At 42.0% G+C, this 141426-nt stretch overlaps 12 protein-coding genes across 13 annotated transcripts in view; 3 read left to right on the plus strand and 9 right to left on the minus strand.

The window, feature by feature from the left end:
* Positions 1-22544: 22544 nt before the first annotated feature.
* Positions 22545-23999, minus strand: kcnf1b (potassium voltage-gated channel, subfamily F, member 1b). Its single transcript, XM_030772888.1, has one exon. It carries the CDS (start codon positions 23997-23999, stop codon positions 22545-22547), a length of 1455 nt encoding a protein of 484 aa, XP_030628748.1.
* A 2909-nt stretch (positions 24000-26908) lies between these two features.
* Positions 26909-37953, minus strand: rbm25a (RNA binding motif protein 25a). Its single transcript, XM_030770963.1, has 18 exons — positions 37778-37953; positions 37001-37125; positions 36779-36828; positions 36380-36562; positions 36068-36125; positions 35546-35706; positions 35074-35268; positions 34316-34399; positions 30674-30933; positions 30403-30514; positions 30213-30302; positions 30020-30093; positions 29499-29649; positions 28848-29229; positions 28255-28562; positions 27759-27857; positions 27525-27572; positions 26909-27182 (listed from the first exon to the last, which is right to left on the minus strand). Exons 2-18 carry the CDS (start codon positions 37104-37106, stop codon positions 27090-27092), a joined length of 2454 nt encoding a protein of 817 aa, XP_030626823.1. The 5' UTR covers positions 37107-37125; positions 37778-37953; the 3' UTR covers positions 26909-27089.
* Positions 37954-39203: 1250 nt separating this feature from the next.
* Positions 39204-44219, plus strand: arg2 (arginase 2). Its single transcript, XM_030770964.1, has 8 exons — positions 39204-39314; positions 39426-39498; positions 42153-42327; positions 42576-42735; positions 43063-43157; positions 43347-43451; positions 43611-43747; positions 44029-44219. Exons 1-8 carry the CDS (start codon positions 39204-39206, stop codon positions 44217-44219), a joined length of 1047 nt encoding a protein of 348 aa, XP_030626824.1.
* Positions 44220-47569: 3350 nt separating this feature from the next.
* On the minus strand, positions 47570-52177 carry vti1b (vesicle transport through interaction with t-SNAREs 1B). The gene is made up of 6 exons (XM_030770965.1): positions 51970-52177; positions 50852-50910; positions 50370-50564; positions 49023-49196; positions 48701-48762; positions 47570-48338 (listed from the first exon to the last, which is right to left on the minus strand). The coding sequence occupies exons 1-6, from the start codon at positions 52064-52066 to the stop codon at positions 48245-48247; spliced, it is 681 nt and encodes a 226-aa protein (XP_030626825.1). The 5' UTR covers positions 52067-52177; the 3' UTR covers positions 47570-48244.
* A 692-nt stretch (positions 52178-52869) lies between these two features.
* rdh12 (retinol dehydrogenase 12) lies at positions 52870-57973 on the plus strand. Its single transcript, XM_030770966.1, has 7 exons — positions 52870-53038; positions 54020-54138; positions 54396-54551; positions 54834-54938; positions 55115-55324; positions 55592-55781; positions 56259-57973. The coding sequence occupies exons 1-7, from the start codon at positions 52962-52964 to the stop codon at positions 56359-56361; spliced, it is 960 nt and encodes a 319-aa protein (XP_030626826.1). The 5' UTR covers positions 52870-52961; the 3' UTR covers positions 56362-57973.
* A 976-nt stretch (positions 57974-58949) lies between these two features.
* zfyve26 (zinc finger, FYVE domain containing 26) lies at positions 58950-79930 on the minus strand. Its single transcript, XM_030770967.1, has 41 exons — positions 79862-79930; positions 78717-78955; positions 78431-78506; positions 78228-78311; positions 77578-78079; positions 76903-77027; positions 76545-76709; positions 75343-75431; positions 74461-74612; positions 73915-74115; positions 73037-73624; positions 72758-72931; positions 72390-72541; positions 71915-72158; positions 71445-71708; positions 71090-71209; positions 70769-70944; positions 70233-70464; positions 69788-69893; positions 68630-69486; positions 68162-68361; positions 67863-67967; positions 67459-67581; positions 67092-67265; positions 66427-66676; positions 66089-66181; positions 65592-65776; positions 65153-65289; positions 64845-64873; positions 64527-64663; positions 64212-64432; positions 63826-63973; positions 63164-63373; positions 61857-62072; positions 61508-61705; positions 61034-61242; positions 60446-60608; positions 60268-60327; positions 59804-59986; positions 59445-59495; positions 58950-59162 (listed from the first exon to the last, which is right to left on the minus strand). The coding sequence occupies exons 2-41, from the start codon at positions 78902-78904 to the stop codon at positions 58950-58952; spliced, it is 7800 nt and encodes a 2599-aa protein (XP_030626827.1). The 5' UTR covers positions 78905-78955; positions 79862-79930.
* Positions 79931-81561: 1631 nt separating this feature from the next.
* On the plus strand, positions 81562-83624 carry LOC115810420 (galectin-related protein B). Its single transcript, XM_030772351.1, has 3 exons — positions 81562-81695; positions 82872-83049; positions 83481-83624. Exons 1-3 carry the CDS (start codon positions 81562-81564, stop codon positions 83622-83624), a joined length of 456 nt encoding a protein of 151 aa, XP_030628211.1.
* Positions 83625-85547: 1923 nt separating this feature from the next.
* Positions 85548-89193, minus strand: plek2 (pleckstrin 2). Its single transcript, XM_030773021.1, has 9 exons — positions 89140-89193; positions 88870-89034; positions 87941-88131; positions 87681-87772; positions 87163-87354; positions 86867-86964; positions 86487-86570; positions 86168-86246; positions 85548-85675 (listed from the first exon to the last, which is right to left on the minus strand). The coding sequence occupies exons 1-9, from the start codon at positions 89191-89193 to the stop codon at positions 85548-85550; spliced, it is 1083 nt and encodes a 360-aa protein (XP_030628881.1).
* A 6055-nt stretch (positions 89194-95248) lies between these two features.
* tc2n (tandem C2 domains, nuclear) lies at positions 95249-105212 on the minus strand. The gene is made up of 11 exons (XM_030772849.1): positions 105143-105212; positions 104749-104913; positions 104245-104412; positions 102603-102676; positions 101904-101979; positions 101169-101281; positions 100499-100603; positions 98906-99097; positions 96756-96870; positions 95958-96157; positions 95249-95359 (listed from the first exon to the last, which is right to left on the minus strand). Exons 1-11 carry the CDS (start codon positions 105210-105212, stop codon positions 95249-95251), a joined length of 1389 nt encoding a protein of 462 aa, XP_030628709.1.
* Positions 105213-106116: 904 nt separating this feature from the next.
* Positions 106117-116685, minus strand: fbln5 (fibulin 5). The gene is made up of 11 exons (XM_030771935.1): positions 116198-116685; positions 115864-115918; positions 115516-115564; positions 115133-115423; positions 110973-111095; positions 110475-110591; positions 109550-109666; positions 108856-108978; positions 108267-108393; positions 107846-108041; positions 106117-107137 (listed from the first exon to the last, which is right to left on the minus strand). The coding sequence occupies exons 1-11, from the start codon at positions 116209-116211 to the stop codon at positions 106976-106978; spliced, it is 1374 nt and encodes a 457-aa protein (XP_030627795.1). The 5' UTR covers positions 116212-116685; the 3' UTR covers positions 106117-106975.
* Positions 116686-119347: 2662 nt separating this feature from the next.
* Positions 119348-135787, minus strand: trip11 (thyroid hormone receptor interactor 11). The gene is made up of 22 exons (XM_030771770.1): positions 135177-135787; positions 133338-133414; positions 132915-133025; positions 132497-132796; positions 132171-132239; positions 131754-131919; positions 131196-131483; positions 130879-130919; positions 130679-130777; positions 130178-130387; positions 127115-129880; positions 126582-126863; positions 126187-126327; positions 125849-126042; positions 125357-125520; positions 124567-124670; positions 124189-124288; positions 123085-123166; positions 122717-122831; positions 120588-120710; positions 120335-120473; positions 119348-120189 (listed from the first exon to the last, which is right to left on the minus strand). The coding sequence occupies exons 1-22, from the start codon at positions 135313-135315 to the stop codon at positions 119963-119965; spliced, it is 5937 nt and encodes a 1978-aa protein (XP_030627630.1). The 5' UTR covers positions 135316-135787; the 3' UTR covers positions 119348-119962.
* Positions 135788-137987: 2200 nt separating this feature from the next.
* Positions 137988-141426, minus strand: part of golga5 (golgin A5) — a 6727-nt gene continuing 3288 nt past the window's right edge. For both annotated transcript variants that reach the window (XM_030771793.1, XM_030771792.1), the window contains 8 exons: positions 141232-141426; positions 140754-140927; positions 140432-140560; positions 140033-140131; positions 139536-139758; positions 138961-139066; positions 138606-138669; positions 137988-138477 (listed from right to left, as the gene is read on the minus strand). The exon at positions 141232-141426 is cut by the window's right edge and continues 9 nt beyond it. In XM_030771793.1, coding sequence (XP_030627653.1) covers positions 138397-138477; positions 138606-138669; positions 138961-139066; positions 139536-139758; positions 140033-140131; positions 140432-140560; positions 140754-140927; positions 141232-141426 — 1071 coding nt within the window. In that variant the 3' untranslated portion in view covers positions 137988-138396. The remainder of the gene's footprint in view (positions 138478-138605; positions 138670-138960; positions 139067-139535; positions 139759-140032; positions 140132-140431; positions 140561-140753; positions 140928-141231) is intronic.

Below are 141426 nucleotides of genomic sequence, written 5' to 3' on the forward strand. Positions count from 1 at the left end.
TGACAAAGATCAAAACATCTGCAAGGTTATAAGGCTATATCCTGTCAGGATACGCTTGTCCATGACAAAATCTCATGCGCTCTCTCGCCCTCTCTCTCTCTCTCTCTCTGTCTCTCTCATATGTCATTCTCTCTCTCTGAGAATCTCTTTTTTGTGGATTGTCAGTGGTATACAAAGCAATGTGATTCATGAGGCTCACAGTTCCATCGAGAGCAAGAGAATTCAGCTTTCTGAGTCTCAAAAAGCAGTGGCAGGTCATGGAAGGTGACTGTACAGACTTTGCCAAATCATGCAGTTAGCCTCACACAGGCTGAATTTAGAATGGTTCATTGTCTGACGTAAACTGAATCTTTCTGATTAGACTGACTCAGTGCAGTGAAGTGATGCTTTTAGTATGAACATATTCTTGTGTGCTTCCCCTCATTGAATGTATTGTATGGAAATTATGTCGCATTTTCACAATCTTGAAAAAGTGCCTTTAGGTGTCTACAGTGTGTATTTATATCCACAGATGTAGTGCTGTATTGTAAATATATATATATATATATATATGTGTGTGTGTGTGTGTGTGTGTGTGTGTATATATATATATATATATATATACACACTTCTTTTTCAGTTTACGTCATATATACAGCCTCTCCCCGACTTACAACCTCTGCGACTTACGACCATCCATACTTACGACTGAAAAAATATACGTAAATTTTAAAAATTACGCTTGGTCGTACTTTTGCAATTGTAGTATACAGGCCCGCGCACTGATACAGATGTGATGAAGTTACTGATGTGGATGCGGAGTAACACAATGCGTGCTTAATCCGGTTTATCCCAAAATGCGTATAATGAGGTATACGAGTGTCTTCAATAAATGTTGAGCTCACGCAGTTGAAGTCAGGTCTCAGGATATTCATTGTGTGATCGCGCAGCAATCATACATTGTTCTTCCTTCCCTATGTGCTGGGACGTATTATTATTATTTTTATTCCGGTCATTTTTCTAACCCTTTTCTACTCTTGCACTTTTCATTAGATCGATTCCACTGCAGCGGTAATAGGTCCGTCCTCATTCGTAGTAGTGTGCTTGTATACAGCTAACTGATCGGTCCACTTTTTAAATTGCTGTTTTTAATTGCTTATTATCCCACTGGAAATGAATGAGAAAGCTTTAGGTTCCAATGCTACGACGAGGGGTTGCAGACAGCGGCATTCGATAGTTGGATTTAGTGGGCTTTTTGCACCGCGACTACACTTCCGCTGGAGACTGATCGAGTATTTCTGCAGTTGAGATTCAATGATGCTGCGGCGCACTCACATTCGCATTTTCTCGTGAAAATATGAGGCGCCGTTGTGGACAAAAGTCGTGCGAAATACGCCAGAAGCAACGAAAGCTGCTTGGGAGAGAGAATGAAAGTAGCTGGCGAGAGAGATCTAACGAACAGTGCAATTCGAAAGCGTGCGCGAATGAAAAGTAGCCGCTATCTAGGTTTAACTATTGAAAATATCTCCCTATGCCATTGCCACAACTCATATGGAAATAAAGTAGAGAAATAGATGACTTCCATACTTACACGTGTAGCCGGTTAAGGACAAGTAGCAGAGTTGCTCATAGAGAGGCGAAGTGGGTCACGTGAATGGACCCAGGAAATGGAATATCCCATTTGTGTTACCATAGGCATTTACAAACCTAACCCAAGGGGTTAGTAACATGCACCTATACACCCTTATAAAGGAAAAAGATTCAAAATAGCGTGCAGTGTATACTGTGGTAGTACGCAGTACCCAGTATTCAGTTTCAAATACAGCCAAAAGGTATTATCATGAGCAACCTGCTTGTGCCCCAAGCGGGACACTACCGATTTGCTGAGCAGGTCCTTTCTATCAATCCACGCTAGTCGTTTGATAAATTATTTTGATTTTACATGATTTCATTGCCCTTTTAACAAGTGTACTATAATGAGCTACAATAAGCGGATAAAACACTGAAATAAAAATATTTGTTGTAATTTATTAATTAGGTCATTATCAGCCTATAACTGTCGTCAGCATGGTCATGATCATCATTATTATATTACCAGCTATTCATATTAATTCACTTGGTAAATCAACAGAGATTAACTGGCTAGTTAGCTAGCTAGCTAACTGGTTTGAAGCTGCCTAGATTGCTGCTGCTTTTCATTCGCACGCATAGTCCACTGGACTGCACACGCTGTTCATTGGATCTCTCTCGCCAGCTACTTTCATTATCTCTCACAAGCAACTTTCATTCACGCGTGCTGACTATTGGCCCTGCTATTAGAGGGCTTCAATCCCCCTCGCAGGGTTTTAGCTGCTCTCGGGGCTAACCGGTCCTCTCTCGCCTGGTAACTGGATCTCTCTTGCGCAAAAAGGGTTCGTTCTCTCTTGCGTTTTTTGAACGACTTTTGTCCACAATGGCGCCTCATATGAAAATGCATATATGCGAAGTCTTCCGGTCATATGACACTATAACAGCCAGTGCTAACGGCTGTCAGATGATATCCATTGTGTACATCACAACATCTCTCTCAGTTGCCAACCGACTTCTACATGCCATGCTAACATACGTCTGACTTACATCCATTTCAAGATACGATCGTTCGGTCAGAACCAAATGCAGACGTATGTCAGGGAATGGCTGTATATATATATATATAACTTTATGAGCATTCGTTATGTGGAGTATCCTGGCTACGGTTACGCTCATTTTCTGCATCCAGTCACTCCGTTTTGTCCTGGTACTCCTCTTCTGCATGAGCAGCTGGGGCACAAGAGCGCAGTGAGCGGCAGGGGGTTCAAAGCAGAACTTTAATCTAAGCAAGCACTCAGTGACTGGAACTTCACCTCAGGGAAAATCTGGTTTTTTAAAACACCTTGGGAAATGCCTGAGGCATTGACCAGTTTACTGTATGAGGAATAGTCAGTTAGGTATGGTGAATGGTAGGTTACGTATGAGGAATAGTCAGTTAGGTATGATGAATGGTAGGTGAATACCATAATTGCAGCAAAGCACCATAGACAAATGTCTTATTTGGTATTGCTTTCTAGTTTTCTGTTGCTTTCAATATTTCATCATGAATGTGTGAAATCAGGAGTTAGTTTGTGTGTGCGTGTGTGTGCCTTTAGATTACTGTGAATTCAGGTTTTGGACACAGATGGTGAGCTTCTGGTTCTCAGTGAAGTGTATTTCACAGTATTATTTATTTATTTATTTATTTATTTATTTATTTATTCAATATTTTGATCTTTTTGTGGTGTAATGGAGTTTTGTATTATATTTCCACATTTCAGCCTAATATATGTTTGGGGAGGGGATTGTGTTTCTTTCCTTTAATCTTATTGGCTGGTATGCGCTCCCAGTTGGCAAGTGTGCAGTAAGTTAAACAAGAACTTCCAAGAACTCGTACATCAAGGGTGTTACAATGTCTCTGAGCTTGATTATAAATAGTTTTAGTAGTGTATTTGAGGGATATTGTGCCTTTTCAATGTGTATATTTGTTAAATTTTATCAGGTGTGAGAGGTTAGCTACCTAGTGTTCTCTTTGTTAGCGTTCTTTATGTTAGTGCATTCAACATGACAGGCTGTAACTGGCTGCCCTCCATTCTCTCATTCACTTACCTACGCTGTTTGTTTATATTTGAAAAAATATATATACAGTTATAAACTCTTGACTTTGGCAGGTGTTTATATTAGAGCTGTCCCTGAGGGCAAGCACTGTCCCAGAATGCACGCAACATGAAAGACTGACGCATGGCTGCATCCTTTTTTTAATGAATTACCAGAAACTACGGCTGAGATGGTGGATTACAGAGCTTCTCATTTCCTCAGACAATGCGGAGAAGTCCAGTTACAGGGGCATTAAAGCTGAAAGCATACACAGTTTCCCAAAAAACACACCGTGAAAGGGCTGATCCTTGTTAGACAATGTTTTCACTCTTGCATCATTAGACAGATGTATCTCCCTCTCTCTCTCTCTCTCTCTCTCTCTCTCTCACACACACACACAAATAAGCCAAACAATCCAGAAATAATGAATATCCACGGTATTGTCATCATCAAAAATGTTTGCAATCCTGTTCCACTGATGCACAAAAAAGCATAATTAAAAATGGCATTCCTGTTCTATGTATTCATTGCTGAGAGCCCTTGTCTTCTTTCATCTACTGCCCATCAGAGAGACACTGAAATCAAACACACAAAATAGCAAAAGCCTCATTGAAACCAAAGAACTTTGTCGTCTAATGTAAGTTCGTCTAATGTGATGAGGAAGCAGAGGGAAAGGATGATACTGTGTTTCCATAGAGCAGTATACGGTAGAAACAACATTCCACAGAAATGATGTCTAATATGAGAGAGACTACTGAGTAGAATGTCCACTGAACACGTACACGCTGTTTTCCGCTGTTGTTGACTCAGGCGTTTATTGGCATTTCCTTGGTTCATCCTGTTTCTGATTCTGAGGCAGAGGGGGGAATAAGGAGAATTCATGAATAATGAATCTATTCTGGATGAGCTCTGGACAGCAGCGGTGACTGATGGGTAGAGATGAGGATGATTACCTTATGATATTAAGTGGGTATCTGAGCTTTAAAAAGTCAAACTGCCAAAAGTGTTGCCTGTTCCTTTCTTATGGCAAAAATCTGGAGGCCTAAGGAAAAAAAAAAAAGAAAGAAAGAAAAAGAAAAGACTAGACAATGACTGGGCAGTGTATCTGTTATGGACAAACCCTTTTATGTGTCACTGAAAAACAGTGTAAACCTGAAAAACTTTACTGTGTGAAATCTGAGAGGTGTCTTATTTGAGTTACGTAACCAAGGCTTTTTGTATTATCAGTCAGAATTTTGACACACGGTATCTTTGACTCAAAATCTGGTTGTATTCGAGTTACATTCGTATTTTACATTCCAGGTCGAGCAAGTGAGCAGATGTATGTGTGCGAATGTGTGTGACAATGTTTACATTCTTACTTCAGTCTCCTTGCTTTTCATATTTCATTCAGTTCATGGGTGAAGAGAAAGACCAGCAATGCTTTACACCCTTAAGCTACTGGGACCTTGAAAATGTTTTTTTTTTTTTCTTCGTTTATTTCTCTGTGAGGAGTTTGTGTTTCTGCCGCATCCCTGAGGGATTTGTTCTGCCGCCTTTTCCAAAACTGGCCTCTGAATTGTTTCCCTCTTTTTGAGGCAGCTTGTGCTCACATTATGGAATGACATTCAGAAGCGCAGCCACTCTCCGAAAATGTTAAATGCAAAGGAAAGATAATGACAGAGGAACCCAGAGGAAGCTGTGGGTTGGGAAGAGAGAGAGAGAGAGAGAGAGAGAGAGAGAGAGAGAGAGAGAGATAGCTGCAGGGCTGTATTTCATTAATGTTTCTCCAGCTCTCTTTTGACATTTAGTTTTGTCAAACTTTACTGAAATGTGACTGCGGCAATATGCATGTATGTTTGTGTGTGTGTGTGTGTGTGTGTGTGTGTGTGTGTGTGTGTGTGTGTGTGTGTGTGTGTGTGTGTGTGTGTGGGAGGGGTCTCCTCTGAGAGGACAGAGTGGTCTAATGATAAAATTTTGAAAGGAAACAAACCATATTTTCCTCCTTTGTTTTTTTATTCTTGTTGTTGTTGTTGTTGTTGTTATTGTTGTCATTGTTGTTCTCATCATAACAAATAGGGTTATATGTGAATTTCTGTAAATTAATCAACCAGTGGCATAAGGATATAGTGTGCAGAAACTCCTTGGTCCATTTTCACCTGATGTTATCCATCCTCTATGGAGTAATTGTAGATTATCAAAGTTAAAAACTATTGCTTTATTAAATAAATGATGAATTATAAAACAAGATATGAGATTGTACGTGTTCATCCAGAGACCTATTCTCTGACACCGCGTTGAACACTCCACTGTGTAATGCAATATCTGAGAAGCTCACATGTATAATTGTATGGATATGCATGAGAAATCCTAAAGCACAGATGTGTAATTGTATAGATATGCATGAGCAATACTAAAGCTCAGACGTATAATTGTATAGATATGTATGAGAAATGCCAAGACTCTGATGTATAATCGTATAGATATGTATGAGAAATGCTAAAACTCTGATGTATAATTTCATAGATATGCATGAGAAAGAACAGCGTGGAGCCTCAGCTGTTAAAAGACATCAGAACATTTCAAGAAGAAAAAAAAAAACATCACCAACAATAATGAAATTATATTCCCCCTGGCACCTGGGACAAAGTGGTTTCCCATTGTAAGCCTGAAAAGAATGCCTTTTAAGTCCACACTTTCAATACTGACAGGAGTGTTCACACCAGAGGAGGAAATAGCTGAAAGACTTAATTCAAAACAAAGAAACCTAAAACCGAATCAGAAATTAAAAAAAAAAAAAAGAAAGAAAGAAAAAGCAAAAACAAGAACAATTACTCATTAAGAGCTCATTAAACCTACTTTCTCCCAGGATGAATGACAGTCAGAAAAAGCCCAACCAAATTTCTCAGGTCAATTTTGGGCCAAGTACAATGAAGCATGTTATCCGACATCAGTATTTTGACTGATCAGCTGACCCTCAGCAAAACTGGGTTAATCATAAAAAAACCTAAGGGTGCTGAATTCATCTCAGATTAGGCTTAATTAATCCCAGTGCTACAAGGCTTCCCCCTTATAAGGAGAAAGCCAGTCTGCTTACCCCAGAGGGAGAGGGAGAGAGCACATAGATTCTGCTGAGCATCTGCTGGATAATCAAATAACCACAGAGGAACTGCAGTAAGTGGTAAGGCCAGTACAGTTTGGACCACAAGTCTTCCATCACTAGGGGCTATAAGAGAGTGCTTTGTTAGAAAACAAAACCGGTACATAAACAGGTTAAGGGGAACATCCAGGTCATGAATATGTAATTGTGTGTAAAGGAGCGAAACTGCAGAGGAATAACTGTGCACACTGAAACCACAGAGAGGCCTCGCTGCGAGGAAAAAAAAGCAACGTCTGCATGTTCCTCGGCTTCTGTTTTTGCTTGTCGAGCGATGCGTGTAAACACTGAATGTTCATGAGTGTCTCATATGTCAGTTATTTATGCGTTTCTGTGCCCGTGCTTACTGCAGTCTTCAACGATGTTTCTAAGCTTTTGTGATATTGTTGCACAAATTATATGGCTTCAAGTACAGGTAAAAAAAAAATTTGCAACAACAATTTTTTATTCGGCTTCAGTTTTGTTTAATTGAATTTGAGAAGACAGTGCGTGTTTTCCACAGGAAAGGGCGAGAAATTAAGGTTCACGTTCCCTGTTCAAACGACGTCTATAAGCACAATTGTTTTTTCATTTATTTTCCTGTTGGAGATGAAATTGGATTCAGCCTGGGGGGTGGGAAAGCACAAAGAACAGAGGCGCGTGATACGGGGCCTCCTCAAATGTCACAGTGAAATCAGAGTTTGCCCAAGATCTCACATGCCGTTTTGTTCTGGGTTTTTGTTTGTTTGCTTGTTTTGTTTGTTTGTTTGCTTTCGCTTCCTGTTGTCTCCTCATCCACTCTCCATTGAAGCGCCGTTTTTTTTTTATTGAACTGAGGACAAAGGGAATTCAAAAATAAGCAAAAGTTACTGAGTTATGGTTCTATCCTCACTCTCTGAGCTCTGAGGAAGCGGAGGGACCTTGAACTGAGAGCATAGATGATGTCTGCAGAAAAAAAAGAGCAGTGGCTTAAAAGTTGGCAAAAGGCTGTTTTTCCCTCAGAGGTGAAGGTGAGACTGTTCTCTCATAAGTAATATCAAAACAAGACAGAACATGTTTTGGGTTTTAGGCTGGTCCCCGACGAGAGCAAAACTTATTGTGAAGTCCATTGTTTGTAAGAACAAACTTATTCCATTACAAACAAAAGTCTGACCCTCTGGCCTCATATATAGATATATGCTTTTTTTTTTTTTTTCCTTTTCAAGACACCGGGTCTCAAAGGAACGTCTGATGCAGAATTCTTAAGACCGGATGTTGGAAAAAATGCATTTGAAACGCTGCTGAAGTTCTATGGAGGAGTTCCAACTAACCGGTGTCAATATTTCATAGCTGGGTTTTCTTTTCTTTCAGGGGATGAAAAAGCAAAAAGATCGAAAGAGGTTATGAAAAATTCAGCAAAAAAGCATGAAGTTCCCTCAGTAGCGGGCTCTTTAAAATTGTCGCAGTGCTCTACGGCGATGACCGTGGGCTTCTGGCACTCCAGCACACTCCTGCAGTTGTTTGTTGTACTCTAATTAAAAACATATTTAATGTCACTGCTGAGAGACACACTCTCTCTCTCTCCCACTCCCTCTCTCTCTCTTTTGCTCTCTTGCTCTCTTTCTTTTTCACATCTTTATAGCCAATAAAAAACTACACAAAGGTTGGATAACGATTTCTGAGTATGGTCCAGCCCTGCATAAACTCAGCCAATTTATCTGGGCAGTGTCCAGTAGAGATTCTGAATTAGAATATTGGAATCCAGGATGTTACGATAGGATTATGACAACATCCTCTAAGACGTTAGTGCTCTCGTAGAAGGCTTAAAAAATTCTACTGTAGTAACTTAAGCATATCTTGTCCACTAGGTCAAGGCAGAATTGATATAATTGTTCTGAAGTTCATTCACCTGCTTCATTGCCCTGTAAATGGAAATTCACTCACTGACATATTTTAAGACGCAAAGTGGTAGTAACGAGTTCTGGGAGCTCTATTTCATTTCCCAAGGGTGTTTTTTGAAATGTTGCCTGAGCTGAAGCCACCCTGTCTTTACAGTCTACACTCCATCTCGGCTCTGTGGAGCTTCATTCAAACTCCATATCACGCTGTTGTAGATCCGGGATAATAGAACCTGAGAGAAACGAAGAGACTAACCATCACCAAGTCTGAACAGAGATGCCATACAACTGCACAACTTCTTTCACCAACTTCCTTTCTTTGGAGAGACGACCTAACCTAAAACTGAGATCTCACACTTCCCCTGACGCTGTGTGACTCACAGCATCAGTATTTGGAAGCGAAGAACCCGCCAGGGGTCTGTCAGGTGGAGTGACAACCTGGCAGGAGAACACCGATCATTAGCCTGACGCCACCATGGGAAACTATATAACAAGCTCTCATTACAGTGCCAAATGACATACACACACACGCATAGACAGATACACAGAAATAGGAATACACACACCAAAACAAAGAGATATTGTTTAGAGATGACTGAGCGAGGGATGAAGAAGAGGATCCAGAGGAAGTGTGTGTGTGTGTGTGTGTGTGTGTGTGTGTGTGTGTGTGTGTGTGTGTGTGACAGAGAGAGAGAAAGAAAGAGAGTTGGGATTAGTATTGTACGAGTTCTCAAAGCAGGTGCAGTTGTAGACATATGTATAGGTAGATAAAAGTGTGATTTAGAGACAAAGTAAGACAGACACATCAAGTGTAACATGTTCTGAGATCATAAAGTTTGAGATTAGAGTGTCTACATGACCGTCTCTATACCAAGCACTGATTGCGTGCTGCACTGATGAACGGTGTGGTCACGTCGTAAATTTAGCCAGAGTCAATGTGTAGGAGCAGGGTGATTGTATCTCACTCAGATGAACAGCTCTTAGCCAGTAGACTGTTTGTCTCTATAGACCCTTTGGAAGCAGAGACGAGGTTTTTGCAGCATGGGGAACAAGCTGTGTTAAAACTGTAGAAGGTCTTCAGAAGGTCAAAAACAGGAAATAGCCCTCCTTATGGGTGGATTAGTATAATAAGTTCACTATTTACTGAGCAATATGAGTTTCTCTTACAGATATGAACGTCACATGTGTTGCTTTGACAGGAGATGTGAGTTCTTTAAGTGTGTTCTGCTACAGAAGATAATGATGTTGGGGTGTGTTCTGTACTAATACATTCTCATAACTGTGACTCATTTCCAAACTAAGAGCCAGACCTGATTCCTTCCTAGCCTCCATCACTCTAGTCACCACTAAGAATGTGGGTTCTTAATTGTGGCTGTACGCTTTTGTACATTTGTACCGTTGCTATATTTGTTGTCTCTCATCTTTATAAAGTGTTTGTCATAGTAATGGCTCGTTTTTCATACACGGTCAACTTGAGGAAGGAGCATTTTTATTGAGCACAAATGAACATATTTCCTTTTAATAAAAAAAAGGTAATAGGCCAGCATTAATGAGCTCAGAACTGATAATTGATTAGCCACAGGGAAGAGTCAGCTCGCTGTTAAGTTACTTATCTGGAGTCTCAGTGGATTGCTGAGTTGAAGTGAAAATACGAAATAGAAAATGAACTGCAGTTCGCGTCTTTCTGTTTTTGTGACTTGCAGCCAGAAACACAGACATCTGGATAAAGTCTGTGACTCTCTCAGATCCAGATCATGCCTATCACTAAACTTTTTGAGAGAAGAAAAAATAAAAAATAGCAGCGGGTGTGACAATCACAAAAATAGCACCCGACCAAAAATCTGTTTTTCCTGTAGACACAGCACATTTTACTGTATTTGCTTACGAAACTGTTGCATAACATTTTCAGTGTCTTTCGACCACCAACATTATTATTACCTCTTATCTTATGCCTATGATTCTATGGAAATATTCTTGGTAGGTCTATTCTAAGACTTTGTTTATGACAAACATTTCTCATTACACTTCATTTCCAGTTTTCACTTCATCTCAGTTGCGGTTGCCACAAGCTAGGTTCCTGGTGAGGTGTCTTAGCATGCTAACAAGAGCCATTGTGTGTTCAGCGATATTCTTATATGTGGAGTGTGAGAATCGTGATAGTGCAAAGTGCGAGTGAATTGCTACGTAAAAATTTCTGGCATGTAAAATCAAAGATTAGAGAAGAGGAGGTGAGGGAGAGGTGATATAATCTATATCCCTCTCACAAAGATATACACATGCATGCTTACTTACATTTGTATAATGACTAGACTATAATTACCTTGTTTATGTAATTGCTCGTAATGAACGTTGTAAGAAATGTGTTTATGATAGTGGTAACTGATTAGAAGATATTTCGATGGATTAAATCAGTCACTCTTTCACGTCGGCTGTTTTAGTGAACTTTACCTGTAAGTCCTCTCTCAGACATAAGTTTTGCGTAAATTAAACCACAGTTGACTGCTGTGCTCTGTCATGGTATGTTTTTGTCTGTTAGCACAGTGTGCCATGCTGTGTCGCACCAAATCATTATGAGACATAACATTTCCGGTTGTGAGTTTATGTCACGATTCAAAGACAAAGCTGGATGCATGTGCTGAATGAGCTTTTATTTAGCAGAGGGTCTTTTAAGAAACGAGTACTAATACAGTAAAATGAACAGAAATGACAAGAACTAGAATACACAAAGGTTCTGAACACTAAAGACAGAAGCACAGTCACGCTTTGCAAACGAAAGACTTGACAACAGAACAAAGAACAAGCGGAGGTATTTATACACTGATGAACAGGGAACACAAACAGAAAGCAGATGCAAGACGTAATGCAAACAGCCGACGGTTAATAGGCCGGCAAAGACGAGCTCCGATTGGTTGAATTGCTTGGGGGGACAATGAGGGTGTGACTGTTTAGGGTTGGTAATTTCAGTGCTCGTGCCGACAAAAAATGATCACAGCGGTAACTGAGCACTAATATGTTTAGCAAAAAAGTTTTTAAGTGTGAAAGAGTGTAACTCTTCCTGTTGCTGAGTGTAACACATCCTGTTGCTCTGTGGGTACTGTCATATTCTCATGTGAAGCTGTGTTCCTGCAGCTGGCTGCCTTTGATTGGCAGCCATGGCGACCACTCAAGGGAGGAGATGAAAGAGGAGTGCCTGATGGGAGACAGGAGATGTAAGGGGATGACAATCACTGTAAAGCTCCATGGAGCCAGAAGGCAACAGAGAATGTGATTGTGTGTGTGTGTGTGTCTGTGTGTGTGTGTTCGCACGCACGCATTTGTGTGTGTGTGTGTATGTGTGTGTGTCTGTGTGTGTGTGTGTGTGTGTGCATGCGCGCATTTGTGTGTGTGTGTGTGTGTATGCACGCGCACGTGTGTGTGTATGTTTGTGGGTGTGGGTGTGAGTGTGTGCGCACACGTGTATGTGTTTGGATGTGGATGTTTGTGAAAAGTTTATTGGAGGTCACAGGATGATTAGAACAACCAGACCTGTTCATGTTATCAGTGAATGATTTTACCTCCACATGCTCCCTGTTTCTCGGTTTCTTCACCGTCCCCACATGCAACTTCCAAGCAAGCAGAGATGAAACATAAAGGAGAAAATAAGGTTTAAGATTAAAATGCAGGGAGTCCGGTTCTCCAAGCCCTTAAGTTATTGTTTAGCAGAGCACAAAGCAAGACACAGAGATAGAATGAAAACAATATCACATAAATCCCTACATTCTTTAAAGGGACATCCAAAGTGTTTCATCTGAATGAGTGCTCCAGGAGTTTGAAGGAGTTTTATTATATTGTGCAGGTACAGTACTTGATTTTCTATTCATTTTAATAGAGAACATCTTATTGTACATTCTGTGATTTCAAATAACACAGGGTTACTCGTATATTCTGTCAGATGATTCAGTCAAGACTCACATCAACAGGGGAAATGAAAGGGTAATACAATATTCAAATTCAGTTCACTTCAGTGACACGCACACACACAAACAGCTTTTATAATGCAAGGAAATGAGCACATTTGTGTAAGAATAGCACTGAATAATAGGCAGACAATCACAAATTAGGCCACTTGTTAGTGAGGGAAAATGGACACACCTCTGTATGAGTGGAAAGTCTGAAGGGAATGGGGTTTCAAACGTGGCAAGAGGGCGTGTATATATATATATGTGTGTGTGTGTGTTCACTGCTGTTTGAATGTTCGCCCACACACCTCATTCTCCCACACCTGTTTACGGGTGATAAGACCACTCTTGTCACTCACATGCTAACGATGGCCTTTGTCTCACAGGCACACACACACACATACACACACACACACGCGCGCGCACACACACACACAAAACACTCATCTACAGGTTCCTGTTTGAAACACTGTCCAACCATCACAGACAGTGTCTGGTAATCACAATTGAAGGAGGAAAAAACACTGATCTTTCTCCTGTTTGTGGATTGATGCATCGGCTGGCCATTGGTCATCTGTCTGTGGATCCATGTTGATGAACGTAAGATCAATACACATTATAGCCACCTCCAGCCTACCTCTGTGTGTGTGTGTGTGTGTGTGTCCTCCTGTTAATCTCTTTGATGCATGAGCGCAATACACACATCTTTCATGTTCCTGTCATTATTCGCCCCCTGCCTGATATGTGTGTTTTACTTGGACCATAGTTCAGCATGGGCTAAATTGACTTAAACACAAACACACACACCACTCACACACGCACACACGAACATGAACATGCACATGTTATAGATGGACAGAGGCGTCAATAAACAACGGCGTGGACAGATTGTGGAGGTCATGGCCGGTCCCTGTTCTTTAGAGCTGTCACAGAGTGGAAAACTGACCTCTCAGATGCATATTTTAGTGTCACAAGTAACCATGGGTGACCAAGGGAGAAATACTCATCTGATATTTTCAGTTTTATGAAATGAATAAATTAACTGAGACATGCTTGTTTTTCCATGTGATCACTGGGCTGGTTGCATTAGATTGGTTTTGATGCTGTTGATTTCACTGGCTTTAAACCATGACAACATGAAGGACTTTGATTCCTTTTTTGGGGGGGGTGGGGGGGGGCATAATGCATGAATAGCAACAGTGGAGTGTACTACACTCCTACACGCCTATTCTTTCAAAGCCATAGTGAAGGTGTTTGTATTGGATAGACAAGACCATTGTTTCTGTACACACAGGTTGTCTTTGAGTGGAATGGTAGTCCTTGAAAAACGTTCATTATTTGCGCATATCAAATTGTGCACACTGTACTTGCCGGTGAGAAGTCATGCAAACGAAATACATTTGACCGGCTCTGTTCCACTGGAAGTAGCCTTTTCCACATTGATTCATCGGTTCATAATAATTGTTATGTAATTTTAGGATGCATAGTGGGATGGGGGATTTCAAGGAGGTTTCTGACCACCATGTGAAATTTGTATTGAGAAATTGCCGATAGTAATTCTCAGCGATTGGAGGGTAGGAGTGAGTGAATCAGTCAATACTGGGATGAATGCCAATGGCTCAGCATTCAAAATGTGCATCTTAGTTCAGTTCGGAATATATAGCAGCATCTCCAAAAGCTTTAACCTTTGAATATCCCTCTACGTTAGAAGACAGGAGTCAGTCAGTTGTTTCATACACACACACACACACACACACACACTCACACAGAGGAATCAGGGGAAGCCATTCTCTCATCAGGGCAGAGGTGAAGATTAAAGGGGGTTGAAGGATTGTGGGATGTTGCCCTATGGATTGTTTGTTGAACCTCTCACTGTGTCTCTGCTGGATTTATCATTATTTTCAGTCCAACAGGTTCCCACTGGTGTGTGTGTGTGTGTGTGTGACAAAGAGAGAAAGAGAAATACAGTCAAACTGACATAGATGTAATTCATGTACTCACGATGCAATTAACATGTTTATTTTCAAGATATCGATCAAATTACCTTAACTCAAGAGCTCTAAGCAACAAATCAGTTTCAGTTGGAGAAGTTGCAGAATATTTGATATTCTGACATTTATAGTAAGAACTTCTGCAGTTCTGTTCCACAGTCATTTGTGAGTGCTTTTAGTTTTTCAATGAGATTTTCTTCCAAGCTCTTCAAATGTAAACATATGAGTCACCTCATATCAAAAGCGCAGAGGGCTAACACAGTTGGTTTCTCTATTCAGGCCATTGTAAGGCTGTATTGATTCTCCAGGCTTAAAAGTCTCCATTACTGATGTCTCTATGGCTGGCCATTTGCCTCACTCAGCTCAATGTATTGACAAGAAAGAACATACAAATCAACAAGATTTCCAGGTCACTCCCAAAGATTTATATCCACAATTCCTCGTCCTTCACCTCCTCCCGAAACGTTTTCTCCTCATTTCTTCTCCTCTGATCTTTAAAATTGACTACATTTAGTGGATTCTCGTATGGAGAGTCCATGTGCGTTTGTTATGTAGGACATTCATCTGCAAATGTTAAAACGAACATGCAATGTTCTTTCTCGCTCTGTAATTTCAATCCTAAAGTTTAACTTGTTGGAGTCTTTCTAACACAAACAGCTATTTTAAGTACAGCAATGGTCTCAGGGAGATATCTGCCAGAGTTATCAACTGGTGAATGAACCAGGTAATCATGGACCAACCTAAAACAATCAAAACTAAACACACAGTCTCCTTAGCTAATAAGAACGAATACCACAATTTCCTCCACCAATTAAAAGTGACTCATTTCCTCTGAGACATGCTTTCTTTCCTCAGATCATTAAACAAGTTAATTAACCCAGTTAGAGGATTTAGCGTATTACCATAAAATAGTTTGCTCCTAGGTTGCATGACCAAGCCCTATAAAGAAAGTATCACAAGAAAATCTTTGTTCTTGGTTGAATTATTATCAAGATGTTACACAGTCTTTTTTCTTCACATACACTATCTATATTTCTTCCTTCTTGTGTATTATCTCTATTTTTCACAAATCATCTATGTTTCATCTGTCTTTCCCCGGATGTGTTTCTTATCTTATGTCAATTTTATTTATCTCTTCTTCCAGCCGTGTATCTTTAACCGTCTCTATCTATCCATCTCTCTCTCTCTCTCTCTCTCTCTCTCTCTCTCTCTCTCTCTTTCTCTCTTTTTCTCATACATTCTGTCTGTTATCTCAATTCAGAGCTGAAATGATTGATGCTGGATGCTCAGGCAGGCTATTAGAACCTGACTGAGCTACTGAGACGCATCTTTAGTAAAACACAGATGAGTTCTGGGGGAGGTTGCGCATTTATGCATCTGTCAGCAAAGGTCACACACACGCAACCAATCTATAAAGTGTATGTGTGAGTGTGTGTGTGTGTGTGTGTGTGTGTGTGGTACACCCTGGTTGTCACTCGTTAACTGCACATTGTAGACACAGAAAAACTGATCCTCCAAAGACATAGAATGCTTGTGCTAAAACGTGCACTTTGCGCACGTGTGAAGGATGTGTGAGAATGCAGGCAGATTGCGAGTGTGAAGATGGAGAATTATGGCTGTGAAGAAGTGGCTCTGTGTGTGTGTGTGTGTGTGTGTGTGTGTGTGTGTGTGTGTGTGTGTGTGTGAAGGAGAGAGAGAGAGAGATAGACTGAGAGATAATGTCTAAGTGTGTTCATGTACCAGCCTAAAGACTTAATGGAGTGAGATGTGTTTTTCATGTGAGTCTGATGGTCTCTGATGGATGGCTCCCACTGTGCAGTTTGCACTTCCCCATTCTCCCTGTTTCATTTTCTCCCAAGCGGTGTCAAAGGCGTTTATCCTTCACCCACAGTAACCCCAGCACGCTCTCACTAGTTTCCCATAAATGAATGCGTTGTTTAATACCTGTTGTCAATAAAATGCCTCAATGAGCCCAAAGCAATTAAAGGTCTCTCTCTTCATCTCATCACTTGCTCCCTGGGTGAAAAGGTTAAGGTCATTTAATTTCACCTTGACTGAATCCCACTGAGACATAGACTGCATGGTAAAATAATACAACTGACACATATACCACATGGTAAAATAATAGAACTGACCCAGGAGTGAAAGGTCTTAGATGACAGAGAAAAGATCAAGGAAGAATCATTCAAGTTAGTAGAGCACTACAAGCCTGGATGGATGGATGGATGAGTGGATGGATGGATGAACAGATGGATGGATGGATGGATGGATCTCAAATCAATTTGAAAGTGGATGAATGGATAGATGAATAGATTACACATATAATCAGTCTAAAAACTACCGCTTTAGAAATACAATACAGTGCCTCACTGAAATGAAAATTATTGGTTTTCACTAACAGCAGAAACCCCCTCTGAGAAAGGAGTGCGTCAGAAAGACCATTACCAGTCATTATGCTTCCACTGGCTTTTGTTGATGCTGATGTGTACGTAATTATTTTAGACACCATGGATTTTCGTTCAGAGGACAGACTGATAAACTTCCGCTTCTGTCAGGAATAAAGCGAATGAACATCTCGTGGGATATACCAGGAAGCATACAGTTCACCTCTAAACATCTCATATGATCACTGATGTCTCATGAACACACTCTGCTTTCCTTCTGTTTATTTCTTTTCCCCTTCTTTCATTCTTTCAAACCCTCAGTCTCTTCCTTACTCTCTCACTCTTAGTATCTCTTTCACTCTCTCCTTTTAAAAGGAAAGGTCAAGTTTGTCTGACTTTTTCAAAGAATTTGCTCTGGCAGAGTAATTATCAGGGCCCATAATTGGAAGACTGCGAAGCTAATTATTTTTGTTGCGGAAAGCTCTAACGAGCAGCGAGCGTGTAGGCGTGTGTCCTTCTGCTAAAACTGTTCAGGCTATTGCTGTCTGCATTTCCACCCTCAGTCTCAGACCCCGCGGTTCACGAAGAGTCTACTGCATCTGTTAGCACCGAAAAATCCAACTCAGAGTCACTGGGAGACAAAACGATCCCCCCCCCCCCCCCCCCCCATGAGATCCCCTGCACCAGTCATACACAACAAAAGACTGCCGATGACTAGTACGGCTCTGAAGTCAATTCTGCTCCATTAACTTAATGAAATGCATGTTTTATCTTTTTTTTTTTTTTTTTTTTATCATTTTTTTTTTTTTTTTTAGCTTGGTGCAGCATTGAAAAAATACAATTTCTCTCTTCACTGGTTTGTTTCAAATTACAACTGGCATAATAGATGTTTGTGACATTAGGAGACAACTCGTGCTATATAGTTTTATGAAGGAGATGAGAACACTACAGTGTCATGCCTTAATTTCTGTCTGTGCAGAGAACGTCTGTGTTTGTATGTCTTGTAATAGTGCATCGTCACGCTGTTCCACTAGTCTTCACCATGATTTTATGTGATTAGGCATGGAACAATAGGTAGTTCAAATTAACTATCAGTAGTTACACTATATTTACACGTGTAATTTCCTAGGAGTGGATTATCTCAATGTGAAGTGTGGACAAGTACTCTTAAAGTGAAATGATTCTGAGTCCGTGAAAACAGATGGACTAAAGTGTTTGTGAATGGCGCTTTCAATTTGAACCAAAGCGGCGATCACCATTCAATGTTTGCTTGCCCGTACTCATCATAAGCAAATAGTGAATCTAATTTGATTGCTATAAATAATTTCACAATAAGCGTCAGAGCGACTCACGCTAAATAAACCTGGAAATACATAAAAGTCAGCAAACAGCTTAGGTCTGTGTCGGCCGCATCAAACTTGACACACAGAGAATCCCGGAATCGACAAAACAGTCCAAACTCTCAGATGAAAGTCACATGTTTCTTAAACTCTTGGTCAGTGATGTGAAGATTGGAGGAGCGGCTATGATTAGCACAAACAAAAAGCCATTATATGTGTCCTCCCATTTAGAGTAAAGACATCCACCCACTCACGTCATTAAAAGATTATCCGTGATTAAATTAGGCTGCCCATTTTCCAAAGCTTAATGATGCTCTGCAGTAAATAAACAAATCAAACAAACAACTCACCTTTTTTTTAATCCAGTTTTATGACGATCTTTGACTCATTACTGTCCATTCCACTGTCGACCGTAATTTGTCATTTTTGCTTTGGGTCATCATCTTAAGGCTAATTTCACTGAGTAATCAGGAACATTCATCTTTTTCATAAATAAACCAGGAAAAGATTCATACATAGAGACATCTGACTTTCACAGATGCAGTGGGGACATTTCTTTCAGAGAAAAACAGAAGCCATTTGCTTTTTGTGCTTTTTGGCTGAGTTGCTGTGTGCGAATGAGTCCAAATGATTTTTTTTTTCTTTTTTTCTTTTTTTCTTTTGCATTACACTGTTGACCGATTAGTGCCTTTCACTGTCAGACAATGCATCATCAAACATCTCTTCTTTACCTCTGATTTTGCCTTATGAGATCAGGGAAGAAAGAAACTGGTTCTTTTAAACGTTTAGAGTTCTTTCCAAATGCAACGTATGTGCGAATCATAAGTGTCTGTTCTTTTCGGTGATTAAACTGTTTTATTCCGCTTGTTTGAAAGAAACATCAAATGTTTTTCATGCTGCGTTTAGCTATTCACACAACGCTTATGTATGAGTGGTTCAGCTTCATATGGCACTGTGTGGATTACATGCTTCTGTGTGCATACACATACGTATATATGACAAGCTTGAGTTAGAAAAGAGAGTAAAATAGAAGCCAGTGCAAGATGTCCACTACAACATAAGGACAAACATGAGGTGAGGTGAGGAAGGGAGAGGGTGACTGATAATACTTGAACATAATTTGTTTTGCACTTTTGTTCAGTGATTTTAAAGAAAAGATCATGTCGCAAGGAATTTTCTGCATATGTTGACGATAAGCAGTAATGGCTCCATATTGTGAAGATACACAGTCCATTGGCTGGTCGGTGATCAGTTAAATGCTTCACACCATTCAAAAACAGCAGTATCATATGCTGAAAGCCTGAGTAAATATTAATAAACAGGAGAGAAAGATATGGCACTCCCTTAAGATTGCTATCTTGCAAATAAATAAATAAATAAATAAACATTAAAAAAGTTTGTTATTGAAAAATATGGTCTGGTTTGGCAAATCTCCACTGACCTAGACTGAGCCAGCTAAGTGAAACATATTTAAAGCTTAATATAAAAAAAAAAACATTCAGATGATGGCCCTCACATTGTTTTGGCAGGAACATAAAAGTGATCACATACCACGGCCATACACTGCACATTCCAGCTCAACAACACACACACACACACACACACACACAAACTTGTGGCTCATGGAGGAAAGATGCAGAGTTTATCTGTGTATGTTGTGTGAAGGCAGCTGGGACCTGTGAAAGTATAACAGTGTCATTCAATCTCACAGCTCAATGCACACCAAAGACACGCAAGAGGATACACGCTTTCATACACACAGACACACTCTTTAAATAACAGTGTCTTTCTCTCTCTCTCTCTCCCGCTCTCTTTCGCACACACACATATATAAACTAACTCTCTCTATTACACACGCTTATTAAAAAATCTCTCTCTCACCCACACATTCACACTCATCCACAAACACCCCACTACAGAGTGACTCTTTAACACCACATGAAAAAAAAAAAAACTTTCTTGTTTTCATACACATTCTCCTTCTTCTTTTTCTTCTTCTTCTTCTTTCTCTTCATAAAGACTGAAAAGACAAAAAGAAAAAGCCTGGAAAATTCTCCATTGTATTACATTCAGCACTGCACATTCTAATTGAGAGGTTCCCTCACAACAGTCCACCAGAACCTCCTCCAAACCCCCTGTCTGTTCCCATGGTGACAGAGAGCTGAGATTGGTTGATTGGCAGAGAGTAGCACTGTGGAGATGCAGATTAGGAATGAGTGAGCAGTACGGGCAGAGGAAAGAAGCGAACAGGAGAAGGAGAACCGATCAAAAGCTGCACGACAGCGGTAACACAAAGTATAAGGGTCAAAAACAACAGCACATTTGGAGTGTCAGCGATAAGACTAACCAGAGACTAATGCATGTGTAGAGTCTGTCTGTGAGAGAAACAAGTATAAACACAAGCATATAACACTGTCAAACATAGACTTGTATTTAAAATAAACAAATAATAAGTACAAACACTCATCCACATATTTCAGCAAAAAAGGAAACCATGCACCTATAAACACCTTTGGACAGAGACGCAAACACACAAAGCCTCCTTCCTTAACAGGGAGCCAAGTCATCCACCAAGGCGACAGAACCCAGGCAAAGTGCGGTAAAGACGGACATCTTTTTTGGCGGCGAAAAGGAGGGCGTAGGTGTCAACTCCCCGCTGTGCAGCCTTGTGGAAACTCTCCATGACTGTCTTTGAATGCCAGACACTCAAATCCCATACAACCGAACCTTTACTAATAAACCCTGGCTGTTCAGATGCCCCAGCAATAACAACCTAAGCACGAGAACTATAGTGGCAACGCTGTATAGTCACGCTCTATTGTTAGACACAAATGAACCTTATGGGAAATCTTCATATATTGGCTGGAATTTTCACAGGAGCATGCCAGCTCTGATGTGAGTGATGGTGCATTGTGACAGTGTGTCCATTCTGTAAGGCTTGTCTCTCATAACAGTTCCAGGTAACATAAATGAATCATTTGTTTGGTTTATCTTTAAAAAGCTATGACTAGTCTCCTAAATTCTGGGTGATTCTTCAAAAGCACCTCTATAACAATAAGTGTCTTGCTAATGGAGTCATCTGTTTTCTCTCTTTTTTTTTGCATTATGAATGGCATTTCTCATCAAAATAATACAAATTTGTTCAATAGTGCACTGTTTAATAGTAAAAAGTCTAACTCATAATATTATTTGTCTACTGAGAAAACAATACTGTGTTGTAACACTAAGTGAAAAAGAGGATGATGACCGTCTAAAAAAAACTGCATTGTCTTTTCTATCCAGGAGAAGGTCAGAAGTACATTTGTGTATCCACAAGATCTACAGCAGCCTGTGAGAAATAGTTTAGGGGAAAGAATAACTTGGAGATAGTGTTTGAAAAAGACTAAAGTAAGTAAATAATTTAGTCTCCAGCCAGAGTGCCTGGAAGGCAAACATCACCTGTGGCCTCGCAATGATCTCTCTCTCTCTCTCTCTCTCACAGACAGACACACATCAAGCATGGTCTTATACAAACAGTGCGTTCTGTATAGATTGCTGAAAGACAAAAGGAATGTGGAATGTGTGGGAATGTGTGTGTGTGTGTGTGTGTGTGTGTGTGTGTGTGTGTGTGTGTGTGTGTGTGTGAACAAGAGAGAAAGAGGGATAAAGAAAGAGAGAGAGAGTTTTTTCAGAATTTAGGATTTGAATGCATCAAACATATCTTTACTTCAGTGGTGTTAGAACTATATTATGAGCTCACGTCTTAAGAACTTTTTTCATTAATCTGCATCTTTGTTTATGGTATGAGTCACTGACTGATTGCTGAGACCCAGGGCTGATTGACTGCAGTGCATTAATTTTTTTTTTTTTATTTGGCTGTATGCCCCTGACTTGGAGTAGTAGTGAAATGATTGTGTTCTTTTTGCACAAACGTTGAAAACTGTGAAAAATCATGTTCATTTTCTTTTTTTCCGCAATGACTTTTTTTACTAACTGAACTCATGTCAGTTTCTGTATTTGTGATCTTATATACATTCGTGACTGTTTCCATAGCCCAGCTCCGACACAGACGAAATTTGAAATTTGCCATGCATTTTATTGATTTATCAAAGGAACACGCAAACATGAAACATTTACCATCCAATGATAAAATGGCGTTAATTCAAAAAGAAACAAGCAGCTTATAATATTTTCATTCTTTGGACGAGCACAAAAGACACAATGCGAATTAAGGCAGCATAGCCATAAAAACTGCCAGTCCAATGTCAGTGTTCGTCACAGTTCTTGAAAACAGTCTTACGAGAAACTTTTCTTCTTCACTGACAGCTTTGGAGTCCTATTTGGTCCCGCGAGGAGTGGAATGTGAGTGTCACTGCGAGAGATACGCTTAGCACTTTCCAGTGCGCCCCTTGGCGCGTCTGATCTCCGTGAGGCGCTGCGCATTGCAAGCTCCAGAGACTGCAACTCCATGAGCTCGAGTTCGTGTTTGGCCGCAGTCTCCAGAACTTTCTGCTTATTGTAGTAAATTACAAAGTTGTTGATAATAGGGTGAATGGGTAATGCAATGGCAATAACACCACAGAGAAAGCTGATTGCGGCATTACATCGACCAAGTGTGGTTTTGGGATAGATGTCTCCGTACCCTACCGTAGTCATGGTGATGATGGCCCACCAGAAAGACTGCGGAATGCTCCTGAAGAGCGTTTCCGGGTGGCTTTGCTCCATGGTGTAGCCCAGCGCAGAGAAAACAAATATACCCACCCCCATGTACATGAGAAGCAGACCTAACTCCTTAAAGCTTCGCTTCAGCGCATAGGTGAGCGTCTGCAGTCCGGATGAGTGGCGCGCCAGCTTGAAGATGCGCGCTATGCGCATGATACGCAGCGCTTGCACCGCTTGCTGCACGTTGGCCAGCTCCATAATAACCGTTCCGAGATATGTCAGAGTGAGCACAACGTAAAATGGCATAATGGCAAGAAAGTCTATAATGTTCATGAAGGAGAGTGCAAAGCGAATTTTGTTAGGGGAGGACACGAGACGCAAAATGTACTCCACCGTGAACCATCCAATGCAGGCGGTCTCGATAGCGTCCAAAGTCGGGTGCTCCACGAGGTTGCCATCGGCGTCTTCTACCTGCAGGTCTGGTATGGTCCCCAAACACATTACTACCGAGGACACGAGGATGAAGAGAAAGGATACGATGGCGATCACGCGCGCTGGGAAGGAGGACTCTGGCTTTTCCAGCAGTTTCCACAAAAACTTCTGGTAGCGTTCGGATCGACTTACCCCTGTATCGACGTCCAAATCGTCCAGGATCAGCTTAACTTTATCGGCAATTTCTGCCAGCTCTTCCTCCTTCTCATTCAAGTTGCTTTTACAGCACTCGTCTAAGCAGCTCAAGTCAATTTTCCAAAATTCCATCTCCTTTATGAAACAAATAGGACATATGCCCCTTTTCATGTGAATCTCGCCAAAGTAGTACACCTCCACAATGCATTTGAAAGAGTCAGGGTCCCTGTCAAAGTAAAATTCTCTTTTTCCAGGGTCGTAATCATCGCAGAGCGACGAAATCACATCAAAACTCCGTGTGGGGCAGTTTACAAGTTCCGCAAGCCTACTTTCCGGATACCGATTCAAGACATCCTCGCACAAAACCAACCTTACGCCGCCTATGTTAACAGCTATCTCGCTCTCTGCACTGCTCTGCGAGCCGTTGCAGTGCGCATACCGAGTCCTAGGTAATGTCCACATCTTCACAGTACTCTTCTGAGTTTTAAGAGAATTCTAAAGTAAGGTAGCAGGAAGAGATGAAAGCGCTGCTGTCACTGGAGATCTAACGGGTTATAAAATATTTTCAATTTCAGGTTTCCACAAATACCAAAAACAAGAAGTTGGATGCGTCTTAAGGGGGGAATTATCACCCCCATATATATGAAAATATCTCTGCGTATGGCGCTATGGAAGCGCGCACTTGGCACGGCGCTCCTCGCTTTTCAGCGAAGAGCGCATTATTGCCCAGTAACAGGTTTTGTACTCCCCCCACCTCTCTCTCTCTCTCTCTCTCACTCTCTCTCTCTCTCTCTTTTTTTTCTTGGTTTTATGAAGCCTACAGCGGAATTACCCAACGGGTCAACAGCCCACCTCAAATAACTGCACCACAAGGAGGAAAAAAATCTCTTGGAAATATGGGCATCATGAAAATAAGTGAGTTGCTGATATAAAATCAACTCCAGAACATACAAAAAAGATAAAAGTAGTATAGGAAATTGTGATTCGAAGTTAATAGTACCTGCGTTACACGGCAGAAAATTACTGGCACACTGATTCTTGACGTAAAAAAAAATATGACGACTAAGAAGAGTTGTATTTAATTTTGAATACTGGCACAGTTTCGCCAAAATCCCGTTGATACCGACCAAGACAAGTGCCTGCAAAATAAGGAACACACATTTAAGATGTCATTGCTGTAATTAGAATGAAATAGCTCCCTCTATGGGACAGAAGACTGTAAAAACAGAAAGTCCTGTTTGCTGGAAATCTATTGACCAAACCCAAGGACAGAGAACTTGCCTTCGAGCAAGCCACTGCGAGAATGCGCGAGCGATCCTGTGTTAATAAAAACGGTATCAAGTAAATTCTGTCAAAGTCGGGGCAAGTCTAACTGTCATGTTCTTGCAGGAGGATTTAGTTTTCTTTTGTTTTCTTTTTTCTGGCTTTGTTTTAGTAATGTAGCTAATTTACGCTGTGTAAAATATAGGTTTGCTGTGTGTTTATCATGCCCTCTTCAAAGACTAGTTCAGTAGAACAGAAAAATTATAGAGTAGACATCTCCTGGAAGGAGATACATACCTAAATAGGTTGTAACATAGTCGGGTTCAAACATCTGTAGAAAACACTGACATGCAATAACCATGTGCAGTATAATTATGAAGCACAACGTCCCCAGAGAACCAACAGAACGATTTTTTAAAATAAGATTCCAGCACTGATATAATATTTTTACAGACTTTAGTCTAACAGACTTATTTGTCCCCTCAAGGGGGCCACACCTAGGTGTCAAATTCTATTTTAAAAAAAGATCTATTAAAAAAAGCGAAGGGTAACATCCCAACGCGTGTTCGAATTTCTGAGGAGGTCCTAGACTGGTTTCATGCATTGGGGAATTTTCAGGCATTTTCAAGAACCAAAGATGGATTTCCTAGTTTCTCCAGCATCTTCAGAATGACCAAACTTCACCTGATCAGCTCACAACTATCTCTCCCTCTTCTTTTGCCTTTCCATTTTTCCACTTCTTCCCGTCATCGCTGTGAGTATTCCCCAATACTATACACCAGTTCAGTTTGGCTTTTTGAGCTAAGTGCCGTTGTTGGCTTGCCTCTTTCTTTCTGTCTATTAAAAATCTGTTTGCTCTATTGGTTCCTTGGTCCAGTAAACACTCATACATTTCTTCCCATCTATCATAATTCCTGGTATGTCCCTTTGAGTTTACTAAATTTGGTGATCCAAGAGCTAAACTAGAAGACCTGAACTCATACAGTAGTGTACCAGCTATTCTAATATTATTTGATGTTTGGTGGCTGATGTCATTGTGGATCGGATCTGGGGCGATTTTCAGTGCTCTTAATAGCTATGCAGAATGCCTAACTGGATACAGACATGGGGTAATATATGTTTAGTCAAATAAAATCAAATAACTATTACCTTCAGCAGGACATATCTTTAATTATACATCAAAATAATTTCTACAGTAATTTGAAATACAATATTCTCTGATCTATCCATTTCTAGTAATAGTTACCGATAACATAACTATTATGAAAAGTTCTCTGTCCATTTTGTTGTGTCGAGAACATGCACCTTCTGTCAACCGTAGACACATACTGACATTGTTTATATAGCAGCTTGAAAATACCTGAGACGTGGCAGCCCGCCCACATCTGCATCAAACCAGACACCTCTTTTATGGGTGTCAGTTATTTTGGACTACCTCTATGACTGCCTTTTCATTACATATCATACAGACAGACAAACACTCTACACACAGGGGTGATTAGAAAAAAAAAAAATTTTAATTCCACAAATTCAAATAGACAGTCACTATGGAAACAAGGTCTTGAACGGATTTGGTGAGTGTAAAGCACAAAGGACTCCGAAATGCCAGCAGTCCCGACCATTCTCCTCCATTCTGGGACTCCCATTCAGCTATCGGACCTCCAGAGAGACTTCCCCGTCTGATATCAGAGATGCACAACAGGGTAAACTTAAGAATGCTCTTTAAGAGGCTGTTCAGAGACTGGTTTTTTTTTTGTTTGTTTTTTTTTGTAGTTGTAGTTAAAATGGATGGGATATCTTTTGATTTAACTTAAAATACAGAACGTTTTCTTCTTGAATGCAGTGCTCCTACGTCTCGGAAAAACTAAATTATACACAGAGGGTGGTGAGCGGGGAAAAAGGTGTGGCGCATCCAACATGCCTCCACCCTCACCCCACCCCCAGTCCCACCCTCACTGTCTGGCCAACACCTCACCCTCTCTCTCATGTTGGACAAGATTTTGGCCATGCAGTTAGCAGTACAGGCACAGTCCTAATAGACACACTTACACAGTCTCTCACGCACTCTATCACTGTCTCTCTCTCTCTCTCTCAAACACACACACACACACACACACACGCACGCACGTACACACATACACAGCAGCGGTAGCTCTGGGGCTGTAGAGCTTCACTGTAGCTGGACAGGAGTACAGGTCCGCAGTCAAAGATCTGCTGTAGTGTGTTTTAGATCAGTGCTGATGGATTATAAGAGTACAAAAAAAAAAAAAAAAAAAAATCTGAGTCTCATTATTTAACGAGGCCTATTTTCTTGGCCTCTGTTTCGTAGATTAGCAGCCGCCACATCTTCACGATGAAGACCTCTGCCTCTTCATCCAGTACCTGCAAACGGAGAGCATGCTTTGAGCAAAAACCAATCACGAAACTGCAATTCCCATGAACATGAAGTTGAATGAGTTCAACTTTGCTTCAGCTACTATGCTTGCAATGTCCATTAACTTCCATTATAGATCAATTCATGCCCAAAGCTCATTTAGCTGATCCTTTAAACACGCTACCTCCAATTATTACCGTCCAAGTTAAAAAGCGCACAGCTCTGAAGCAACCTTTGGGTTAAGTGTCTTGTGCAGGGAAAGACTAGCAGTGAGCTTGTGGTTTGAACCCAAAATTCTCAAAATACTAGGCAAATTACTATCAGACGTCTTTCATAAAGTCGTCACTTACCATAGCAACGTCGTCCAGTATGCCTTCCGGTGTGCTATGAGCCATTACCTGTCGATTAATTAGAACGAAGTCAGAAATCCTGTAACAGCCCTGAACAGCAGGATCGCTAAACTATACTGTAAACTATACTGTGCAGAAAGCCATGAGACAGGTTGTGGCCCAGTCAGTCCATTCTTTTCTTTTTCCCCCGAACTCCTCTGTTCGAACCAAGACTTCACTCTCAGACACACTCACCTTTGAACAGACAAAGTCAACTAGTGTGGCTTCCTCTTCGCCAATGTACTCTATGATCTTCTTGTTGATCCACGGTCGAATCCGCCGGTCCATCAGAGTCTGACAGAGAATCACCAAATCAAAAAACATCAAAACAACTACAACCTGAAACCATCTGCAGCTGGGCTACACCTGGTTTTAACTTGACTTCACCATTTCTGTGACAATCAGCGTGAAGATTCAGCAATCTAGCAATGACAATGAAGACCACCAACACTGTCAGTGCTAGATTATTGAGGGAGATAACTGTGCAATGCGTCCAAGTCATCAGACTTCACGGTTTCACTTCTTGAGGCTGGTTCCAGTTCCATGCTGTCTCCTTCTGCTAGTAGGGTAACTGCCAAAATTGCCTATTTCTGTATCAGCTGCCTCTAAAATTCTCAAACCCAGACGAAATCAACTCAAAACCTGCTACTCTAACACTAAAGCCATTCCCCCACCTTTCTCCATCACTTACCGTGTCCACCATACTCCAGTCCAGCGGATAGTTGAAAAGTTCGGGTTTGGCTGTTGGGATTTTCTCGATCAGACTCTTGATATGCTTGCGTTTTTCCTCCGTGTTCACTCCACCCTTAGTCCCCGTGACCTCTGCCCCATCCAACCCCAGGCCGCTCTTTTCGTCCTCGTTGTAGTCCAGGGGCACCAGCTTCCTCTTCCGGGGCGCCTCGTCAGCCTCGTCGTCATCAAACTTATTAAAGACGCTGTCGACCGGGGCCAGCTTCTTACGCTTTACGGCGTGAGGTTGGTTCGGACTGCTTGTGGCTCCTGGGAGGGCGAACGGAAAGAAAGGAAGGGCAAAATGAAAACAGGAGGGAGGAGAACAGGTAAAGAACAAACTGTTATTAAAATGTCTTTATAACGTATTTTATATGCTCTCATTTCACAAATAACCTTCCTAGCAGAGAATTAAAAATTGCAGTAAGGCAGTCCTGACATCCCAACACTGCATCTGCTCCCCAGAGTCCAGATCATCACATAAGATTTCTCTTTCTTTATCATTATCACTCACCTCCATTCATTCATGAACACGGGAGAGGTGCAGGCACTCACCTAATTTCAGGCTTAAGCCAATCTTTGGTCGGTGCTCCTCGAGCGGCTGGGCCTCTGGTGGGGAGTTTTCGTGCGGGATGATGATGCCGCAGGGCGATTCGTTGCCCGGCGTGTTGGGCGTTACGTTTCCGCTGGCGGATGAAATGGACGTCGCCGCGGCGACCGGTCGGAGCGTGGGCTTTAGGCACGGCTTGGGTTCTTCGTCGTCGTCCTCATCCTCGCCGTCTTCGACGTCGTTTTCGTCCGAGCGCATCTCCTGCTCTGGAGCCCCGCCTCCTCCTCCTCTTCTGTGTCGTTCTTCTCGAGAGCTCCTCTGCTCCTCCTCAACCAGCTGCTCCTGCTTCAGCGGAGGCTGTCGCTCCCGCTCCGCCTCCTCCTCCATCTGAGAAATGAGGACACCCACATATCTAAATCTCAGCCCCGAGGACTTTCTAGAACATATTCTGGTACTTTCAGTTCTACTTCTGAACTTGCGTATCTGAGTGATTTATTCAAAAGCCCTTGTTATCAGACAAGATGAAGCAGGTGTGTTAGTGCTGCATTTTGACAGGTATTGGCTATTAAGTTAGGATTAAGATTAAGCAATGTTGCTTCGATGAGAACGAGGAACACAGAGATGCCTTTCGCACTGAGATTTCGACAGACACGCACCCTCTGCAGTTCGGCGTCGGGGTCGGGGTGTCCCTCGGCCAGCAGTCTCTGTCTGATCTCCTCCAGCTCCTCCTTTTCTCTCTTCCTGTCTCTTTCATCCAGCTCTCTCTCCTTCTCTCTGTCCCTGAACCGTTTCTGCAGAGCACTGCCTCTGAGGGAGAGAAACAGGCAGAGTGAATACACAAGTGACGGGACTGTGTTCAAATGTGTGTGACTACATGTGAGAGAAAGAAAGAAAGAAAGAAAGAAAGAAAGAATGAAAGAGAGCACATATTTGATTATCTAAATTTGGAACCAGTAAACCAGTGTAGACTTGTTTCGCTGCTTAACACAATTAAAAGTTGACTCAGCTTAAAAGTTTCTGGTTTTTAAGAAATCATTCAAATTTCACTATGTGACAGTCAGCCCCGTACAACACAGACACTGATATTCATCTTTTCTGCTAAAATGTTTGTTGACACCACACAAGACAAACTGTTAAAAGTAAATATAAGTTTAAGATCCTGAAAAGCCCACAGTACCTGTAGTACTTTGGGTCGTCTCTGTCGTCATCGTAATCTTCCAGAAACTCTTTCAGCCGTTTGGCTTCTTTGGCCTAATAATCCAATAAACACATATAAGAAAGCACGTTATGCCAACTTTACTATCAAATGAAAATGCTTTTGAGTACAAGTTTAAATGTGAAGGAACTGCCTGGCGGTCACTTTTACTCACCATCTCTCGACGTCTCTCTTCCTCTCTCTCCGTCTCTTTGCTGTAGTCCCTGGCCTTCTTTCTCTCCCTGATCTCCCAGTTCTTCAGTCGCTTTAAGGAGAAGAACATACACAAAAAAAAAAACGTCACCTCGCGAAACATTCACTGGCCCTTCACGATCCCAGCATTCAGATCAGAGCTCATTTCCCACCTCCTGATAGGCTGCCTCCTTCTCCCTCAGCTTCCTCTCTAGTTTCCTCCGTTCGTACGCCTCTTCTTCGTCCTCCTCGCGATCGCGCTTTTTCTCGTCTCGGCTTCTCTCCCTTGAAAAGCAGACGAGATCAGTCTGTTACAGAGACGTCTCCCTCAACACCGTGTCAGTGACTGCATCCAGGATGCTTGAGATGGTGGAGATGATTATGAAGCTGAAGGCCACTGTTTGTTTTGTTTTGTTTTTGAAGCGGTTTCATTGGTATACAAACCTGGACCTGCTGCGGTCTTTGCTGCGGTCGCGGCTCCTCTCCTTTTCCCGTTCTCTCTCTCTCTCCCTCTCTTTCGTCCTCTCGCGGTCACGGTCCCGTTCCCTCTCTCGTTCTTTCTCTCTCTCCTTCAGTCGCTCTCGTTCTCGTTCCTTCTCGCGTTCCCTGTCCCGCCTCTCCCTTTCTCGTTCTCTCTCTTTGTCCCTTTCCCTCCTCTCTCGTTCGATTTCCTGTCTTTCTTTCTCTTTCTCCTCCTCGAGTTTCTGCGGGAGTTTCCGAAGAGGGAAGAGATGTGGAGAGACAAAGCACGGGTCAGATGTTCTGTCATGCAATGTTTTTGTTTTGTTTTTTTTATCTGCCACAGCAGCAGACTTCAATCAATGAACATTAAGTTTACAGTTCTACCAACGTGTGCACACACAGAGAAAGAGGGCTGAAAATAATGTAGCCAGCCTTGGTCACAGGTGGTTTACAGGACCCTTGGGCGGACAAATCACTCTTACACACACACACAGACACACACACGCACACACACACTCAAAGAACTCCTCTCGCGTCTCCATGGATACACGTCCTCCTGGAGTCATCCTCTATCCCTTGTTGGCATCTGTCTCTCAAGCAGGCATAGGTTTAAGTGGTACACACCCCAAAATTTAGATTTAAAGCTTAGTTCAAAGCTAGGCTGGTTTGGTGTGAAATAACCCTGAAAAACGCTCCAGTCTAAGTTAGCTAAAGAAGCCAACCCAGCACAGAGCCAAAAATGAATCGAGGGACCACCTACAGTGCAAAACGGCTGAGAAAACAAATCATGCAATTCTAACCTATTTTATTATGGTATGTAATTACTTCCAGTGTGAGCTAATGAGAAGAGAATGGCTGGGCAATGAGTCCAGTGGGACTGTCATTAGTCCTGTTTCAATACGCAGAGATAAACAGGACCAAAATATGTGCAGGAAATATACAACCAAGAGTCTGGCTTGAGAACTCTAACGTGAAACTGGTACTTTATAATGGGCTAGCAGAACGATGCTGGACACCACATTATTTCAACACCAAATGCCCTCTGTGTAGAAGACTCTGAACATGTTTAACGGTCAGAAAACGTCACATTTGTTGAAAAAAAAAAAAAAAAAAAAGACAACAGTTTGTCCTGGACTTTCTGCTGCACTTTTTTGATCAATTCTCTACAAATGTGTTTACAAATTTCAAAGAAAAGCGTTTAATAAGACATAAACAAGTAGAAGTGAATAAATAATTAAGATAAATAAAAAAGCACATGAAATGTCTCTCTGATTAGAACAGGAGGCAAGCGGCTCCTGGTGAAAACTAGTTTAGTTTGTGACTTACAGGTGATGAGCTATGGACTCAGCGTTGAGCTGCCTGAACATGCCTATTAGCTAGGCCTACAGGAGGAAAAGCAGGTCAAACCATTCACACACAGCAGTGAAATCAAAGACCAGATTCCCTATACCTAACCATCCTCTTTCCTTTTAATACATATTAGCGAGCAAAAAAAAAAAAAAACATCGAAATGTTACATTACATTGTTTCGAGGATAACAGTTTTCTTGAGATGGAGATATTGAAATGTATTCCACTTTTCTTTTTTTTTCTGGAAATAGGATTGAAATCAGAGAAGCAATCTCACCCAGACACGGTCCTCCGTCATCTCAGCATGGCCTCAACCGACCAACAAAACATACAACAACACAACACTGACCGCCCAGAGAGAGAGAGCAGCAGCAGTCCCAGCATGCAATGGGAAAGTCGACGCCCCAAAAAAAAGGATTCTTTTTTTTTTTGTAAGGCTGTGGAGAACTGAGGGTCTCCTCTCTGGGAGGTGGGTGACAAGGGAAAAGAGAAGGACATAAAAGAAGAAATGGAAAAGGAAAGTGAGAGAGCTAAATAAAAATGTTCAAATAAAACCAAAAGTGAGTGTGCGCTGCTTTAACGGAGGAAATTCAAATGAATTAAGGCCAATTGTTCTGGTTTCTCTGTCAACTTACCTCAAACTAGGTACGCCAAAAGGAAATTAAAAAATAACTTTCTGAATGTCTGAAGACGGAATTTAACCTTTTATTGAGATTTGGACAGGTTTTTAGAGAGAAGTAACTCAGATGGCTTAAACCATCTGAAAACCGACTTTATGGATGTGGCAAGCAGGAGTGATATATTTGTGTGTTTCTGCTCAAAAAAAAAAAAAAAAAAAAAGGGTGGCCACATCTTCTTAACTAATCTTGGGAACAAAGGCTGATAACTTGAAAATGACACAAACAGGTGTATAAGACACTGGGGTCGTCAAGGACACTCCAGATTCACGAGACAGAGACCCAGACAATGAGGGAGAGAGGTCAGGGAAGAGAAAAACAGAGAAAGAGGAGAAAAGGAGAGAATGATGGGGAGACAACAGTCTTACCTGGCATATCTTCAGAACACTGTGTGCTGTGAAGGGGCGCCCCCTCTCCTAACACAGACTGCAGCCAGAAAAAGCACTGTAGTGGTTATTCAGTATGTGTTTCATCTCTTTAAAAACAAAAAAACAAAAAAAAAAATACACGCCATATAGACAAGGAGGCCTCGCAAGAGTTCACTCAGCTCTCTGACCAAGCAACTGTCTCCTTCTGCTGTCAGCTAGGCAATCATTTCCTGAGGAGAAAGTGTTAGCCGAATTCACGCCGCATGTTAGATGACTCGGTCTTCGGCAAATGCTATCGTGCTTACTGTAACTACAACTTCTTGTTTTAAGGAGCCTTGCCGAACCGAGTTTGGTCAGGGGGCCTTGAGATCAAGTCAGAATTTTCACTGTGGATTTGTTAGGATTTCCCTCACAGTCTGAGAGCATGTCACAATGTTCATATGAGGGAACTCTTTCTTAAAGACTACCAGATTATAATTTTCCTAGATTGCAATGACAGTGCGCCAGTTATTGTGTCCCTGAGCCAGTTGCACCATTGCCAGTCCTCCAGAGGGGGGCGCCCTAGATATGTAAAGTAGAAAAGAGAGCTCATACTTACATCCTATCCTCGAAACTTTTTCCAAAGCTCTGAGATTCATCTTGCTTTAGTCACCATATGATCTCTATCATAATGGTGGGGTTTAATGAATAGATTAGCTTTAAGGGAAGTTTGCAGTTCGTCCATGCACTTTGTGTGGTGAGTCTAGGCTAACCTGTTCAATTTGGTTTCTCATGTTCCTCATTTGAGTAAAGCCAGATCTCACTAATTCTTTAATTCTTCACTCACAAGAGACTTTGGTAAATTTGTAAAATGTGAGATTCAAAGAAATATGACAAACACATTTTTTTTGCATTTTACAAGAAAAAAATGTTTGGGAATAGTGTCAATTCAAATGAGTCACTGCAATCAAGCTTTCACTGTTATCGTTACTCGTATAAATAACTCAGATCAAAAGGTGGGGTTTTTTTTTGTATGAATGTAAATATATTAAACTGAGAAAGAGTGAGGAAGTCATACATTAACAATATGTCTCTTTGCGTGTTCATTGTGAAGGCCCTTGTTTGGGTGACTTGAAATTGATGCTACTTTTTTTTTTTTTTTTCTCTCCCACAGGCTGTCATTTAACTGTGGGCGTGTCTTGTCCGAAACCTAGGGTGAGTGGGAGAGGGAGAGGAGAAGAGGAGCATTACCTTGTGAGTATCTCTGAATTTACTGATTTCTCTAGATATGAGGTCACGTTTGTCCTCCTCCATCTCGATGGCATTGATGTCCTCCTGGACCAAAAGGCAAAGCACAAAACACTAAACATATCAGCTAGGAGAAAAAAAAAAAAAAAAGGACCACTAAACGCACATAAACACTGCAACAAAATTCAAATTAATGTCACTGAGACATATACCTTATTTTAAGACAGCGGATTCTGAGATCCAAGTTTAAGTCTGTTCTCTGATCTATTCTCACTAGAGAGGCAACTTATCAAAGGTCATAAAAAGGTTACTCTTCTGACTTATACCAGGTGTTAACCAGAGCTGATAAATATATTTCCATCACACAAGATGTTAAATGGCTAACTCTGTGTGATACGTGTAAAACTATTTACTTCTAGCTTGCGAAAGAGAAACACAGTCTGCAACACAGTGTGATAGAGCACTCTAGCATTTTTCACTCACTTAAACCTTGAATTACATTGTTAATGCGTTGAAAAAAATGGCTAACTGATCTTAACCATTTCTTTTTATGTTTTTACATATACGCAGTGAACCATGGCTCTTGACTAAATGCAATATATTCTGAGCCTGAAGCTGAAATTACACAAACAACACAGCTTTTCAGAACTTAGACACAGAGCGTCTCAGTGGTTAAGTTACACGGCCCTTCCATTTTTCCTACATGCTTTTCACATTACAAGGATAAACAGAATCAAAACAGCAATGTGAAAACACTCTACCTCCTCTTTCTTCTCTTTGCGTTTCTTTCTGTGGTGGGCTTCGGAATCCTGTGAGGTAGCGTTAAGTTCGCTAGCGTACTCACGAATTAAGCCGTCGATGGCACCTTTTACGATCTGATCCCGCCTCTTGGTCTCTTCATCCAACACCTCTTCTTCATCCTCTTCCTCTTTGGCCCCATCTTCCACCTTGGCTTCCTGATCAGGAGAATATGGTATCCATGAAATATGGAAAAATATCCATATTTGACCCCCCCTTTTTTTTTTTAACAGAATTTGCTTGTAAAAGTAAGCGTGTCCCGCCTAATAAAATATCTTTACTGAAACTAAAATGAATGTGTAACATTTGTAGACAGCATTCAGTCATGAATCAATCATGGGAGTTCTACAGCTCACAAGCTCCATTAAGGTTCAGTTCAATAAATCAAAGAGAGCCACCAGACTGCAGCCTTTGTGTTAAAAGCTTAATTCTTACTCCATTGGCACTCTTCTTTTTGGCCTTCCACTCATCCAGCTGGGCCTTGGTCTTAGCATCAACCTTAACCAGCAACTTCTTATCCCCGATCTGTAGTTCATGGAGAAGCCTCAAGGCTCTCAATGTGGACTCAGGCTCCTTATATTCACAGAAGCCAAAGGCTAAAGACACACACACACACACAGAGGAAAGGGTCAATAAGAGGGCAGGACAGATGGTGCTCAGAAATCATCAGTGAGAAACTTCAGATAGGCCAGTGAAGTAGGAGTAAAGTGAGAGTTGAAACAGAAAGGGTTAAGGGTGATTCAGTTCATGTCATGGACAACTTGATTTATGACATTTGTTTCCTCTTGGATGTAAGAGGCACAGCATAGTGTCTTAGTACGTAGCATGCTGATGTTGAACCTCACCCCCTTCACAGTAAAAAGACAATTCCACTATTGACCACAGGCAGAGAGGTTGATGGAGACAAGGCCTTTGAGTAATGGAGACATACTAATGATTTATCCATTTCATCTTTACCTTGAAGTTTTCCAGAGGCACCTTGCACTCTCTTCCAGCTTAAGACCAAGCCACATTTCTGTGGTAAACAGAAAGGCCAGACATATTCAAAACATTTCAGGCTTCAGCAGGTTCTGCCTAACTCTTTCACAGACAGCTGATAAGCAATCGCCAATGAGTAAGGTCATTAAACAGTGCGGCTCAAAATAGAATTTGGGTTACTGAAGAAAAATTTCATCATCCAAAACAAGAAATGCGCTGCACTGTGTTATGACAAAATGAACAAATTACATAACATTCGCTTAAGGTCAGTCACATAGGTTTTCCACTCACCGCCAGTAACTGTCTCACTAACATGTCGGAGGCCTTTTCAGAGATATTCCCTACAAACACAGTGGTAGTGGGCCCCCCGCTGGCTGCCCCACTCTCCTCTGGCTCTTTAGCCCGGGTAGTGATCACCTCCTTTCTCTGGTTTGCTGGTTTCTGTGCCATAGACATTGTGGTCGGAACCAGCACCTGATTAAAACACACAAATTTCACATCACTGAAGGGTTACAAGTGTTTTCCGTACTATTAAGGGAAAAAAAAATTATTAAGACTAGTTGAATAACAGCCAAGTCAACTGCATGACACACCAGCAGAGTAGAAGTGGGATATCAGCAAGGCACAGGCCCTCTACCAGCAAAATAAAAGACTCAGCGTGTAAATATGGATGACTGTAACATTACTTACAGTTGGAGTGGGCGTCATTATACCCATGTGTACTGGAATCATCGGCGTGCCTGAAGGATTCATTAAAACCATAAATAATAAAACCTTAAATTGCATTGTGTGAACTTCAGAGTTCACACAATGGAATAAGAGCACACAAACACCAAACACCCTGTATCATACAAAACCATGGAAACAGAACCGGTATATAAAAAGACAGGCTTTGACGTAAGGCCTACTCACCTGGAGGCACAGCAGGAGGAAACCCTGTAAACTGCGGTGGGGGGATCCCCGGAGGCAGCTGAGGTATCCCAATTTGTTGTCGATTGAGGTGAGGAGGATAAGACATCACTGTGTATGTCACCAATCTGCGAGGAAGGTTTACACTGATGAATGTAAAGGGAAATGTGCATATTCATTGCGCAGAGAAGCATCTGACGACTAATTACAACAATTACTCACGAGTAACAGGCAGTGCCATGATTACTTGAAACGCCACAATGAAGATGCTGAACTGGCCCAAATCATGGTAAGGGCCTGTTTTAACTAGTTAGAAACAATCTCAAAAAAGCATTGTGGCAACATTTAGTTTGTATAATTTAACGTATTAGCGTACTAGTAAAGCACTAGGATACCAGGTGCCGTGTTCACTTATGCTTTGTCTTTAGACTTGCTAACTTACTTGTCACAGTAATATGCAGAACTGGCTGAACAAACAAGCTAAGCTGCTAGCACGGCTATGATGTGCTCTGCCAAGACTGACAGTTTGGTGATATAATCCAGGTAGTACTAAGAAATTGTTGAATAAACCAAAAAACAACTTATAATCCCTCACATTTTGAGGGACGAAGGGTTCTAACGACGAAACCCATCTTTCAGGACTCAGTTTGCTAATAAAGAGGCAACCGGGTACGTGCTAACGATAAATATTTATCGTCATCTAGCTAGCTACCGGATGTGTTAGCTAACTACAAAGATACTGCTTTAGCCTCTTGTTTCTGTACATGGTCGATTACTTACCCAGAAGGACTGCTTAAACACAGCTGTCTCTTAAGTTCAAATGTCAAATTTATACTGAAATGAATCACGCGAGCTATGCTCCAGCTCTTACTTTTCTAAGATCTGATGCCGCTGTATAATTTATGCCCTCTACAGACAACAGAATTATGCGAATAGCGCAGCTACAGTGACATGCGCCCATACCACAACTGCCGTATTGCATGACGGGATATGACATAGTTCCTCCTTTAGCTCTAGCGAAATTACTCATTTGGAACGCACGATGGCAGTGTGACTACGACACATCTAAACTGCACATTCAGATATTTGACTTTATCAAAGAAATAAATCTCCTCTGGACAACAGTTGCCTGCCGTTGCTTCTTCTGTCATAAAATGGTTCTCCGATACAAGAGGTTCAGTCAAACTGATAGGAAATCCCCTTTCAAAAATTAAATTGTTTGAGATGCACATTGTTTTTGTCGGTGACCTGCTTGACGACAGTTGTATTTTTATCCCATCAAGATTTTGTGCACATAGGCCTACATAATTTGAATTGTTCTCCTTTTTAAGCATTAGGGGCACTAACTTAGATAGAGATCCCGCGTTTAATATGAATAGAATCGGAATCGAAATATTTTATTACTGTAGGCCTATAGGCGACAATTTTAATTCATTTAGATTGTTTATTCGTCGTTTATTTAAATATCCAGTCCGTCTGCATAACTTCATAACTTTATTTAGGTATTTTAATGAATCATCATTTTACTGCTTTTAAAACAGCAAACTCTGTAATGTCTTCCGAGCATTGTAGTTCCTTTCGTAGCCTATTCTAAAATGATAAAAATCTATCCCGGAAAACCTGTTCAAGAGTCTCTTCTGGTATAATTTGCAGAAAACGCAAACATCATGGTCAAGGATACTGGAAATGTTTTGCTCTAGCAGACATTTTCGCCAAAACATTGACGCGTCCTTTATGGAAATTTCCAACACTGCAATTGCAACATTAGTAGCGGACACACCCCTGGAAACAAACCCACTGTCTGGCTTCTTTTATTGGCTAAAACGAAGGTGTGTCACTGAGTCTGATTCACGCTGGCCATGAATAGAAGGTGTTGTCCATGAATAGCGTAAATGGTTACTATTGTAGTTTGCCATTGGGGGACTGGGATATTGAATTTTAGAGGGTGGTCTAAACGATCCCAAGTGTAAATTCACAGCTAAGACTTTTGGTTGGATCAGCGTCATGTGCTCTACCATTCAGCACCTCATGAATATGAATTAGACGGGTGAGCTAAAGACAAACGCCCACGCCGAGACTTCAGACGCCGCATCCGTTTGTAAGACAGCATATTAGTCTTCTGTGGGTCTACCTCGGGAAGTCTGTTAGCTCTTATCCTCACTGTTACATTTTCTGTAATTTTAATTTTCTTTCAAAGTCTACGGCTATGGCGTTAAGAGGGCCATTCACTCGTTTACTACGATCAACACTGACTTCTGGTCAGCAGAATCGTGCGCATTCTGTCGCAATTCTCGGCGCTCCGTTCTCCAAAGGTCAGGTAAGACGAAAATCAAGTTCAAAAGAAAAAATGAATATATCAGACTTTTGGACTAAAGTTACGGACCTCACTGAAAACTTGAGATGAATGACATCCACGTTTCCTTTACAGAAAAGGAGAGGAGTTGAACATGGACCAAAGGCCATCCGAGATGCCGGTCTGGTTGAAAGGCTAACAAATTTGGGTAAGTGATTTTTCTATTCCATAATATGTGAATTTTGAAATCGACTCAAAACCCCACAAAGCTTCACGTGGCGACCAGATATCATGATTAAGGAAGTATTTTGTGTTGCATCATCTCGACAGACTACATTAACCGGGTCGGATGTTTTAGTAATTATCAAAATACGTTTTAATGTTAATTTATCCCATTTGACGTCTTATGAAGATTACTGAATGTTAAAGCATTTGCCTGTATAGAGCATACGGCTATCTTAAAGTGTTGGTTTCGGTATAATCGTCGGAATCACAGGAAGATGATGCGATTTTGCGTCATAGTCTTCATTTATGGCACAGTCATATCCACCTACGCAAGTCTGTAACCCTTCAATCAAAATCATAGACTGCGTCTGCTGTGTGTGTGTGTGTGTGTGTGTGTGTGTGTGTGTGTTCACAAGAAATCCTTAATCACGTGTATTCAGCTTATGTAACCGACAGTACATTTAAAACAATGTATTTATAGAAAGTTGAGATAAAACGCTGCCGACTTTATATGATGTCTACACGCACGCATTTATTCTCAGCACGGACAACAAAGGTAACATGTTTTCATTTGACCGGCAGAAAACATGATTTAGTTACTGTACACCCAGACCTAGACAATAGACATGTGCCTTGGATGAAAAAGTTCTTCAGCAGACATGCGCGGAGTGAAACGCGCGGTCAAAAGAGATGGTGTAGCTGTAGCCGAATTGTACTACAGGCTGAAAAAATGGCCTTGACATCACCAGAAAATCGGTAACAGTTCGTAACCTAGCCTATAAAAACGCGCGAGCAGACTAAGTGAAAATTTAGGTGATCTGTATCAGAGACTTATTCTAAAGGCGTGATAACGTTCTCAAAGCTTTAAGGTTTGTCAAAAAAACTGGCTTCTGTTAATCGCCACGATTGTGCTCGGCCACCTAGCTTGGATAAACTCAAGTTCATCGGTGGCTCTAGCTCGGATAAACTCAAGTTCATCGGTGGAATGTGCAAGTCACTTCTAGAGCGTAACCTCAGCTTGTATGACAAAGAGCGACAAACCCCGTCTGCTATGTAAGATATAAACATAGCGCCGCTGGGCCTATAGGCTCCTTGAGCGGTTACGCAACGGTCCCATATCCAGTAACACGAGAGTCCTAGCTATCTTTAGACCACGTTTTGTCCATCGCCGGATGTGAGCGACTGACATACTTTTGGCACTATCTTATCTATGACCATTTACAATTACATGTAACTTCTGTAACAATCTGTAATTATATTCCATAACAATATAAAACCTCTACGACAGTTTGTAACAATGGATGCGGTAAACTGTCAAATCAGCGGCTCAGTTGACGTTAACCGGACACACTTATTTAGATTGGCATGAGATCATACAGCTCTCGTTTTAATGTTACATAGTGAGATAAGTACAGAAAAATGTGATTACGATCTGCTTCATAACGGCTGTACTTAATCTGACCAGCGCATGCTTGATGCAATGAAAGTTACTATTGCATCAGTGAAACTGACGGGAATGACATGGTCTCCATTGCCCAGGTTTAGAAATAACGCGGTATATGGACCTTACATGGTGACGTTATTTGAGCCTAGAGGCCATAGATTTAAAATCATATGTAATTTCATACAGTGTATGCAATGTCTCTAAATCTCGGTGAGTGGAATAGTGGCCATAAGTGATACAGATATTATCTTTTACGTGGCAACAATCTTTTACATTTTTTCTCTTAAAGGAAATATATCAAAAAATAATAAATAAATAAGATTGCAGGCGATGCTGAGAGTGAAATGCTAAATTTGAGGGATTTCAGCTCTTGAATAGTACGAACTTGAAAGCAGATTATTTGGTTAAACCACACAAAAAAGACCTTAGAATAGTCTCTAAAGACAAATTAGCTGCCATCAAGCACCTCACACTTGCAGAATGCATTGGTCCATGCATGGTCCATGTGAATCCACACTCTGGCCCATAGTGCCAAACATGAATTTGGCAATAGGTGCTACTAATTTTGATGATTTAAACAGGTATGTTCCAATCTATTCTTGTCAGGATGCCTGTAGGATACATCATTAATGCCTTTAATGGACCAGACGAGTAATACAACACCCCTCACCAGCAACTTAGTGCAGTTCATTCACTCCTCTGTCTGTCGGGCGCCCAGTTGTCAACTTGTTTATTTCATTTCCCTTCAGTCATCCTGTGCATTAGCTATGAGCAGCTATGCTGTGTACCCCAGTTCCACACAAATTCCTCTGTGTTTACCTCTTTACATAGGGTGGTCTGGGCTCTTTGAAACTCGAGCAGAGAACGATGGGAAATGGGGGCATATGGAAAGTGCACAGTCAGACAAGCACCCCAATGGGATCAAGTGACATTTCACTTGGCAGAGTTTGCCTGCCACTCCAAAGGGTTGGTTCAGGGAAGTAGATGGTTCAGGGAAGTAGGGGGTGGAGTCTAGGTCAGTGAAAGTGTATGTGAAGGGGAGTGGGGGACCTCTAATAGTGGAAGAGGAATAGTGGAACTGTCACTGAAAAGTAAAACGGAATAGCACCAACTCACTAAGTGGACCTAATCTTTTCATCTCAAAATAAAACATTAGCATCCGTTCCTGTCTCATTTTTTTTAAAATTCAACAGAATATCCAGTGCACGATTTTGGAGATCTAAGCTTCCAGCATTTGGAGAAGGATGAGCACTTCATGCATGTCCCTTTCCCTCGTACCGTTGGCCGGGCCAATCAGCTTCTGTCTGGTGCTGTAAGCAGAGCCGTTGGAGCTGGACACACCAGTGTCATGCTAGGAGGAGACCACAGGTAGAAAAAATCTCAATCATTTATTTCATTTTAATTTCATATCCATATAAATCTCAGGGATTTGCACATTTTTAGTATTTTAGCCAACATTTTTAGCCTTTAGGTATGCAAACAACCCATCAGACCTTTTAGGTCTTTCTTCTTCTGTATTCACTGCACTCTAAACATTGGAGGCCTACCATTTTGACTGTAGAGTGTATTTGTAACATGGATGAAATACAAACCCATTCATTTACCCACCTCTACAGTTTGGCCATTGGTTCAGTGGCGGGCCATGCCCAGCAGTGTCCAGACTTGTGTTTAATTTGGGTGGATGCTCATGCTGACATCAACACACCATTGACATCTCCTTCAGGAAACCTCCACGGTCAATCTGTTTCCTTCATGCTCAAAGAACTGCAAGATAAGGTACATTCTTACTCTACTGTAAGCACGTCACGTGTACCTAGTATACATGTTACATAATATGTCTGTTTTATTTCGCAGCTGTGGAATCTAAAACGTTCTCTCTTTCAAGTTTCAACAAGTCTGTATTCCAAACTAGATTAGTCAAACTATGTCAGTGCATGCTCCACCGCTCTTGAATGTTATGAAGTTTGCCAGAATTTTCTTTGCTGACATTAGCATACAAGAATGCAACTTTGGAGTGTAAGGGTCACCCAAACCTGCTGTTTCATTCGTGCGCTCATTTCCTCTTTTGTTGCTGATCATCTCTCCTCTGCACATTTTCCAAAGATGCCAGACGTTCCGGGGTTCTCTTGGATGAAGCCATTTCTGGCGGCAAGAGACGTGGTCTACATTGGCCTTAGAGATGTGGACCCCGGTGAGCAGTAAGTATGATATGATATCCTAATTTGTGCTCAATACAGTTAAAGGGCATTTTGCAATCCAGTTCCGCTACTACAGTCTTTTCCTTTCAGTTCATGCGAAGAAAATGAAAATCAAACACAAAAGTGCAACTTCAGTGTCAACATTTTCCATCTCTCTCTCTCTCTCTTTCTCTCTCTCTATTTTCATAGTATTATTCTGAAGAATTTAGGAATCCAGTACTTTTCAATGCGTGACATTGATAGGATGGGCATTCAGAGGGTTATGGAGGTTACATTAGACCATCTTCTGTCAAGGTATGCACACGTTACGCAATGATTATATATATAAACAGCATAATTAGGATCCCTATTGGTCTGTTTGGATGTTTAGCTATAAACACCTGGCAAAGTGTAGACTGCTTTACACTCAGACCCACTTGAATAAATTTTGAAAATGATACACCCTTCTAACAGAAAACAACGTCCAATTCACCTGAGCTTTGACATCGACGCCTTTGACCCTTCCCTGGCTCCTGCCACTGGAACACCAGTCAACGGAGGGCTAACATACAGAGAGGGCATCTATATCACAGAGGAGATCCACAACACAGGTAGGAAGGACTTTATGAGAAATAAAGAAGAAATCCTTAAAAACATTTTAAGGGGTATTCCAACATCTGTCACCATTGCCGTCACTGCATATTTGGTAACAAGAACTAGTGTACATGATCCAAGTACAGCTCAACAAAATTATTAAATGAAATTATTAATTAACAAGTCATCCTAGAGAGAGCATCCCAGGAAGATTATGCACTACAGCAAGAACAAAACAATAAAAACAGTTGGAAAAAAAATGCTACGCTGATTCTGATGACAACTGTGTTTGTTACAGGGCTACTTTCAGCCATGGACCTGGTGGAGGTGAATCCAACCCTAGCAGCAGGCCCTGAGGCCGTGGAGGCCACTGCCAGCTTGGCTGTGGACGTCATAGCCTCATCCCTCGGACAGACGCGAGAGGGCGCGCACGCGGCCTTCCGGGAAATCCCTGCACCCAAAGAGGATACGGAACAGCTACGCCTGTAGGGCTGCAACGGAACACTGAGGACTTTTTTGCAGGGCAATTGACCACTCAGCATTCCAGACTTTTAAATGAACAAGCGAATATTGTCTGCACGGACACAACACTGGAATCATGAATTAAGAAGCTCGTAACTTTTCTCCCCCTCTGCTGGTGTCGTATCACTCAGTGCTGAGTTAGGTCAGAGAAAGACTATACTTACAGTGATATGGAAACAAAGGGCTTACATAAGGGGGGGGGGCTACACTAATATTGTGGAGGGCTGCGTTTGAGAGCTTGGCGAACAATCTTCAATCTTTAATTGTCCTTCTACTTCTAATTTGTCATATGAAATATTTATTTGCATTTGAAATAGGCTGGCACAGCTATCAGGCAAAGATATTGCACCTCCTAAAATCTAATTTTTAGCTCATGCAATGCAGATGAAGCTGCTTCAAAAAAGAGAAGAAAGAAAATGTATTATGATTGTCAATCTCATGACCTTGACTATGTCTGGTAAGACCCAGACTTATAACCAGTAGACGTCTGCGACAAATAATAAGCAGACTGACAGTGAGTTTTTTGTTGTTGTTGTTGTTGTTTTTTTCTTTGACAAAATGTTTGCACTTTCGGACCAGGTATGGTTTTATGTATGTAAATTACAATTGTGATGCTTTTTATAGTTTCTAGTTTTTACTATAATAATAATAATTAATACTTTATTCTATGAGTAGCCTTTGTGAACATGGTGAGTTTTTTGTCCTTGGCATTTCTTTTTTGTAGTACATTATATACAGGCATTGAGAAAAGGATGGAACAGCATTTCACTTCTGTATTTCAGCATGCCAAATATACTCAAAACCTTGGTTCAAAACCAACAGTCCTGTTTTAAAATGACAAACAGCTAGCCAGAAAAACATTACCTGTGTAACTCATTTGAACAATGTGTTTTGTTTTAGTTGTTGATTGGCAGGTTGAACTGTTTGCTTTGGAAAAAAAAGTGTTACCTAATAAACTCTTGAATGACGATGTCGGGCATCAGTTGGAGGAGAGAGAAATGTTTCTCTAATTGTGATATCCCCATCCACCCACACATATAGTCTACATACAAGATAATTTGCAACAGCAAAAAAATCCCTCATCGTCATCCATAGCAAAGATCACTGTAGCACCGTCTGTACGATTTGGCCATAGGTTGTCGAGTAAATTACCATGAAGGCCAGATCACTTCAGAGGGTAGCACCCTGTGGCGAAACCATCTTAGATGGCGCCAACATTTGAATCCACATTCTTCCACTCACGTGTAGGCCGCATACAATACATACAATAAAATAACAATTAGTCCACGCCTCATTCTAAAATAATTTCGGGCATTAACTTGGAAAAAGCCCCGTTACCACCTTGCAATGTGGTGGAAACCAGTTAAGCAAAGTTTTCGGAAGCTCCAATTAATGCAAAGTGCACGAGTAACTATATCCAGTATCTCTAAAAACTGTAGAATTTCGCGGAAACAATTAGGCTTGTGTTATTAGATGGTTAGAGACGGGTGTTTAAAAATGCTAAAGTGAGTTCCAGTTAAAACAATCCAAGCTGCGAGGAGCATTTCTTTCTTCTAGAGGAAGCCCGAAAAGGGATAGCATGCCCCCCCTCGTGAGATCAGATAAAAACCCAACACCTTGCGCTTCTAGTAAGTCGGTCAACTGGCCATACAGCGCATTCAAGAAATCCGATGATCGTCCTCGACTCGACCCCCTCCCCGTGGTCCCTACATCCTCTGTCGATGCGCAAGGCGCCCGCCCCCCACCAAGGCACATTACTAAGGTAGTGTGCCGTACTTACACCTAAAACCCATTTTGTTCAGTAGACTTATTCGTTTGAATTTAACCGTAGTAATAAATATTGACATTCGCCTTTCTGTTCTCTGAGTACATGATAAATCATTCCCGAGTTTACGGAATATGGTGATCAAAGAACTTAGTTATCAAGCAGAAGTGAATTTGAAGAGTATTATTTTACATGCTACTTTAATGCTATAATTTAATATAAGTTCGTGTTAATGAACAGTTGCTTTGAATAATTTGTAGGTTCGGTGTTCAGAGTACTCAACTAAAAACTCTCTCTCTCTCTCTGAAGGTCAAACACAGGAATAACCATTAGCTATGTTTTTAATATTATATAACAACACCTCTTTTAAGCAGTGAAATACAGAGCAAAATTCAGAAGTCTACAAAAAAATCACATTACTTTACAAGGTCAGTTACACTGTAACTCTCTAAAAAGATTAACACTTGAGTCAAGTTCATACTCAGATATACATTTCACTAGGACTCTGTCCAGCTCCTTGTAAGAGGCCAGTTTCACAAGTGGTGCTCTTCAGGAGCCACTGAAGCATACAGACAAGTCTCCACTGAACTAATGCTTCAAACAGGACTCAGTAATGAGTTTACTAAGTAATTGTGCAGGCCAGGGTTTGGACTGCTAAAAATATCAAATGCACATTTAGACCAGTTTTGGCAACAAAAGCCTACTGAGCTACCACACGCTCAGTCATCCAGTTTGGAGGGACAACCTGAACTAGAGAGAGAGAGAGAGAGAGTATAACTCACATACATTAAACCTGTCAACTACAAATTTCCACAGCATGTGCAACATTTTTGAAATGTTATACACATCCTCTGGTCTAGCCTTTTCTAACTGAAGTTAATTCAATTAAATGAGTATTTAAATTGAAACCCGAACTCCATGTCTGGTCAGGACATCAAAAGCAAAACATTTGAAAAGGGATGCTGAAAATGTCCTATAGTAGGCACACAGATTCCTGTACAAACATGTTTTGGAACATTAGACCTGCATACAGATACGGTGTGTCAGCCATATCAGGGTAAAAAGCTTGTTGTTAAAGCTACAGAAGAAAGAGAATGTTCCAGTCATCTTAGGACAGCGATTCAGCTGAAACAGGAGGTCAGCGTTACAGGCTGTTTAGATAGTACTTATCACATACACATGAAGTCATTTCACACTAGCAGTTGTCCTCTGAGTGCACTTTCATGAAACATTGACTTTTTTTTTTTTCTTCTTTTCCTGGTTATCCTGACCGATCCCCTTTCTCTGTATGTGTTACTCACCAATCACATCTTTGTTTCATTCTAGTTTATTCTGGTTCCACTGGGCATCGTTCCTTGCTTTTGTCATTTACTGTGACCATGTCACACATGCAGCACAAGGGTGAAAACACACACATAAATAGACAAATACACACACACACTCTCTCTCTCTCTCTCTTTTTCAAGGTCAAACACAGGAATAACCATTAGCTATGTTTTTTAATATTATATAACAACACCTCTTTTAAGCGGTGAAATACAGAGCAAAATTCAGAAGTTTAAAAAAAAAATCACATTACTTTACAAGGTCAGTTACACTGTAACTCTAGCTAAGTAGTTGATTAGTGCTAAAAAGATTAACACTTGAGTCAAGTTCATACTCAGATATACATTTCACTAGGACTCTGTCCAGCTCCTTGTAAGAGGCCAGCTTCACAAGTGGTGCTCTTCAGGAACCACTGAAGCAAGTTCTGAATTGCCTTCCATCCTGTGGTCTAAGGCATCAGAGGAAGGGTTTAAAATAAACTGCACATGTCTCTCCATGGCAAGCATGGCTCAGTCACATGAGTTTCCACAGCTAAATCAAAGAGCATAGTGAAAATCCATTGAGATCAGTATCTAAATGTTTTCCTTCCATGTGAGGTGGGTACATGGAACCGTCTCCACTTTCCTCAGAGTAGGAAAAGACCCTCTCTGCTCCTTGACCTCTAACGTGACTCCCGCACAGAGGAAGAGTTGCGGAAGAGTGACAGAGGTGGAAAGAAGATAAAAGTCTATTGTGGCAACATGCTGTTGTTTCAAGTCAAGCTTGGTGAACGATGGAGGATATCACCTCATGATGTTGCCAAAAAGAAAAAAAAAAAAAAAGGTGAGAAGTGGAGGAGACGGGAGAGGAGGAGAGACCAAACACACGTAGGCCGTGTTGCTCTTTTGACGACGCGTGTTCCTTATTTACGAAAGAACTTGAGGTACACCACAGCTCCTAGGATGGCCAGTTCCATGAGAATGATAACAGAGAGCAGTAGTTTGTTTGTCATCAGCCTGTGAGAGAAAAAAACAGGGCAGGTGGTCTCATTTAGACAGGAAACCATTTGAGAGCAGTGGTTACTGTAAAAACAACTTAACCACCGCTCCAGTGAGAGCAAAATATTTCAGACAATTTGCCACTGTGCCATCAAATACCAAGACGTATCTTGTGCACTACCTGAAACTTACAGATACTCAGGCAGAATCGCAGATCTGAGGAGTGACCATCAAAGAATGTGTTGCAGAACAGACTGGACATTGCCAAAGTTTTTTTGTGAAAAGTACAGAATGTTCTAGACGCAATGTAGAAAGACAAAAAAGTTTCTACAGATCACATGTTTCAAAACTTCAAAGCAGAACTTGCTGACGCAACTCACCTTCGTGACATAGCGCGTAGAATCTTCCTGCTTCGGCTGAGGTTCTCACCAGTGTTAATTAGCTGGGCGGGTAAAGCACAACAGGAAGTAGACAGGATTAAACCAGATTGTGGGACTATTTAGGTTACAAAAGCAGTGAGGCACATATTCTCTGCGACTCACTGTAGCGTCATGTACAAAACATCTTGTGAAACCATCCCTCCTTCCATCAGTCAGTTTATACAACTGTTTCCTTTCTCTTTCAACTCTCTTTTCTAAAACTCGCAAACTTTTCTTGTCAATCTTTCCCTGACTTTTTTCTTTCTCTCTTTCTCTGTCTCACCCGGTCTCGTGTGCGGTCAAGCTGTTCCCTCTGTTCTCCGAGCTCCTCAATAATGTCGGCACCGATCTGGTCGGTTTCTGCGGCGATTCGTTGGCTGCGCTCAATACTCTGCGAAGCACTGTTCAAGGATTCTGTTCCTTGGATCAGCAAGGCACGCTGGGACTGCATATATGTCTGTTTGATGAGAGCAAACATATCGATCATGTGAACGTAATTGAAAAATAAAAAACAGAAAAAGTACAAGGGGCAGTGCAGAGGACAAGTACAAAATAAAACTGGAACAATGCACACAGTTACGGTTTCGTAATGTACATGCTGACTGAGAGGTGTGTATGCCAAAAAATCTGTAACTCTTTTCTCCTGAGCTGAAGCCTTACATCATGAAACAAAATATGAAAGGAATTTCGTAACTTTCAAGTGCTTCAGAGGTGTACACGACAAAGTGTGATTCACTGATAAGTGAATTGACATCTAGTTCTACTGAGGGTCGATGGTGGCTGTGAGGTGGATTACTGTTTTGTCTCTACGTTGCTATGGAAACTTATGCTCCCCACCTAACCTGCGCCTGAGGGTATTTAGTTGACAAATCAGAATTCTAAGAATCCTGACGTCATGCTCTTTTTTAAAATCCAGAGTAACCCAGTTCTCACATAACGAGGTATACAACAAGTATATTTAACACTTATATAAAATATCACAAACGGAAAAGAAGTCAAAAGAACAACTAAATATGCCCTTTAAATTAAATAGTAACAACACTAATTACATTAGGTGACTACTTTATTAAGTGTTTATTATTGTACATGTTGGAATTTATACATTTACGTGGTCAGCTACTTTTGATCTTGGCACTTAGTATCGCATTATCGCATTAGGAATTTATTTCCTCTTTACAGCCGAAGGAGACTGCCCTGATTTTCTCAGTTTTTGCACTGTCAGCGATCCACCCATCTTCATTTAACTTTGCACTCAGCTAGATTGCGAAAATTTATTGTCAACTTCCACTGTGTAATCAATCCCAGATGGGAACATGTAGTTTGGTGAGGCCAACTAACTTTAAAAAAATTCTGAATATTTGTAACCTGCTTTGTGACATAACACTCAGCCGGCAGGCAAGTCACGTAAATTTAAATGCCATTCTACCCTTAACTGGACATAATAAAGTACTAGGCCTAAAATGCAGCGACATCTGACAAAATTTTTATATTTATATGAACTGGCAACGTCCACTGAAGTAGAGCTTCTAAAATTAAACTTGAAATGTCTTCAACCTATCATTTGTGTACAGCCTCCCTGTACTTAGCTGAACCCTGTCTCTGGTGACATCTTTAAATGATTAACACTCACACTGTGGTCATTATCTGCGGCATACAGTCCCTGCCTGCTGTCTCCTGGGTGGCCAGAGAAACCCTGGCCTGGTTCTGAGCTCCTTATGTCTCTCTGGAGCTTCCCAAGGTCTCTGCGGTACAGTCGCACCTTCGTGGACATGGGGTTCCTGAAGGAGGAGGGTGCGTACATCAGCTCCTTCTCCATGCCCTGCAGCTGGGGATTCAACACACATGAACTTAAAACACAGTCATGTGGAAACCATGACTGCTTTGGTTTACATATTACGTAATGCTTTCAGCTGTTTGTGACTCGAGACTTGTCGGTTAGAGACATTATGGTGCTCTGTCGCCCCCTGGTGTAACACACCGACATTGGAGAAAATAAATACCCATTTTCAAACAGAAGGACCAGTCTACATGCAATCTTTCAAATATCTGAAGTTCTTTGTGGTGAAAACTTCCACCTCAAAACTGGCCAGTGAGAAATTTAAATATGCATACCACTTCCTCTGCCTCCCCCAATCTCTCATCAAAGACTCTCACCAGCCTCTTCTTCTCCTCTGGAAAAGACATAAATAAAATACACTGACCAAAGCAACGGCCAGAATACTTGAAGAGAACAACAAACTAAAACTGTTTAACAATCCATTCTTACTCTGAATGCCAAAGAGTACACAGTAACCTGATGGACGGAGTATTCCATTATTTCCTGAATTCATTTGAGAGGAAAGAGTACAGCTCTGAATTTCAAGATGTTTTTTGAGGAGTTAAGACTTGCGTGGAGATTGCACATAAATGGACATAAAATGATGGCAATCAGCTATGTTAACTTCCTGCAAAGGCTGGGGACAAATTTGGACCTGATATTTGAACCCTTTCAGTAATTTTGTATCAACAACAAACTTTGTTTTCGTAGATAAGGGGGTCATTGCGCGTGGTGGGTCTTGACTCCTCCCATAGTCTTACACCATCCTCCATTTGTATCATTTGCTTTCAAATAGCGTTTCAAACACACCTAGACTACATAATGTAACCTGTGCAACCGAAAAGCATCGTCTGTATGAAGAAAGCGCACATTTCAATGGATGTGAAATATATTCACCGTGACATTCTGAGCTTTATTTTTGTGTATTTAACAAATCGCACTGTCACCGACTGGAAAGAGCACATTTATAGATCGATCGGAAATCTGTAAGTGCGAATATCGGCCGGCTGCCTGGACTGGAGAAACTCAAAAGTCCAATTCTGATGACTGACCTGAGAAGCTATTTTATCCATAAGCGACCACAAACATATCTTCATTCAACAAATGTATTTATCAAAAGGCATTTGATCGGCCGAACTAAATCCACTGGTTCTACAGCGAAAATGTGTGGTTGTCCCCAGTGCATCACCTACAGAACCCAAGAATGAGAAAATCACCACCAAAAATGATCAACCTTGGCACTGTAACTGCTGTCCAGTGTCAACGAAAATCGATCATACGGCGCTTTGTTACAGTTCCCACGTTATTCAACAATTTTCCTGCAAGTCATCTGGTTGACGTTACTGAAGTCTACTTTAAGCTGTCAATAACTGATCTGCATGAAAGTTATTTGATGTAATTAACTTAAAATTACCTCCGTGACACCGCAACACTCGTTCAGGCATCAGTTTTAGTTCCTCATACAAGGATTTATAGATCTCATGAAGCTTCTCAAATTCCTCCGACGACATTTTGTCGTTATTTTAGTTGATATTATTAAGCCTTCTCGCTAAATCCAAAATGGATAAGAAGTGACAAATAATGTTCGAAAGTACAGGATTAGATTTGTAAAACAGCTTAGTTTTTTCAGCAATAACAAGATCCTCGAGACAAGAAACTGACGCTTCCTGACCGGACCTTGTGATCATGTGTGACCGATCAATTGCCGTTCATCACACAATATAGATCAGAACTCAAAGTATTTTATGGAATAACAGCAAATAATATCTACAATAAACGTAGAGTCTTCTCATAGTTGTAATCAAAGGCAACTGAAATGAAAAATCACAATTTCATTTTTCTGACTTAACTACGGAGCATTCTATTTAGGCATGCGAAAGGCGGCCATCATGGACTGATGCACTATGGTCTCTGAAGTTTTTGTTGCAAGACTGTCTTAAACAAACATATTATATTGTAATGATAGTTTGCAGCAGTTTATGAGTATCACTTTTTAATCACATTTGCCGTTCAAATAAATGGCGCTAAAGCTATGGACTAATACAGAGCGCTTAATAGTCGAGTATATAATCTTATAATGATTAAATTACAGACCAATATTTCAGTTAAAAAAAGACTAACAGCATTGTTACAGAATTAGATAGCGTGTGGTTATGGTAAAACAAATGTGGAAGTCTGTTATTACTTGCGTCTTCCAAGACCGAATAACCATAAACGGGTCAATCAATTATGAGGACTGCTTCAGCAAGGGAGAAAACTACAATCCCATGATGCAATTTAAAGAACATCACAGCTGTATTGCGAGCATCGGGAGCAAAAGGCAGTTTTCATACAAGCACTAAGCCACAGTGTAGGCAAGAATTTGTCACACTCTAATACTCAGGAACATCAGAACAGACGTTTAGCATGATGACGATCGTATGGATACTAGCAGGATTCGGGGTCGTCGTGCTGCTAATGATTCTGTTCGCCCCGCACATCAGGTGGGTTATTCCTAGTTTAGTGGTATGTCAGTGGACAGTACGATGTAGCGGGAGTTTACATCCTTAATTCTTAATTTCATATAGCAGGTAATAGGGGCTGTATGGAGACATTATGTGAGAAACGGACTGAGAAACGAAGTGCAAACAGTAAATATTTGATAACACTTGGAAACAATAATGTGAAATATCCATATATTTGCGACAAAGCGAAATTAGTGCACTGGTGTGTAAAGTGTATACGGTTATACAGTTTAATACGGTCTCAGCTGAATACATTGCAGAACCACATATTTCTCAAAAAAAAAAAACCCAAAAAACCTGAAGCTGATGACAATTATTCGTATTTTAATAAAGCAAATGTGCACTGAGCACAGGAGATGTTTGACTAGGATAGTAACCGCCTCCGCTCTGCATATGATCTGCTTCGAATCTCATCCAATGGGCTCTGCACATAGGCGGAGTTATATCGTATGTATTTTCCGTTCACAGTGTCATTGGTTGCAGTTGATTGGTGGCGTGTCAGTACTTAGGGCGTATGACTTGACATTGAAGTACTAATGGTTATCTGCATGTGTTTAATTATTTTGCGGGAGAACATTGTGTATTTATCAGCCAGTAACGACGAAGAAATGCGACACTGGTACTCCATTGAAAGTGCGAATTCACTTTGAATCCCATAACTGTTTTTACTAGAGATGTATACGACTGTCACATCATATATTCCAATTCCCTTCCAATGGGAGCTTTTACAGCAGAGTTCAGAATTCACGTGTTCACCCTACAGTTGTACTGGTACCTTTTGGTGCCATGTCAATATTACATAATATTATGGTGAAGTGAATGAAAAATTGCATCGGTATTACAATGTTGTAATAAAGCCATAGAATCAACGGTATGCTTTGGCTGAAAAGCACTGACATTGGCAGTATTTAGCCGCGATTAGTGAGGGCTCTGATCCCAAGTTTGATTGTGGCTTTGCAGGAAATATGCTGGAGGAGGAGTGTGTCTATCCCAGGCGAGGCTGGATGGGAAGACTGTGCTGATCACAGGAGCAAACAGGGGTATCGGAAAGGAAACTGCGCTGGACCTTGCTGGACGTGGTAAGACAGTAAAAATCCTTTCAGTGGCCTATGTAACACTGCAGTACCATAGTTAAAAACAAAAAGTGCTGGGCTCTTTATTGTACCCATCAGGAAATGGATTTTGGTTCCCAAATGTGGCATGCTTTTACTTCTCTAGAGCAAAGCAAGGAATCAAAGGGTTTTATTATCTAAATATACCGTTTACAGAGTTGTTTGTTTAGCCATACTGAAGCGACTGTTTCGAGTAGAGAAAGACTGCGAGTCTCTGACCACAGGTGCCCGTGTGATCATGGCATGCCGTGATGTTGAGAAGGGTGAGGAGGTGGCGGCGGAGATCCGCACAAGGATTGGAGGAGCTCAGGTGGAGGTGCGGGAGTTGGACCTGGCCGATACACGCTCCATAAGAGCCTTTGCCCAGAAGTTCCTCAGAGGTACCACTCTTCAGGACCTAAACTAATCATTAGACCACTTCCATAACTAAACTGTAACTTTGAAACTGATAACTCCTTACTCATGAAAAACAGCCAAATGGCTTTTTATTTGTGCAAATATATCTACCAATAAGCACTTATCGCTTCACAGTAACTGAACATGAAAGGTTGGAGTCAAACTTAAATCCAGGCTCAATCAGTTGAACTTTCTCTATTTCTTTATTACTCACAAAGCCATAAAACAAACTTTTCTTTCTTCACTTCTTTCTCTTCTGTCAACAGAGGTGAATCAACTGCATGTCCTAATCAACAATGCAGGAGTGATGATGTGCCCTTACATGAAAACTGCAGATGGTTTTGAAATGCAGCTGGGTGTCAATCACCTTGGTGAGTGTAGAGTTGGTTGACATGGCGATAATTCCACTCACTTCTGGCAACAGATGTATGAATGGTTCAAATGCACAAAGAACCCCCACCGAGAACATACTCACAAATTGTTGATACTACTTCTACATATCAGCTAGTTAATCAGATTGAAACTTTGTTCTTATTTCCCTCTGTAGGTCACTTTCTGCTGACATACCTCCTGATTGGTCTGCTGAAGCGCAGTGCCCCGTCACGTATCTTGGTAGTTTCCTCTTTAGCCCACAACTTTGGCTGGATCCGCTTCCACGACCTGCACAGCCAGGGGAGCTACAATAGTGGCCTTGCCTACTGCCAGAGCAAGCTAGCCAATGTGCTTTTCACACGCGAACTAGCTCGCAGGCTCAGAGGTATGCTGCTAGTTGGACCAAAGAAAAAAAAAAAACTAACTTTACTGTTAAATGCTGTGTCAGCCGTTTAAGCAAATTGTTTATGTTGTCCTGAATATGAGCATGTGCAATAAGAATCCATCAGGGCAGAGCATCCAGCGAAGAATGCCAAGCAGTAGAAAGTGCTTAACATTGTGATGGTTTCATTGGTCTCCTTGACAACCTATTCTGTCCTCAGAGGAGCCCACGAATAAATGTTTTACCCCAACTTTTGACATCACCGTGTAGGTTCCAATGTGACGGTGAATTCGGTGCACCCAGGGTCCGTTCACACAGATCTGCTTCGGCACTCCACCATCATGACTCTACTGTTCACGGCCTTTTCCTTGTTTGTGAAGACCCCTCGGGAGGGAGCACAGACCTCCATCTACTGCTCTGTGGCTGAAGAGCTCCAGTCTATCTCTGGGAAACATTTCAGGTGAGAGAGCCGTCGAAAAAGAAGATTAAAGATTAAGATTAAATCTCCGTGATCGCGCGCACACACACACACACACTGTGAGCAGTGAATTTGACCTCTGCATGTAACCCATCCTTACACACCACACATCCTTATTGAGCACACACACGACCACTCAGCACGTGGGGGGCAGCATACCTGCACCCAGGGAGCAGTTGGGGGTTAAGTGCCTTGTGTTATCAAGTATTTACTGCCCCAAACCCTTCTCTAGTGAAAATATGGATTATATAAAACCTCTTTCGTTAAGGTTTCACTATTTTGTGTTAATTTTGACTTTCTGTTGAAAGATTAGTTTCTGTAGAAAGACAGAGGGACCACTCTCGGTTTAGATCATTTACACAGGGTTACGGAAATTGTGACATATTACGTGTGGTTTATTACCCTTCAGTACAAATGCAAGAACAACACTCTCATGAACATTTCCTCTCTCTCTTCCAGTGACTGTGCTCCTGCCTTCGTGGCCCCTCAGGGTCGAAGCGAAGAGACGGCACGCAAACTCTGGGACGTCAGCTGTGAACTGCTGGGCATTGAGTGGGACTGAGACCCCATTTGACTTGTCCTCATATCTCTTCTCATCTTTCAGTTCATCCGTTCTCGAAGTTCATTCGAGTTGATCACTTGCCAATTTTTGTCCTGCTTTCATATGCTCTCTCGAGACCATACACTCAGACCTCCACCACCCCTGTCCTTAAACATAAACACATTTAGTTTTCATTTCAGTTTTTTCCCCCTCTTCCGAGTTCTACCATTTGCCAGTGTTCCTTGGTCATACTGTGGTGTGTCGCATCAGCAACAGGGTGACCATACTTTATGGAGTGAACCTGTGGAGGCTATGTGGTAACATTACTCTTAAGAGCTTAGCCCACAGAGAACTGCATTATGGGTGGCATCACTTTGTCATTTTGATTTTCGTTAATGTATGGATTATTAGGGTTTGGGTTTTTTTTGAGGGGTTTTCATCTTCAACCTGTCTGTTTAAATGCTGCTTCTTTATCATACCCACTACAGCAGTCCTTGTGAAGCTGCTTAAAACTCAAGTCTTTTATACAAATGTGAACATGCCTTTTATTATCTTTACACTCATGATCATGTTTGAATATTTCAGTATATATATTGTGAGGAAAAACACACTGGATTTCTTAATTTTTGATGTTATTTTTCTGGTTGTCTGCACATAAGCAGAGACATTACAATGATTCTTTACTACTTTATTAGTACTGTAACCGTCACCAGAATTACAGACCATAATTTGCATATCAATCTGGTAACACATTTATCTTTAATGATTTCATTAAGTTCATTAACTGACAACAGTTGGTAATATTCAGTTGGAGACACCTTCCAAAATGATTTCATTCGGAGATGAGGAATCACACATTAAGGTATCGTTTTGAAATCTGAGATGTTTTTTGTCATGAATTAGGTTTTATTATGTGTTTAGCGTGTGAGTAATTTTTTCGAGATATGTGTAACTCAGGTGTGCTGGCAGTGCCACTAAAGTGCAATACTAATAGGACTATCAGTCCAAGTAGTGGGAGACTGCGAGGAACATTCATCCACAAATCTCTCACACACGCCTGCATTCGCACACATACACACACACACACACGCGCGCGCGCGCATGCTGACTGCATAGTGCTCTGATTGGTAACTGCTGTTCCAGCACACTGGGGGAAAGTGGAGACTAGCTCTATAGTTGTAAGCAATGATACTGAAATATTTAAAAAGGCCATTTTGATAAACATAGTTTTAAAGAATGCATTGCTGTATTACAGTTTTTTAAAAAGGAAAGTGAAGCCATTTGATGGTATAAACCCTGTAACAGTCTGATATATATTAATATGTATATGCATATTGTAAACGGGGTTAAAGCACAAATTTTTTTCCAAATGTGGCAGAGGATGTGCTTTAGAATACAGAAAAAAAAAATCAGTTCCCTTTAGATGTTGTTTCCCCTTTAACTGATTGATCGACATATTGAAGGCAAACACGTGAATATTAAACATTTATAAACATATAACTCATTTAGACACAAATTAGCTTTAGTATTCACACAGGTCAGGGAGGAGACCATTAAACACTGAAGTAAGCTCATCCACACATTGTCACATTCACAGGAGGGGGAAAAACAGTCACACGCGCACACACACACACACACACACACACACATCTAAACACACAGATTCCAAAAGACTATTGGGCAACATTGCAAGACAGTGCACATTTGTTCAAAAAGAATTCCAAGCTCTGGGAGAGTATTATGTCAAAACACGTCTCTAAAACAACTGTTGCATTTTTATGTTATAGATTACTTGTCAGAGTATTCATCTAATACAACTGAATAATTACATCGAAAGCCACTTCAGTTTTTTAGTTCTGCACAGGATCCCTTTCTATATCCTCTGTGTCAATACAATATATTCCATGATTTTATTAATGCCCTGACAACTGGATTGCTGTGTAGTGTCCAGTTTCCCTTTGACAATGAGGCATGAGTAGAAAAACTGAATAAAACGCAGCTAACACAGTTCAGTCTTTAACATAACCGAATGCACAGCTTGCAGCGTTTCCTTTCAGACAGTGCCAAAACTATGACATTTCATTTTCCTTTTATGCCGTCACTAGTTATAGATGAACTCCAAACAATGGGATTCAAAAACAGAATCCTGGATTTACGCAAATCATCCGCTCTTCCTCTTCAGGGGACTTAAGAGACTGAACAAGATGTGCGTGGTGATGTACACCAAAATGTCCTCTCAGAGCTTGGACATATCAGTTAAGTATAAGTGGAAAGTTCTGGAAGAATCCCTTTTAGCTGAGGTAGGAGATTAAACTGGAAAATAATACTGGACAGAATGAGAAGTACCTTTAACATGTGTTCTTTGACAGGAGGGATAAACTGAAAAAGGTTCAGAAAAGTTAGAGCAGTGGTTCCACACAGTCTTCTGTCAGAGTGTTTGACACAGTCGTACAGTCACGGGATACCGTCCGGTGACAGTTGTGGCACAGTGGTGATTCATTTAGTGTCACGGGCAGAGAGCAGCTTCCCAAACCATATTCCGGGGGACACCAAGTCTCTCGGGGGGGGGGGGGGTCCTCATACAAGCCTGCATTGCTCAGTTCCCGTGGTTATCTGGGGTTGCTGCGAGCCTGCCGTTGCCGCGGCGCCGGGTCCTGGTGCTCGGACAGCCACTGACGGCAGATGTCCTGCATGACGGAGTCGCCGGAGCTCTCTGCGGCCTGAAGGACTTCCTGTACCAGCGGACCCGCCCGAGCCACCTCCAGTTTCACAGCCAAGAGGTACGCTGACCTGAGTTTACTGCACTGCAAATACGCCTTTATCTGTCAAGCACAGAGAGTAGTGAGTGACTGTGTACGTGAGATAGAAAGAGAGAGAACTACAGAAGCGGAGGATAGTCATAAGGAAAAGAGAAAGAGAGACACTATGAGAGAAAGATGAGATATGGAACAACAGGAAGATATGGTAGGGGAAAGAAAAGTAAGGTAGAAAGAGGAAAATGATGAGCAGAGCGATGGTGAACGGGTAAAAGAGAAAGAGGGACAGACAAGGTCCCAAAGAGTCCCATGTCGCCGAAGAGCTAGAGTAGAGCATGTAAAGTTCACCTTGTTCTCTGGGCTTTTGATCTCCAGAATCAGACTCTCCAGGTCTCTGGCCTAGACAGGGGCAGAAAAACAACACACGTCGCTGACAGATTAGCGCCAGCACATGCACGCGTCAGCTTAAGTTCTTAATAAAGAGAATTCTAGAAGCATCCAGATGGCACACGAGTATTTTACCTCCGTTTATTTCAAACACTTGACCAGAGTTGTTCGGACACACATCAGACTGTTCAAAAACCTTCACAGAATCTCCTCGACTTTTCAACTCTTTAAACGATGGCAATGTTTAGACAGATACTTCCCATTCATTCCAAATGACTGCCCAGCACCATGACTGTGGGCGGTAAGAGAGAACAACTTACATCACCAGGGCCCTTGTCAGCAGTGGAGACACAGCTGAGGACGATGGCATCGCAGTCGTTCTTGGTGGCACTGCCTGACTCGCCCACGCACTTTAACAGTTGGCGCACAGCTTGGTACTGTCGCTGCCGTACCAACCTCTGCCCCACACGCTTATACACAGCCAACGCTTCCAACTGGAAATCCTGCAGGAGAAAGAGAGAGAGAGAGGGAGAGGGTATAGATGATGAAAGGAGGAAACAGTGATCTATTCAAATTAGCAGGAGGCTTTCGCTAGAGCCAGGAAAACTACTTCAGTCAGCCTGGTGTCAAACCTTCCAGAAAGAAGGGTTTCAAAAAGTCCACAAGTCTTTATTCCTCTTCACAGAGGAGACCACATCTTTACAAAAAAAGAAAAAAGAGAATCTGCTGAAAAGAGGTTTGTTGCAGAGTACTGGGTATGGACACATTAGTCATATGTCCTTACCTGTATGACCCTATAGGCAATGCCAAATCCCTCTTCAATGTTCTTACCCCCTAGCATCACCTGAAGACAGAGAATACAGTATCATAAACAGTCATTTGTACCACTAATCAGCACTGCATGTCAAATATCTATAAACCTTGATTATACATTACTGAATAGTCTAAAGGAGGCGACTCACCTTACAAGCCACATCCACCTTCATAGCACTATTCAAAAACAGAGTAGGGGGAGAAGTGGTGCTTGTGGCAGTAGGGGTAACAGCTGTCTTGGAGGGAGAGGAACTCTCACAACGGTGCAAAAAACGTGTGACTTCCAGCTGCAGCTCGATGGTGTTGATGTGCCTGAGAGAACAGGGTTGGCAAGGAGGATCAGTTACCAGGGCAACAATACCACAGTGCAGCAGCACACTGATTCTTAGTCGGCAACAAAGCAGGAAAGAGTCATCACAGCTTCTCCAAATGCTCAGGAAGTTGACTGTGCTTTAAAATCAGGATGAGATCGTTTGAAAAACTGATTATCTAATTCCAGGATTTTTAGGGTTTTTTGCAGGGTTCTATTAAATTTAAATCAATTTCAGTTAATAATCTGAATATCACAACTACAGTATACTTACTATGACCAATCACAGGTGTAAAGATCAAACAATAATCACCATATTTGAATATAACCAGTGATTGTGAACGGACAGTCAGGAAATCTCCTCTCTCAAATCTGGTCTGTCCACCATCACGCTGAGAGACAGTCATATGTTTGGTCACTGACTGACCTTGACACTTCGCTGGAGGTCATTTTCTTCCTAAAAGCAGAAGTGGAGGATTTTTTGCGTGCGGCTCCTCTGCTCTGCTGCTCCTGTAGATAGGTTCTCAGATGCTCCTTGGCCCTGACCAGCCAGCGCTGCTGGTCCCCCAACTGCAGGTATGACTGAGCCCCATGTGTGAAGAATCTGATACATGTCATAGCAGCACGGACATGGTCCTGTAGAGAGAGAGAGAGAGAGAGAGAGAGAGAGGGAGGGGGACAGAAGATATAAACAGGGGATGGTGAGAGTGAGACAGAAGAGAAATGAGAACGGTAAACGAGAGAGACAGATGCTGCACTCATGTGACGAAAGCTAATCCTCAGCGTAAGGAAAGCCAGCAAAGAAATTCAGCGCACAACTCACTGTAGCTTCACTGCTTGCCGTACTGACACTGAAACAGTAAAAGACGTTCGCGAATGTCTGAATGTGTCTGGTTCATACCATCATGAACTGCTGCAACTGGTAGAGGGTGTGAAAATGCCCACGGCGTTGTAGGAGTTGGCAGGCAGCCATGAGGTAACGGCCCCAGCTCTCCAGAGACGGGTCCAGGCTCTCCATCTGACTCTGGAGATTCCCGAGCCGACCCCGCTCCAAACACGGCTGCAGCACCCCCTCCAGGAACACCTCCTCTGGACACTCCTGCTCTCACACACCCAGTGAAGGAGAGAGGGAGAAGAAAAATGATAATAATAATTTAACAGATACATTGGGTTTGCTGTATTTTTCCTCATACATAGTCCTATGTTGTTGTGGGTGCGTGAGAGGTGATGCTGGGCTTTCAGTCATGTACCTTGCTGAGCAGGTGTGTGAGGGCCTCCTTGATGCATTCATGGCGCATGTGGAAGCTGATGAGGGCAAGGTGTGTGCCATAGGCGTGAAGGTAGTACAGACACTCCTGGTAATGGGCGTGGCGCTGCGTGCGACTCTCGGGCCGCTCCACGGGAACCTGCTCGGCCAGAGCCTCCTCCAGCTCCCTGAGAGACGCCAGCACGTCCTCGTCGACCTGCTGTATCTCACAAACACGCACACACACGCGCACACACACGCGCACACACACGCATACACACGCGCATACACACGCGCATACACACACAGAGGGACAGATACAGAGAGCAGGATAAACCAGATGGTCAGTGTCCATTGTCATATGACTGATTAAAAAAATGCTTGTTCTTCAGGGAAAAGGCCAGTGCTTCTTTTGAGCTCACTAGTAAAGTAACACTGAAGTGTGACGGGGCGCCTGCAAGTTTATGTCTTGTGGGACAAACAAACAATCAGACAAATAACCCTGACCCCCATCCCCACCCTCAAACACACATAAATCGCATTTAACGTCATCAGACACACAAGTCAAGTCAATTATCAACTGTTAAATTTAGAAAAAAGGGCAGATGACAAGCTGCAGATGCCACAGTGAAACTCAGCTGACACTGTTCTGCAATTTAACTGATAGGTTGGGCAATCTAAAGCATAAATATACGTATTTTTTTGTCATGTAGGATTTTAAACACACCAAATGCTGAAGACAAAAACAGTGAACATGGCTGCAGGGGCCAATGAAATGTCATAAAACAATGAGAAATCACAAAAAAAAAAAAAAAAAAAATGCAGAAAAAAAATTAAAAAAAAAAAAATGCAGAAAGGGAGCTACAGTATAATGATCTAAATAGTGCTATTACAGATTTAACAGAAAAACAAACACTCTTCTGCTTCATAGGCACAGCATGGCTCTCTAGACAAAACATAAATGATTTACATTTACAGAAAAACCCAACAACTGAGCGTTACAGACGGAGTGTGGCACCAGGTTTACAGCAATAAGATGAACAACGTACCATATGCAAATATTTAATCGAGTCCATTTAAAATCCATAATATCTTAAAACAGTGGTCCACTATGAAAATAAGAATTAGTGTTATTCTTAGTAGTTAACAAAGAAAGTGTTTTCTTTTCTTTGTCTGTCTGCCTTTCTGTTACTTCCCTAATTTTACTATGGTGTCCCTGGCCAATGAAAAATGAATGATAATGAAACAGGACCGTCACTGAATATCTGTTGTATTAAATGCTAAGAGGGGACGGTCGGATGGTCTCAGTACCGTGGTGTGTGTGGGTCGAACAGTGGACTCCAGATGCTGGACGATCTCCTGTAATAGCCGAGGTCCCTGTTTGAGATGGTTGCGGTCCACTGGAGCTTTTAAGCAGCGTGCAAACTTCTCACGGGCCCCACTGAGACAGCCTGCCTTCAGAGAGGCCATGCCCCAGGCATGCCACACCACACTGGCATCCAGACTGCTCTTAGTGGACACCTAAGCCAATACACACACACACACACACACACACACACATACACATACACAGAAACAGAGAGAGAGAGAGAGAGAGGGGCAGGGTAAGACAGAGAGAGAGACTAGTCAGGGTGGGGGAAAAAAAATACATCCCTACTATAAAACCCCGAATCACTGATCATAAGGGGAGCGCAAGAATCATGTGATGCTAATCTTATGGCAAAGTTTGAACCAAATTTAAATTTAATCAGCATTCTTAATCACGGTAGCTTCTTTCTCACAGTCAGTGTGGAAAACGCAGACACTCAGTATCTCTAATTCTCTTTTTCACCTATTTTTCCTCGGAAATCTTTTTTGGTAGGACAAGGCGCAGGTACTGTGAGTTACTCCATGACAACAACACTGGGTAAAGGGTTATGTGGTACAGCATAAACTCCAGACAGGCTCCAAGCCTCAGTCCCTCTCTCTCTCACCTCCACGGCCAGGCGGTAGTACTCAGCCTCCAGCAGCTGGTTACGGAGCCGCGTGACGGCCGTAGTCTCAAGGATGTCATCCAGTGAGGGGATGTACTTATAGTTAGCAGTGACTAAAATCTTCAGCACATCCACTTTACTGATGAAGCTGGAGATGGAGAGAAAGAGAGCGAGAGAAAGAGAGAGAGAGAGAAAGAGCCAGAGAGAGAGAAAGCAAGAGAGAGTTTACAAAGGACATACAAGACGTTCTGTCTGTTCACTTCACTGCACCAAAGCTTGTCTCTGTTGGGACATCATTTTTTTACCAGTAGCTAAAATCATCTCATATCTGAGAGCAATATTAGACCTGTCTGTTTTATCTGAGTACCAGGGTGGGGAGAGCTCACCTGTCACACAGCACCAGGTCCTGGCTGCGTCCCACCTTCACAAACATGAGCTTGGCACTGATGAGCAGCTGATGCATGACGTCTGTCAGTAGGCGGGCATCCACCTCAGGATTGGTCAGTTTGCGGGAAAGGGAGCGGCAGTGGCCAATCAGCTGGTGCCCACAGGCTGTCTGATCGCTGTGAAGGTTAAGGATAGCCACGCAGAGGGAGGCACTTGGAGCCTGAGAGAGAGAGAGAGAAACACGGAGGGTGCGTGTGGATCATATACTGAGGTTGGCTTCCTCCAATGTTTGTGAAGCTGAAGAAGAAGCTGACCTGTTCGTAGTAAAACTCGCTCTGCAACAGTTGGTTTTCCTCTGGGTTTGTGCTGAGTCGGTACTGGCGCTGTGTTATCTCAGGTAGGCTGAGAAGTCCGTCCATCGCTCCGTCAAGAGAAACAGGGCTGCCAGCTACTAGAAAAAGAGCAATCAAAGAGAGCGTTGGAAACAGAAAAAAGAGAATTAACTATAGGAAACATGCCTATTTCTTTACCTGTATATAAAAAAAAAACAGGTAGATCAATACGCTGGAAGCGTAAATCAATGTGAATGAATTTTCATTCATCTAACATTTATCACATGTAAGAGCTCAAACCTTCAGCTTGTTCCAGCTCCTCATCTGAGCTGCAATAACAAAAAACAAACATTGAGCATATTCAATAACGGCGTCCATTAGAAAGCTGATACCAGGCAAACATGCAGAAATCCACTAGCACGTCCCCAGCTTTTTTAAAGACAAAGAACAGGTCTTGTCAGTTAAAACATTACATAATGCATGTATGTTTGAAAAGAAGCACGACAATATCTTAGGTTTCAAGGTAAAATATAAGATACTTCAACCAAGAGCGAAGAGTTCAGTTATTTCAGGCCATATCAACAGATGGTTTGTGATCTGGATCTTACTTTGGGTTTAAGAAGTTGAAGCACTGGTCACACACTCTCACAGATTCTGGATTACCGGCATCTAACACCATCCTCCTGCTGGAGCAGGTGTGACATACCAGCCTGCCACACCTCCGGCAGTGATGCCTCCTGTTAAACTGACGGGTAGAAGAGAAGATGTCTTTACACAAAATCTGTGACAGTTTCCCGGTTTTCAGACTGATGAGTGGCATAGTCATTATAGCTTTATGGTTGATGGAATGAGTCAAAACAGCCAGTGACAAATTCTAAGAACAACACCCTTCACCAGCTAAAAGGCTCCATATTTCCCTCTGTATGTATGTATGTATGTATGTATGTATGTATGTTCATTCAATCAGTCATTCATATTGGGCACTAGGTCTTACCCCCACATGCAAACATCACTCACGCTGTGCGTGTGTATGTGTGTGTTTCTCACCATGGTGAACCTCTCTTTTTGGCAGACCATACAGATATGTTGTTTGTGGTCTGGGATCCAGTCTTTGCGTTCGGGCGTCTTCTCTGGAGGAGTGAAGGGCGTGGCCGGGTAGCTTAGCCTTTTGGCGCTGGACCCTCGTTCCTTGTCCCACCCAGAACTGGACGAGGAGTGCATGGGTGTACTGCCTGCAATTTAACCAAAACCAGCTACTACCAGTGACTGTAAAAGTCCAGGGAAAAGGACAGATTACTCTAACGATGACTGACAATTAACAATAAACAAACATTACAGACGCATACCACTGGAAACATGATAAAAATAACTGTATTAGATTCAAACGGGTGATTTATTATAAGCCGGATGTGTATCTCTACATGGCTGATTAATAACTCAGAATAATGATAAATTTGCAGTGATAGCATGGTATCTGAGCTTTTATTAGGCATAAATGAGAGAGAGTACACAACGGCAAACCATTTTTGGGCATGTTGTCTGACCTTCTGAGGGGGGTGGGGTATGGCTGGGGGTGGAGATGGAACTGTCCTGGGCAGGACACTGCAGAAGTGCATCCTGCAAACTGATCACAGAGTCTGAGAGAGAAAGAAAGAAAGAAAGAAAGAAAGAAAGAAATCATATAATTACATGTACCCAGTAACTATCTCTTTCCAAACTGTCTTCGGCTTGTGTCACGAAACTAGTTCATGAGCTGGACCAGAATATAGGAACTCAAAAGAACAAAATGCAAACGTATTAAAAATGCTGCAGAACTGGTTATTAAAACAGTGTTTTATCAATCTCTTAACTGCGACAGTACTCATCTTCATGGTTAACCTACCAGATCGAGATCTCTCTCTGGGTGCGTAAGGGAAGTCCAGAGCCTTGCAGGCGTATTTGGACAGAAGAGCGTCGATGTCATCGTTAGTGAAACCCGCTTCCTGGCCAACTAGAAGGTTCCGGAGTGTGTGGACAGCTGTATCAACCCAGTCAACCTTCAGGTTCATTAATAACTGCTCTAACATGAGCAGGGGCTCAGAGAGCAGATGGAAGTAGTCCTGTCGAGCAGCCTCTGGCAGAGTCAGCAACACCTGAGCACACACACACACACACACACACACACACACACACACACACACACACACACACACAAGCCTTTAATGAATCCCATCAGACGCAGCATGGCAAAACACAGGTACAGCTACAGAACGATTGCCATAATAAAGTTAGCTAACTTGTTTTAAAGCAAAGAACATTTCAGTTATATGTCTTACTCTCTTAAGTTGACAATCTGATGTTTGAGGAGTGATAATGAGGTGAAAATCAGTGTGATTTGTCATTGATTTTTTTCACAATTCACTACTTTGAAATTGCAGTTTGGGTGGTTTATTTTGATTTTGAATCCATTATCTGCAAGACACATTGCCTCGATAATGGCTACCGTGATTAAGGAGCTACAGGTGAGGCAATACACACACGTACACACACACACACACACGCACACACCTTTGAACCCAGATGAAGAGAATGAATGTGGTGTCTCCGTGCCGTGGTCATCTGACTCTGAAAGTGTAATGTGAGGTAGTCAGACAGGAAATGGCACGCAGCCAGTCCTGGTCGGCGATCCAGAGCACATTCGCTAACATCCAGGCCCAGTGAGTCTGGTAGACCCTCCAGCAGCTAGGAGAGATGAATCAAAAAAAGATATCCACATGTCAAGGATAAAAACAAAGTATCATATTTACAAACCACCCTTCTTTACTCCCCCCTTACTAAATTGCTATTTTAATTAGTCAGATTTAATGTTTTGAGCCACACAAACATATTTGTGCACACACAGCACACACACACACACACACACATCTGTATCTACCTGAAAGGCCTCCTCAGTCTGTCCCTTCCCTAACAGGTATAGCAGGTGCTCGGTCTGGAGCTTCACTCTGGACTCTTCAGAGACTGGGTACAACTGCACCCACTGAGAACAGAGCTCAAACTCCTGGTGCGCACACACACACACACACACACACACACACACACACACACACATCAGAATAATAGCACCAGCATTTACTTCAACTTTATTAATGTGGTAGATGAAGGAGCCGTCCCCTCAGACAGTGCCCTCTCCATTTTGCCGTTCTGCTCCACAGCAACATCAAATTTAAACATGTTCACTCATGTTTATTCAATGGTCAAAAATGAAAGAGGACTAAGGAGAGGGGTGAAGTGATAGTATGTGAATGAAATGTAGTAAACAGTAGTAAGGACAGTACTCACTCTGGCCTCCAGCATCAGAGAGAGCATGGATTCAGGGTTCCTGTTTGACTCCTCTCTAAGCTCCTGCCATGTTGCCACGGGCAACAGAGGCTGCAAGTTCAGCATCTGAAGTAACCATGACAGCACGAGACTGGTGTAAATGGTTTGATTATAACAATACAATTCAATCTACCACAAAGCAAAAAATTGTTGCTCTTGCAGAGTCAAAACAGAGCATTCACGTGTAATAGGCACAAAACACACTTTTTTTCTTAAAACCATATGAAACCAAAATTCTTTTCAGATGGGAGGAGACAGACCCTGTGATACATGCTAAGCTCCTCCTTTTTCTGTTGTAGCTCCTCCTTCAGTGTCCCGTCCACGCCAAGGTCACTCAGGCAGTAATGCAACAGCTCCAGGCAGGATTCCAGAGGCCATCTCTCCAACCCCTGCAGTGCCACGCGAGCTCTCAGGTCTGGGTCCTGCACCCGGAACAAATGCTCAAATCCTCTCTCTCCAGCTTGAGCACGAAAGACAAAGGCAGACAACCAGAGAGAATAAGGACCATTTAAAATGTGTATCATATAGATGTAGTTCATCCCCATCATCCCACTACAAAGTGACTTTCATTCTTTGTCACTTGTCCACACAGTGTGTGCTTTTCTTCCTTCAAAAAAAAAATCCTTTCGCTTTCGGTATGCTCAGAAACAAATAAAAACAGTATATTTGATTGAAAACAGAATTACAGTGAATCTTCTTTACTGCAGAATGGTCATGTTCATTCTTACCCTCAAGAGCAGCACAGGCCAGTAACCTGTCCCTCAGGATCCCCTCCTGGCCACACTGCTGCCCATACAGCTCCAGGAGAACCAGGGTTCGGTTCAGATCCCCACTGTCAAGCGCCTGCTGAAATGCTTCCACTGCCAGCGCCTGTGCCGACCCAGCCTGCAGCCCAGAGAACACCATTCCCACCAAGGGCTTTCCACAGAGCGAAGCCACCAGGCCTCCGCTTTCCTCCTCAGGGCCAACAGAGGACCCAAGCACGGGCTCGGCCATGGCCTGCAGGTAAGCCCTCAGGACAGGGAAGTCTTTTAGCAGAGCCTCCCCTTCTCTGGAGATCTGCTCCGCATCCAGCACCGCCTCTTTGCGCCCCCCACGGAAGTAAGACGGCAGGCCGGGCCAGCCTGACGTGGGCGCCCGCGTTGTTCCCCCACGGCTGGCGCTCAGACAAGCCAAGGCAGCCAAGAGGGGGGACAGGGACTTCAGGAACGCCAGGGCAGACGACGTGAGAAGGAAGGTGTTAGCGGAGGACGAGGAGGAAGAGAACGAGGAAGGAGAAGGCGGAGAGGTAGACAGGCTAGTGGAGGCGGCCGAGAGCTCGTCCGCAGAGACTTCAGATTCGGAGCTGAGGTCGGCGGAGGCGGATGCGACGGGCAGGGAGAGCTCCAGGGCGGGGGCGTGTTCCTGGGCGTGCTGCTGGAGAAGGAAAGCTATGCTGGCCGGGCAGAAGGCACCCCCGCTGAGCCTGGGCTGGCTCTGAGCCGCGTGACGGGAGCCCCACACGGGAAGAGCCTCACAGCAACGCTGCACAATCACCTGCTGAACACTCACATGCAGGCCTTCCTGCTGAAGCAGAGTCCTAACCCTGACAGAAAGAGAGAGAGCGAGTTATCGGCCTGGCATCGTCAACGGAGCGCAATGCGTTTGTACAGCAGTGAGAACAACCCTGTCCAAGCGAGAGACACCAGAATGTTAAATGTGACAACAACAGAAAAAAAAAAAAAAAATCACAAATGTGTTACTAAAGTACTACATGCTTTCATTGCTGCTGCAAAATTACACACATTTGTTGTAAGGTCATGTGACTTGGCACAAGCTACTGTGGTAGGAGCTACTGTGGGAACTACTGCAGGAGCACTGCTGAATGTATCAATGTCCATCCTTACCTGTCTGGAGACACCTGTCTGTCAAAGAGCAGATGAGAGAGAAGTTGAGAGGGAGACTGCAGCAGTACCAGCAGTGGGTTCCCAAGCTTCACTTCAGTATTCTGGTCTACAAAGGTAGGAAATTAGATTAAATTAATAAAATTACAGAGAGCACATCAGACAACGGCATTCTCATCTGACCGAAGCACTACCCGATATTTAGAGTTGGCTGAATAAATTAGCCATTGTCGGTCTTGTAAGTGGAATGTGGAGAGGAATGCAGAATTATATGAGCAAAAATAGATAAAATGGTTCTTGTAAGAGTGGAATAAAAATGGGAAGATAGGAACATAAGAGTGTAGACAAAACAGTGCTCTGATCTAAACTGAATTAGTACAGAGATGAAGGGTTATATAAAGCGGATTAAATAGGCTCTGTAGGGTTTTACAGGACCAAGCTAGCTCACCCTCTGATCCCAGACTACGCACTAGCACAGAGGCCAGCATGTTGACATAGTCTAAGAAACTGCGAATGTAGTCGGGCCTGCAGTTTGCAGGGTCAAGCTCAAAGGGGCAAAGTTGATCCAAGGAGCGCAGGAGCTGTTTCATATGAGAACGAACAGGGTGGGAATCCAGTTCAGACTGCTTCAGTCCAGCCTGCTCCAGCAAGGCGGCCAGGAGAGCTCCCCCAGACCGATTCTCTTCAACAGAACACCCGGACAGAGGAAAACAGGAGGATGAATGAACTATTAAATTAAAAGTAGATCTGCAGATTTATACATGTACACGCATTAACATAAACATAAAGGGATAACAGAGCATGAGATTCGGAGAAACACAAGGCGCTGTCATGGTGCGGTTTATACATAAGAAAAGCAAAACAAAACAAAACAACCTGGACAGAGCCCAGCTGGAAGTATGCCAGTTCATATTTTTGTAAGTTAACGGCACAAAAAAAAAAAAAAAGGGTCATTTCTAACCGCAGAAGCAAGGCTTTCGTGGCCTTACCCACGCTCTCCGTGGCAGAGGTCAGAGTCTGCAGGGTGACCTCCAGGCGCTGAGTCAGGCTGAGGCGAACGGCAATGCCCTCCTCAGTCAGTGTGGGATGACAGCAGAGCAGCACCTCCTGAACACTACAGCCAAACGGCCTGGACACGACATGATCCTCCCCTGCTGTTTCTACACAGATAAAGAAATGTCTCTTTTTTTCCCATCTGCTGATGAGGTCATGATTCAGATCAGGGAGAGTTTCCGCAGGGAGAGGAATGCTACACTGCTCTGACGCTGTGTGCGACTGGGTGTACTGAATGTGTTTGGTACTTGCCTGTCTTGGCCGGGCCTTTTCCGGTAGCCGTGCGGTTGAGGATTTTACTGATCTGCTGCAGCACAAAGGGAAAGCCGTGGATTCCCTCAGAGCGAGGAGTCTTAGGGTCCACCTTCAGACCTGTGCAGCCGTAAAATTAAGAATTACAGATCACACGTACACCAGACACACACAATCCCATTTCCTCAGGGTTAAGCATACTGTGAATGAGTCAGGAGAAAAGTACTTTCTTTTTGTCAGTCTGACTCACGTCAAATGAAACGTTTATTGTTTCTTGTACTATGTGAATGCACAGAAGCCCAGCTCTCACAACAGACTTTTCCATAATATCCACCATCCCACTAGCTCCTCCTACCTCTGTTCTCCAGTGAGCCGCTGAGCCTGCGTTCGGCCGTCTCCAATAACTGGCGTGAGGTCTTCCACAGCTGACACTGGCAGCAAGCCAGGTCAAATGCCGCCATACCAGCTGGGCTCAGCTCCTCCAAAAGCGGGCACAGGATGCCTGAAGGATCAGGTAAGCCACGGGAGAGCCAATAGTCCTCCTCTAGGCAAGGTAAGGGGCGAGCAGGGGTGCTGAGGAGTCGGTCAGCCACGTCAGATATGGAGTAGAACGCCATGCCTGTGGTGAGGAGAAGAATACAGGGGCTAAGGGGGGTGAGAAAGCTAATGGTGTTACATCTCATGGCCCGTAGCAGCTGCTTTGGGCATCAGCGGTGAATTAAGTGTGTTATACATGTTATATGCAGTATTAATATTTTTCATGCATGTAGTCTGGTGTCAGCGTGTGTGCGCGTGCGATAAAGATAGAGAAAGAGCGCTACGTACCTGCAGCGGCTGCAGAACCAATATTCTGCAAGGTCGAGCGGCTGCTGCTTCCTAGGCGAGTCCTCCCAGGCCCAGTAACACCCACGGCCCCCAGACCTTCTGAGGATGAGGATGATGAAGACAGTGACTGACTCTCAATCTTATGCTCCACCTGAGCCAGCTCCTGCAGAACCTCCCGGTAAAGTTCCATAAAAACCAACTCTCCAGAACAGGCTGTGTTCTCCAAACCAAACATCAGCATCACCTACAGCAGGCACAAGCAGAACGAATGAACAGTTCAGTTCAACATATCACTACCCTACCTGTCATATGTCAAACCATAACACTTTCTCTCCATGTCCACCTCCATTATGTATAATTCTCTCCAATCATTCTAAAGTTAATGCTCTAGAGTACATAAGCAAACTACATTCTAAACACATTTGGAGTGGCACAGCTTCCCAGCTGTAGGAATGACAACACGATCATGTCTCACTTGGTGCGCCTCTATGACGTTGCCACGACGTATGCAAGAGACCAGCAGGGACTCCGGAGGGGAGAGCATGGCCGGAACCAGCCAGGTATGTGGACCACCACAAGGACAGACCTCACGTTCCAAACCCCCCGCGACCGTCCCTCCACCTCCATCTAGACCATAAACACAAACACCACGTCTTTACAGAGACGAACCTGTCAGAGCGAAACATCTCTTTCATTACATGGAGGCCTTTGTTTTACCTCAAGACTTTACCACCTCAGGTGATCGTTATGAAGAAACTTTAACAGGGTGACGTGAATCAAGTCAGCGTGCATCAACACATAACACAGATTTAGCTGAGATTTCAGTGAAGCGTTTAGACCTACCGGAGGCACTGGTGCTGACCTCTCCGTTCTGGCGTTCAGAGGTGATGAGACGTTCAGAGTGATGGCGAAAAGACCTCTTCTTCCTCCTAACTCCAGAACCGCCACTGCTACTGCTGCTTTTTAGAGACAGAGCTGGACTGGCCACAGGGGAAGGTAGATACAGGCCATCCACGTCTGTGGGACAATCAGGTAGACACATGCATACCCACAAACAGTTATCGGCTCAGTGAAGAAAAAAAAAAAACAATTTTAGAGGAGTAAGTTGAACTGCACACTCACTGCTCTTGTTACCACGGTTACTGGAAATGATCTGCAGCCTCCACTGTGCCTCAGCTGTGCGATTGGACAGCCTCTGCAAACGTGTACTGAACGTCTCCACGGTGATGGAACAGCCTAGGCTCTCAGCAACTTCCGCTTCGGCGGCCAATGCACGGCCATCCCCCTGTCCGAGCGCGCTCACCCCCTCCAACCCCTGTCTCAGCAGACGCAGGAACCCCTCCATCACTTGTACGTCCACCAGAAAGCCCTTATAACCCTGGGTCAGATGGCTCAGGTCCAGTTTACCCAGGTCAGGCTTGAGCGCGGTCTGACTTTTCCCCTCTATCCTCTCCCTCACACTCTCATTATTCTCCTCATGTTTTTGCTCATCTTCTGTCTTAAATTTGGCATCTGTAGTGTTGGGGTCAGCTGTTTGGGGTGTGGAAGGGTCTGCATTGGTACCAGTTCGGTCTGGCTGGATGAAGTCAGAGTTGGAGAGGAAGAGGAGCGAGAAGATGTTCTCCATGAGCTCCAGGCGGAAGATGGCAGGGACTGCTTCCAAGTAGAGCTGGCACTCAGACAGAAAGTGGTGGAACCTCTCAACTGGCCCTGAGAGTGAAAATGATGATGATCATCATTTCAATAGAGATAATTATCACTGAATTTGAAAGTTTCACGTTCATGATATAGAAAGAGATAAAAAAAAATGTTAGATACAGGCTCCATATCAGTATCGGAAAAATGTACATTAGTTCGTGGTAAAGCAGTCAACATTACTTCTTAAAAAGACAACTTCAAGAAGGATTGCCTTCTCACTTAGCATAGAACCATATGGTGCATTTACAAGGGCTCACTGCAAAGTTAATGGACATTCTCAGATTCAGCTCTTACTGCTGTACCTTCAGACTGCTCTGCTTCCTGACTCTGGTCCACCTCAGACTGTGGTTTCCATGGCAATGTATTGCACACTGAGCATTGTGTGTGTGCATGTGCTTTCACACACAAGGCATAGAGGGCATACTTCATAGCACAGAAACCCTGGAACAGGGTCACGTTGCGTTGCACAGTCCCCGTATGTATTTCAACAACCTCAGGATCACCTAGACCACAACACACAGCAGGAAAGATCACGAGATTCCTTCATAAGCTTTCAATTTTGCAAAAGTTCAAAGTCTCCGACCGCCCCACCCCCTAATATTACATTCCGTTTTCAAGCTTTTATGCCGTACAAATAGTCATCTGGTTACACTTGAGATGATTAGATGTGAGAAAAGACAAATTCATCGAGAACTGTGAAGTACAAGGCTAATATTTTGCATGGTGTCTCAAAACAGTATTAAAAAAGTATAAAAGAGGAAATACACTTGTGAGAGGGGTTAAGTGAGGTAAAAAAAAAGACAGGTTAAATGAGGTTACATGAGGAAGTGTGCTTGAGTGTATGGAACCTGGTTCTGAGGACTTTGGCAGTCCCTGGAGTAGCTCCACCACCCTACGTTCTTCATACTGGGCGAGAGGAGTGAGAGAGTGCAGTATGTACAGAGCAGAGTGGTGATCTACAGTATGCAGCTGAGAAAGCAGAGCCTCCTGGGATATCCCTCTACACAACACACAGAGACAACAGTTTGACCCAGTTTGCTCACGCAAGCAAGAATGAAGGAATGTTTCTGGTTTCTTGACAAATACTGCAATCTGGTTTTCGGCCAGAGAGTGAGCAGTTATCTCAGAAACTCGACTTATCAAGTTGGACTTTGACTGGGAAAAAAAAAAGTTTCAAAACCGGACCAGTTCAATTGGAATATGATGTAAACAGAAAGTGGGGAGGTGAAGACTCTACCGTGAAACAAAACCAATTTAGGGTACACAATAAAAGAATTGACTTTTTTTTATTTCAGAGCTGAAAAGGTGTATCTGAACATTAGATTATTTCTAAAAATTCACACTGAAAATAAACTAGCCAGAAGGTTATGTCTTCAGGGAAGTAAAAAGAAACTTATGACAGTATATGCTACTAAAACACTCCAGTTTACAAAGTAAACCCTCTCATGAAACAGCCCGAAGGTTTATCCAGTAACTGAAGGCGAACAGTGTGTGTGCTTTTCTCACTATGCTTACCCATGTATCCACCAATAGGAAAAGCACAGGCCACTATCTGCTTGTCACACAGTCCATAATTGTAACCGAAACAAATATTTCCTTAAGGCTATGTGGGCAACAACTATGTGAAAACTGTCATATATGCAGCCATTCGGAAACAGTGAATCCTTATATAAACTTAACGATGTGAGAACTATCAATTCATGTGAGAGGATGTGGAGATTTCTACTCACGGGTTGTTTTTGGCACACCATTCCAACACTCCCAGTTGAGAGGAGATACCACTGGCAAACTCACTCAGAACAGTGTCACTGGCCTCAGCCTAAACAGATTGGAAATGAGCTTCATCTTTCAGGCCAAAACAGACATATTATATCTCCCACACTCATATTCACAGCAGTGGTCAACAGTGTATGAAATCAGAGTTTAGTAATAGTATTGTGTTTAATAACAGCATCTGGTGTTTAGAGATAAGCCAGCTAACACTGAAACACCAAATGGACTACGGGTACAATTACTGGATTCTTGTGGACATTGCATTGTATCGTGTGAGCAAAATGATCACAGATCATGTGAACAGTGCAAAGAAATGTTAACACATTGAAACCCCTGCATGCAGAAGAGCTAAAATGCATTCGGTAGCATAATCACTGCTGATGATGTGATTACAGTTCAACTGCAGACATGCAGTAATTTCAGTAACTCTTGTTTTAAGCGCATGAAATGTTCTAGTGCAAGGTGTGTGTTTGAAGTAAACCAGATTTGGATTCTGTGATTGTGTACGCATAATTCAGACTAAATGATGAAATGCCACAAAAAAGTAATAATTCAGTGATCAGTGAGTCATTGTGGACCTGCATTAAATTTGCGTTAGCTGTCTAATTTGTATTCACATGTAGTGTACCTAACCCCAAACACCAAAACAACGGCTAAATTCACTCCATTCCTTGTACAGGCATTACATTACGCCACCCTGCTCACCACCAAAGTGTTATGGATACGTCTAAAAGACCACATCCTATAGCTCAGTTTGTTTTCAATCCAATAAAAATGAGGGCTGAACCCAAAACAAGGACAGAATGTGAGTCAATGAAAACAAAGTTCTGGTACAAAAGTAGAACTTTGCGTCTGTTCAGATTAAATTGAACTAAAAGCCGAGTTCAGGCAAGAGTGAATGGGTTACTGCGATCATTTCGATCACAACAATGATAGTAGTTATCATTGCATTTAAGGCCACTGTGGCAAAAATGACCACATATCACAGTAAGGATTTTTGGTGATCTTGCCCTACCGTGGCATGTTATCTGTCACACAAGATCATGGAGGAAGTGACTCATCAAATCTAGTTCCAGAACGCTGATCTTTTCTGTTGGTTTGAAAAGCACAATCTCGGCCTTGGGAGGGAAAACTATGATCCCCCCGCCCCCTCACTGACCTGTTGCTGGTGCAGTATTCTAAGCAACGTCTGAGCCGAGTCAATGCTCTGACACTGTTTCCAACCAAGCAACAGCAAGAGGCGGGACAGTGGCTGAAACTCTGACTTCAGTAATGCCTCAAGGCTGGAAAATTCCTCATTCTTAATGAGGTCCAGTCCTGTCACCTGTAAAACAGAGAGAGGTATGAAAAAAAGAGCCTCTTTAAAGAAAGAGCACTTTATATTTCTTTAGGTTAGTTGTAGTGGAGATTTGATGTGTGTTTGATTTATTGATACAAACATAACTTTACAGGTCCCTATGTTCAAGATTCATGTCAAAACACTTCACATCTCATGGAACAAATGAATGTGTACCTACCAAGACCTGCTCCAGAAAGTGTTTGCTATTGCTCAGACAATCAAAGTAGATTGCTTTCCAAGCCGAGGGTCTGTCACTATGACAACACAACCCTAGCATTACCCTTTCCGCTTCTGGCAAGTCCACTAGAGAAATGAAGATATGTTTTCACACGCACACACACACACAAATGTACACACAGGCACGCACACAAACACATACACACACACACACATAGTTGTTAGGAAAAAAAAGTGTGGTCACATGCCAATTCTGTGATCATGAGCAACACAAAATGAGGCAATCTTAGCCACATGTGCAGGGGTGTGAAACTTAGCTGTGTGCTGGCAGTGCACTGCTAGAACAAGTTATGCTTTATTAACAAGCTTTCACTTCCTAAAATTAAAATACAGTAGCAAGACAAATGTCAAAAAACAATGCACTCATGGAAAGTATGATCCTAAAAACCACAAAGACAATTCCAGAGAGGATATTCAAAGTGTGAGAATAAAAAGCCCCACAGACAGACTGACTCACATATAATACACAAGCATGAGAGTAAGGTTTAACTCAGGTAGGGTCTTGTTTATATGACTAAATATGTATATATAAGTCCTAGATGGGGTACCATTCCCCTCTGCAGGTAAGTGTTCAATGCATGTGTGTAACTATATATAAGACAGAGGCCCATCTCACCCTGTGTGTGTAGAGCCTCTCTGAGCAGCTGGTCTCGGAGTAACTTAAGTGCAGTGGAGCAGTAGAGAGAGAGCAGCGTCTGACCCTGAGGTCTCAACAGACAGCCAAGAATCCTCTCCTCTGAAAGGGGCCCATCCCTGGTCCTCCACAGGCCATCCCAGAGGGCCTCCAGCTGGGCCCCAGACCTCTCTGGCCCCCAGGGCATCAGAGCCAGTGCCATACACACTTCTTCTGCCCATCCATCTCTCTTTTCCTCTGTAAACTGATTCACTTTGTCCATGAGGTGTTGGATGAAAGTATCCTGTAAGGCGTAGTCCCTCGCGCTGTTGATGGATCCGGGGCTGTGTTGTAAGAAGGTAATGAGAGTGTGAGCCAGTCGAGGTTTACGCTGAGCTAGCAGAGACAGCAAGCAAGACTTCACACCAGCACTGAGGGGAGACTCAGAGACCCCTGAAGTCCTCTTATCCTCCAGCTGAGAGTTTAGAAATGCCTGGTGGAGCTCCTGAGAGGTACGGAAAAAAAAAGAGGAGAAACACCGTGGGAGGAAAGAGAGAGAGCGATTAAAAAGAATTCATAGTGTAAAAAAAAACAATCGTGTTCCTGAGTAAACACTCTAAAGTGTAATGAGGGACCTCTGTTGATTGACACACCTTTAGCACAGTCTCTGACGTCTCATCCCCGAGTTCCTCTAGAAGCAGCAAGAACTCCAGTTCTCTTTTCACAGACACGTGAACCTATACGACAAAAATCAATATATGACTTCTTCTTGCCCTGCTGAGACTGAAAGCTTTTTTTTCCTGGCACAAGTATTTTCAACATCAAATGGTAGATACACCAACCAGAACAAATGTACCTTCTCATCTGTACATCTCTCCAAGACTTGCAGCCAGTACCAAGCCAGTCTGTGAGGGCTTCCTACTGTGTCCCATCTGAAAGATGCACACAATAAGGCTGTCATACACAATAATGCAATTGATGCGTATAAACCAACTTCATCATGGAACTGCAAAACATGGAAACACATGGGAGGCAGAACAGAGAGAGCAAACATAATAGCTAAAAATACTCTCGTCCACCCTTGAAGCTAACCAACCCCACTTCAACCAACCGTCAGTTCCTCTTGGACATAGAAGACTTACACGAGTGGGTAAGGATGCGTGACGATGGCTTTGACAATGTCTCGCGGACTATGGGGCAAGTCGCAAGCAGCTTCGAGCTGCTGTACACAAGCGCCCGCTAATTCCCACTCCCCGCGCTGCAGACAGAGCCTGAAGAAGCCGTAGAGCTCCTGTCTCGAGCTCTCCTCTTCACGACCAAAAGGGTGCATGGTGCCCAGAGAATATGATCCAGTTCACTGATATCTACATGAATTCCTCATCTGGTGCACAGAGAAAAAGCTATCAGTAATTTCGCTCATACAGATAGATCAATGCGTTTCTTAAGGAGCAGAAGATACAGAGAATAAGACAAACTTACTAGAGTTAAAAAGAACGAGTCACTATGAATATTAAACATAACCAATATTAGCATCAGCCAGTTATTTCTGAAGAGTTAATATTATTGAATACATGAACCTATTGTTACTCTTAAACAAACAAAACAAAAGAAACAAACAAACAAACAAAAACATTAATGCGAGAGAAGTTGTGTATGTATACATATTCTCTGGACGGCTGGCTGCATCTTATGACCCACAACTTGATTAAAGAAGACTTTGTCTCGGTGCTTTTTGCCCTGGCTAGGGGAAGCTATATGAAAGTGGCGAATGCCTTAAATATGATTGTAAACTGTCACTGAAATGGGGTTATTCTGCAATTTATGGAATATTGTGTAAAATACAAAGCACTTTAAACTCAGTAAGGAAAGAAATAACGCGCAATGTTAATCGGAAAGACTATTATTAAAAACCGCACAAAAACAGAATATTCCCAATATAAAGCGTTATCAAGTGATGGGCGATTTCAATAACTAGTTTTATTACGAAATACCCAGAGTGATGGATTACTGCAAACTTTCCGAAGCACAGAGGCAACCAAAAAAAATCAATAGATAAAACAACAATGTCAGGTATACACAACCTGAATAGCTCTTCGGAAACTGAATAGCTACTCTACAAGAAGCAACCGAATCTGAAAGAAACATATACGAGAGTAGCCTACACTGGAGGAACTAACGTATTGAAAGCGTATTTTCAAGACGTGTAAACTATAAGTAATATACAACCCAACCTTTTGCTAGGTGGGACATAAATGCACAAGCAAATATCATCAAATGAGACACTCACCGTTTATTTCCGACTTTCGCCTTCAACTACTGTACACATACTTCGAACGTCTTTCCTGTCACTTGTGTAGCCATGCCAGTTAAGTCATGTGATATGATCAGCTGATTGACGAAAGCCTAGTTCAAAGTTCGCCGGTTTAAACACCGTGAGGCGCTTCGAATTCATGCAGTTTTCGGAACATGTTGTACATTAACTGTTTGCGAGCAAGGCTATTACACAAGGGAAAATAAAGATCATTATTTATAGTTTATAGCATAATCGGAATAAATGTCAAATGGCGGACTGCAGTTTCGATTGATATTCCGCCGCTTTGACATATCATAAAAATCACTCATCGGTGAGCTGCCCTGGAGCCTACCAAAGTGACATTGATCGTGGCATATTGTAATAGATTATCCTATGATTCAACCAGTGTTATCAGAAAGGAGACGACAGAAATTTTCTTTGAAAATGTCGCATCTACTCGGTGAGATTATAGAAATACAACCAAAAATTATGCCACAGAGATACAGAAATCTTGCCGTTGAGGTGAATTCTATGAAGTGCGTGTGCATCACATGTGACACAAATCTTTGTTTAATGGTAAACAGATTATTTTACACCTTAAACCGGTTAGACTGACATGCTAAACCATACACCTGATGTCTAATTATGTCTCCAGGGAGTTTGTTCCGTGCTGTTGTTGATGATGATAATTAGCGTATGTAGCACTTTGATAGTCTGCTGTGGTCTGGCGTAGTCTTCGTTTGGATTTAAATATGCCAACTAAGATGGACAGAAATTAATAGACACTCACGATCAAAACAGTGAGAGTAATATATTGTCATTCAAATTAATTAATTTTACTTTAGCCTGCATACGGATTCCCCGCTGATTGCTGCCTTGTAACTACGGAGTAAGGTTATTCAGCACAATGTGTCCAGAGGCAAAACAAAAGGGTGGAGTTTCACCATGATGTTCGAAGCAATAAGACATCAATAAAAAATCAGTTCGAAGTGTGGATTTCATATGTTGTGTCACACACTAATTATTTGCAATACAATTTTAAATATAGCTAATTTATGGCACCTCTGTGGTCCAGTTTTTCCCGAAGCCAAACTGCAAGCGTGAGACTGTTTCTATAGAGACGAAGAGGCGTGAGGCAGCCAAGGCGGGGTTTGCACTGCTGCATCTGACTACTGTACAGTAGCCTATGCTCTGTAATGATAAAGTAATTGGCCTATCTATGACAGCTATTGTCAGCCTGGAACAAAACTGATTCGACGCTTTTTAGAAGCAGCTGCTACTGATAGGAAACTATGGCAGACACGGCAAAAATTCAGAACGTAAGTACCATTACAACTGTATTTATTTCTATGGCTGTGCGGTTTTGCCGGGTGAGTTAGAGCAGTTAGTCACTCACACTGGGTTTTGTTCACATTGGATCCAATATCATCAAGCGCAGTGCGTTTATGTTCCTAAATGTGAATACGGTTGCAGCAACCCATTTCTTTTACACGAATATATAATTACATTTGCACCAAGAAATTGATGTGACTGAGCAGTAATCTTGGGACAGTGTTTAAGCATAGCGAATAAATCTTTCCGTTGGCCGTTTTCCTCATTATTAGTAAATTAAGTAACGTTTTATATTGATGTTAAATTGGCTGGACCGGATAATTTGGTGACTCATTCCAACGACTGAATCATGTTTCTTATTCATGGAGTCATTGTTGAGCTGTTCGGCTGTCTGGCACTACCCACAGGAGGAAGACTATGTCGGAGAGATCAAAGGGGGTCTGAGACCTGCAATGAGATTGACTGTGATGGGCATTGTTCACAAGCAGCCAAAGAGGTACGCTGGACACACCTGTCTCTGCACTCTATCAATGTCTTCAGCTCGTTTAAACTCACTTGTCTCCCAGAATATGGAATGGATCAGTTCATTGAAAATGTGGAGCGCGTTCCACAGCTGAATGTCCGCCGGCGGTATTATTGACAATGTGCCGATTGTACTCTCTCACAAACCAAGTCAACGTTCAAGTTCACTGGGACGGTTAAAGACCGTGGGTGTCAACAGGACGCAAATAACCGATACTGAAAGTATTTTGAGATGAAATTATTCAAGAACCCTTGAAATTATTCAGTTTCGTACAACAATCTCATATCCATTCAACGTCTATTTGAAATAACTAAAACATTCTTCTGTGTCTACTTGTCGTTCCAGTATTACCATTGCTTGATTTCCCAGAGTGGGAAAATCCAGAGGGAAAAGCTTAAACCCTTGAGGGGCTTTTGAGAATGTTCGAACGAGATATGATCGCTTTTCCCTTATTTGGAATTACATTGGGAAAGCTTACAATTTCGTATTCCATGGGATGTGTAAACGGTTCCAAAAGTTCTTTTTTAGTAACGCAGTCTAATTCCTATCCAAATCAAATAGTGCTTGGCCCACTCACCTTCGAACGCTCAATTACCAACCAGTTATTTTGATGCCGCTACATGCCATGCGTTTACGTAAAGCTGTTTACAAAAACTGGAGTAGTGTGACAGAGTTTATCTATGACCCTGTCAAATTAAGAAGTCCTTTCTTATTTTATTATGGGGTACATGCAACGTAAAACGGTTATACCTCTAAAATTCCAGCAGGGGTCACTATTATACCATACCATTTTGTCTATCTGAGCCATGAAGAATTTGGTGATGAGTAACCGCATTGTGTTTGGTAGAAGTTGCCCTTTTGATACAATTTGACATCTTTCTGACATATTTTCGCCTAACACGGTCAAGAAGAGTTTCTTTTTGCACACTACCCTTAAATCAGCGTAGTGTACATAAATAGGACAAAGTACAGTATACATATTGCGCTGTTCTGTACGGCATTGAGCATTGCAGAATCTCATTGTATTTGAATGCTCACTGTATCTTGGTTACATATGGTAATAAACAACGCTACTCACTACTAAAGGTATCTTCTATAAACACTAACCTTTCTAACCCTTGACCTCTCCTGTTCGTTCCCTCTCTGCAGTATGGTGGTGTCTGTGATCTGTCAGTCACAGAATGACACGGAGGGTGATGTGGGGCTGCAAGTAAGGATCAGTTTTTCGGAGAAGGCCGTCCTTCGCAATGCTCGTCTGGCTGGGCAGTGGGGTGCCTCAGAGAGAGCGCTCTCATACTTTCCTTTTGCTGCTGGAGAGCCTTTCAAGGTACGTACTTTACCTCTGAGCGCTCTGTTTTCCACTTTCTTTTTTCTAAGTTCCGTTTGGATGAATGAAGACCAGGGCTGTTCATGTGAAGCCACTCCTTTCTTTTATTCAGATTGCTTGTTGCTCAAAGGAAGCCATAATGCTTTGAGTAACACTTTGAGACAGGGTGTGTGCAGGCAGAGTTCGCTTTGTGATATACCGATAACCAGTGGTCTACTGCATGTGAGTCTTCTGACACGCACATAGACAGCACGCCTTTTCGCTGACTAATACAGTTCTCTGGAATTCTTGACCCGCCCCCCCCCCCCCCCCCCCCCCATCCCAACCCCATCTACCCTCTCCTTCCTCCATTCTCTCTCCTTGACATCTCCTTTTTCTGCCTTAACATCTTTTCCCTGCCTTTTTCTATCTCTTTTACTTCTCTCTCTCAGATGGAGATAGTGTGTGAGCATCAGCAGTTCCGTATCTTGGTGGATGGTCAGCCTCTGTGTTGTTTTTCCCACCGAATCACTCAGCTGTCCTCCCTCAATGCCCTGAGAGTGGTTGGAGACCTGCATCTAACCAAAGTAGCCTGAAGAATATGTACAATTATGACCTACACAGGAACACACTGAAATCCCTGTTTAAACAGTGCTAAAATGTGGTGAGAGTTGTCTGAATAGAGAATGGTGAGAAGGTCAATATAGACTGCCATCCTTCATATACAGTTACTGATTTCTGATTTCTACTTTTAAAAGGTCTCGGTGCCTCATACGCTTTGTGAGAATTACATTCCAGGTTCCTCATTAGGTTAGCTTTGACTTTGCATGTAAATGTAATATTTGTCATTAGACCAATCCAAACACTGTTCCCAAATCATGCTTGTTTAATTATTGTGATATCACTGGCCTGAGGCAGACACATAAACATTTCAAAACATTTCAGCACAATATTGGCTCGATATATGTTTACACTGAGTTTACTGATTATCATTACTGGTATATTTACTGTTTGTACTGAAAAATCCAGCTCTGCTTTTGTGATCTTGGATAAAACACTATTATCATTCTGATGGAAGTTTACAGAAATAATTGAACACATATTCTTGCAATAGATATACTAACCGTTTAATCCGCACCATTGTAATTAGTCAGTCTGGTTCATCAATATGACATAATACAAGTGCCTTCATTAGACAATGTAGCCATTCTAATAGACAAGAATATGTTGATCACTAGTAGTATAGAATGTAGACTGCGAGACCAAGTGAGTTTCTAAGGAATCATATCATATAGTGTTAGCTAGTAAGCAAGTGGTTTTATGTTGAAAGGGTGTTTCTCTTTGTTAATTGGGTGTGACATTCTATGGATAAGAATTACTGAACTATACCATGCTGCATTTAAACAATGATATTAAAATTTTCTTTGGAGGGGGGTCTGTTTTGTACCAGTAAAATCCAACTTTGCGTGTCACGCCAGTGCTTCTAACTGAATAACACGTAATTAAGTAAACACTTTTTTGTGGTTACTTTGAATGTACGAAGACTGGATAAAAGGCAGGGTTTGGTGTTTGGCATATATCAGGTGATAAAAAATACTTTGGTGCTATGAACACAAGTTCCACCACAGCAATCTAATCTGTGTTTTGATGTCCCTGTTTTGACCCTGTGAACCCTGTGAACTACTATGTAATGGCTGCAATATTGCAAAAACTATACATTTGATTAAAAAACATTTTATAAACGAATCAAGCCTGTTGTGTTGTGTGTGTGTGTGTGTGTGTGTGTGTGTGTGCGTGGCGCACACGTGTGTGTGTGAGAGCGAGAGAGAGAGAGAGAGAAAGTAAAATCATGAAAGATGCTCTGAGCGAATAGGTGGAGGACATCTGAGGCATCTCAGAAGAGCATTCTTAGAATTACAGTTATTGCACTTAACACTATAATGCTGCTGGTGGGTTAAGATACTTTTTTGATACAGCTAAACAGATACCTTCACCTTTAAAATACACACACGGTTGAACAGCAAGAACAACAAGTGAACAGCACTGCCTCTTCCCGTCTCCTCTTTTTCAAAACCACCACAGATATAACCATACTGAAAGGACAGAGGCAGGCAGAGGCTTGCCTATAGTTAGGCATTCTGAAGCAGACAGTCGGATCGAGACGTTTTGGTCAAATTCAATACAAAAGGTCTTTATTACATTCATTGAATGTATAACTCACACTTCTATATACAACATAATACTAAAAAAATTTTTTACTTAAAAAAAGTGCTCGCAGGTGGAGATCAACGGTAGGATAGCAAAGCTCTTTTTGGGTACAGCCTTTCTTAGAACCAGACTAAAAGAAACACAGCTGTGCCCTGCGTTATGTCAAAACCATTATTTTAACATTTCCCTAAAATCCAAATTTGGCTTACGGATGGTCATAGAGAATGTGTTACTGTTATGTTTTGACTGAATGACTGAAAAAGCTTCAGCGTTGCCAAAGCAGGTCAGATAGTGCCTGATTGGAATCAGGCTTATGTGTACTGCTTGATGGCTTCAATCCAGTCTATCCTCTCCTGTTGGGTGGGAGCCTGGATGTAGTAATGTATGTCTGATTGGGTGATTATCTTAAACAAGTTGCCCTGTACATTACCCTTTACACCTGTAAAAGAGACAAAGGCAGTGTTAGATTACCATGCAGTAAACACTGCTCTGTGCTGTAAACACCATCATGTTCCCATGACAACAATGCTTGAGTAAGACTTACCTCAGGGAATAGATTAGTACTTGTGTGAAAGCCACATGTACTAAACTATAAAAAAAAAACTGCCCATTTGCGGTGACTGTTGTTTAAACATGTTATGTGAATTATGAAACATCTTCCAATTATATACTTCTACGATGTTATCCATTGGAAATACCTTGAGAATGTCTTTTGAGCAAGCTCAAACACCAACACACACCCAGGAGGCATTCCATAAAATAGGATTTTTCAGTTGGGGGTGCTTTGACATACCACTCACGTTCACTGGCTAACTGAGAGATCCCAACCTACGGATTATGCTTGAGAACAAAAATACCTGCACCTTTTCCCATAATCCCTGTTCACCCACACACATCCACACCTTCGTATAAGAGGTTTTGAGTGACTCACCTGAGGGAATGCCATTGTCATCCAGTGCAGACACCAGACAGCCACGCAAAGAGAAGCCGCCAGCTGGGATGAGGTCATCCTGAGGGAGTCAAGACACCACAGGAAGTGGACGAGTCAATACACAAACAAACTAGGCAATGGAGGAGTCAAAGCGAAAATGAATCTCCAAAAAAGGCAGGTGTGTTCATAGCAACGTACACGGCTGCATTTGATGTCATCCTTATGCTGAATTCACAGGAAATGATGTCCTGGCACACCTTGTGCAATTAAGCGCCTGATAATTTTACAGAAAAGAGCTCTAAGAAGCCTGTATGCTTACTTTAGTGGGGTCGTAATAGTGCAAGAAGTCAGGGTCTGCTCGCAGCACAAAGAGACGGACCTTCCAGTTCTTTCTCTTGTGTCCCTAAAACAAAGAAACACAAGCGTAAGTTTTATTATCATTTTATTATCATCTCACAAAATACTGAACTCCCATTGGTCATGCACTTCAGTATCAAACTGTTCTCTAAGACATATCAGTCCCTTAGTTTATTGTCTGTTTTTCAGTATCCACAACAAGCTTTTTCAGCTGCTCTCTTTGATCTCTAGTTTGGGCACCGGTGTGCTAATAGAAGCAACTATAAACACATGATATGAACTGCCTTTAGTTGAACATGTTAGTCATCAGTACCCTGATCAGTGGTTAGAGCTAGTTCTTACCTGTTTCAAAAGATAGCCTCTCTTTTGCACTTTTCCACTCAGCTCTATGGCTGACAGTGTCTTTTCTGCCTTCACGCTCCCTCGTTTGTTAAAGTTCTCTGATTGCTGACAAAAAGTGATGGTTTCAGTTACTAAGTGGCATCAGCTCATTTGTGAATAAAAGTATTGAGTTACACAAAACACTAAAAATCAAATTAGTGCAGACACAGCACTTATATTCTTTCTATTTCCTTAGCAGATCAGAGAAAGTATTCGAGCAGTGAACAGTATTCGAAGCAGAGAGGAAAGGAGGCAACTTACAAAGCTGTAGAGAGCGGAAGAGTCATCAAGAAACTGTTGCCCGAGCGCAGCTGTGCGTATTGCCTCCACACTTCTGATCCCCAAGGGCCGAACAAAACCCTCCTCCAATACAGCTGAGGCTAATGTCACCGCTTCCATCCGTGTCAGAGCCAACTGCATAAACACCAGCCAATCTATCATCTCTGAGCCTATTGTACACACACAGACACACACACACACAAGACATAAATCATAAATGACTGATGCAATATTATTGAATGTTCTGCCAAGCGCTTGCGAAAACATCAATAAAACGAACTTTTATACTACAGGCATTGAGAGGAATTCATTTTTCAAAGGTACTTTGAGATTGTAGAATCTGCCAACATCTCAAACAAGTTTTTCCCTCATTTTAGAGTATTCAGTTCCTAGAATTATCTAACATGTTTTATAGTAGTGGTCCTTATACTGTTATAGCAGTATACATTTTTATTCTTAATGCCTTGTGATGTGGCTATGATGCATATGGACAAACCTGAGAAACAGTTGCTGTAACCATTGCCTTGCTCAATGTGGTTGGTCAGTCTGATACCACTGTGAACGTCATACATAGCGTCCACCACCTGACTGATAAAATACCAAAGGACAAAGCCGACAGTTAGTATGTTAACGACATATTCAAGATATAATGAAATGAGGGGTTTGCATACAGAAATGGGGACCTTATATGAAGTAAATACTTGTCTATAATGACAAGTCTAAGATATAGCAAGTGGTTTTTTCACATTAACTCACGTGAGATTGACATTGTGAAGTTGTAAAGGACTTGGAGTTTTGGGTTCAGGTGAGGGAGAGTTCTTGGCATCACCTGACCGGAGCTTCTCGACTGCGGCACCAATGGCTGCAGCCCATTCATCTCGCTCCTCTCTGGAACATGCTTCCAGGAAGTACTCTTCTGAAGTGTTGGTCTCCAACTTCAGGACCAGCTGAGGGGGTTTTATAGGTTTGTGGTTACTATGACGACCAGCTTGGGTCCCTCAGATTACCACTAACCTCTTTCGTTATAAACAGAATAACAATACTGAGCTCTTCATCATTTATAACCTCCACTTATTTGTGGGAAACTTCTTTACTTGATGTGAACACATTTTTAGTTTTCTTCTACTCAACACAATCGCTCCAGAGGAGAGCATCTGTTGTGTAAATGAAACTGCAATTGTAATTGAAATCAAATCAGTATTCAAACATACAGTGGACCTGCATGTACACATCTTATGGCTTCACAAAATTCAGTATAAAGTACATTGTTCCTCACTGCGCTTTATTAGGAATGACCTCGACATATGCAAGACATCTTGAGTATGGCTTTGTGACTCTATACTCAGCCAGAGCTCACAAAATAGTAAAGTCCTGACAAAATTCATTGACAAAAGTCAAGGACAGACAAGTATGGCAGAATAAAGCCAATTAGTCAACGCTCTCTGTGTGGAAGGAAATAAATTAAAAAACCTCTTGTGCTGACAGTTCAGAACGGATTCGGAATGATACTTCCAATACATTAAAATGGTCACGAGGTTCTCCATTTATAAGCTGAAGCTATGAATATCATTTCCAGCAAGGCGGAGGCGTGTGGTTTGGCTATCCTCCGTACATAAGTCTTTCTAACAAGGAATCTCCTAACCAGCAGCATCAAATAAGTGATTCAATATGAGGCTTCATCTTACCGGTTTGTTCTCGTACTCCAAATAAGGGCAGGTGATAACACAGTTAGTTATAGGTATTGTTCCTCGATGACAGGAGTCCCGTTTGCCATTTTCATATCTGTAATAAAGAAGTTTGTCCGGTCGTAGAACAAACCAGCGAATCTTCCAATTGTGAATAACGTGACCCTTCAGACAAACAGAGAAAGTATTAACATTAAAAATAGATATTATATATATTATTGCAAATATCGCCTGTCAAGAAATAGTTTAAAGGCAGTCAGCTCATCTTACTCGTTTCACCAAAAATCCCTCTTTCAGGGTTGAACTGCGCTGGTCTGTGCTCATGGTTTTCATTTCTGTCGTGTAAGATAGACTCGCCGCTGCCTCCCTTTTTAATAAAGGCAGAGCACCTTGAAACTTACGTCACCAGGTATTCCACACCCCGCGCTCTATCGCGCTCGAGGTCGACAAGTTAAAGCGTCAGGGGCCTTGAATAACCCTGCTAAAGGATTGTGATTAAAAACTATGACACACCCTGAGATAAGTTTTTTAATGTTGTCATGGATGCAAAATATTTGAAATAGCCAAGGAAAAACTCAACCAAGCATTCAAGAAAATGAGCATTTTAAAAACAGGATGTGAAATTATAACTGTAAGTGGACTTCAATCTATGAGTCACAGTGACTAAAATGAAAACCGTCTATATTATTGCGTCGGCGAATGATGATGATGATGATGATGAAAGCGCTGACAGTGTGCTCCTCTCAACTTGGGAAAGTAATTGAGAGATGAATTTCATTTTGGTTTATTTTTGACAAAGTGAAATCAATCGAAGGATCAAGCTACCGTCGTGCTTAGGTCTAAACACTGAAGTGGATCTTTCTGGGGGGGCAGTTTGCCTTGTCATCGTGGATATTACATTAGTGTACCGTTTTCTCGATGAAAATCCATTTGTATACGTGTCTCACGTTTCTGACGGAGGTGGTCGTCCTTTCTGCAAAATTATTTTTCTGTATGTTCATCATTCCATTCATTTAAACATGAGCCCCTCGTTCAATAGACGGAAAACACCCTTTGATTTAGAGATCTATCCCCATATTTGCCCTTCACCTATGTGTCCCTTCTTAACTAGTGTCCTCACACCAAACCCTGTACAAGTGTGATCAGAAAAGTTACATTTTGATCTCATCTAATGACAGCAGCTGGTTGGAATCAAGTTTCTGACACTGACCAGTTTATTCAAGACAGTTGTTCTATTATGTGCTTTCAGTAGAGATTTTCCAACTGACAACCCTGTCAGCATGGAAGTGGTGCCTGATGGTGTAGTTGGAAATTCTGTGGCCCAAACAGTCAGCAATATTCTGTAGTTCTATAACAATTACCCATGTATTTTTCTTGTCCTTTGTCAGGAAGGTTTGCCACTGTGAGGGATAAAGGTATTTATTACAGCACACAAGTCTTTGTTGGATATCATATCATTGAACATACGGGCCTTCCCATTGAGGAGGTTGGCAGTTATATTAAATCTGTTCAGAGTATGAAAAAATGGAAGTTCCTTTAGGAAGAAGTATTGGGCCACTTGATTTTTTTTAGCCTAAGAATGTTTGTACGAGCATTTAAAATGCGGTGTTCTGAACACTTACTGAGCATTATACCTCTATTATTCATTTTATACAAACTTCTTTGTTCACATTTACTGAAAAATTTGCTTAAAAATATGTTTTTCGTCAAGATTCATAGTGTTTTGTTACTGCTATTGGAGTCCAACACATTCAGGTTACCAGGGCAGGCTGCATAAATAAACATAAAAAGCCTTTTTACCTCTAGGGGGAGCTCTGACCATGGAATCAAATCCAGTGTCAGTAAAACTGACCAAACTCAACAATGTCTGTTTAGGTTACATTCTGTAATATAACTGACACGGAAAACAAACATTTTTGTTTTAGTATGTTCACACACGTTGTTGAACCACTCTTTTATGTGCATAAATTCTTATCCTTTAATCTTATTCATTACACCAATTATATACATACATACATACATATAAATATATATACACACACACACACACACACACATACATATATATACATACATACACACACACACACACACACACACACACACACACACACACACACACACACATATATATATATATATATATATATATACACACACACACACACACACACATACACATACATATACATATATGTGTGTATATATATATATATATATATATATGTATGTGTGCGTGTGTGTGTGTATGTAATACAACGATAACAGCTAAAATGAATCAGTTTTGATGAATAATAGAATAGTAAGACCAGCTAGCTCAATCAGGCTTCATTGCAGAAATCATGTTGTACTGATGTAATGCTCATATGATACACTGTGATGTCATGTGTGACAAACTCCTGTAAAAACTGAACCCCTGTCTGAGTTAGCACATACACACATAACATTCCTCAAAATTTCGACTGATGTTGTGAGTGCATGTCATTTTGCTCTGTGTGTGCAAGATCATGCTTGCACCCAGGTGTTTGTGTGTGTGCGTGTGTGTTTGTGTGTGTGTGTGTGTGTGTGTGTGTGTGTGGATGATTTGAAAGCGGTGAAGTGCATGCAAGCGTAAACATGTTTATGCACTAGGGTGTACGTGCGTCTTGGTTGAGTTCCTTGCTGTTCCCCATTTGAAGGAGCTTGGAATTCAGATCCTGGAGTCCAAGTTGTAACCTAGGAACTGAGACTCTGATCCTCTTTTTATTACAAAGCCAAGTGAACACACACAACCACACACACAGGCCTACACAGGCAGCCACTCATCCTCATTGGTCACAGCTGTGTCTGGGTGTGTGTTTGCGAGCTTAAAAAAGAGAAGTAGGATGTTTTAACTGAATGTCTGAATGAAAGAAAAAAAAACCCTAAAATTTACAAAGGTTTTTCAGTTATTTCCAACTAAACATAAATCGTGAGAAACACGTAGTTAACTGCTGGTCTGGGGTCAGTACTGAAACACTTTTCTCAATGCTTGGCTTTAAAAAGGTGTCAGTGTGAAACTCCTAAGAATATATATGACAACATAACATGTGTGAGGGTTATGACTGAATATGAGATGAGTCTACAATTCCTAAAAGTGTCTGTATGTAAGTGCTTATATTCACCAAGCTTCTGAACATGACCAATAAACCAATCACTGATAGATGTAAGAGGCCTCTCCCCCAGCTGAGCACACTGTACTCACTCAGTGATTGTGAGGTTGCCATGGATTCCATTCATGACACACCCACAAACACACCCCTGTGGCAGGAGAATTACGCATATCTCCTGTTCTATGACAATGTACTGTCAGCTACTTCAAACTGTATCAGAGTCTGACTACTGGATGTTTTTTTTTTATAAAAAAAAATACATGTAGCCATTGGCCATAAAGCACCTACAAGGTTCTGCTAACTCACACTTGACTGTTGCCAAAGAAGCAACAGTAACATTTGTGTATATTTGAAATAGGATTTTGGTTTACTTTGGTAGAAAGTAGGCACAGAAAAGCATCTAACATTTTTTTTTTTTAATTTTATGCTTCATGTAAACGGGTATTCATCTGCCACTGTGTTTTTGCTTTAAACTATAGTGTGATTCTCTTCTACACACACATACCCACACAAATCCACGCATTCCTTTTTATCTCTCCAATCAGCTGTCTGTGACTTGCCAGAGCTGGAAGCAGAACAGAGACGCAAAGAGAGGTGTGTCAAAGATACAGCGTGTCTAACTATTAACCCTACTTAAATAGCTGTTACGTAAATGATAATCTTGATAAGAAAACCTCCCGGATGTGCTGTATTTTTGACAGAGCGGATCATGCTCAGGATTCTGTCCCTCTGACATGAATGTATATACTTGCATATGTGTGGACACGCTAATTCGCTAATGCTCGTCAACTCAGTAAGTTAGATACGCACACTTACACAACCACACACACACACACTGATCTATTCACAAACAGACACTCTGACAAACCCTTTTTTGCAGCTAGACACAGTCTATCGGACATACCGGCTACACAGCTTCCCACCTCATAGGTTTTCGGGTGTCTTACAGCCAGCAACAGAAAGCCACACCATTCAACTATCAAATCACACCAGTACAATGATTACATCACAGATAAAAACCCTGCGGTTTGTGCGTAAGAGCCAATTGGCTCAATCATTTCCATTCTACTTTTGGACATTTCTCAGCGATGAGTAAACTCCTGGACGCTGCTGAACAGAAGAAACGAGGCTGGACATCTGCTGCTTTTTTTTGTTTTCCTTTGAAATGACGCTAAATGTTCAGTGACCAGTTTTGCAGGGAGTGCCTGTTTGAACAACTCCAACTTGAGAGCGGCTGAAAAGTACATGCCCTCTCTCATTGGACAAAGCGGTTAGATTATACAGTCCTTTAAAATGTTTAAAATTTTGTAGAAAAATTATTTAGCCTGTACACATCTTCGCTAAACTTGTGGTTTAAATCCAGACACCGATCAAAATGTGCAGGCAACAGAGTTAAAGTTTGTGAAGTAATAAGCAGTTCAAATATCTCTTATAGAAGGATGCTGTTCTTACTGCTTAGGATTGGAAACAAGAACCAGAGGTGGTAGAAGTAAAAGCAGAAGTACTCTTGCTGAAAAAAAAACCGACAACCATTTTTGTAAATTATAAGCAAGTGACTAATTCACTCTTACTTAAGTAATATTCGTGAGGGATATTTTAACTCTACTTAGAGTAATTTATTTTTTTTTAGCAAAGGTACTTTTACTTGTGCCACCTCTGGCAAGAACAGCAAAAGGAGCAATGGAGGAGGGACAAACTGTTCCATTAAACTGTAGGGGGCATTAAAATGCATGGATATGATGTAACTATGCAATAAACAGTTCCACAAAAATATGCTAGACGTAAACATTCTGTTCTCCTTGTGAAATTCAGTATTTACTTAGATATCGTAACCTAATGCATTACAGTTTTTGGATTTGTCTTGCGTCCCTTGTTACACAATACTAATCAGTTTTAAATCTTTTCAAACAGTTCTTTTGAGGTCTGATAACTCAGAGAGTACCAAGATTAAGTAAGCAGCTTCAACACAATTAAACTTTAGTACAGACAGACAAAAAAAAAAAGAGAACACAAGGACTTTAATCAATCCTTTAAAAAAAACTCTACTCACAGACACAACACAATATTAACATGCGGCACAGCTATTCAATGTGATACAATTTTATGAATATATGAACAAAGAGAATCAAAGGTTCAAGGTTAGTAACAAAGCCTTCAGCTTTAGAGCAAACAACAAAAAAAAAAACCCCATAAATCTTCAGTTGTCTCATGACATTATAAGGAGTACATATCAGTGTAATTCCCAGAGAAAACAGCAGACCCTTTGTCTCTCTCTCTCTTTCCCTCTCTCTCCTCTGGAGAGGGCAATGTGGTAGATTCCACTGCATTCAGAGTGAAACACAACTCAGTTCTCCTGACGTCTGAAAATGTTGCCCTTTCACAAGTGTGTCAACTTTCTGTGAAAACACTGAACAGACGCTAAACCCAGAGTATACATTCAGCTTTTATCTAGAGATCCACTGAGACAAAAAACACTTAAAATCTTCAAACACATGGACAACGTGAGTAGATTAATTTAAGCAATTGACGTAAGCAAAAGCCATTGATTCATATACAGATGGGATTAACATAATCTCAGTGTGCTACACTCAAATCGATAACTTAAATAAGGGCAAACTACAAAGGCAATGTATATTTAAATAGTATATAGTTTAGCATGTGATAATCTTATATAGATTCTGTTAGTAATAAACAAATCAACTTAAAGTCACCTTCTAAATGCTGCCAGATTTTGTAACTGATATGCATATGCTGTAATAATTAGCAAATCCAAAGTTTATACCACAGGACTGTAGTTCAGATGGCCAGACCAGTCACTGACTATGTCACTGACCACTGCAATCATGTACAAGTTTAAATAAAATGCACCCTCTACATTACTAAATGAAGTCTACTTGTTCAAAGCTCAGATCATGGAAAACCCTCATCAACTTTTGTCACGTGGTTGAACACACCACTTCAGTAGAATGAAACTATACAAAATGGATGGATATCATCAAATCCTGTTAACCAAGAGAGATTTCGCCTGCCATTTGCGTCCAGCTCCAAAAGAGAAGAACCAGCGTTCACAGTGTCCTTAAAAAAACAACAACTCTCTGCTGTTTCATCAAGCGACAGGTCGGAGATGACCTCTGTGATTTCTAAAATTGAGCAGACAAGCGCATGTCTGGAATGTGTGTTTGGAGCTGTCTTCACACGACGTCGCTCAACGTTATGATTAAGATGTCATATTTCTGTTGTGTGGTGTTTCATGGCCTGGTAAGACTGTGCCATGCTGTAACCACTTTTTCAGGATGAGAAATGCTGTCTGTCCACTGCTCCAAAGCCACTGGGCAAGGGCTGTCAAAGCCCAGATGGACCTGGAGAAAGAAGCGCACACACCCACCCACCGCGAACACGCATGCACACACACACACACACACACATTATCATCATTAACTGAACTGTAAACAGTTTTTGTTAATACAATAACAAGAATCAAAGATTGGAATGCTCAAAAACACAGAGACACACACACACGCTCACGCTCACACATAAATCATCACCCCCCCCCCCCCCCCCCCCCCCCCACACATGTTCAATTCAACCCAAAGTGCCTGTAGTATGTGACAGCTGAGCATACATCCTTCTGAGTGTTGGCAGTCACACATTCTTTATCTCCCACTGTAAATGCTTCAGCTGATCCTGAATAGGCCCCTATTAATGCAAACTGAATGATAACTGCCACACCGCTGTTACATAAGACTAACGTGTCTCTAATCAGTTCCACATATCCGTTCAATTTCTGCACCGGTGCACGGTGTCAATGTCTCATGCCAAATTCGGCTACTCAATAAACCATCAGGTCTTTGAATATGTGACTAATGTGCACTGAAAGTGGATTAGATTAGGGTCGTGTGATTCCTTCTCAGGATTGGTTGAGAGAGTGTTGCAGCGGGTGCCGTGAAAAACCCTCACCTGACCGAGGAAGTGTTTCCTGCGGACGGAGCTTCGGCTACAGAGCTTGACAAGCAGCTGGAGGTCGTGGTCCTGAGCGGTGAGCGGGAAATGCAGGGCCTCTCCCCACTGCACCAGCCCGCCGCTCGACCTCAGCACGCGCGTCTTCCTCTTCAGCAGAAGCCTGCCCTGAGAGTACATCTCCACTCTCACAAAGAAACCTGACACGCAAAAACAGACACGGCACAGTCAGAACACATGTCGCAGACACACTAGTGTGGAACAGCACACTCAGAAGACAGGGCACTAGAAGGGCACAGTCGGATTACAACATGCCCCAGTCAGAAAATGAATGGTCAGAGCAATGTATACAGGCATGGAACAGTCAGGTTACAGAACACAGCTTTGACACAGTCAGAACACAGACATGGGTCAGACCCGGACTGTGCCAGAATCGAAGCCCGTGAACAATTTGAATGACAAACTAGGGCTTCACTGACAGGTACATACAAACCTATTTCAGACTCACTTTAACAGCTCACTGTTAAAGAGCACATATGTCGCCTTCATGCCTGTCATAGTTTCTGAGATGCATACAAAATTCTATCAGTGACTACTCTGAACACAGCTGGTAAAAAGAACAAGGGCAGAAAGAGCAGTTTTCTCACAGTTTTCTCTTCAAGGTTTTCTGTGTGGTGAGGGATGTGAGAATGAAGAATTGTGTATATGTGCGGATACAAACAGAGTATCAGAATGAAGATGGACATACAGCAGATGGAAAGATGAATGTTGGATATGGTGGAAATGGGGAACACTCACTTTGTCCAAGAGGTGAGGATGAGGATGGCAGGTTCTGGGCGGAAAGGACCTGGAGCTGGATGCGACTGCTGACTGGCTGGAAACACGTGGCCAACTGAAGCTCAGCATGGCACATCTAAAAGAGCATGAGTCACACACACACACACACACACACACATACACGCACACACGCACACACACACACATGCACACACACACAAAACATATTGGTCATGCAATCCTTATTACATTAAATATCCCAGGGAGAGTGTGTGTGGGTGGGTGAAAATGTGTTTCAGAGTGTGTGTACTTGTGAAATCGTGATATGTAAACTTGCAAAGACACACTAGCTCTTTTGTGCGTGCATTTCTATTTGGGATGGAAAAATGTGTTTGTCGGTGACTGTGAGAGAGACAGAGAGGAAGGAGGGGAAGCAGAGAGAGGGAAAGGGAGACAGAACTCAATATTGTGTGCTGTCATTTGGAGGGGGGGGGGGGGGGGGTTGGCATAGGTAAAAGAAGGGGCCCACCTGCTGAGAGCGTGACTGATTCATTGACTGATTCCTATCCAGCATGCAGCCTGACCAATTTCCCCTTCAATTCTGCAACATTCACTGTCATTACTGACAACATCTCTCCTAGTTTCTCAGTCGCTCGACCTACTTTCTCTGCTCTCCCCTCCACATCATCAGGCCCTGTGAGCATTTTTGTTTTGTTTTGTTTGTTTTTTTTTCATTTCTAAGCTCTGAAAACCCCAATTTCTTTTCCGTTTACATTTCATTCCCCCCCGAGACGTTTTGCAGAGGAAAAATCTCAAACCATAGGTGAAAGCTACTGTGAAGAAAATTGTTAATAAAATGCATGTGCTAGTGGGCTAGGGTAGACTATGATAGACGCTATTTGTGTTTAAGAAAAACAGACCCAGAGCTTTTGTTAGGTATTGAAGTCTTTGGGAACTGATAACCAGTCTGTATTAAAAAAAAACAACTTTCAGAACATTTTGATAACCAGTCTGTATTAAAAAAAAACAGCAAAACTTTCAGATTACCAAAAAGCATCACATCATTTTATGATGGAAGGATTTCTGGTTCTGCCAATATGATTATGCAGACTATTTGCAATCATTGAATTACAACTGTTCGTCGACTCTATAACTGTTTGCCTGTAGCTGTCGGATAACGGCAATAAAAACAATAATCCAAAAAACGGATGCTTCACCAATGCAAAACATAACTTCTCTGCAGATAAAATAAACGCAGATGCTAATATTCTCCGTGGTCAAAATAAGACCTTGGAGGAGGAGGTTAGCAACAGGAAACTTTAACACGAAGAAAGTGAGGGAACAGAAGCAGGAACAAAAGTGCTGTTAGCGTCAGATTACCATTTTAATGGTCAGCCAAGTGCTTTTAGTCACCTCCGTCCACCTCCGTCACGGCTCTTTCCCCAGGATACAGTTACGAGCTTGATCTTCTTTTCACGCACAAGCTCCCTGACCCATTTTAGCGCCTCGCCACCCCCACCCCGGTGAAGTCACGCCAAATGTAAAACACTGTAAAGACTACAAAGCCTTTCTGCGGAAACTGAATCTTACACAACACAACGAATGGTGCAATCGCAAATTGGTGTTTAGTCAAACTGTTGCTCATCCGATCTGTAAACTGAAGCTGATGATGCATTGTTTGGTTTTTGACTTTGTGTTATAAATATGTCTTCGAGCCGTTGAATTGGAATCGATGGAAAAGTAGAGCAGGACGTGGGACGGAGGGTAAACACCATTGTATGGGAAACGGTGAGCACAGCTAAAGGAGAGTCAGACTCAAATGAATACCGTGGGATTTTGTGGATTAGGGTAAGGGGTTGGAAAAGAAGCACAACATTGCGTGTTATGAACGCGTAAAACGTTCTAGAAGAGAATTAGCTTCATCTTAAGTTGGGCTTTTGGAAAGTCAAAGTGGATGAGCTTTGAGGTGTAGTAAAGGTTTTAGTGTACTCTCTGTTAGTCTCTTGTCAGTGGATTTCTTTTGGGTTGAATTTGAGGTTCAGCAGAGCATACTACAAAGTAGACACCTGTGAGGGTTTTTTTTGTTGTTGTTGTTGTTTTTTGAAGGGGGGCGGGGTATGGGTTGGGGTTTAGCACGAGTCTAAACTGCACAAGAGAACAAGTAAACCTACATGATTTTTGGAGGGGGGTCTAAATTCCAGCCAGTGATAAGTTTCCCGTGTTCCCAGCTGCCGGAGGGAGAGGGCACATTCCCCGATGGTGCGTTTCCGTGGTGTGTGTGTCTGCAGTCGAAGCACCAACGCACAGCTGCGCAGCTGCTGCAGACTCAGCGTGAAGACAAAGGTTTCCATGAACACAGTGTCCTGCTCAGAGACAGAAAGGGAAGAAAAAAAAAGAGAGAGAAATGAGTGATGGTATTGTCATGAGGGGAGGCGCGCCCCCGTAGCACTCAATTTCCGTGTAAACAACACAAGACAGCTATATGGAATGTAAGCAGCTTTATATCAAATCGGGACAACCCACAAAAACTTTTTGATAACATTCTCCATTGTATTGCAAGACATCAAATTAGCCCACATACAATGCTACATGACTGTGTTTTGCACGTGCACGTGCTTTATCTGGGCACATGAATAGATTGCCCCTTCATATGCCTTGAGGAAATTATCTGCTAGACTCCATATCACCGAAGAGTTTGTGGTGTGGCTGGAGTTACTGTTTATTAAATTAGATAGGAGAAGCACACACAAAAGGAACACCAAAAATAATCACATGAGTAATGTTTACCCTTGTGTGAGAGAAAGATATGTGTTTATTATTGCAGTTGGTATAATCAACATTAGCCATACGACTCAGCGCTGTTTGTGAATAGGGACACTGACTGTTCATGGTGACTAAACATAGCTAATTATAAATATTAACATTCTTCCTGGAAAACTTGAAAATCTAGTAATCAAAATATTTTCATAAAAGCTGTATATTTGGTCTTATATCTGGCATATGAACATGTAATACTGTATAAATATAGAGTTCATGTAAAGGTTTATGAACATTTTGTTTAAGGTGTTAAAAGCAGCGATTAAAATGTATTTTAATAACGTTATAAGATACAATGTATTATAATAATTCATATAGAATATTATATCCCTCACTCAACACAGGCTACTTGCTTTTCTGTCTGGCTCTGACAGTGTGACAGCAATATCTGGCAAAGTGATTTTTTAATACCTCCTGAGCAAGCAGCCAAAACATATGAGTCCAGCACCCGCTTCCTGTATCATGGCAATCAGTCATTTTTCCAGACTGTGAGTTGTGTAGTGCTGCCAAGCAAAGTACCGCACGTGGAAAACGGAGCTATTAATTCTTCTGATTAATTCTGAATTCTTCTCACAACTGCGTGGGTGCCTGACTATCAGTGACTACTGCTGATTTTACAGAGAAGGGAGACCCTGGCAGAACCACCCACCAAAGCCATGAACCCACTTTTATTTCTCATGGACTCCAAGTCAGAGACAGGGATTTGAACACAGTTGACATTTGAACCAAGCATTGTAGGAAGGCTCTCTTGCTTAAATTGCTTACGTTTGACTATAAAGTCACTCTGGACAGTTGATGCTCCCTCAAAGTGACTCAAAGGTCGCTGTGGGTAAATGAACACTCCCTGAATGTCTGGGTCTATAAGTATAAATGACGGGAGTTTCTCTTTGATAGGACTGTTGAGGAAATGTCTGGTGTGAATGGACTGGCTTCGTTTTCTTACTCACTTGAGAGGCCTCCTTTACAGAGCTCTTAAACTGCACCGGCTTTGCCATGGTGATGACGCCTTTGATCCCAATCTTCTGCTGCTCCACACCACTCATGTCAGAACACTGAGAGAGAGAGAGAGAGAGAGAGAGAAAGAGAGTGGGAATGAGAGAGAAAGTGAGAGAGAGAGAGCGAGAGAGAGAGGGAAAGAGAGAGAGAGCAAGAGAGAGAGAGAGAACTTAGCATACTGGTTTATATTTTTTTAGGATCCTTACAAAGATGAAGACCCCAAAGAAACAGAGAGACCATGAGAGATAGAAATAGAGATGTGGTTTTGCTAAAGTCCTCCATCTACTGACATTATTACCAGGAGGTAAATTTGTAAAACAGTAGAAAACACATCTCGAACTACGAAACAACCATTACAATGTATGAAACATGACTGCTATCCATAGAATAGTGATCTGATATGTAGTATTTATGCCATGAAGAACAGAAACACAGAGGGATTGAGAGAATGAGAGAAAGAGACGGATGTAGAGCTCAAATTAGGGAGATGTGATTGCTAGTCATAGTTCCAGAATGCAGGCCTCTGGACTCCCAGACAGAAGCTCCATTGAGCTGAATAAAGTACAGAACACAAAGGCATGTTTTAGTCTGCGGCCCCTCCCAACCGGCCTGTAACCTTACCTGCACCAGTGTGATCCACACCTGCTCCACAGCCTCCTGATAGCTCAGCTGCACATAGACTTTCCCCAGCTCTCGATCCCTCTCCTTCTCATCTCCAGACAGCGTGATGGACTCTGTACACACACACACACACACACACACACTCAATTTTTAATGATGACAATATCTGACATTCCAAGACAGTTGTTGAAAGAGCAATGCGGACGAGGCTGTACGTGTCTCCATTTCTGTTCTATCCACGCTTCACATGTGCCCCTGAACACACAGCTGTTTGCCTGTTTGAAGCAATACTCCCTGTATGGTTCGCATGCTATGTAAGAACTTGGGCAGCAGAGCACAGTGAAAAGAAAAAAAACCCCAACTGAAAACGATTACTGTTTCTACCCTTTCACAACTACAAGATCTGCATAAATCTTTATCTGACGAGGGTAATCAGAGAGGGGGAAAATGGGTTTTGTGTGGACAGTGTCCTTTTATGTGTGTTGTGTGCGTGTGTGTGTGTGTGTGTGCGCGTGTGTGCATATTTGTGCATGGGGGAACATAAATAAAAGGTCAATAATGTAGAGAGCGGGAAAAAAAAGAGCAGGAAAAGAAAAATAAACAAACAAGTAAAATTTCTGGTGAAAATCTGTATAAACTAATAAAAATACCAGAGACGCCTGCTAAGCGTGGTCTTTTCAAAACACAGAATGTTCAAATTCACAGTTAAAGTGCTGAATGCTCATGAATGGTTACCAAGGCTACGGCTGCTCCCAAAGGAATCCTTCATGGATGATGTGCTGCTTTGGACGCTGGACACTGAGTCATTGCGCTGGAGAGGAATAAGTAGATTCGTGCTCAGTCATTGGAGAGGAACTACAGCACAAACCCAAGCATAGCCACTTGGCTAAACATCAAATATTCATCTACCTCACATGTCCCGGAGTGTTACATTGGAGTTCATTCAAGAGAAATCTTTCAAATTATTGTTTTCTGGGAAAGCCATGCAATGTTAATTACTTTTAAATATCCAGTGATGAATAATAAACTGCTGGTGAAAAACTGACTCAGTATTCTTAATATAATTTGTACAAGAGAAGAAACCTCGCCCAAATATCGAGTCTTTTGTACAAACACTCTACGTCAATGCAATCTATCTGCGGTTCCCAGGCCATTCCAACCAAACTTGGTCTACTCGAAGACAAAAGTCAACCAAGTGCCAAAATTCACAGGTAAACGCATTTAGCTTATCAGAACTCTTTCTCCCTTGGAAAGCAATGTGGAAAATGCAATCCATTAGGTTATGTTCTTCAGAGTTGAACCAGAATGTATCCTGTGAATATAAACAGGAACACACCTCTACACAGACTTTTTCAAGCGGGAGCTAGAATTGGCGTCTCAAACAGGATAAGGTCTGTCGTACGAAAGTGTGAATGTTGGGGTGTATGGACTCACCTGAATTTGAGTGTGAGAACTAGACAGGTCAAACATGGAGATACTCAGTCTCTGGTTCCCACTTCTGTCCCAAGCTATGAGACACACAAAGCAAAAATCATCACACCGATTTGAGCCTTGAGCTAATACCAGGAAGATTTCTGTGTCAATTTCACAACAAAGACGTCTTTGTTATGAGCTATAAAGCTAGATTAAATATTCAGCTAATAAGACAGGTCAGTTGATACACTGGGATTTTTTTTTTTTTTTTGAAAGCTAAAAAATCTGTTTTGCATCAGTCATGCCTATTGATTCTGCCTCAAAGACAAAAAGAAATGCCATCCACTAGCAGACAACAAACACAAAACTTAGCTACAATAACAAGTCCTTGGCATGGCTCCTTTTCCTCAACAATATGATGTACCAAATTGTTCAAACAAGTCTCCAAATGACAGTAGAGGATCTGAACAAAAGAGAGAAGGCCAAACAAGGAACAAAGAAATAGATAAAAGCGAAAAGGTAAATATTTGGCATGAATACAATACATTGTGTATATTAAGTCCCTGGGACTTGTGAATGAAACCGAATGTGTTGGCCTTTGGAAAATAATAAGATGTGGCAGACTTTCTCTTCTGGTAAAAACAAAGTGATTTTTTTTTTGTCAAAATGAGATTCTAGTTTAAACCCTCTACCTTCTGTCTAACAAGTGTGCTATACTTTGTTGAAAATGCAAGATTATTGCTTATTTTTTATTGTTTGTCACATTCAAATTTTTTATCAGGTACATTGGATCCTCTTAGTATCTAGCACTAAACGACATCCTTGTATTGCTATTTTTTCCACACTTGAACAATCAAAAACATCTGAGAGGACTCTACTTGACAGGTTTCCCCTCAAACCTTTCACCAAAGGAAAATGATCAATGTGCGTCGATTCACTCAGCGAAACCGACAAGAGACACTGCAATGCTCTAGCAAGACTGAAGAGGGCTGTAAATGGAATAAACATACAAACACACACACGCACACGTGCGCGCGCACACAGAATCTTTAAACACACACTATCTTTAAAAGACGATTTCTGATTTTTTTACTCTTTAACAAATGTATTATTTAGATATCTACTAAATTCTACACGGAAATAGTTTCTCAAAAGCTGTGATATTTCAAACTGTAAACATTACTTAACGTGATGGGATTTATTGAGATGTAAATGTGCTCAAAAATGTCCTGCTCCCATGAGGAAACAATCACAATGTCTTTATGCAAAGGATGGAACGCATATTTACATTGTGAAGAAGCATATTTACAAAGACGGGAGTACCATTTTTTTACGGGCAGTGAAGGAACAGAAAGTAAAGGATCATATGGACAGCATAAATCATGTCAGCTAATTGCACAAGAGTTGTTGAGAAGGGAGGAGAGGAGATGAGAAGAGAAGAGAAGAGAAGAGAAGAGAAGAGAAGAGAAGAGAAGAGACTGGTCATTTGATGCTAAATTAAAGCATTGTAGAGTATTAAACATAAAAAATAAAATAAAATAAAAAAAATAAAAAAGGGATAAAAACATTCCTGCTCTTTCTAAGCCTAAGTTGCCACCCTTCTGAGCGTTAGAAAAAATGCTATCAAACACTGAGAACAAATCTGTGTTTAAGGATGCCTTACCAGAGCTAGGACTGTTGATGCTGGTTTTCAAGGTGGGTCGCCGTGCCAACCCTGGGGACACATAACTGGCTATATTACCAGACTGAGAAGTGGAGTAAGGATCATACACATTGTGACCAGTTCCTGTCAGCTCTGCCTTCCTATCTGTATATGTAGTTCTTGCTGAACCTGGTGAAACACAATAGCCACAACACAAAAGTGCACAGAGTTCAGGTGACAAAGTGGCAATGCAGCTGTAAGAAACTGATTGAAAACACCTGGCGTTTCTCCACAGTATGATGTCATGAATAAAGTCACTACAAATATATATCCTGGAACGCAGTAGAACACTTGCTACATTCAGAAAATCTGACATTTTAAAGTGACTTAGCTTTGATAAGTACATGTATCATCACACAATAAGAATACTTTACTCATTGAACACACAAAGACATATTCATATCCATGTTAACAGATACCTTTAACAATCCTTCAACCTATATATACATGTGATGAGTCACTCACTCTGAAGGGCAGTTTGGTAGCTAGGGTAGCCTGATCCTCTAGGCTGGATGTAAGAAGGTTTGAATGTTGGGACGACAAATGGGACCTCTTTCCCATCAGGGGGTAACTTTGAGAAGATATAGTCCTCCGAAACACCAATACTCTTCTTCAAGTCACCCTCAGACGCTGTTTTAGTTGGGGCCTTAATTTTTATGACTTCAGGACAATAAATTGGGATTAGAGTACAATAAACGTAGAAGTAAATATCTACATACACACAAAGGCATACATACATACATACATACATATATATATATATATATATATATATATATATATATATATACACACACAGTTCACATACAAGTATACTATACGAGCCTAAAAGTCTTTGGAAATTAAACAAACTCCTCACCTTGAGACTCAGGTTCTTTCTTCTTGGACTGAAAGATCTGACAGCAGTTCTTGATGCATTCCGTAGCCATTTTGAGCAATGTGTACGAAGTATTCACAAAACACCACTGGATACAAAAAAATGTGTTATTCACCTTAAGCTGGCCTTGTTTCACTATTATGTACGAAATAACTGGGCTTTGTATTAATTATAAGAATGTCTAAAGACACTTAATTAGGCTAAGTTAATTAAGTTACATCACTGTACAATTTTCCTACATATCAGTTCCAACAAAGTTCTCACGATTAATGGCAGCCTTTTACGTCAACGGTTTAAATCTTAACCGGGAGACCGAAATCATTTCTGCACTAAAACGCGAAAAGCATCAGACATCACTTTAACGATCTGACGAAACAGAGTACTCTAACCGTGCCAGTAACACCGTCCGGCTTCAAAGCGATACACTCTGAAGTCGTTATTGAAGCAGGTGGAATTAAGATCCTTCTCGAGGTTCACTGTACTGAAAACTTTTTGCTCCGCAGCAGTCATAGTGCCCGCTGGTTTTCGCCTTCGGGCGGTGGAACCACCCCGCCCATAAAGATAACTTGCAGTAAACACCAGCAGGTGATTTCCTTTTTTTAAAATAAGGTTTTGCATTTTCTTATCGAAACTGAGGTATAGGATATGATTCAGGAATCCTTAACTGCTGATTTCCTGGTACGTAATAGAATCTTAATTAAACAAAATCACCTCCTGTTACTGCAAAATTCCCTTGTGGTTATGATCAAACAAAAAGTCAACCAAACAAGTCTGTGGACTTTACAGAGACCATTTACAGAAAATAATCCATACATAATCCATGCATAAATGACGATCAAGTATCTTTAAGTGCTTTTAATACATTGTGGGATTGATAACTTTGCACAATACAGCTATCTTAAAGCACAGTATAAACTAGCTGCCTAGGATTTAAAAAAATTCATCAAACACCAGTCTTCAGGTCACGTACAGATTTATTTGACCGACCAGGCTCTCTTACATCATCATACCAAAAAAAAAACCCAGATACAGAAAAGGTGAAACAGCCCATAAGAATAATCCAGTAGTCCTATGGGATGAATTAAATCAATTTTTCAATTCCTGTCTACAGACACTGACAAATCAAAAGGAGGATGATTTGATTTAACCTTTTAGAATGAGCAACACTCAAATGTAGGGCTACAAGCTAGGTCCCCCTGCAGGGTTCAAAGGGAATTGCAGAAATGCCCTTAATAAATGCAGCATCTGTACAACTGTACATAATGGCTTCCAGAGAGAGGTTGCAATTAAGTTCTGTACCACAAAAGCTCAGGTTCACAGTTAGTTTCAGCAAGGCCAAAGGTTTACAGAAAATGTGTTGACAACACAAATGGATTTAGCAAACAAAACCCTCTCGTACAGAATCAAGAAACTGCTGCTTCCAATTTTCTGACCTTACCTCATAAGGAGGAGAAAACAAAAGAAATGCAAATAAAAACTCAAAAGAGTTTGAAGAAAATATAAACATCTTTCTCTTTGTGTGTGTGTGTGTGTGTGTATTAGGAGAACAAAGTTATGCATCAGTTAGGCAGCCTTAATTACAGTGTCCAGTAATGAGGGTGAGTGATTAGGCACAGGGGAATACTTTGATACATCATCTCTGGCCCATAAAAACACTGGAGGTGAAGAAAAAAAAAACTTGACCAAAACAAACAAACAGATATGATACCAACACAGCTGCCTGATGGGAAATGTAGTTGTAAAAATGTCCGGAATTTGCAGGATGTCCAGGATGGAGGTAAAGATGTATGGAGGTGAAAGGTCAGGGGTCATGTCTCAGAAGGGATGCTCAGAGACGAATATTATGAGCCGAATGATAGAGCTGCCACGGAAGTTTATGACGTTGTTAACTGTAACCATCTCCAGGTCCAGAATCACCGTCTTCGGTCCTCTAATGGGCCGTGACAACACCAGTGTGGCACTGACATTACTGGTTTGCTGCATCATGAGAGAGAGAGAAAGAGAGAGAGAGAGAAAGAGAGAGAGAGTGAGAGAGTGAGAGAGAAGAGAGAGAGAGAGAGAGAGAGAGAAGAGAGAGAGAGAGAGAGAATACAGAATGATAAAGATCTTTCATGGGGAGAACATACTTCCTTCTAAATAGTACACGTTTGAGCTCTGAGTTTAACCTGTAAACATTTCCCTCTCGTAAAAGTGGTTCCACTTTCTTAAACATGGTGCAGGTAACAAACAATTCACAGCCAAAGCATGAACTCATTGTTGAAACATATTATTTGCCACTGGAATTCTCATTAAAACCACAAAGCATATTGGGAAACCAGGCCCTTTAAATTCTTTGTTATCAAATTACTTGAATAAATGCCCTGTTCTTCCTGCTACAAATATTAATATGCCCACAGCGCCCTCTACTGGTGCTTTTTCATACAGCTGTACAGAGCAAGTTCTGGGTCAGACACATATGGTGGAGCATCCTAAAGAGCTTGGTCAATGAAACATTATTAAACCTTTGCCTATGTCCTCTCACCAACTCCTCACAACATAAAAACCTTACATCTCTAGAAATACATCCTTATATTTCCATATTCAGCAATGATGTGAGAGGAAACAGTAAAGCTGTTTTCAAAAGACCCAGTAGCAGCAATGCCTCTAACAACAAAAGTGCTTGTGAGTTCAGTACATAAAATTTACCCGCATATAGAACTCTCTGCCCTCATTGCCTGACTTGATCTGGAAGATATAGAAGGCCCCCGGGTAGCGTGTGGTGGCTTGCATTTGGAAAATGTCAGCAGGTACAGCACGACCTGAGGACAAGTCCATGTGACGGTACAGGACAGTGAAGGGCTTGTCCCTGCAGGCTGGGTTCTCAGCCGAACACATACACTGACTAAAACAGAGAGAGAGAGAGAGAGAGAGAGAGAGAGAGAGATTAATCAAGAATTAAGGCAACAACTGAACAATTGAAAAGAAAATGAATAAACCTCCGCAGTTACGCCAGAATGTTATTTTTTAACTAGCACAGGAACTACAGGAACTTTTTTACAACCAGTGACATTTAAGGCAGTTTTCAAAGTTTTTAAAAGGCTCCTTTGTTTACTGCCTGAGAACTTACTTGTCACCAAGCTCAATGTAAGGTGGGTCACATGTTAGAGGATCCAGACATGTGTAGCCTCCCTGGAAATTGAAACATACTTGTGCTGTTGTACAGGTGTTGTTACCAGTGTCACATTCATTGACGTCTTCAAAATCAAACACACAACAGCTCAGGGTCAGATTATCATCATCATCATCATCATCATCATCATCATCATCGTTGCCATAAAACAAAACAACAAAAACAGCAACATTCATGTGTTAGAGCAAAACAAAACATTAATGAGGGAAAGATGTATTCATTACCCACTACAGCACATGCTACAACAACACCATAATGCATGCACAGGTATTTTAGTATAAACCACACACACAATAATATTTAAACATTTTCACTTTGTGGCACAATATACTGGATTAAAAGATGCATAGTGGGAAGAGCTGATCTTTTGGTTTAACAACAATTTATAATACAGGAGTACATTATGGCTAAAGGACTAAAAAAAAAAAATGTCAAAAGCTGACCTAAAAACTGCACACACTGTTTTGGCGTGTGTTGCTCCAGAATTAATTCTGCATTACAGTTCCACGCTGGGGAGTCATGTTACCTTCGCAGCTTCTGCCGTCCTCAAACACATAATATCCTGGTGGACAGACGCAGGAGAAAGAGCCAGGGGTGTTCACACACGAGTACTGACACAGAAAGTCTGAGAAACTGCACTCGTCCAGATCTGAGAACAGAACACAGCCCATTAACAACACTTCACACAGTATGAGAAAAGCAGTCTGTCACACAAAGTCCATCCAGAACAGATGTTTTCAGTTCTCTCACTTGTCTAGGAAAGTCTCTATTAACATAACAGAGTTTTATGGATGTGACACCGTAAGAATGAACAGATTGCTATGACGGCTACTAGCGCCAAATAAAGGAGTGAGTGTTCAGGAAGTACTAGAAATTAAAATGATGAAAGGCAAATGCACAGAACTCTAGAAAGTTTACTTTCAGAATGCATCTATTGTGAAAACCACTATGCAAATCAAACTAAATTGAATGTACTCCTGTTCTACAGGCCAAATTTCTAGACTGTTTCTTTCTTGTCCTGGCTGTGGAGGTCTTGTTAGGAGGTCCTGGAGCTACTTTGGCCCGTCGTCTCTTAGTCAAGCAAGCATTAAAGCAGATTTGTGAGAAAATATATTTTCTCCTTTCCTGAGCTGTGCTGCTCATGTAAAGCTTTTGCCTCTACATATGCGATAAGCCCCCCTCCCCCTCCGTAACTGGCTTGTCTCTGGAGCGGGCTTCACCGTTGCAGGTGGTCCCGTCTGCGGCCAGCTCGAAGCCCTCGCCGCAGTTACACATGAAGGAGCCATAGGTGTTGAAACAGCCGTGCGTGCAGGGTTCCGTTTCACACTCGTTCACATCTGTGTGAAAGTGGGTGAGACAGAGACGCGGAGAAGGAGCAGAAAAAGACTTTTATTCAGAATTGTTTTCTCTGCGCTCTAAAACAAACCAATTCTCTGGGTTTAAATTAGAAACTGTTACCCAAAATATGAAGTGTTGTGATGACTGTGTTAAATTGTGTGGAGCATTCACTGGCTTGCAGCGTGATTAAAAACTGATAAAATCCATTACTACTCAATATGTCAGTTAGGCTACTGCTGTAGTGCAGGGTCTCTATTAAACACTGAAACCAGAATTATAAACAGTCCACTCACTTCATTTCTCTCCATTTATATAAAAAACCTGCAAGGTATGACACTCAAAAAAGTCATTTTAAATCTGATGTAAGAATAGCTAGAACTACATTCTAAAGGAACCATGGCTGTCTTGTCACAGCTGCACTGGAAGAGTGATATTTGCCACTGATAAATTTCGCACAATTCACCGACACTTACACAGCTATGCTGATTTTACCCCAACTTTGTTTAGAAAGTAGAACAGAGAACAGTAAGATTGCTTTTGAAAGACTGATCTCACAATGTTTAATGTTAGGTTCTTCAAGCAGGGCTGTGAAGAAACCCATCTACAAAATACACAAAATCAGCTGGACCAGAAATCACATCTGGAATTTAAGTATAATATCAAATAAAATAATTAATAATAAAACCATCCGGTGATATCAGACGTTTAAAATAAATTGTGCAAATTCGCTTAAGTACACAGAAGTCTGAGTCACAGAGAACCAAACACATGAACACTTTTCAAAATATCTCAGTCGTTTCCACTGACCTTGGCACGTCCTACCATCATCATTGAGGAGGAAACCAGGGTTACAGGAGCATGAATATGAACCAGCCATGTTAGCACACAGCTGCTGGCAGTAACCATAGCGACACTCATCGATGTCTGGAAACAGGTGAGAATCGAAATGAGGTGGAATTTGGAAAGAGTCGCGGAAGAGACAGACAGCAGGGAAATGGCTACCAGACCTTTCAAATCATGACTATACACAAACAGTTACCTAACATATGCATTACTTGAATAATTACTCGAATTTTTTTTTTTATTTCGAAAACCTCCAACGGACTTCCTTTTCTCTCGTGACATAACTGGCTATAATAAGACTGGATTTGACTGCTTTACAATACATTTTACTGCTAATAAATAGTATATAAATTATATATAAGGTTAGAGTTATTGAGTTATTCCTGCTGAATTCCTTTAAAATGAAGTCTTGTGAGAAGAAACTGTGAGCCATATGTTAGACCTGCATTCTTTGGCACTCACCTTGGCACTGCCCACCCACCAGCCAGTAGCCCTCGTTACAGGAACAGGTATAGCCTCCAGCTGTATTGATACAGACTTGGATGGGGGTGCACTGATGGGACCCTGTCTCACACTCATCTATGTCTGAGGAAAAAGAGGGGAGAGCAATTATCACCTATTATTTTAACAGCAGCTGAGTCTTTCCGGAAAAGTACGACACATGCGTATTTGCACTCTTCATTCAAAAAAGAAAGAAAACCCCACGTGTTCTTTTTCGGACACATTATTCCTGTCTGTGCCCACCAACTGCAGTTTTTGTTTCTTCCTCAAAATTTAAATTAAGTTAAAGTATTGTCAAATCAGGGTCAGTGAATCACAAAAAATGATACTATCTCTTAATGCAAGTCAATGCAAGTCATCAGTTACATTCCCTAATAAACCTCAGAGAGAGAGAGATACAAAGCACGACTGTTAAACTCAGCCAGAGAGAAGGATGCGCGTGGGAGGTTAGGTTAAGGCTGTGTCAATATATTAAACGGTCCTCTGAGTATACTTACATTCATTTAACAGACACAAGACTGATCTCTACATATCCACTTCATTGTGAATGGGGCATCTAAGAGTTACAACCGCTTAAGTTTACTGCAATAGAAATGCTTATGAAAGGACAGCTTGATAAAATGGATGGAGCCTGATAGAGTCAAAATGTCTATGCATTATCTCTAATGCCAAATGTAGAACACTGTTCGGTCAATTAGTAAATTGTCTGAGTGAGCACAGCATTTGAAATATGTTCAGGTCTAACTCAACCTTTCAGCACTCCGTTTTTCACCAATAGTTATTCTGGAGTAATGACCACACCGAGGGTCTTACGCAACATGATTCCCTACACTCCCTGGAACCCTGCAAAATTTTTTTCACCAAATCTAGAACAAACATGAGCACATTACCATTTGTGGATATCTCGAAACCTAAAAATTCCTCAAACTATGTGTTCTCAGACAGTGAAGTCACACTTTTTAAAAGAACCAGCTCTGAGGGAGATTTGAGCCTAGGAGCTGATGGGGGCATGCATGTCAGCAGATAAGTACTCGTGTTGGAACAGTTTACCATGGTGGGTGATACTAGCCAATGTTAGAGGCCGTCTGGACAAAGGGGTCGGCTGGGTATGTGGGCAAAATGTTTGGCGTGGTGCCAATCGTAACATATACAGCACCTGCTAGCAGTTAGAGGGATCCAGACGGCATGGAGAAGCAGGCAAAAAAGGAGGGAACATCTGTGCTCCATGTGTACGCTGACCCCCGGGAGTGGAGCCGAGCTGGGCCATGAGGGGTTTGAATCTTTGGGAGCGTTTCAGTTCAGATCCTTATATAGGCTGGCTCAGGGTTTCATGAACAAAAGGAGAACAGGCCTCAATTACTATTTACAGTTTTGATAAACTATGTTAGGAGAGATGGGGAGAGGGGGTGGGTGTATGTGTCATGGGGAGATCAGTAACTATCACTGAAGCGATTGATTGATTAGTCACCGCACGTATTGCATTTGGTGGACTTCCCATACTCATCAAACTTTCAAGCCTTGACAACAGACTTCAGTTTAACCACTCTGGCAAAATTAAGCATCTGTACCAAGAAGGATCTGAAATTCCATTCAATCTCAGTTCTGCAACAATAAAGTCACACAAAACACTTCAAACCGTCGGACCGAATGGTTAGTGAAGCGCTGTGAAAGAGTAAGGCTGAAATGTACGCTCGTGACAAAAAGTGTGGGTCTGGAATCAACTACTCAGATACGGTGATTGGGTATCTTCTGATGTTTGTCCTCAAGTGTTGAGCTTACACGGCCAGTGAATTTTTTGCTGTCCTACGGCTGACTGGTTGAAAGGGTTGAAACATTGACCAAGTCACAGATGCTTAAATCCTGGAACAGATAGGGAGAGTTTAAAATGGCTGTGGGAACTTGTGTCCTATATTCTATACTTCTAAAGAGTTGTTCATATTTTGCCAGGCAGAGAATCTGTCTATGTTCAGTGGGGAGCACCAGAAGATATGGCACTCTGGCAAGTGTGTGAGCTGGGAACTACACATGCGCTTCTGTGAAGAGCATGAGGAGAAATGCGATATTTTAAAATAAGCATTGATTTTTATTTATTAAATTTGATGTTGTCCCCATGTTTCAAATTTACTGGCCTACAAAGGCAACAAGCAGTAACTGCACAAAAAAGTAAAACCGAGAAAAACTGCTTTAGTGGTTTTTGCTGTTGTTGTTGTTGTTGTTGCTGTCGTCCTGTTATCGCTTAGACAATTTTTTTCTGGAAAGAGCCTAGCTAACACAAGGAAAGTTCATCTCAAGACAAGAACAGATACTAGAGACACTGATTTCAGATGTAATTCAATTTTGACTGAATGCGTCGTTTGCCTTTGTAAAGCAAAATAGCCCAACAGCAGTTTCGTGACTGAATGGCTAGCATAAATCTACCCTCAAAATCTTTGGAGAAAGTGAGTGATGTGTAATTATGAGAAAAAGCTTCACCTCCATGTACATTCAGTGTTAGAGCAATTCATTATTTAAACAACACCAATTTGTGGCTACCTCCTCTCTTAATAAATGGTGCTACATGTAAAGTTCGGTACTTGAGAATTATAAACATTACATCACAGCTCTAGCAAACCATGTACTCCTCTACTGTGTCGGGGAACACATTAAACTGTCAAAGAGCTGTAATTACTCATCACGCAGTCGTAAACACAGAAATACATAAAGTCGCTGAGAAACCATTGAATGGGTGGCATAAAAGCACCAGTTACACTACAGTTGTTGTTGCCATCCATGATTAATGGCAGAAGTGAAATGAGGACAGTCCCTACCTTCAGACTACAGACAAAGCAATGTCTGTGAGGGACCCAAAGCACTGGATGACAGACTACATGGTGTTAAGGTTTGTGAGGTTCCTGCTTGTTAACAACATTACTCCATATCCCTGTGGGATCACCCTATACACACACACACACACACACACACACACACGCACACAGGTCTGATGACTCAGGCATTACAACTCTCTACCATCCCTAAGCCAGAGCTACTACATTTGGTGACGAATGACCTCATAGCTGGCAACAGGAGAGCACAGATGCTGAAATAGAGGAGGTTTGATTTAGTGATTTTTGAAGGTTTAAACCAACAGGCCACAGAGAGGGTCTCTCAGAGCTTCCATCTACACCACTGACACACTGCGATGTGCCATCAAATAAAGGTAATGTTGAGTTAAAACAGGGCTGTTTTCCACTTATTACCATGCCTCAGGGGAATGGATTGGGACAGATTAAGTATGTGCGTGTGTGTGTGTCTGTGTGGGCACGCGCGCATGTGTATGTGGCGGCAGTCAGAGTCTAGGCCTTATGGATTATATGGGTGGAACATCAAATACATTGAGGTCAATTTGCAACACCTAAAATGTGTGCACAAAGGCTGCAAAACAGATCAGCCACTGTTAAGCATGTTTACTGGCAGCAGTGCCCAGAGAATCAGCTACACACATTATAAAAATACATCTTTATTTTATGTTTTCTATATATATATATGGTTTTTTTTTTTTTAAATGTTTGTGTACTTTTCTGGGTAATCATCACTCAGAAATGTTGCAGCACCAAAGCAGAAAACAAATACAAAGCTCACATTAAAATTCCCCAGAAATAAGTCTGAAAACCCCATCTAGATAAGAGTCTATACCAGATTATAGGTTCTAAGGGTCATGCTTATGGGTTTCACTGGCACATGAGGTCCCACAAAGAAATTTAATTGGATTCCAGTGCCAACCATGGCCAGGGATTTCTACATGACCGCTTAAGTGGTCGTCCATGCCTGTCTCTGTCATGGGTATTACAATTAAATTACAGGGCTGTAGCCTAATTGATGATGTCTGTGTCTGACAAACCCACAAAACATCTGACCTACTAAAACCCCATAGCCGCACATGACAAAAGTTTAATGTTAACAGCGCAAATCTGTGAGACTCTTACTAAACCTACTGGAAGCACTACTTTTACTTAAAGCTTGGAATGAGACCACCAAATGAAACGAATTCATTTAGTGTCTGTACACCCTGGATGATAAGTTTTAATGTTTATACCATTAAAAGTGTATATCTGTCGTCACAACAGAATTTGTGGAGCACTCACCAACGCAAGTCCCATCTTCGCCAAGCGTGTATCCAAGGACACAGGGCACGGAGCGGCTCACTATTGGATAACTAGGTGCAACAGGACGTTGTGGTGGAGGTGGAGCGTATGGTTCCGAAAAACCCACTGAGCTATCTGGATAGGATTGTTCAGCATAGGAAGGCGAATTGGATCTAGGGTACGTTGGCTGGGAATACAGGCCGCGGGGCAAGCACAAATAACCGCCGTTCTGGTTTACGCATCGCATGTCCCCTCGACAGGGATCTGGCAGAGTCCGGCACTCATCAACGTCTACGGCAGAAGAAGGCTTTAATAATACAAATCTTAACAGTTTTGTTTAGGCTAAGTACATTTAAAGAGTCAGAATTAAAGTGAATACTGACCGATACATTGTCTGGAGCGGCGGTCATACGTGAATCCATCTGTGCACGTCTGAGGATATTTTATGAAGCGTGTTAATCAGTGGAGCTGGCTCGTTTATTTAACAGCGTAGACAAAATCTGTCATGACCTCAGTATTAAAACAAGGCATACGGTGCTCGACAGTGCAGATCTCGCACTGAAAACTTTCATTGATTTCAAAGCTACTTAGAGAAAAGATTAAGATGTCTAAGGAGTCGAGAACGTTGCAAATGTCAAGACGCAATCATCCAACCGAGGAAGATTTGAGTAAACTATGTGAAAAAAGAGACCAAGCACACACTTGAAAAGACAAGAAACGTGAAAACTTACTTGACTCTTACAGGACTGGATGCAGCATAGTGCAAATATTAGCGCTGTCAACATTCTGTGAAAGTGGGGGAGTCTCTGTTAATCGTCACAAAACCGCACGGAAAACGAGTTCAGAGGCTCTTTGCCATGTGTAGTGCAAAGTCCCATTCATTTATACTTCCAAACATAACTGTCTGTCAGAAAAGTAAGTTATAAATAAATAAATACTACCGGAACATTCCTAACGTTAGGGTTCCAAAAGAATTATCAGCAAATTTATTCAAACCCGTAGGAATATAGTTAGGCTGCAATGCAATAACGGTCAGCGACAACACGCCCAAATAACTGAACTTACCTCTCGTAAGGCATATAACCTCGTATTTTAAATGATGTTGTTTATGGATCCTTGTGAACCCCTCGTCAGAGCCGACCCGTAAATCCCTTGCAACAGGAAAAGCGTTGAACTGCGTACCACAGTGAAAAGTTCACAGGGCCGACGCACAAATGTGGCGCCCTCACCAACCGCCGACTCCGCGCGCTGACGCGAAAACTTGGTTTCAGTCGTTCCGGCTGTCCTGTCGATCTAAAGCAACGGCACATTGACCAATAGTAAGAGGTGTGTCCCACACAAAATGAACTGTTCTATTTTTTTCCGCTGTGCTTGGTCTAAGGATTGTTTAGCAAGGCAAATAAACGGGGCCCCAGAGTACTTCAGCAGCAGCTGGATCCCATCAAATACAGACAGCCCTCTGGAAGGAGAGCGCGCGTTGCGGGAGCTGCCTCCAGTCGTTCACAAAGCAGTCCAGAAAAATCTGAGCGATGAAGTTGTGGCGTTCACTTGCTTTGGTTGGTGTTCATTTACTGAATGCTTTCAAACACCCCACTGGTGTTGCACAATATTGTTTCTACAAAAGTAGTAAATTCAGAATCGGCTTTCCCTGCTCCTCTCCTGGCTGTACCGGTGTAGACATAAGATTGACCCTAGACCCAAATTTAGTTAAACTTAGAAAAGCACTCAAAACTAAATACTCTGCAATGATGTTTACGATAACAAATGCATGTAATGGTATGTACATAGACATAAACATGTAATTAGAGCAAAACACCACACAGATGAGGATGAATTATTCCATGGAACATCAGATTTTCAGAGTACCAAAACAAGATTTTGTTCGGTGTAATGAGATCAAACAGATGTTATCCCTGATTGTGACATGTTTAACTTTGAACCTTTGGTACACAGTGGATATGCGATAGTAGACCAACGCTTCGGGCCAGCCTTACCGTTAACGTTAACATCAACGACAAAATAACTTCCAATGCAGAGGAGAAAAATGATGTCAAAACATGGTAATCTCCTGATGATAAGTCTCGTTGTTATTTTGGCCTGTTTTGTCTGGTATGAATCTGGCTTGGCAAGAGCAGCACTCACCAGATGTGGAAATAAAACGATGAGAAGGTAATTGAACTGTATAGTTATTAAAACAAGCTTGGGAGTCTGCTCAAAGGTTTGATATTTTTAAGGACTTGCCTTGACATCGAAGCTGCGGTTATGAAGACAGGTGGGATCTTCTTGTCAACACAGAGCAATCGTTCACATATTTTTACACGGAGATTCTCAATCTGCTTGTCTACATCTAATACCCGTGAAACTAGTGCTGACATGCCAGCGCACAGCCTGTTAATACATTTGGCGATTGTTCTCTACGTCTACTTTGAAAGAATAGTCATATCTGAATAGTTATTTCTGTCTTGAAACAGTGTGCTCTGCAGAAGAACTTGTATATTAGACCCCGATGATCTCAAACGGAACATGCAACAGTTTTTCAAATTTAACTTACAGACTTCAGTGAAACAAACTATACGATTGATTAAAGATAGGATGCACAAAGGAACGAGTTGGTTTGGTCTTTCTGTACTGTCAGAGCACTGGTTTGAATTCTCAGAGTAATGGTAATAAATGACCTTAGTGATGGATCTAGCCTCTAGAAAGTTAATTACGGTGTTTTGTTATTTCTGTGTAGTTACATGCTGTTAAATGTAATGAGTTGATTGTACCAAATGTTTCGATAATTTACAGGCTAGATAATGTTTCACAGACATTGGAATGGAGGCATTCGATTTAAACCAGTTAAGTATTCCAGGCCCCGTAGTTATGTGTAATGGTAAGATTCAGCAGTGACAGTCTTAGGGTGGGACCAGACCCAGTGTGACTGACTGCTGTTCCAAGGCCAGACAGAGAAACAGTCAGTCATTCTCATTAGATGGTGAACTGACCACTGCCAGCAGAGGCAGCTTTAAATTACAGACTTTGCATTAGATCTGGGAAGAGTAACCTCAAAATGACAAAAGCACAACTTCAAATAAAATATGAATTACAGGAGTAGCGGGAAATAAAGCATGCTGACAGGGTGTAATTTTGAGAGTCAACGTGGTTATGATTTACACAACTGGAATTATTTGGTGGCCTAAATTAGGGTCGTTCTTCTAGTAACTACCCCAAAAAAACCACCAGGGCAGACGAATAATCATACATTTAATCTTGTGATTAAACCATAATGTCAATACACGTCAATTTCCCCTACCAAAGCCATTATGTTAGCCCTCGAAGCTAAATGATTTGGGTAAGTGTGTCAAGCACAGTTTTAAATCTTATGTTGTTCGTTCATATACATACATAAGTCATTATGTCAGCTTGAGCCAGAAATGACAATCTATATATATGCTTAGGTTTAAGCAATGGATGCTGAATGTCACAGGATTCACGGGAGGGAAAGAAAGGTTTATTTTGCAGAAATGAGAAACATCATCCTTTAAATACAGCATTCACAGGTTTTCCTTCAAACCCCAAATGACTGAACTTTTTTCTTTTTTTTTTAAATATTCCTTGTTAATCTACGCCACAAGAAACCTGTATCCATAAATAGATGCTTCCACACTCATCTTGAACAACAGATAATGATCAGGTGACAAAAGGTATTCCTCAACCAGTTCCTGCGAAATACTTCTCCAGTCATAGACTTTTCTTGAAAAATATTTTTGGGATGCAGTGACTTCATTCAACTGTGTTTATTTTTGGAATTGACTCTAAGTGTTAAACTGACCTATATAAAAACGTTCAGTTAAATTTACACACAGAACTTGAGCCTTCATTCTGTACATTTCTTGTGCAGCTTTGGAAACTTTTATATATATATATATATATATATATATACACACATATACTATATATTGCATATATGTTCCTCCACCTTCAATCTATAAGTCAACCCAAATTGTGAAAAAAGATTTAGTCCACACTTTAAGTGCCTAAGAATGTAAAAACTATTAATTGTTTATGTTCATGTATATATTTAAATTAAACTGACATATAAATATACATATACATACATACATATATATATATATATATATATATATATACGTGTGTGTGTGTGTGTGTGTGTGTGTGTATATATATATATATATACACACACACACACACACACACACATACATACACATACATACAAACATATGTATATCTCAGTCTAATTTTTAAAGTCGTCAAACCAAAGCCCTTAATGACACAGTTCCTACTGTAATACTGATGCACACCAACTGTCTGGAGTAGAGGAAAAAAAGGAGGCATTCGCCAAGAAAAATATGTATAGTTTTAGCAGACACCGAAAGCCTTGTAAATCTCTCAACTTTACTTGTGCCAGATGGCATTAGACATTTTTTTTTTTTTTTTTTTTTTTTTTGTGCAGATAAATTACAAGTTTACAACAAAGGGGCAAAAAACAGAGACATGACTCCACTTAGGAGATGAAACCACTGTGTTAGTGTTATGCCAGTAACATCCTGATCTTAACTCACTTTATCTAATACAGGTGTCTGTTTTCTTCAAGTCTGGTCAAAAATAGTAAAAATCTTCTTCCAATGAAGAAACTCTGAGTCTGTTCTTACGTTCAAGCTTTGTGGTTTCCTGTCTGCTGATGCTTTATCATCACCATAAAAGCAGTATATCCACAGATCGAGGCACAAGACATTTACGTCAGCGTTCCTTCCGCGGGTACTGAAGAGTGTTTCGTACGTCCTGATTGGCTAAAGTGCTTTGAATGGCATGTAGGGGCACCATTCACTGCTTGAGCAGGTCTTTCAGGACGGCTCCGGCGCTGGCCTCCGCAGAGACCGGCACGGGCGTGAAGGTGGGCAGCGCGTCCGAAATAGGCTTCATTAGCAGGTGCCCTCCACTGCCCGGTCCACTAGTGCCAGCTCCACCTGGGTTCAACAGGGGCACAGCGGCAGAGCGAGGGGCTAGGAAGGGGTTGGACTCTCCAGCACGTTTGCCAGAGCCTGAAGCTCCTGTGGCAACACATAGAACAAAGTAACATTTCAGTATTAAAACATAAAGAGGTGTAACATAGTGGACTAAGCGTATGTGTGAAGTTCTTAAGTGTGATGCACAGATGGCAGTTTTGTTGAAGGATGTCAGTAATGGTAATAATACCTGCTGCTGATGCATTGGCAGTACTGCGACCAGGTGGAGGTGCACTAAGGGGCTTTATGTCATAGACAGGCAGTCTGGGAGCAGGCAGAGTAGGACTGGACTCCACCTCCAGGAACTTCACAAACATCTCAGAGAATGACTGCAAGTTAAGGACAACAATCAAACTCTTGACAGAGACAGAAGAGGTGTATGTGCGTGTGTGTGTGTGTGTGTTCAAAGAGCTGAGGTTCTCCACGTTCATGAGTGTACTTACCGAGTTGTGGAGCTGTGACTGTGTGGGTCTTTGGGGTGTGTTAGGAACACTCTGCACTGCCCTGCCTCCCAACCAGCTGGACACCCAGCCAGTGACTCCTGTCCGACTTTCATCCTCCAACATCTAACAGAGAGAAACAGAACGAGCAGAGAGCAAGGCTCAGATCAGGAACAAAAGTGACAGGAGACGAACAACTCCATTATCATACCTGCTTTATTTTACATTTCACCCACACTCCTGTCTTGGCATGACGTTTATGGCTCTATGTCTGCGATACGAAGTGTCAGCTATGAGGAAAGAGTCACATAATCGCTAACTGCAAAAATCCTAGGAAAACTATTCACTGATTGGACAGACCATAGCATACTGAAACTGAGACAAAAAAAAAAAAAAAGAAACTGGAATGGGAATGGGAAAAAAAAAATTTTGGCGCAAAAAAAAAAAAAGTAGAACAGCACAGTGTCCTAAAACAGTGGCACACTGAGTAGGAACCGGGCATAAATGAGACACATTGTGAACTCTTGAGAATGTCTCAGACCTTCATCCAAAAGAATTCTGCAGCAACAGTTTATGCTTAAAACCCCCACAACGAAAAATTACAGAGGAAAGGGGGCAGATACCACAACCGGGCAGACTTGGGGAAAGGGGGAAGGTTTTTTTGGGTCACAAAACATCTTTCAAAGTAAACACGGACATCTAGAGTGGAAATTTCAATAACCTGGTGTTGAAAATAAAAAATATATATATAAATAAATAAATAAAAACCGCTGTGGTCAGAGGCTGTGGATGGGAAGCAGAGGAGAAAAAAAAGAGCAATAAAAGAGGTCTTCAGAGGAGTTGTAATAGTTCTCCTGATCCTCCAATCTGTTTTGTTTTAGGACTGTTGGGTAATGCTCACTGAATACTTGGCCGAATTCCTGCGAGGCCCTGAGCCTGCCGGGGACTCTGAGTAAGGAAATGCTTTCGGAGAGGGGTTGGTCTGGGCCACTGCCTATTCCGTTTAAAAAGGCATCAGGCTCTTTCTGGGATCTGCAGTTTCAAGCTGACGCACACAGGGGAAGTGTTACTGTAAGAGTCTCAATGATTGTAAACTCTGGGCTTCCTATCAGCAGAGTGAGACCTACTGGGTTTCTGACAAAGATGTTGTAAAGCTCGCTGCAAATTCAGGCACAAACGTGAGCATATTCGGTCCTGCTGTGCTATTCTCAAGGGATTACTCTTAATTTTAAAATACTTACCCCTGACTCCCAAAGCCATGAAAGAGAGGCAAAAAATGTCTCAAGGGTATCCCTAACTCAATTTTATGTTAAAATGAACTTTTTAACAGGTGCAGCACAACCCTTTTTACTTTTTGAGTGTTTCTCCCTGCGTCCACCAAAGCTTACTCTGCAGCTGGGAATAAGAGACCCCACTAAAAGCATCCAAAGATGGAAACCCAGATATTTTGAGACTGAGAAAATAGAAATATTTGAGTTGGCAGACAGGCTTAACAACAAACTGACCCTACTTTGGTAATGCAGGCCTGCCATCTATGGCATGTTTCTCTGCCATGTCCAAAAAGTGTGTCTTGCTGTTATACACAAGCTGTTTTAACTGCCCTGAGGTTATCCCTCAGAAGATTCAGAAAAAGGACAGTCATCACTCTGGTATTTTGGGTCACTACTGGGGCACACATCAGCTCAAACCAATGATGACCAGTCACTGATTTGAAAAAGTGTTTTACATATTTAATAGAATTACATATCAAAGTTGAACTGAAGAGTGGAAACAGAACTTGTTCTATCCTGTCAGTGTCCTCTGGTGGGGGCCAAGAACAACTAATGGATCTTTAATAATATGAAGGAATGCGGGGTAATGGACAATGTGGTACAAAGGGAACTTATAAAATGAGTAAAATGATGACACATGCTATGTCAGCATAAGTGGAAGAACAAGCAGAACAGAATGACAGAAGAGAGGTTTTGGGAGGGTAACAAACAAGACAAAGAAGGACAATGAGAATGGTACGAAAGGAAGTGACGGAGCCGTACCTTATACGTGGGTTTTACGTTTAAATTATATTTTGATGTTTATTACACTGATAATAAAATCAAATATACTGTGTATATACATATATGTGGTAGTTTCACCTGGTTAACTTCATCTTTGTCCAGCCCAAGCACACTACCCATGAGTTTCAGAACTTCATGCCTCTTAGGACGTGGGGTGTGGAAGTAACCCAAGTATAGATTCCGCATGAGCACCCTGGAAGAGAGACAACCCCAAAAGTAAAAAAAAAAAAGAAAGAGAGAGAAATAGAATATGTTTAAAGTGCCACAAAAGGATTCACTTTTTTGTGTGGTTCCGAAAGCTCTCGTTTGTAAGTGACCTCCTTTTCGTAAAAATTATTAAAGTTTTGTCAGCCACTTTAGGGGCATTTACATTATAAATAAACACAGTCCCTTGGGAAGAAAACAGATTAAAGAAATGTCATATCACTGCGTGTTGTTGAACCTACTTGTCCACTTTGCCCTCCGTGCTGCTGAGAAGGTTCATTAACTTCTTCTGGGCCTCCTCCAGCATTTCCTGTCTTACATCCACTGCAAAATAAACACGGATATTTATGAACCCTATGTGATTTCACAGATGTCTGAAAAATACCTACCTTCCCCCGATATTGCTGACTTTCTCTGTGCGATTATGTCGCCTCTGCTATCGGTTCCGCGGTAGTTTTGGGGCACGCACGACTATTCAGTGGGTCCTCTATTTCAGGCTTTTCAAAGACTTATTTAGAAATCAAACAAACTTTACCCTAAGAGTCTGGACCTGAAGCAGCCATAACAAAGTGAGTCTGTGAACGAGTCTCATGATGTAATGATGAAAGAGGCCCCGTCTGAGGCTGATAACTTTAACGTTAAAGGCGACTTACAAACGTGGGAAATGGTTCCCAGAGGGATACTCTCCCTTTTTAATAAAGCAAACGATATTGTTTTAGGCTTTTCTGTAGTGATAAGCGAATGAATGCATTTGTGGTAAACGTGATGGAATTCCAGTTGTCGGCAGTGGGACTTTGGGTTTACTGTCTTAGGTAACACGTGGAAGAATGAGAAGGGAAAAAAAAGGGAAAATGAGTTATAAAAGCTTTGGTGTACGGAAAAAGAGGAGACCTCTCTCTACAAAAGGGTGAGACAAGAATGCAAAGCATCTATACCATCTTCAGTGTTGGCTACAGAGCACAGGAAAACTGAGCAACTAGGCTACACTCCAGGAACCAGGAACTTTAATGTAAGAAACTGATGAGTACGTGACAGTTCTGCTAATTATTTAGAGACCCATCTCATCAGCCATTTCAACTTGCATTCAGGCAGGCAGTAAAATCCACAAAATGAGGCCTGACGGTCTTTTGATTTTGGGTGGGTAAAAGAATGTTCTCTCTCTCTCTAGCATTTTATAATAAACATAAAAAGATAAGGAAATATTCTCCAAAGAAAAGTAATCTTGTTCAAAATTAAAGATTAATAAGAGACCACTGAGACATCGAACGGTTTTACTCAAAAAGTAGATTTCAAAAAGTACGTTATGTCTCCAGACCTAATAACTCCAATAGTCCTGTGCTGCTCACCTTCTCTCTTAAGCTGTTCAATCTGTTCCTCCTTCAGATCCAGCTGATCCGTTAGTCTTGAGGCTGACTCCAAAGCAGCATTGGCCTCCTCGAGGTTAATCTTAAACGAAAATGTTTTGACAAATTGAAAGGCAGATACAAGCCTAGCATTTTTATGAGAAAGAGCATTACTCACGATGTATCGTCTTACTAACAGAGACAAAAAAAAAAAAAAAGAGCGATAAACCGTTAGGCATGTTACGTCATTCTGAATGACCTCAGGGGCTATGAAAAGTCAGCGTTCGCTCTGACAGGGAAATAATAATAGTCTTTTCCCGGAGAGTATTGCCGCTCTGATGTGCGAGAGCGATAAAGATAACACTGGATTGCATGACGTACCTGCAGAGCTGAGGCCTTGTCTTCCAGTTTTTCTGCTTTTTTCCTCCATTCATCCTTCTCTTTTTTGAGCTTGTCTAGCTCTGCAGTATACATGGCTTTTTCCTCTATTGAAAGACAAAGCAAAATTGTGAAAATTAGTTTCAGAATAAAAATGAGCAGCCTGGGAACGAGGTAGTACAGCACTAGTGCTTCTGTTTTTTTTTTTTTTTAATTACCTATGCTTTCAATTCATATGATAATGTACTGAACAATGCTAACGCCACAGTCTAACTCAGGGGTGGGCAAATCCAGTCCTGGAGGGCCGGTGTCCTGCCGGTTTTTTGTTTTCACCTCTTAGCTACCTGTTGATTTTCACATTGAAAACAGGTGTGCATGCTCTTCAGCCAATCAGAGACTGTATTTAGTTGGTCTACAAGAAAAACAGCAGGACCCCGGCCCTCCAGGACCGGAATTGCCCACCCCTGGTCTAACTGGTCCGAAATTTTAAGAGAACACATACAGCTCAACCATACTGGTTCATATAAAGTTTTGGATTACTACAGTTGCATACCAACTAATAAAACTTAGAAACTTAGATGCAATTTCTAAGAGTTAAGCTTCAGTATTTCTGAGCACTGCCTGAGTTGTTAGGAAAGGGCAAGCACAATATTCGATCACAGAATTAAAATCACAAAGTGCCAACACTGGGATTTGTTTACATGTCCTTCAGCTTTAAGTGCGGTTCAAATGTGGTTTCGGAACCTAGCCTTCCATCAGAATGATGACATTCTTTGTGTCTCTGTGGACTCGCCTTGCTGAAATTGCTCTAGCACCATCTGCAGGTTGGAGAGGGACACTGCATACTGGTTGACCTGCTCCTGAGCAGCACGGAGCTGGATCAGAGCCTCATCCCTCTGCCTGATTGCTCCATTCAGCTGTTCCTGCAGAGACTCCACCTGCAGACTGGCTTGCTGACTGCAATCAAGGAGAACAATCAGGATAAGACTGACTTGGAGCCCATGGCAACACAAGAACAATACACAGTCAAAAAAAATTTCAAAATCACGGTCCTAAACAATTATTGTCAAAAAAGACAATATGTTCTCATACTATGCCCTTAGAAGTACCCCACATTTTTAAGGTTGTGTTTCACATAAATAAGCTTGACCAGTACGGAATTAACAAATCAAATCTTTACTTTTTCTCCATTAACACACCCAGATGTAATCTAACATTCTCAAAGTCCTGTTCAGGTTCTTATTCTGACAGAGTTATATGAGGTTCGGGTGGGACTGTCACTTACCTGGCATTCTCCACAGCACTGGAGGAGGATGCGAGCCTCTCGTCCAGCTGTGCCACCCTGCGTCTCAGCTCTGTCTCGCGGTCCTCTGCCGCAAGAGCTTCACGCGTGTACGAGTCCTCCACCTCCAACAGGTGATTCCGCAACCGCTCCAACTCCAGCTTCTGCCTCTGCTCCTTGTCTTTCACATGTTGTAGCTACGAACCAGCACAGGTTTTATGTCAGGTAGACGTGCGTATATGGGCATACCATATGTAAGTGAGAGAGTGGGAACTGATGGATCGGGTACCATGATTCAAATCAATCATAAATAATAATCCTCGGGGGGGTTTTAGTCTTACCTCGCTCTGCAGAGCTGAGGTCTCCATCTGCTTCTGTTTCAATGCCAGCATCACCTGGTCTCGCTCATGCTGGAAAGCCACGGCTTTCTCCTGCATAGACCTCACCTCATTAAGCAACTGGTTCAGCTCACCAGACTTCCCCTGAAACAGCACGACACATATTAAAGGTCTCACAACGTGACCAGGGAAATGCTGCAGTTGTGGTCTATGAGGAAGCTTTACTGTTTCGCGGATATTATTCCTTCTCCCTGCTACTTAAGAAAACACACCGAGATACATATCACGGCAAAATTATGACATTATAAAGGCATCCTTGCCATGACCAGATAACGGACAACTACAGGCATACTGAAATGACACATTTCTGACTTGAATTACTTTCCGCACATACTCACTTGCTCTCTGTCTTTCAGCATTTTCTCCATGGCTGCAGCCTTTTCGCTCATAGCCTTCGACTCAAACTCCCTCTCCCTTAACAACAGCGACACCTGCATGTTGGTCTCCTGCAGGGCCCGGAACTCGGACTCTTTCTCTCGGGAGCGTGCGGCAACAGCCTCGTTCTCCTCTTTCAGCTTCTTCACATCAAGCTCTAGGATCAGGGCACGCTCCTTCAGGTTGGTCACCGCCTGCTTCAGCACCTCATTATCATTCTCACGGTTACGTAGGGACTCACTCACCTTAAGCACACAAGGAAAATGTCAAGGAGATGACAAGTCACAAGGAACTAAAAGACAGGAAAACACATACACTCCCCCTTCAGAGGACGCACGTTTAAAACAAAGAGGAAGTATTTGTGTCAGGACCCTACGTTCTGCTTTAGCCAGTCAGTATGCAACTTCTATGTATGTGGGGTTTTTTTTGGGGGTTTTTTTTGCACCAATATTTGTAATGAAATAATTACAAACCCTTGAATTTTTGACTCACTCACCTGGCTGAGTTGGTCTCCCTTGGTCTTGATAAGCAGGTCTTTTTCCCTGAGGGAACGCTGGAGGGTCTCTATTCTCTCTCGAGCCTGGCGGAGTTCCTCTGCGTGCCCTCTCTGCTCGCTCTCTGACGCAGATGCGGAGTTTGAGAGCCGATGGTTGTTCTCCTGCAGGGTTCGAATCATTGCCTCTCTCTCTGCCACCAGACTACGAAGGGACTCAAGCTCTCGCTGTAAGCCTTCATCTTGAGCCAGAGGTGCCCTCTCCTCATGGCTTGGAGGTTCAGCAGCTACAAGAGGCTGGGTAACCTGGGCAGCCATTGCAGCACCCACCGGGTCTTGTGCCACGCTGTCCAGTTTTCCAAGCAGGACGTCTTTGGTATTACTGAGCTGGCTGATGGTCTGCTGGACCTGAGCAAGCTCTTGACTGAGGTAACCAAGCTTCTTCTCCTTCTGTTCATAGTTCTGGATGAGCCGAGCATAGTCCGCAGAGAGCTTGGAGCTACAGTCGCTGTCTGCAGAGATCTGACCCTGCAGCTTTAGCAGCTCCTCCTGCAGTTGTGCTGACTCATGTTGCATGTTTTTCACTGTGGTGATCACCTGTTGCTTCCATTCATCCATCTTCTTCACCTGCTGCTTCAATGTGTCCCGTTCTTGCAACAGTTCCTCGAACTGGTTGCTGCTCACACCACCTGAGCCACTGCCACCCGAGTCGCCGCCAGATGACTGGAGGACGGTGACCAGCGTCTGACACTTCTGCGTCAGGGCATCGATCTCAATGTCCTTTTCTCTGATGATTCGGGACAAGTTCTGGATGGTCTCACGGAACATCTCTTGGCTGCCCGAGGGGTCGCTCATGGTGGACAGCCGCTGATTCTCCTGTTGCAGCTTTAGTAAGGCAGCCTCTTTACCTGCAACGATGTCCATGATACGGTGGTAATCAGAGCGAAGCTGGCTGTTCTCTCTAGTCTTCTCATTGAGCACAGCCAGGACTTGTTCTCGTTCAACAGCGTATGCCTGCAGCTGTTGCTGGAGGAACAACACATCCTGACTGTGCCCACCAGAGACGCGTGCATGCAGTGCTTGGATTTCCAAGTCCTTTTGCATCACCATCTGTGAGAGTTTTCCTAACTCATCTCGAGACACGACCAGCTGATCTAGCTGCTTGGTCAGAGACCGGTTCTTCTCGTTCAACTGGGAGATCTCAGTCTCCTTCTCCTTGATCCCTTTAACCAGCTTCTCAATCTCCACCTTTGACAGGTCGTGCTTTTCATTACCGTTCTCACCGCTGAGCGACTGGGTCTTGTCTTCTTGCAGGATTTCCACTTCTTGTGTCGAAGGGGACTGCAGGGTACCCTGGCCCTGTATGCTCAGCACTTCAACTTTCTCCTGAAGTTGGGCGATTTCTTCATCCTTAGTGCTGATTAACCTTTCATAATTGAGCGAGCTCTGTTCGTGTCGTGAACGTGCTTGCTCGAGCTCGCTCTGCTGCATCTGCAAAGAATGCTGAGACTGCAAGATCGTTGCTCGCTGCTCTTCCACCGTTTTCCTCAGAGCTTGCGCCTCCTCCTCTAGACAATCTCTGGCAGCCTTCAGCTGGGCGACTTCTGTCTCCAGTTCTGTGATGATGTCCAACGTCCTTGGCTCAGACATTGGCTGCGGCCTGCTCTGTTGGTCCTTCAGTCGGTCAATTTCCTCCTTGAGGTGGCTGTTCTCCTCTTTCATGGCACCCAGCTGCTTGTCTCTCTCTTCCACGGTCCGCCTGATGAAATCGCTTTCCTGTGTTGCCTGCAACACCTTCTCCTCCAGTTCCTTCTGTGTGTCCGCAGCCTGGGCTTTCAGCTTCTCTATGAAGGAATCTTTCTCCTGCAAGAGTTCTGTGAGCTGTTTCTGTCCCGCCACAGTAATGTCTAGCATCTCACTGGTGTCCTTGTGGTCAGCCACCATCTGGTCGATCTCACGTCTCAGCTTGGCAATTTCTAGATCTTTCTCTTGGTTGAGCTTAACCGCTCGTTCGTGTTCCGTCTGCAGCGCGGACGCATCCATCGAGCGGGCTCGCGTCAACTCCTCGATAGTTTGCTGGTACTGTTTGGTCTGGTCTGTAAGTCGCTTCTCTACCTGTGTCAGCTCCGTCTCCAGCTGGCCCTTCTCCAGCTTCAGAGCCTCGATGCGCGTGTCCTTTTCCAATACCGTTCTACTGAAGCCAGCCTGGCCGTCTCGAGCCTGCGCGTCCAGTTCGTCCATTTTGCCCTGGGCCTGAGCTTTTTCGTCTCTTAGTTTCCTGTTCTCGATCTTTAACTCGTAGTCTTCTGCTGTCACTTTTTCATATGAAGCCTTCAGCTCTGCCAGCTCTTTCTTGATCTTCTGCAGCTCTTCGTCCTTCTCCTCTAGCACTTTCTCCTGCTCCTCTGCCAGGTCGCCTTCGTCCCTGACGTGACTCACTTGCTCCTTCACGGAAGCGAGTTCAGTTTCCTTCTCTTGCAACGTCCTCTTTAGATCCGAGTTCTCCCGCCGTGCCTCCTGACCAAGCTCCTGTGCCTTGCTCAATTTGTCCTTGAGTTCCTTCACTGACGCCTCCAGCTGCCGTTTGCCCATGTGGAGATCATTGAGAGTAAAGGCACTCTGGCTGAGTTTCTCTTTCTGAGCCTCCAGCTCCTCCTGCAGCGCCCTCTTCTGCTCACAGGAGGCACTGAGCTCTGACTGCAGACGAGCTGCTTGTGCCTCTGCCTCAGACCTCTGCGAAGAGAGCTGATCCTTCATCGAGATCAAATGCTGAAAGAGATAGAAAGCGATGCCGTTAAAACAGTCTCGATTATTCTGTCCTTATGCAAGATTCTGAGTGATTTTGCAAAAAAGGAGACATGTTCATAGTAAGTTCTTAAATCCACTTTGCTGCGGATCACCGATAGATAACATCTAACTACAATGCTCATATAGCAGAGCTACGCTCAGTCCATTAAAACAGAAAAAGACAACCTCATTATTTCAAATGCTACTTTATAACATTCTCAGAACTTTTAAAAAGGTCTCAAATGTACTGCTATACAGAAATCTAGAGCTAAGACAAACCTGTGTAGCCTCTTGATTTTGTCTGTCCAGTTCCTCCAGTTCACCAGTGAGTGTTTCTATGTCTGCATGGGCCTGTTTTAGTGCCTTCTCTCTCTGTTCCAGCTGAACCAGGAGATCTGATACGTCATGCTTCAAGTCTGCAGCTCCATCCGCCTCACACGTGCTAACTCTCTCCTCTTCTGCAATACGTAGTCTGTCCAGTAACAGTGACTGAAAGACACACATTCAGAATTAGTGAAAAAAATATTTCATGATATACTGATTAAATCTAGCATCATATATTAACCTAAAAGACCTATTTTTTGGAAAGTTCTAGTTAGTTAGAATGAACACTTTAAGATGGAACAACGCATTATCTTGGCTTGACAAAGATACTTTTCCAAACCAATATTTCATATAGCTGTTTGTTTACACTTATTGTTTACATGACTTTGAATTAGCACAAAAGTTCACCAAACATTTTTTGAGAATTCTGCACAAATCGAGATGGCAAAAATAAACCTTTTCCTTTTCCATTTCCTCCTTCTCTTTCCTCAGCGCATCAATGATAGTGTTGAGCTCTAAAATGTCAGCATGTTCAACTTCTGCCTTGGATCCACTCTGATTAACAAGCAGAGAAAAACAAACACAAGAATAAACCGTCAAACATCACCAGGATGGCGGGCCAGTATAACTGAATTACATTTTGTAAGCAGACTAACCTCATTAAGACTCTTTAATGTGGCAATCTCTTTCTCTGCCCCTAAGAAATAGACAACATGATTGCAATCAAATCCAAAAACACAAATTATACAACATAATGTAGAGATGACATGGAGCGAAATGGACAAATTAAGGATGTCCTGGAACTTAATTCTTTGGTCTGACTTTATTTGATAATAACACTGATAATCAATCATATGTCTAAAACACTGATGTTTAACAAATTCACCACAGTCGCAATACAGCACACAGAACTGATGGTACAAGGAAGGTACAACCGATTGGTTGAACTAGCAAAAGAGCAGATGTCGGCTACCTGCCAAGGCCTTCCTTAGTGCCTGGATCTCACTTTCCTGCTGGGCTCTGAGCATGGCTTTGCCCTCCTGCTCCTGCACACGCGTCTGTAGTTCGTTCACAGAGCTCTGGAGACGGCTGTAGTTCTGCAGCAGTTCTGCGTTTTCTGCCCGCGCCTCCTCCTTCTCTCTCTCCAGCGTTGCCCTCTGTTGCGCTGCCTCCTCCAACTGGTCCTGCAGGGATTTGATGGTATTCTGAAGTTCCAGGAATTTAGATGAGTTTTGAGGTGTGGTGACCGCCTCACCTCCATCTGGGGAGAGAAGTGAAATGAGGAGACTCAAAAACATGCTACTCAGACAATATGGAATGGTATTCCTGCGTTTGACAAACACACACCTGAAGAACAACTGGATTCCTAAAAAAAGCTCCTAACAATAGAAACCATAGTTTTTGGGGTTAATCTGACCCATAAGACAACCATAAAATAGGCTGATCCCAGTTAAGTGTGTGGGCCCGAGACCACTGCCCTCACCAATAATAAGCAGATTTAACTAATTAGAGTTCAGTCAATCCTCCTCACCACTCTGAATCTGTTCCTCTAGCTCCTCAATCCGCTCCTCGTATTCTGCAAGCTCTTCCCGGTGCCTCCGTGTGATGTCAGCTAACTTCTGCCGCTGGGCGTCCTGTAACACGGCTAGCTCATGCTGGTGCTCGTCTACTTCTCGTCCCATCCTTTCGCGCAGCTCCTGCATTCACAGTGCACAAAGCAGAGTTCACATTGAGCCACTGATCGCTGACAGAGCTCTGACCATGTTCACAAAACCAAAGGCTCCACCGCACGGGCTATGGGTACACTAATCAACAAGATTGTTTTGTCGTAAACCTTTAGAAATTATTTCCTACTTTTCCTCTGCATGAGAAAGGCTTCATATGTATATCAGAGAAAGACTAAGCCTCTCATTTCTTGTAAGTTCCACCATATTGTGTATTTTCTCACCTTGATTGTTCTCTGAAGTTTTAATATTTCTCCCTGGTCACCATTTTCTGCTCCCGGTGCTTTAGATGCCTAGAACCCAAATAAGAGTCAACCTGTGATTCTCATCGGCGGCTCTGAACAGCCTTGACTGTAAGACATACATTGCTGTCCACATTGCCAGAACGTGGTCATTAATCAGTGTAGTACATAGGGATCCACTGGGTTTACTGCAAGCACTGCACTTACATTAAGAGGACTGATTGAGAGAGAGGGATGGATCAACACAGATAGCACCAACGATACAGTACACAGCATTAACAAACAGTGTTAACAAACAGATTTTATACCATTCGCCTCCAGTGGGCCACCTCTGACTCTAGGCGATGCACCTCACTGGACAGGCGGTTGATTTCTTGTTGGGACCAGATGACATCACTGAGGTCCATTTCGTCACCGTGGAAACCCTGGTGTGTGCCCGACGCCTGGGACAGATAGGAGGATGAGGTTGTGGTGGTGGCAGCCGTGCTAATAGGAAGCACAGCGGGACTGGAGCTCGAGGAGGCGACAGCACTCTGAGCAGAGCGTTGAAGCTTTTGAACCTCCTCCTGTAGGGCGCTCTGCCTTGCTTTGAGATGACTGATCTCCACCTACACACACACACGCACACACACACACACACACACACAAAAAAAGCAGCAATACTGGAGATGATTCCCTGCAACACTGGAAATATCAGCCATGTCTCTTTCATACCCCCTGTCATACCTCTCTCTGCTGCAGTTGGGTTCTGTACTCAGCAGACTGCTGCTTAACCTGAATCTCAGAGGCTTCCAGTTTCTCCTCCAGCTCAGCGTGGATTTTTCGTAAGCGCTCATACTGTTACACACAAATGTACACCCACACACACACACACGGGCGCACACATACACAACCATACAAACAAAACAAACACACGTAAATTTTGCATTCTCAAAACGTAATTTAACAGTGACACATGACAAAAGAATATATATATTTCTCCTGATGTTGTAACAATTAGGCCACTAGCCTAACTGCAAATACACTGGGACTGAGGAGTATTACAGAATAATGACGAACACTGACAAAATATTAAAGAGTTTGAACAGTCATATCCCAACAAGATTAATAAGATCATGCCCACTTCTGGTGAAGAGGATTAAAGCAAACCTCAGATTTTTGAGTGGCATATGCAGTCTCCAGGTCCTGCAGCTTTGAATTGGAGACCTGAAGCTCAGTGGCAGCATCTGACAAATCAGACAGCAGAAACAGATGCCATATCACTCACCACTCCCATACATACCAGCACACATACATATCTATTAATAAAACCATCACACCCTAAAGTAATTCAGCTGTAACCCATATTCTAGACTTACACCACCAAACTATCCATGATCCATAATCTATCGTTTAATAAAGAGATAAGGATAATAATACTGTTAAACAAATGCCAAAATATCAGACATGCAGATTAACAAAAAGCAGCCTTTCTATCAACTGCTGCATGAGAACACTATTAGTGTATTCTTTTTGCGTAAGTGAAAATACTAAACATTTTATAAGCAGTAGTGAACACACAGCAACAGTGAGTACAACAACACAGGTAGTGAGCACAGCGAGGCTAATTGTGCCTTTAAATGCCAGGATTCCAGTGGAATGTGATATTCTGGAACTAGGTTAGATGTTTATCACTCCAGCTATGTAGCAGATTCGGTGACCAGTGCATGTGACACCCACACACCACTGACTTAGCTACACAAACTTCACATGACAGTTAGGCCAAAATTAAACAAAACACACAACGGTCAGCATTATGTGCCTGCAAGCTAAGCCACTTGCTCACATGGACTAGGTAACAGATTACATAAGTACGCATTAGCGTGTAAGTGAACGGATTAGATACAGTTTGAATGGATGGGCAAATCCACAACTCAACATCATGTCCACTGAGACGCTGCTGAAAATCATCTGTAGGTCTGCTGGAACCCACAGCATAAGTGCTCACAACTTTGACTCAACATGTCCATTTCATCCAAATAACAGTGACAATAACTTCCCAGGCAAGACAACTGGAACATATAACAGATATTGAATTCTTCTTCTGAAAACACACTCTCTTCATACTCTTTACTGTTCATGGTATATGTAAATGAGAACTTTGGAACCCTCTCACAGTAGGGAGAGATTCCTAACATTTATCTGTTTTTTTGCTCTGCTGGAATGGGATGTTCAAAGTTCTCAGACAATACAGTCCATGTGGTCACCCTGCCATTCACGATGACTAACACTGTGTTTGCTTTGGATAGTACAACTCTGTTCACACTGAATGACAAACTGTGGATGCCTTTAATGGCTCAAAAGCTGATTAATTCCCTCTCTGTCCTCCTAGCTAAACCAGTGGTGAATGAACCGTCAGACACTCAAAGGATGAGCAACACTGTCACCTGTCTGGACACAGTAGGGAAACTGAAAAACACTCAGCAGAAGAAAGAAACTACAAACTGCTGGATTTGTTACTGATCATGCTTATAGTGAGGTCTCTGTATCTCTAACAATCGGGGAGTGGTATGTTTCAGGATGTGTGGAAGGATGCGAATTGCTAAGAGGTATATGCTTCTTTCAGTTTTACGGGGCCATTTTGGTGGTCTTGAAATAATACCATACAAATGGTGTGTAAGGAATAATGTGACAGGTCACCTTACAAAAGAATTACCAGTAACACAGCAATAGTTCAAGTTTAAAGTATAAAGTGAGTAGCATACATTATAGAATTTCGTGCTACTTGCTCTAATAGTACAGGACCAGATCCCGAACAAGAAATTCTACAGTGATACACAGCTGCTCCACTTAGAATCACAAATGAAAATGGCACACTAATATATGGAAATCTAATCTTCGAGTATAAGCATACAATAGAGTAATCAACATTACCTATGCGTAAACTTAACACTTAAAACAGCTCATATGACATCACAGGGTTGTCAAAAGTTGTCTGTCAACACTCACCTCCGACTTCTTCTGCACCTTCGAGCAGAATATCTTTGGTGAAATTAGATATTTGCCCGGTGAAGGAGGATAAACTTCCCCCAACCTGGCCAAGAGACTGGCCCAACCCTGAGCCGAGACCACCTAACCACGATGACATCGTCAAGAAAATGTAATATAATTTAAAAGGCCGAACAGGGAAGCTGAAAGACTAGCAATGCTAACTGGCGAACAACGACCCCGTCCCACTTCAGTACAATACACGGTCGTACACATGGACGAGTCTGCTCCGTGTGACTTTCGGCTTTAAGCCCCGACAAACTTTCGTCTTATATGGTCCCAAATCAAGTGTTGTCGTATTGTTAATTCCACGTAGTGAGAGGTACTCGGTGAAAATCGAGTCGAAGTTCGGTGTTTCAACCCGTAGCTGAGGTTGATAACTCCAGCTGGTTATTTATACCGCCTCTAGTCACAGTTACAGAAAAAAACATAAACGGCGCGTTAAATAATCCACATTACATCCATTGGATCTAATGAGACATTCCCACGCGTTTGCTCTGCGCCATGTCGCGTAAACCATCTTCAATAACTTTGTTTTGGTTAGCTCCCTGACCCATTAGTGCCACCTCGACCGCAGCCATCACATCGGTGCAAAATCGTCAGAGGATACGTGGACAGCAGAAAAGCATTGTGGGACACGGCGAGACGAACATTAGTATTTTTTTTCCGACTGTTGGCTGAACAGCGACACAGCTGGTTACAGTTCATACTTAACTAAAAGAAATAAGAACGTGGTCGCGGTAATGAATCATTTTTGTTCACGTTTACTGCAGTGTGGTTGTCAGCCGTACTAACAGCGTGTTACAGCTTCGTACCAAGCTTTCACCCCCATTGAGTGTACGTCTGTCACTCGCATATCATAACCAGAAATCGAGCTTGCGTATTTAGATCTGCTCAAGAGCCTGTTTGAGAGCGCTGATACGGTGGTTTACACAATACGACAAGACTGAAGCTTCATCTCAGATTGATGGAATGTTTGCAGCACGGCAGGTGCAGGACAATGGATTATGATAAACTGTATAATTTTTCTTTTGTTACTATAATAAAGCTGTATTTTACGCTACCCTGCTTACTCTGGTATAGGCCAATTATTTGTGTGTGTGTGTGTGTGTCTTTTGACTGTGTCTGTGTGTGACCACTCCATCTCTCCTACAGTAATGTTTTTAGACAGTATACTGATTTAGTACATCCATTATTACACGTATATGTAATATGCTGTGCCTGTATATTTATATGTGTTCAAAATAACTAAAAATAATTGCCAGGCTTTCACAGCTCTTGAGGCACTATTTAGGTAGGTCCTGTAGTCAGCTACAACAGATTTCAATGGACTGGTATCTGACATCCCGAGGAATAACTTTCTGGCAAAACAAAATATGACTAACCCAGAACCAGAGCTGATGACAGACAGGAAAGTAAGTGTAAGTGGTAAAGATGTGAAGGACCAAATTTTTTCCCCCTAGGAACCACTGCCACCACTCCTGGTGTTATCCAATCTTCATCCCATCATGAGGTGAGTTACTGTAACCAAAGCTGGAACAGGACAGGATTTGGCATAGACAGCTGCCTTGCCTGGTATCAACAGTATAATGGTGTCAGGGACTATTTCCTTAGGTCTCTTAATATCAGCTGAGAAACATTTTACTGCCACTGCACACCTGAATATTTTTGCTGAACAGATGCATCTTCTCATGACTATAGGTTACCCTTTGTTACACTTATAGTGCCATTATCACAAAGCATGTTTTGTCTCACTGAGTTGTTCATACCAAGGATAAGTTTCTCATACGACAAATGTTCTACAGCAACTGTGCAGTGGCATTGTATCAAAATTGACCAATATCCTTGTGAACTGTTGCATTGTAGAACTCGTGCTTCAAAGAATCCTGACAGTTCTGGAGTCAAGGGACCCCTGACCTGCTACTTGAATAGTGTACCTAAAAAATTGGTCTCCAAGCATAAACAAAACGTTCAACATGATCAGTATCTGACTATTAAAGTCATTGTTATGCCATTATAAAATATTGTAAGTAGGTCTACAAAAGATGAAGACATCTGATAGCAGTCAATCTAATGCTCTCCTGCAATTTCTGTTGGCACCTATACTTATTTATCAAGCGAAAACAACTTCTTGTTACATAGCCAAGAGAAATCATCAAGGATGCCATTTGAACATGCCCACTGAGCATTTCAACACTACAAATCAGACTTTTACTCGTTCATTATTACATAATAATGCTGTTTCTGGAAATGAATACAAAAGTTGTGTCCTTGACAAAATGTCACTGTGAAATCCTGAAGAGCTTTTTAAGTATTTATTTTGGTTTCACAGATGTATAAGGTACAGTACACAGTGTTGTATATTGTAATGCACTCCAACAGGAGAGCTATCCCTTTCATCCTGGAGAAGCTGACAAGTGATTGACAGCTGAGGGTGATGGTAGAATTCAGTGCCCAGTCATGCATGATTAGAGACAGGTCCTTTGCAGTCAGTGTGTTTGCAGAGTAAGTTCAATAAGCATTTGAATAAGCCCACTAAGAGGAGATCCACTTTTTCAGTTTCCCGAAGAGACAACCATTATGATTCCGAAAAATATGACTCCAGATTCTAACAACGGCACGCAGATCCTGCAACAACTGTTTCCATTGATAGATCTGAATGATCATACCTTAAGTCTTTTTTGTTTTTCAAAATACATTCTTATCATCCCTTAGGAAAGAGATTAAAGCAGGAAAGAGGAGAAATGCACAGAGTAACAAATTCCGTGTGTTATATAACATCATCTGTTAATGTTTATTAAAAGAAATCAATAATACAGAGAGAACTCATTCAACCCCATGTTAGCTGTAACAAAAATAACCAGAGCTAAAACTATGAATGAATCATTGAGAAATCATGGAGAAGACAACCTGTAATTAAATAAAACTCATTTTTGTCATCCATTCTTACACACATCCTTGAACAACCTTTGTGAAAATAATATACCACCTTTTACTCCAGCTTCCATCCGATGGCAGAAAGAGAGAGTGTCCGACATCTGTCCCCGAAAAGAGTTTGTGCAAATTGCAGGTACCAGCTCAGAAAATGCATACGAGAGCAGGTAACTCAGCAGCCCCAAAAGTCCTATATTTTTCTTTCTGATTTTAGTAGGACTATAAAGACCATGAAATGCGATAATCTTTATCTTCCACCGGGTTGTCCATGGTGCATTTCCGGCGTGTACGTCAGAAGGACCACCATGACCCAGAGGTGAAGTAGTGCCTATAAACACACAGAAGAATTCAAATAGTTGTCAGTCAGTAACAAAATTCTAACCAGATCAATGTTCTTAAAAGGCGACCTGATAAAAGGTATTTTTGATTTAGAACTAAAAATGGATCCTCCCTCACCATATAAACAATAACAAAGACTCGAGCCATAGGGTAACGTCTGAGGAAGATTCCTAACCGGATGCTGAGGGAAAGGAATGCATATTATTAATAGATTTGACATCCGTAAAGAACATTAGTAGAAAAGCTGTTATCAGGGTTAAATGCGGAGGAAATAATCATTCCACAGGTATTGTATAATGTCAGTTGGAGCACATAGTTACACTAAACATCCAAAGCTAATAACATAACCAGTTAACAATCTATTACAAAATACTTCAAACACCAGTTACAAAAAAAACAACATAAAGGTTTTATATAATATGGTCCAGTGTTTCTTTAACTTTTAATGATGGATTCACTGTAATAGTCTCACCTGAAACGGTCTATGGTGCTGGCTGCTTTTCGAACTTTCCCATAAACTCCTGCTCCAGGACCATCGTGGTCACTGAAAAGGACTGGGGTGTTTCTCTGCCGGGCTCCTTAAAGACAAACATAAAAATCATTCATCTTAATGTACATGGCACTTTTTATGATAAAGACCTAACCTGACAAAGCAAAACTACTGTAGGAGAACTCATAACAATATCAACATTTTGCTATGTTCCATTCATCACTAATTCCACACTATAATCAGAAAGAGTAAATTCAGCAGTTCATTTCTGGAAACGACCGGGGAACAGAGGGTATTGTGGTGGCAGTGATTTACATGTTGCTTTGATTTGTTTAGAATATTATCATTGCATTCCACTGTATAGACCAGCACTATGTACACTACTAAATATTTTGTCAAAATATACTAGCCCTTAAATCTTTAAAAATATGCCTCGCGGTGTTCTCCAGATTTATCACACTGGTACTGTCAAAACTAGGCTCTACTGGGTAGGATTTTGAATTTTACCAAAATAATGATGTGTCCTCTATAAATGTCCTATGATGCACCAAGCTCACCTGAGCCCTCCATGGCAGCCATGTTGATGGCAGGCCCACTGGCCTGGCCACCCTGTACGCTTTTTAGCTGCTGTTCCAGACGTTCTAGCTGGAAAACCAGTGAGTTCTTCTCTGTGCCCAGTGCTTCCAGCATAGTCTGCTTCTGGATCAGCGTTTCAGTCAGCTGGTGCAGCCGGCTCTCCAGCTCCACCTGGCTGCTGTTACTCAAAGCTTTATTGGTCAGCTGCACAAGGAAGAGGAGGAGACAGAATGTTAATATTCAAATGCACATAACAGCCTCTTTCATCACGTTTAATTTACTGGTCTCTATCAGGCTAAAAGAGCCGAGCGTATTGAATGCGAGGCATTTTGATTGGCTGTACTTTTCAGTTTCTGAAGTCTGGGGGGCATCTGGGAAGCTGATCACTGCTGTGTTAAATATAAGCATCAGGGCACTATAATGTTGAGCAGTGAGATCACCTGCAGTAATGCGGTAATAATGTGGTGGTGAATCTTACCTGGTTCCTGAGTTTCTGTATCTCCTCTTCACGGTCCTTGACTCTGTTCTGCAGAGTGCTCTTGGTACGATGATGCTCCTCTTCCACATACTGCAGTTCCTGTAACAGAAACACATACTCTTTTAATGAAAAAGTCAACTCCAAAACACTCTGCTTCAAGCTTTCCACATTTTATAAATGACTGATATAACAATGTATCTCTAAACATAATATACGGTCTAAATATCAGGTGATACCCTATCGTCCTACAATATAATGGCTCCATAAGATACACTGAGACCACATCAACTGGCCCGGATACATTTCAGGTCCATATCTGGATAAATGTTTCCACTGCCTCTGCATGTGTACAATGTATGTAGATGTAAAAAAAAAAAAAAAAAGAGTTCATGCTCTCACCTGTTTATAACGCTCCACCTCAGCTTCCAGCTCTTGCCTGGTTCTGTGCTGCTGAGCCAACTGCTCCTGCAGCTCAACCTGCTGCTCTCTCCAGCTCTCCGCTTCTGTCAGCGCCTGGGTTTCCAAGTCCTGAGGGACAAGTTAAGGATCAATTAATTCAACGTCTACACTGAGGTTACGATTTTTTTTTTTTTTTTTTTTTTTGCTGGCCAGTTTTGCCTTAACCACACAGGCCTGGACAAATGGAACTGTGATTATATTGCTGAGAATGTATCCCGCTCGTCAGGTGACAGAAAATCGACCACAAGCTGTGTCTCAGTACCTGTATCTCAGTGCGGAGTGTTTGGACCTGGGCCTGAAGCTTTTGGATCTCCTCCCTCTGGAGCTCCTTCTCATGTCTAAGTTCCTCTAGCTCCACTCCTGCTGCACCTCCTACGCCATCCAACCCCTCCAGCCCAGAGCCCTCCTTCAGGCTGCTGATCAGTTTCTCCTTAGACTGGAGGAACAGAGACAAGAGCAGAGGTCAAGAGCATAAACCACAGACTAAAAGTTTCTGTATCTCAACAAACACTTTCATCTAATGCTGCACTCATCTGGCTTGTCAAGATAAAATCTAATAATTACTACCATATTAACAATTATAACCTAATAACAATTACCTCACTAATAAAACAACATTCTTTCTAGTGCCTGAAGTGTCTAAAATGCATTATAATTTAGCACCCATTGGACTAGGCTTAGCCTATTACAGAGCAGCTCAGTTGTCGGAATGAGTGTTTTATGTCCCCGATTCCTCTAACCTGCAGTATCCGCGTGGCCTTGTTTTTATAATCCTGTAACTCCTGTTTGGCCATGTCAGCTGCGGCGCGCGCGCTCTTGGCCTGCTGCTGGAGATCGTCCGCACGGTGCCTCTCCTCCGCCGCCTTCCGCTCTGCACTCGTCACCGCCTCTGCCAAGGTCTGCCGCTCGCCCTCCACTTTACCCAGCTGAGCCGC

The sequence above is a fragment of the Chanos chanos genome, chromosome 4 (genome assembly GCF_902362185.1).
Source record: "Chanos chanos chromosome 4, fChaCha1.1, whole genome shotgun sequence".
Taxonomy (NCBI): domain Eukaryota; kingdom Metazoa; phylum Chordata; class Actinopteri; order Gonorynchiformes; family Chanidae; genus Chanos; species Chanos chanos.

Coding starts and splice junctions, on each gene's coding strand:
- kcnf1b (XM_030772888.1), bottom strand. CDS start 23,999: ATGTGGACATTACCTAGGACTCGGTATGCGCACTGCAACGGCTCGCAG.
- rbm25a (XM_030770963.1), bottom strand. CDS start 37,106: ATGTCTTATCCTCCTCACCTCAATCGACAACAAATTGGGATACCTCAG. Junction 34,400..35,073: donor GCAAAGAGAAGAAAGAGGAG/GTAGAGTGTTTT, acceptor CTTTTGGTCCAG/GAGGACATCAATGCCATCGA. Junction 30,094..30,212: donor AAGAGAGACGTCGAGAGATG/GTGAGTAAAAGT, acceptor TTGGATTATTAG/GCCAAAGAAGCCAAACGGCT.
- arg2 (XM_030770964.1), top strand. CDS start 39,204: ATGGCGTTAAGAGGGCCATTCACTCGTTTACTACGATCAACACTGACT. Junction 43,158..43,346: donor GATGTGGACCCCGGTGAGCA/GTAAGTATGATA, acceptor CTATTTTCATAG/TATTATTCTGAAGAATTTAG. Junction 43,452..43,610: donor TTAGACCATCTTCTGTCAAG/GTATGCACACGT, acceptor CCCTTCTAACAG/AAAACAACGTCCAATTCACC.
- vti1b (XM_030770965.1), bottom strand. CDS start 52,066: ATGTCGTCGGAGGAATTTGAGAAGCTTCATGAGATCTATAAATCCTTG. Junction 50,565..50,851: donor TGGGGGAGGCAGAGGAAGTG/GTATGCATATTT, acceptor TTGAATCCCCAG/CTGCAGGGCATGGAGAAGGA. Junction 49,197..50,369: donor CCGCAGATAATGACCACAGT/GTGAGTGTTAAT, acceptor CTCATCAAACAG/ACATATATGCAGTCCCAGCG.
- rdh12 (XM_030770966.1), top strand. CDS start 52,962: ATGATGACGATCGTATGGATACTAGCAGGATTCGGGGTCGTCGTGCTG. Junction 54,939..55,114: donor GCTGGGTGTCAATCACCTTG/GTGAGTGTAGAG, acceptor TTCCCTCTGTAG/GTCACTTTCTGCTGACATAC. Junction 55,325..55,591: donor ACTAGCTCGCAGGCTCAGAG/GTATGCTGCTAG, acceptor ATCACCGTGTAG/GTTCCAATGTGACGGTGAAT.
- zfyve26 (XM_030770967.1), bottom strand. CDS start 78,904: ATGCACCCTTTTGGTCGTGAAGAGGAGAGCTCGAGACAGGAGCTCTAC. Junction 77,028..77,577: donor AGAGGCTCTACACACACAGG/GTGAGATGGGCC, acceptor TCATTTCTCTAG/TGGACTTGCCAGAAGCGGAA. Junction 66,182..66,426: donor CAGAGAGAGATCTCGATCTG/GTAGGTTAACCA, acceptor TTTCTCTCTCAG/ACTCTGTGATCAGTTTGCAG.
- LOC115810420 (XM_030772351.1), top strand. CDS start 81,562: ATGGAGTCATTGTTGAGCTGTTCGGCTGTCTGGCACTACCCACAGGAG. Junction 81,696..82,871: donor GTTCACAAGCAGCCAAAGAG/GTACGCTGGACA, acceptor CCCTCTCTGCAG/TATGGTGGTGTCTGTGATCT. Junction 83,050..83,480: donor CTGCTGGAGAGCCTTTCAAG/GTACGTACTTTA, acceptor TCTCTCTCTCAG/ATGGAGATAGTGTGTGAGCA.
- plek2 (XM_030773021.1), bottom strand. CDS start 89,193: ATGAGCACAGACCAGCGCAGTTCAACCCTGAAAGAGGGATTTTTGGTG. Junction 86,965..87,162: donor CGCTCTCTACAGCTTTGTAA/GTTGCCTCCTTT, acceptor GTCAGCAATCAG/AGAACTTTAACAAACGAGGG. Junction 86,571..86,866: donor GAGGCTATCTTTTGAAACAG/GTAAGAACTAGC, acceptor TCTTTGTTTTAG/GGACACAAGAGAAAGAACTG.
- tc2n (XM_030772849.1), bottom strand. CDS start 105,212: ATGGCTACGGAATGCATCAAGAACTGCTGTCAGATCTTTCAGTCCAAG. Junction 104,413..104,748: donor CTACCAAACTGCCCTTCAGA/GTGAGTGACTCA, acceptor GTGTTTCACCAG/GTTCAGCAAGAACTACATAT. Junction 99,098..100,498: donor CTGTAAAGGAGGCCTCTCAA/GTGAGTAAGAAA, acceptor GTCTCTGAGCAG/GACACTGTGTTCATGGAAAC.
- fbln5 (XM_030771935.1), bottom strand. Junction 111,096..115,132: donor CGAAGATGGGACTTGCGTTG/GTGAGTGCTCCA, acceptor CTTTTTCCTCAG/ACATAGATGAGTGTGAGACA. Junction 107,138..107,845: donor GCAGAGAGTTCTATATGCGG/GTAAATTTTATG, acceptor CTCATGATGCAG/CAAACCAGTAATGTCAGTGC.
- trip11 (XM_030771770.1), bottom strand. CDS start 135,315: ATGTCATCGTGGTTAGGTGGTCTCGGCTCAGGGTTGGGCCAGTCTCTT. Junction 133,026..133,337: donor ATGCCACTCAAAAATCTGAG/GTTTGCTTTAAT, acceptor TGTGTGTAACAG/TATGAGCGCTTACGAAAAAT. Junction 120,190..120,334: donor TGCCAATGCATCAGCAGCAG/GTATTATTACCA, acceptor GTGTTGCCACAG/GAGCTTCAGGCTCTGGCAAA.